The sequence below is a fragment of the Canis lupus genome, chromosome 28 (assembly GCF_011100685.1).
Source record: "Canis lupus familiaris isolate Mischka breed German Shepherd chromosome 28, alternate assembly UU_Cfam_GSD_1.0, whole genome shotgun sequence".
Lineage (NCBI taxonomy): Eukaryota > Metazoa > Chordata > Mammalia > Carnivora > Canidae > Canis > Canis lupus.
In genome coordinates this window covers 4,022,939-4,165,555 of record NC_049249.1, presented here as the reverse complement: position 1 = coordinate 4,165,555, position 142,617 = coordinate 4,022,939, and the positions used below count along the sequence as shown (strand labels likewise).

The 142,617-nt window shown below is 45.6% G+C and overlaps 2 protein-coding genes and 4 long non-coding RNA genes across 38 annotated transcripts; 2 read left to right on the top strand and 4 right to left on the bottom strand.

The window, feature by feature from the left end:
• The first annotated feature begins 34,155 nt into the window (after window positions 1-34,155).
• Window positions 34,156-65,268, top strand: RET (ret proto-oncogene). Its single transcript, NM_001197099.1, is given in 20 exon segments — window positions 34,156-34,204; window positions 38,123-38,389; window positions 39,187-39,474; window positions 41,631-41,875; window positions 43,059-43,254; window positions 44,549-44,748; window positions 46,807-47,065; window positions 47,793-47,918; window positions 48,461-48,571; window positions 49,113-49,232; window positions 50,155-50,411; window positions 53,481-53,628; window positions 55,113-55,220; window positions 56,213-56,427; window positions 56,513-56,635; window positions 58,615-58,685; window positions 59,961-60,098; window positions 61,207-61,306; window positions 62,816-62,963; window positions 64,303-65,268. Coding segments are annotated over 20 exon segments (3,327 nt in total). The 3' UTR covers window positions 64,461-65,268.
• Window positions 40,486-43,653, bottom strand: LOC102156875. Its single transcript, XR_005380400.1, has 5 exons — window positions 42,968-43,653; window positions 42,438-42,478; window positions 41,821-42,059; window positions 41,578-41,701; window positions 40,486-41,063 (listed from the first exon to the last, which is right to left on the bottom strand). It is a non-coding gene; the product is annotated as an uncharacterized LOC102156875 (long non-coding RNA).
• Window positions 53,253-67,771, bottom strand: LOC102156973. 8 transcript variants are annotated; one of them, XR_005380392.1, is made up of 6 exons: window positions 67,636-67,771; window positions 66,996-67,089; window positions 56,883-57,474; window positions 56,413-56,616; window positions 55,625-55,812; window positions 53,253-54,702 (listed from the first exon to the last, which is right to left on the bottom strand). It is a non-coding gene; the product is annotated as an uncharacterized LOC102156973 (long non-coding RNA). The 8 variants fall into 8 exon arrangements; XR_005380390.1 differs by lacking the exon at window positions 53,253-54,702 and adding an exon at window positions 54,709-55,513; XR_005380393.1 differs by lacking the exon at window positions 53,253-54,702 and adding an exon at window positions 54,709-55,346.
• A 58-nt stretch (window positions 67,772-67,829) lies between these two features.
• On the top strand, window positions 67,830-134,464 carry CSGALNACT2 (chondroitin sulfate N-acetylgalactosaminyltransferase 2). 24 transcript variants are annotated; one of them, XM_038578127.1, is made up of 9 exons: window positions 67,830-67,909; window positions 68,000-68,287; window positions 105,269-106,208; window positions 108,423-108,639; window positions 110,170-110,271; window positions 113,500-113,678; window positions 115,503-115,597; window positions 126,901-126,982; window positions 132,403-134,464. In XM_038578127.1, exons 3-9 carry the CDS (start codon window positions 105,548-105,550, stop codon window positions 132,693-132,695), a joined length of 1,629 nt encoding a protein of 542 aa, XP_038434055.1. In that variant the 5' UTR covers window positions 67,830-67,909; window positions 68,000-68,287; window positions 105,269-105,547; the 3' UTR covers window positions 132,696-134,464. The 24 variants fall into 24 exon arrangements, 20 of the variants coding, with proteins under 20 accessions (XP_038434055.1, XP_038434054.1, XP_038434058.1 ...); XR_005380386.1 differs by lacking the exons at window positions 67,830-67,909; window positions 68,000-68,287 and adding exons at window positions 77,666-77,807; window positions 130,981-131,101 and having other exon boundaries at window positions 132,403-132,536; XM_038578130.1 differs by lacking the exons at window positions 67,830-67,909; window positions 68,000-68,287 and adding exons at window positions 77,666-77,807; window positions 119,220-119,307 and having other exon boundaries at window positions 132,403-132,546.
• LOC102156473 lies at window positions 69,444-77,514 on the bottom strand. Of its 2 annotated transcripts, none has more exons than XR_005380401.1 (3): window positions 77,017-77,514; window positions 70,331-70,527; window positions 69,444-70,112 (listed from the first exon to the last, which is right to left on the bottom strand). It is a non-coding gene; the product is annotated as an uncharacterized LOC102156473 (long non-coding RNA). The 2 variants fall into 2 exon arrangements; XR_005380402.1 differs by having other exon boundaries at window positions 77,040-77,514.
• LOC111093051 lies at window positions 105,825-112,070 on the bottom strand. Of its 2 annotated transcripts, none has more exons than XR_005380399.1 (4): window positions 111,837-112,070; window positions 111,133-111,268; window positions 107,051-107,294; window positions 105,825-106,165 (listed from the first exon to the last, which is right to left on the bottom strand). It is a non-coding gene; the product is annotated as an uncharacterized LOC111093051 (long non-coding RNA). The 2 variants fall into 2 exon arrangements; XR_005380398.1 differs by having other exon boundaries at window positions 105,833-106,165; window positions 111,145-111,268; window positions 111,837-112,057.
• Window positions 134,465-142,617: the final 8,153 nt, after the last annotated feature.

The following is a 142,617-nucleotide window of genomic DNA, read 5'->3' as shown; positions in this document are numbered from 1 at the left end:
CCTGGTGATTGCTGATGTCCCTTCCAAGTCTCAAAACCAATGGTGCCAAATCCAGAATGTGGACATTCGGAGAGAACTCTAATCAGATGCAGGAAAACAGCAGCCCTGCCCACTTCACCCCATCTCAGACACGCTGAGGTGCCAAGTCCTCCTCAAGTCTTGGCCAGCCTCAAGTCATGGCCACAAGTCAGTCCTTGGTCTGAGAATGATCAGGAGCCCAGAAAGCCCAGAGGTTGCTGACCTGGGACCCCACGTGTGCCCAGCACTGTACTAGGCCTCAGGAGAAATGTGAGAGAGGAAGAGAAGGTTCTCCCTTTGCCCCAGCACTCCTGGGCCTGAGTCCTTTGACACATTGTTCCAAGGTGGTTGTCACCCATGTGACAAGTAAGGAAGGAGGCCTCAGGTGGGCCTGTAAATACTGTCCCCCAACAGGCAGCAGAGGAGCAGGATGTGGGCCTGGGTCCTCAGGTGCAAGCTGCTGTCCTCGCACCTCCAACAGTTCCTCCCTCATGGTGGGTCCCAGGGGAGCCCGGCTCAGGGCACAAGTCACTTGTATTGTCCCTTGCAAGAGTGTCACAGGTAGAGAAGCACAAGCTTGATGAGTGTGCAGACCCCATCCCAATCAAATATCCTGGATGGGAGGAGCCAATCACCCAGGGTCTCCTGCCCCTACCCCCCAGGGCAGGTGGGCTCCAGTGGCCCCTGCTGGAAAGGAGGCAGCCCCAGCAGAGGTCACACATCCTACTTCGCTTGCCCTTGATCTGGTGTCTGCACTGGCAACATCACCTCATGCTGGTTGTGTTGTTACTAATGGAATCACAGTTTGTCAGGCAGAGCAACAAGATTTATAAAATGCTCCAGGCATAACAAATCCTCCTTTTGAGTGGTTCATTTGCTGAAGGAGATTCCACTGATGACTCATTTCAGACTGGAGAGTCCTGGCATCACAGACAGTTGGAGCTGAGGAGCCTTGAGAGAGGCTCAAGGCTGGTCTCTGTGCTGATGGATCCATGGGGCCAGAGGGAAACACAGACATGCCCCCAAGGAGTATTGGCTCAGCCTCACTTTGGTGGCAGTGGGGAGATATTTTCAGACTGTGTCTCCAATTCCTGGTGGTGAATCATATTTGAGACCTCCCCCGCCCCTCCACCCAGAGTCCCTGGTATGACCTCTGGCCCATGGGGTGGCAGGCTGCCTTTTCCAAAAATAATCACAGCACTATCTCTGCCCTCCATGCTCTTCCAGAATCTTGCCACTCCCATTAAGAGGATTATTCTCCTTGAAACTGGCAGGCCTTTGTGACCTTTGTGATGAAAAGAACATGGCAGACAGATGCAGAGCAACTCCTGAGGCTAGGTCACCCTATGCGTTTGACTGCCATGTTGTAAGGAAGCCCAGATCCTACAGAGCCAAATGCCTGTGTCCTGGCCAACAGCTCCAGCAGATGTTGAAGTTCTTGGCTGACAACCAGCACCAGCCACAGTTCTATGAGGGAGCCCTCAGATGATTCCAGCTCTCCCTGCAAGCCACCCCAAACTAGGGACAAACTATCCTGGCTGAATGGTGCCCAAATTGCAGACTCATGAGCAAAAGAAATGATGGTGTTGTTTTAAGGCAGTCAGTTTGGGTACGTCTTGTTGTTCAGAAATAGATAATGAGCACAGTGCCCTAAGTGATCCCTTAGACTTCCAGGAATTTCTGTCCCGGGGATGTAGCACTGGCTCTGCAGATGGCTGTTGGAAGACTCTGGGTGTGTGCAGGGCTCCTCGTCCTGGAGAAACTCCAACCAGTCCAGGTCTGTGGGAAGGGTTGAGAGCTATATTCAACTGGATCCACTGTGCATAGGGAGCGGGGTGGGGTGGGGGGCATGGTGCTTCATGCCTGGAAACTCTGACTGGGGTTGTCTATTCAATGGGAAATGTTTTCATGGTAGCAAAATTTTAGGGGTTAGCCTTCTGAATTAGATATTTGGTCATTTTCCCAAAGTTTGTGAGGCCTCTGAATCCCTTCTGTGAACCCACAGCAAGCTGAGTTCTGGCCTGAAGAAAAACTGCTTATTTTAAGCCTCCACTGAAAGCAGCAGTCATGGGGCTGCATAGGAACAAAAAGTGTCACTAAACTGAGTGGGTCAGTGGGGCTTTAAACAACACACTGATACTCTCTGGAATAAGCTTTGCCAAGTTAAGGTCTGTGATTTTATTTAAAATACATGTTGTACAATGACGCCTACACCTGTAACGCCCGGGAAGTTCTTTTTGTTAAAATAACACTGACCTGCTATTATGTGAAAGGACAAGCATGCACTGGGTAACCCATTCCTTCCATCTCTTTGGCTGGATGGTGGTGCCCTAGTTGGGCCGACATGGGGTTCCTGACCAAGTCACCACCATCAGGGACACTGGGGAACAGGAAATGTCACCAAGACAGCGGGAGATGTGGGCTGTGGGCTGTGGTTCCTCATCTGCTCTGTGCCTCAGCAGCCAACACATCCAGCAATTCTCTGATACCCCTTCCCAGCAACCATGGAACCATCCTCCTGTAAGGGCCACTGCCCCTAGAATGTACCAGGCTGCCTTCCCCATCAGCATCTCCTTCTAAACTGCTGAGCATTACTAAATACATTCTGATTTGTGAATCCATCCAAACAAAACAAACTAAAAAAATTAAAAGGGCAAAAAATATCTGAAACACCAAACTCCCTACCAAAATATAAAACAAATAAAAATAATAATGCTCTAAGTTCATGATCATGAACTTCTTTATCATCTGTAGCAGTTTCCTGAAGCTGCCACAACAAAGTGCCCCAGACTGGGTGGCTGGACCAACGTAAATGTGCTCCCTCACAGCTCCGGAGGCTGGAAGTCTGAAATCAGAGCTGACTCCTTCTGAGGGCCAAAAGGGAAGAATCCATTTGAGACCTCTCTCCTCAGCTATGTCTCCTCACCTCAACCATCTTGGAGTGTCTTGGGTGTCCAAATTTCCCTCCTTTTATAAGGACACCAGTTGTATTTGTTTAGGGCCTACCCCCAACGACCTTATTTTAATTTTATTACCTCTTTCCCGGGTTGTTCAGTGTGGTGCACACAAAGGAGGCACTGATTGGCATTGAAGGGCCAGGTTATCATGTCATCAAGAACAGGAAACCAGGGGCTCTTGGGTGGCTCAGTTGATTAAGTGTCTGACTCTGGGTTTTGGCTCAGGTCATGATCTCATGGGTCATGAGGTTGAATCTCAAGTCAGGATCTGTATTTGGTGGGGAGTCTGCTTGAAGAATCTCTCCCTCTGCCCCTCTCCCCACTTGCTTGCTCGCTCTCTCTCTCAAATACATAAATTAATCTTAAAAAAAAAAACAAAAAACAGGAAACCAGGCTTTACCCCATGAGATTCCCTACTACTAGCCCTGCAGGAATTTCCCCTGGGGAATGTATGGGCAGAGCCCAGCAAACACAGAGGACATACCTGAAGGACAAGGACTATGGTTCAGTGAAAGAGCAGAGCAGAGGGCTGGACAGGACATGGTGAGAGGCTGGCACAGGGCAGGGAGCTGCTATCCCTGACCCCTGGCACCTGGTGGAAGTCCAGACCTGATAGAGTATAGAGGGGAATAGGGGCCTGGCAGGGAGGGGCTAGGGGATAAACCCTCTGTCCTCCTTGAATTGGGCCTTGGTATCAAGAGACAGATGGCAATGTGTTCCTTGCCCCTCAGGAGTAGGTCTGAGAAGGGAGGAGAACAGGGAGCCAGCTGGAGGGCAGACATCTTCATGGGAGGCTGGAACTTGGCTGGCCCTGACACACAGCTTGCCCACCTGACTACCCAGGTGTAGCATGTGCACAGGGGGGTAGAAGTGAGCAAGTGTGGCCCTCACCACAAAAGAGCAAGGGTACCTCACCTCTCACCTGGCACGGCAGGCAGCCAGACTTGCAGCCGCAGTGAGCCCCAGCTTCCCCGCAGAGAAGTACTCTGGGCACTGCCAGAAGGACTTGGACTTACATCTCCTGGAAGGAAAGAGTGCATCCCAGATTAAGAATAGTGGAAATGAATGGTTGCTTACACAAGTGTCGCCTAAACCAAGAGTTTGGAGCAGTAATTCTCACAGAACAAAGATGGGTGTGTGGATTACCATCAGGAGGTTCACCAAAGCCCAGGTCCCAAGGGCAGGGGTGGGAGGTCCCACCGCTCTGGTCTCAGGTCTCAATACCTGGCCCAGCCTGCCCTGCCCTCTCCTCCCCTGGGGACCTCCTGTAGTTGGGGGAGGAGGGGGCGTGAGGCCTACGAGACAGTGTCATAACCCAGGCCTCCGGAAGTCTGTCAGCCACTGGCCTGGAGCTCACCAGAGAGGTAGAAGTAGGGGAAAACAGGAGAGTGGGTGGGCCTAGATGGGCCCCCTGCTCCCAGCAGCCTCCAGGCCAGTCATGTGCTCCCCTGGGCTCCCTTCCCCGGCCCCAAGGCAGGCACAGCTGAGTGGCCCCATTTCTCATCCCTATCGATTATGCCACAGAACCCTACAGCACAGAACGTAAATCATCATCCCCAGGGTATTTAACCCAGGGAGGGTTAGTTGGAGGTGGCATCCCTTATAAGTCCTGCATCTGATGTTTTTATATTAATTCCTATAGTGGCCAGATTAATTTTTATTCCACTGACTGTTATCTTTTCTTCATTGACTAGCAGACATTTCTGAGCAGTGCATATCTTGTTGAGTATCAGTCATTCAGTGGGGTGCTTCCTCTGGCTGCAAGGTTTTCATTAAAGAATGAAAATTCCTTTGCTCCAAAGCCTTAGTCTTTGGAAATAACAATGCACAGGCCAGCCAGAGTCACTGCTGCTGTCGCCCCTATGTATGCTGTGCTGGAGGGGCCTAGGTGCCCCCAACTAAGAGCATAGCATCACCTGTCCTCCTCTCAGCCCTCATCTTCCCTGGGCCCCACTGGCCATACAGAGGCCCTGAGTTAGCCTGTATCAAGTGATCACGGCTTGGCAAAGACCAGTTCTCCTAGAGCTGAGCACAAGGTCATCAGGATGAGGGCAATAGCCATCTCACTCTACAGATGAGAAAAATGCAGTTACCATAGATTCCCTAATACTGTAGAGTCAGGTCACAGATCATGCACTGAATCTGATCCAGTCATGGAAATGACCACCCTGTTTGCCTGCACAGTGAAGGTTCTAGACACTGCCCCTCCCAAGTAGACTCCATGGAATCTGAACCTAACATAAGGGGTCCTAGTTGAAGAAATGGGTGTTAAGAGGAGTCAGAGCTGGCTGCAGATGCAGGTGGGTCCCCACAGAAGAGCACAGCATGCATGTTCTTGGTGGGCTCCCAGCAAAGCCAGGACCATGGGCATAAGTCAGGGGTAGACAGAGGCTGGAAATGGGGAGGTGATGCAGGGGAGGTGGAGAGCCCCATCAAGGACATAGATTGCACTGGCCAAAGGATGATATGGGTGAGTGCCTTCCACCCCGCGACTCTCATCAACCCCTCTGCCATCCCACTTGCTCTGCAGCAGTGGATCCACATCATGGGCCTGGAACCAGCAGCACTGGCAGCCCCTGGGAACTGGCCCTGAGTACAGTCTCTTGCCCTGGCCCAGATCCAGACTCAAAACCCAGGGGATAGGCTGTGTTTTGTTTGACTAGTCCTCCACTAGAGTTTGGGATCCAGGAGCAATGTGGACTGAGGGCTCCAGAGAAAGAATACCTGGGCTTGCCCGTCAGTCACCTCACCTATAGAGTTGAATGCTGCTAAGTCCTGGGCAGGTGCTGTGACCCTGAGGGAGTTAGAAGCTCCAGGTCAGGATTGCCTACAGGTAGGTTCTCAATAACTGTGAGCCATTCTTACTCAGGACCCTCCAGGGCTTGCTTCTTTCTCTAGAAGAGATGATTCAAGTCCCCAAAGATTTGCCAACCAGAGCATCTCACTGGACCTTTCCTCCAGAGGTCAGACAGGCATAATCAAACTCTCAACCTTTAGGATTCAGAGAATGCTGATAAGTTACAGATGTATATAGGTAACGAGTTGACACCCCTGATCTCAGCCTGGGTGTCAGCCTGGGAGATAAAACAGAGGTCACTGCCTTCTACCCCACACAGGCAAGGTCGCAAGAGCCCTCAAAGATTATATGTAGTTTATGGGCTGCTTTCAGCTTGTGGGCAGCCGCTTCTAAGACATAACTGTGGAAAAACAAAAAAGGTTGTAAATGGTGCTAAGACATCAGCTTCATCCAAGTGCCTGGATCCTGCAAGGAAATAAATTATGAGGCAGGAGTAAAGCTTTAGAAGACTGTGGGTACTTTGTCCAAACTGTTTCATCTCCCTATAAGATGGACTCCTGATGGGAGTCTTGGCAAGTCCCAGGCACTGAGGAGGTGAGTTCAGGGTCCTGATGGTGGTAGCAGGGGGTGACTCTGGGGGGTGTGGAGGCACGCAGGTCTCAGCTTCTCAACATCCATCTCCCTGGCCATTCACTGCCCAAGTCAGCCAGGATAAAACAACAGGGACTGCGGACCACACATGATCCTGTTCATACCTAAACTACCCTCCAGGAAGATGGCGAGATTCTCACAAGTAAGGTCAGAGGCAGGGCAAGGATCTAAGACTGGCCCCTGAGGGCCAGAGCTGGGAAGTATAAGATGGAGGGGCAGGGTGGGAGGGCAGAAAATGGAAAAACTGAGGCCAGATTTCTCCATTACAGCAGCTGAAACAGTTGAGGATGCGGCTCCACGTGTCCACAAGTCACCTGGAGTGACAATCAACATGGAGTCTTGGTGTATTGACTGATTAGAACATTTCTGCTGCCCCCAGGACAGCACGGACATGACTGTCCCTTCTCCCTCATTCCCCACCATCCCTAGAGCTCATCACACAGCTATACTAGGATGCAGCCTGCCTGTGCCCTGAGAGTCCACACTGCCATGAGCCTATGTGGGCTTCTTCTCAATTCCTACATTTTTATGGCCAGCCAGGTCCTAGAAAACAATGGGGCCCTCCTGCTCCTGCCTAGACTCTGTGTGCCCCAGACCACCCACTATGATGGAAGATAAGCCTGAGATGAGGCCAGCTTGGCCAGGGACACCCCCTTCCCCCTGCCATAGCCTGAAGCATAGCACAGGTGATCTGGGGTGTAGTTCTTTGGTGCTGGTCTCATTCAAGGATGGGTGGCAACTCCAAAAGGGCATCCACCCCCCTCACAATGCAGCTTCTGTCCTGGGGGGCAGGGCCGGGGCTGAGAGCAGGGCAGCACACACATGGGTAATGGAACCAGCCCCGCAGGTGGCCACTCGGTGTCCAGGCCAGAGCTGGGCTGAGGGCAGCTGCAAGACCCAGGGGTCCTGGAGGTTCTGGGGCAGAGCCTGGGATGGGCAGGTGGGGGCCAGTCTCTGAGCCAGAAAGGAGAAGCTTCCAGACATGACTGCATCTGACCTTCTTCTCATGTCTCCTCTCTGGCGTGGGGCCCAAGGTGAGCTCAGCCTTCGTACTCCTGGACTTCAGCGTGGGGAACTTCGCAAGGTTTCCAATCCACAGAAAACTGCCAGCCTCTGGAGGCCTCAGGGGGACCCACATCCTTCACATGGAGCCCTTCTTCCTGAGGACCAATCATTCAGGCTCCTCCAGGGTAGGGTGCGGGGGCTGGGGAGGGGAAGGGGTGCTGCTCTGAATGATGAGGACACTTCTAAGCTTCTAAATCCGTTTCCCAAGAGACCCCTCCCATCCACCACTCCCACTGGCCTGGAGTACTGAGGTCTTCAGAACATTCCTCAGTTGAGCAATCCCAGCAAATCCCCTGGGAACCTGGAAAAAGAGAATGCTCCTTTGGCTGAGGATCCTTGCATCCTTATGTTTAAAGGGCTAGAGGTTAAATGAAGGTTTCTGAGCTTTTTAAGAGAAAGTCTCTCAACAAAACACTTCCTGATGCTTGTCTAACACTAAAAACCTATTAAAGTCATAAACTTCTCCCACTGAACACTACTCAAAAATGTATTTATCTAAAGGGCATCTGTGTTTGGTCTCAAACTCAAATGCTTCAAATGTCAGGCCCCAAATGATTTATTTGGGGCGACTTGTTCTCTCCCTGCAAGTTGTTTTGCAGCTCAAGCCCATGGTCATGTAGCTCCTTCGGCTGATTTTTACAGATGCTTCTATTCACACCAAGGAAGGAAGTCTGGAGTCTCCTTTGTGCCAAGAAGGGGCACAAAAGGCAGGGGGTTGCCCATGAAGGGGCAGCAGGACTGATCCTGTCTCAGCCCATGGCCTCGCAGTCCCCCACCAGCCTTCCTAAGCAAACATCCTTGCCTTTGCCCAGGCTGTCCCCACCACCTGGAGGACTATTTCTCACAGCAGGACATTTGACCAGCACTCTGAATCCTCACTGGATCCCCCGCCAAGGATTCAGGGAGAAGACTAGCACAGTTAGACCAGGAGGCACACTAGGTCCCCTTCAGAGTGTCTACATGGGCTGGAAGAATAGTGCCTTGGAGCCGAGGCTTCTGAATGATGAATAGGAGTTGAACAACAGAAGGGGCCAGGAGGAGGCCAGAAGAGTATTCCAGGCAGAAGGAACAGCCAGTGGAGGCCAGTGGCCAGGGAACACGCAGGGAGTCTGAGACCGTGGTGGGGTAGGGGGAGCTTGCTAGCAGAGGGATGAGGGCCAGGGAGAGGGGCCAGGTGCTGAGCTCCCAGCAGGGGCAAGCAGGCCCTCAGGTCTCAGACTGCTGAACAGAGTCCCCTGACAGCCCTTCATCACTGCATCTTAATATGCACGAACTCATCAGCACCTCTCGGAAGAGGCCCCTGAGAGCTGGGCATTGTGGCAATGGAGCTGTGCTCACTCTGCCTGCAGAAGCCCAAGGTTTCAGGAGGCATGGTCAGGCCTGGGGCTGGGCCTGGAGGCAAACAGAAGTTCCCCAGGGCGAGGGGTGCCCAGGGTGTGCCCCAGCAATGCTGCCCTTCTTCTTGGGCCTGTGGCCTTTTCAAACCACTAGGCAGTCAAAAACAGAGAGAAAGCTGCTGGATCAGAGAACCCACTGGGACCATACTGGGCACCCACATGGCCTTGGGCTGAGCAATTCAGCTGGCTCTGGTTTCTCTGCCCTCAAGCCAGGAGGGGTGGTTTGTGCCAGGAGGCCCAGGTGGGGCTAGGGAGCTGTTTCTTAAAGCTTCATTGCCTAGTAAGTATACTAGTCATGTGCGACTATTTAATTTCACATTATTATAAGTTTAGTAAAATTACAAATTCAGTTCCTCGGTCCCACTAGTCAAATTTCAAGTGCCCAATAGCCACACTTGGACAGCACAGAGTAGAATGTTTCTACCACCACAGAACATTCCACTGGACAGCGCTTTTCTAGGGGACGAAGGCCAGGCTGGCCAACTTCTCAGCAAGCAGAGAGGGTACCCCATCTGGCCTGTGTGAGGAACAACAAGGGAGGGAGCTCTGGACAGGCCTAGGCTCAGGGAGCAACCTCAGGAGGTGTTGGGGTGGAAGGAAGCAGTGATCTACCTGAGACAAGCTTGGGGCTTCTGAAAGAGCTGGGCAAGTTCTGCAGTAGTGATTCAGCCTGGGGGGCGAGTAGGTGCCGTGCTCCTGAACCTGTCTGCAAACCAGGGGCTGGGAGAACCACCTGGGCTATACCCCTCAACCTCTGCACCCATCACAGGAAGGTTGCCAGCCGCTCCCACCCCCCCCATCCCCGCCCTGCAGCCCATCCAGCTCACAGCACACTGCCTCAGCACCCACACCCAGGCCTGAGATGACCTAGAAGCTGCACACTATGCCTGGAGTGGCAACCCACGCCATCCTGGGCAAGGATGCCTGTAATGCCCTGTAATGGTAGAAGCCATTACAGGGCATTAAGTCAATGGACTTCCTATTTGTCAGCATTCCAACAGCACATCAGGTTTTTTCGGCTCCAAAGGACTGTCCAGGCCAGAGTGTGTGCTTTGCGGATTCTGTAGGCTGTAACCCTCTCAGGGCCAAGAGCTGCAGCTTCCAGAAGGCATGGGTGAGGCTGCTGGGAGGCGCTCTCCTAAGAAGACCAACTACGAAGTCTCATGTCTGCAGGGACAGCACTCCAAGGCCCCCTCCCACCTGCAGCGCCATCTCCAAGGAGAGCAGTGCTGTCTCTCACAGCTTGCCCCAAGACAGATGCCTGGAGCAGCCAGCCCTGACCGACGTCCTGTCCCCCGTCCTTCGGTGCCTGGGGTCACTTTAAGATGTACTGCCTCTGTCCCTACTGTGTTGGTGATTGTGGGCAAGAAGTATCAGGAAGAGAGGGTCTTTGTCTTGTTCACTGTAGGGTCTGGCACTGGAGTGCCTAGAATAGAGTAAGTGCCCAGTAAATGTTTGTTAAATAAATTAACTCTCCCAGAAGGAGGGTAAGAGGGAAATGTGCCCATTGGGTATAGATTCACATATGTGTTTTTGAGCAAAACCAAATCTTAACTTTATACTCAGTCCATCATTTTAGGTTCCATGACAGGGAGGGAAAATAATAAGACTAGAGACGTTAGGGGCTCGGGCAGCCCTCTCCCTGTGGACCCTCGGCTGGCTCGCTGGGTGGCTTCTCTCCCTCTGCTTCTGTATCCTTCCCGCAGAGCAGGATTCCCTGCCGGGTCCTCCAGCTCAGACTTCCCGTAGCACACTGCTATCTTGTCACTAGTTTGGTTTGGTTTGGTTTTCCATTTTTTCCCCCCTTTCTGTTTGCATCTGGATCATAGAAGCATCATCCATCTTACCTGAAGGTTTTGCCATTTCAGTCTTGAAGCCAAAGGAGAAGTCATAAATAAGTTTTGCTGCGGTAAAGATAACCTTAATTTTTCATTCGCCTCCAGCTAATAACTAACTGATGGGGAGGTCCTCCTTCACTTTCAGAAGCAAAAGGGAAAAGAAAAGGCTTCCTAGTGACAGGATAATTTGTCAGAAAGTTATGAGTGAGTACAAGCAGGCCTGTATAGGAAGTGTGTATTGAATAATATGACACACTGGCTTCTAATTGCTGCTGCCTTTCTGATCAATAATACATGTTTTCAAAAAGCCTTCTGTTTGCGTTTACACAATGGACTGTAACTACTGCAAAGGATCCATTAAGACCTATTTTAAAAAGTGCATTCGTAAAAACTTGTCTAAATCTGCATTACAAGGCAGATTATGAAACTGCCTTGGGAGATGTTTTTTCTAAAAAGCATTCAGGCCACATTTGCTGGACTTGCCAATTCGAGCCCCGTAGCATCTCTGGCTTGCTTGTGAGCCAGGATGGCCCTTCTCCTTGGCGTCCACGTGATGCAAGAGGCAGGCATTGTCAGGCCTGAGGCCCCATCAGTCTCCAGCCGCCTCTAGCCAGCAGTGCCCTGGAGCTGGGGACTCGGGTGAGGTAGGGTGCAGGCATTAATCAACTCGGCACTCCCCAATGTATAACTGCATGGCCAGATAAGTGCGCCTGCGGCAAGAGGACTCTGGGTTCTAGGGCTCTCTCCTTTCACTGAGAAGGCGGCATGTCCTGTGGGGCGGTCAAGTGACAGGGGCCAGGCTTGTGTTTGGCTGCCATCCCCATGTGGGTGTGAATTGTTCCTAATACAAGTGGGGAGCCAGAGCACAGAGAAGCAGATAGCTCAGGTTTAGGGACTGCCTGCTTTTGGTGCTACCTTAGCAATGTCCATTGACCTCTTTGGCCTCTTAGTCTCAGGTTCTATAGCTGGTAGGGACCGATGGGAACAATGACAGCTCCTCCTGACTGTGTGGGGACTCAGTTGTCCTCAGACACCTGGAGGAAAAGAACTCTGCTCCCCCACCTAGGTCCAGAGACATAAGCAACATGCTGCTGGGAACATGCCTCGGTCATACAGACAAGGACACAACACAGAGCTCACCTGCAATCTTCACACCATGCCAGCACCCCCAGGCTACCACCGAGATGGCCCCCTGGACTTCAGAGGAGCCCTGGAAGAACAGAAAGGAAGATGTCCATTCCCTGCTGGGCAGGAACTGGGCTGATCCTGTCATGCTTCATTTGGGTTTAGCTTCACAACCTGCAAGGCAGGTACCATATTATTATTTTCATGTAACAAGTGAAGAAACTGAGGCTCTGCTCCTAACCGCAGCGAACCCAGTTCTTGTGCCGGTTGAAAGGAATGGAGAAAAGAGATTCCTTTGAGAGAATGGGGTGGGAGAGGGCGGAGAAGGAAAAGAGGAAAACCAAGAAAGGAAGTCAGGGGAGGAAATTCAGAGAAGAAAAACAAATCTGTTGAGGCGGCCCATGGAAGGGTAAGTTGGGGCACAGAGTTGAGGTCAGGCCCTCGGGGTAGGAGGTGAGCTCCACACGGGGCTCTGTATCTGTTATCTGCATACAGATATGTGGGACCCAGTTGCTCCTGCCTTGGAGCTCTGGGCTCAGCCCTCAGGCACCTGCAACTTGTCAGGCCCCAGGGAGGCTCCTCTCGCCAGCCAGGTTGAGGCCCTGGCTGCAAATGCCAGCTATGGGTGGCAAGGCAGGCGGATGGTCTGCCCAGAGTAAGGCGAAGAGGGTCTCGGTGCCATATCCTGCGAGCCCGATCCTGGTGTGTTGTGAGAGTGTGGTGGAGATAGCATGTTTGACATTAGGGTGGCTGAGTGGAGAGCCCTATTGTGGGGCCCCTCAGTGACAGCTGGTGGGCATTGGCTCTTTTTGTAGCTGTGCCTAGAGAAGGGCAAACCATGGAATGACAGACCTGCCTCCATCTGGACATCTCACTGGTGTTGCAAAGTGTAGTGGTAGGTACTATTATTACCCTCACTTACAAAGGGAAACTGAGGCATTGAGTAGTTAACTAACAACAAGCACAGTCAGTCTGGGTCTATGCCTCCAGCCACTGCAATGTGCACCTGCAGGAGGGACTGAGACCCCCTCCCACACTAACTCTGACCACACCTGGCCCCCAGGCAGGACCTGAGAGGCCTCTGTCAGTAGTTCCAGGAACCGCTTCCTAGTCTTCCAGTGCCCTCAGGACTGGGCTATGCTCCTGTCTTTGTTTCCCCTTCCCCACAAGGGCCTCCCCTGGACCAGGGTTTCTTCTCCCTTCACTCAGCCTCCACTCCTAACAGCTGGCCTTCTCAGCTCCCTTGAACCTCACTGAGTCCCCATAGCCACCTGGGTCATGGTCACAGAGCACCCTGTCCTGCCTTCCAGCTCCAGCAGCAGCTCCTCCCCACTTGGGCAAGCGCAGCATGCTGGCTGGGATCTGTCACTATGCTGGGCTTGACCTCCACCCTCCCTTCCCTGTGTTGTGTTTTGGGGCCAGACTCAAGGGGCTCCAAGTAGGTCTCACCAGCTCAGAAGCAAAGACTGCTGCTGGGATAACATTGGAGCTGTCTGCCCACTGAGTGCCTGATTCTGCACTAGGGGCAGGGCCTTGCAAACACTATTCACTCCTCACAGCTGCAGGGTTGGGGGGGGACACTATTTCAGCCCCCATTTTACACATGACAAAACTGTGGCTCAGAGAGGTAAAGTGATTTGTGCAATGTCACACGACTATAAGTGGCAAAACAGAAACTCAGGTCTGACTCACTTCAAAGCAAAATCTCATATCTGAATCTCTTGGGGAACTTTTTTTAATGGGGATTTTTTTTTTTTTTTTTTTTTTTGTGGAGGTGGGGCCCAGGGATCTATGTATTGATAAAAGTTGCCCTGGTGATACTCCAAGGAGATCTGTGGGCATCGGTGGAGAGCACCAACAACACTGTAATGCACTCCTCCCCAGATCCCAGACAGCCTCTCAGTGCCCATGGGAGCCCACCCCACCCCCCAACACTGTGGTCTGTCGGAGCAAAGATGCCAAGAGCCAACTCCTAAACCTGGGCAAGATGATGGCTACGATTTATTGAGCACTTACTGGGTGCTTGGCACTGAGCTTCACTCTCACATGTACTCCCTCTTTTTATCCTCACTCTTCCTTCTGAGAGAGAGAGATGCTTAGAGCTGGGGAAACTGAAGCTGAAAGAGAGATGACTAGGAGAAGCCAAGACATGGACTATGAACCTCCTACAGACTCTCCCAGGCAAATGTCCCAGGGCCCCCTGGGACAGAGAAGTGAGGAGGAGAACTCCCTCGGGATCACAGTCTGGCACCTTTGGATTCTCTACCCCAGCTTGTCCTCTGACCTCCCCTTCTGGGACCTCAGGGAGGCCACATCTATTTCCTCTCTGCTGAGTGATGAAGCTCCTTCCTGCTGCTCTGATGTTAGGGATCCTGAGCCAATGCCCAGGCCCCAAAAGGACTGAGTCACCCCCCTCCTTGTAGTTCTCAGGCCAGCAAGGCTAAGTCTTCACCTCTGCCCTCTACTGGATGCCACTCCGGTTAGGTCCCCGGGCATGTAGTGGGAGAGGGTAGGAATGTCCATGTATGTGAATACAGGCATATATACATATGTATACATGTATGCCCATGCACATGTATACAGGGAAATACATGTGAAGCCTCCCAGACCTTTTTCTAAGAAGAGGGCAATGCCCCCACCATAGTGTCAGGTTTCCCCTCAAAACCCTCAAAGGTGGTGGTGGAGAGAGTGTGGAAAGGCCTGAGGAGGTCGAGCAGGACCACGGCCTCAGCTTTTACGTGGTCACATAGGGCATAACCAGACATCTAGCCTGTCCAGTGTCAGCCACTGCCTGGCCACAGTGGTCCCTGAGAGGTGTGGGGATGAGGCTGGTTGGAAGAATGGGCCAGGCCACCCCTATTCTTCTGCATTCTCTTGCCATGAGAGATTTGTAATGAAGTCCCCTCAGCCCCTTCCTTCCTACTCAAGTCCCTTCCCTGGGCAGGCCTGAGTAACACAGCCTTGGTAGTCCTTATTAGCACCAGGAGTAAGGCTTGCCTGCACCCAAGAGCCCTCCCATGGCAAACTCCAGACCCAAAAATCCAAGGCCCTGGGGCTCTGGTGGTATCTGGCAAGCAACCCAAGGTCTGGTGGCCGCAGGGTGGCTCTCCTGAGCTGGCAGCACAGCGCCCTGGCCTCCAGCCAGCAGGCCTGCTCTGGACATCTCTGCTGGCAGAAGCCTCGGGCAGCTCCTCCTGCCTGCCAGGGTGACTTCACTTTGACTTCATATCTGCAGAGTGATGCGCTCATCTCTTGCTCAGCCCTGAAGAGGGCGGGGCTCTCTGCACAGCAGGACGAAGAGACGAAGAGACGCTGAAGAAGGGGCACTCCAGGCCTCCCACCTTCGCCCCTCCCACCCCAAGGCCCCATGGGCTTCTATTCCTCTTCACCTAGGTGGAGGCCAGACCTCAGAAGACAGGTAGGAGTGGGAGAACGATGGACTTTTCTAGAAACTTAGACTCCAACTCCAACCTTACCCCAGGACCCCGCATGTTAGGGACCCAGAGTCTCAGTCTCCCCCTTTATATAGGACTGGGTGCGTTTATGGGCATCATTTACTTGGGCAAAAACGAAGTTATTTTGGGTTCCAGCTAGTTGCTCTCCTACCCAGTCTAGTCCACACCCTAAGAGTTCTTCTGTTTGCGAAAGGAGGACTGTCACCCTCCAGGCACCCCAATAGGCGGCCAGTGCCAGGCCTCTCTGAAGGCCTGAGCCAGTTTGCGGCTCCCATTGGTCTGAGCAGTCCTACAGAGAGGCGGATCCCAAAGCAGCCCCGGGCCAAGGGGACCCCGTCAGCCACGCGCCCGGCTCGCTCCAGGCGCGCGCAGAAAGCGCTCAGGCTCCCCTTCCCCGGCCCGGGCTCTCCCCCTCCTCCCACCGCGGCCCGTCCCCCTCCGAGAAATGGCGGAGGATGCGCTCCGCGGGGCCTGAGGGCGGGGTGGCGGCCGGCCCCGACCGACCCGCCGCCGCGCGCCGTCCCCTGCCCTCACCCGGCGGCCGGCGAGCACCGCGCGCAGCAACCGCGAGCCCGCGCGCACGCTGAGGACGCGGCCGGGGAAGGGGCGGGAGGCCGGCTCCCCGCACGTCGCCCCGCGCCCCGCGCCCCGCGCCCCGCGCCCCGCGCCCCGCGCCGCGCCCCGCGCCCCGCGCCCCGCGCCCCGCGCCCGCCTTCTCTCCGCGCCGCGCGGGACCCGCACCGGCCGCCCCCTCCCCCACCACCCGCACCCCGGCCCCGCCCGGCCCGCACCCCGCCCGCACCCCGCCCGCACCCCGCACCCGGCCCCGCCCCCAGGCCCCCCCCGCCCCGCCCCGCCCCGCCCCGCCCCTGCCCGCCGCTCCGGCGCAGCCCGCGCCCTCCGCGCCTCAGTCCCGCGCCCCGACCCCGAGGCAGGCGCTCAGCGGCGGCGAGCAGCGGGGTCCGCGCCCCGACGCTCCGCGCCCCGGTGTCCGCCGCGCCCCGGGCAGGCATGGGGCGGCCAGGCTGAGCGCCCGCCCGCCGCCGAGACCCGGCCCCAGCACCGAGCCCTCCCGCCGCGGCCCCGGCGCGCACGGGCCATGGCGACGGCGACGGCGACGGCGACCGCCCGCGCCGCGGGGCTGCGGCTGCTGCTGCTGCTGCCGCTGCTCGGCCAAGGTGAGTCCTGCGGGCGGCCGGGGGCGAACTTGGCGGCGGCGGCGGGCGGCGGCGGGCGCGCTGGGAGACGCTTCCTCCGGGCGGCGGGCACCGGCCGGGGCTGAGCGCGGGGCGACGGGGGGCGGTCCCGGCGCCCGAGGCCCCGCCGCAACGGGCCGGGCTCCGTGCCCAGGGCGTGAGCCGCAGCCGCAGCCGCAGCCGCAGCCGCAGCCGCGCCGGGGAGCCCAGCGGACGGACGCCGGGGCCGCCCCCAGGTGCGGAGCCGCGTAGGAGCCGCGAAAGCCCGCGACTCGGCGCGGCCAGCTCGGTCCCTGCACGTCGTTCCGTCCTGGCGTCGACCCCGCCGCACCTCGGCGCCTGCTCCTGCGGCTCGGCCGCGCTGCCTCCGCGGGGTGCGGGGGGACCCGCTCTTGTAGAGGAGGTCGCTCTGCCCCGGGTGCGTCTTTGCCGCCCTGGTCTTCAAAAACCCAAGAGCCCGAGGCTGCTGGGAGGCTGCCCTCGAGGGCCCGCTCCGAGCGGCCCAGCGCAGCCCGCGTGGCCCGAGGCCAACAGGCAGCTCTACAGTCGCGCGCCAGGGCCACGGAGGGCGGCCGTCGGGGCCGGGAGTCGGCTCTGGGCCGACCTGTGCCGAGCGCTTTGGGCCACCCTGGAGCGGGGCGGGACCCTGCGCTGCCAGCGGCCGGCTCGGCGCCGGAGGCTGGGATGTGGCCTGGCGAAGGCTGCTCCCCGCGCCAGCCCGCGCTCGGGCGGCATGAAGCTTGCGGCAGTAGAGTCTCTAAGCCCCTTAAGCCCCTTGGCCATGCATTTAGGTTCCCTCGAGCCAGCCTTGACTGGATCTCCTCCTTCGGGGCTGATGTACGAACAGGGAAGGCCGCCCTCCCCCGCTGCTTACAAAGGCCTTTCTCTCCCTGTGGCCCTCAGGGACAGGGGAAGTGGTGGTCCCCTGCCTCTTGCCCCTGCTCTGGCAGACTCTGGGTTCACAGACCTGCCTCAAGGCTTCGTTTGTGTAACTGGATCCTGAGATTCCCTGGCAGATCCTGAAGCCGGAATCTGTGTTCCCAGCCCATCGTGGGGAGGACAGGGGAGAAGCCGTTCCCTTGCCTTGAGAAGGAAAGAGGGGGAGAGGGTCTGTTTCCTGTGTTAAAAGTCTGGGGTCACTGGGCTGCTGGGGGAAGACCCCTAGGAGGCTGCAGTCAGAGCAGAAGTAAACACAAATAGAATGTTCTAAAGGTCTCTTGTAACTCTCAGTTGTAACTTTGTAGTTGTAGGTGTGTGGTCAGGTGTGAGCCGGAAGCCAGAGCTGGCTAGGCGACCTGTGCCAGCTTCTGCACCCTGCAGAGGATTTCCCTGTGCTCTTCCACAGCCATGAGCTGAGCTGGGGTGCCGGGAGGCTTTAAGGGCTAGACTGTGGGGCCCAGGCTGCCAGGGTCTGCCTGTGGCACTTGGCAGGAACACAGGTGGCTTTCTCACACCCCTGGCCCACAGAATTTGGTGGCCAAAGTCAGGCTCTCTGATCCAGGGAACAGAAGCGTCCCACCCTGCCCACCCTTCCCTTGGAATCACCAAGAAACCCCCGTTGGCCGATGCTGAGAGTGGAGAAGTGGCCCTGCAGCACCCAGGAGGAGACAGCTGGGGCCCTTGGAGAGGAATATGGGCACCCTTCCCCTGAAGCCACCGTGGAGCTGATGAGGCTGGCTCTCACTGAGCTGAACCAGACCGTCCCCCCGCGGCCCTGCTGCTGCTCCAGGACCCACCCAGGCTGAGAGCCGCGTGGCCTCGGGCGCCCTCTTGTGGACACAGCATCCCAGTGGCCCCGCCTTTCAGCCAAGAGATGCTCTGAGTCTCTAGGGGAGACCTTCCCCTTTGGCTGACAATTCCCCGAGGCGGGAAGCTCTCTTCTCTTCACTGACAGGAGGGGTGTAGGGAGGCAACCCAGATGAAGAGGCAGGGGCCTAGAAGAAGGGGCCCCGCTGCTTCAGAGCCAGCCAGAAAGGTGGGAACAGGAGAACTCACGGCAAGGCCACGGGACGTGAACAGATACCCGCAGCTTGTTCCCTCTGTGTGTGCACGCTGGCATAGTGCGTGAGCACATGTGCCTTTAGGAAGAGGTACCGACACAGACTCCTCTCCTACATCATGCTGTCCACATGTGGGTGGGTTTGTGTGCACATGTGCATACACATGTACACACAGGGTTTCTCTCTCTCTCAGGGTCTCTCTCGTACACACACAGGGTCTCTCTCTTTCACACACACACACACACACACAAGGTTTCTCTCTCACATACACACACAGGGTCTCTGTATCTCTCCCTGTCTCTGTCTCTCTCTGTCTCTGTCTCTCTCACACACACAAGACACACTCCTGCTCTTGCTCAAGGATCTGTGATCGTGCTGCCTGTAGACACACACACACTCCCACAGTGAGTGAGGCCTGATCACCCTCATACTCCACCTTCACCCAGGGAACCCAGCCCCTTTTCCTGCCATGTACACATATTGGGTTCCCACATATATACATAGGGACCCCTGCCCTTCACCCCCTCATACACTCAAGGACAGAGCCCATCAGCCCCAGCAATCCTAGAACCAGAGCTGGGGAACCTCCATCTAAGACCTGTTCCTAGAAGAGTTTCTGGCATTTTGCTGCTGACACAGAAACAGCCGCCCTTGGGATGTGGATGAGCAGTTTGAGTCCGAGCTCTGGGGCTCTCCCAGGCTGACACCTCACCCAGCACCATTTCCCTGACTCCTGCATTTTCCCAGCAGGCTTCACATCTCTCATCTTCCTGGCCTGGCTTCTTGGGTTCCCTTTTGCTCAGCACCTATGGTTTCAAGGAAGGACCTGCTCTCTCTCCCTACAGGCCTCTAGGACTTTCACTCCCTGGCAGCAAAGAAGGGAAGACTTGCCATGGCTTGGCACGCTCCCTCTCCAGGATGCCAGGCCCAGCCCTCTGCAGTGTGGCCTGGGTGGGCCACTCATGCCTGAACCAGCAGATGTCAGAGCAGCCCCTGCTGGGAAGGCTGCCACCTACTTCTCACTTTCTTTTGGCCCCTCTCTCTCCTTGGCCAGGGACCAGTAGAAGACAAGTCCCGCTTTACCAGCTCACCTGGGCTCTTCCCTCTTTCTCCTCCATCCTAGCCTGTGTCCCTACGAAGCCACTCTGACTTCTGGGGGCTGCTGGCATCCCATGCTGCTGCCCTGGGCCCCCAACATCTCCTAGCCTAACCAGGGACACGGTGGGCTCCTAAGTAAGGGCAGGGCCTGCAAATGGAGAACAAATGGGGAAGTTTATTGAGCCCATTGCTAAATTGCCTTTATTCTGCAGAATTGCTTTAGGGATGGCTAAGTAAATCACTGTTTCCTTGGTGGTGTGAAGAAAATGGGATGCATTCACCTAATGGGGAGCTAATGGCCTTTTAGCCAGGGGAAGAGAAAACTAATTAAAAATGATGGTAACTGTTAAAATGGAGCCTGAGGGTGCCAAGGTGACCGGAGGGCCCGGAAGCTGCCACAGCCCCCTGAGGCCTTACCCCTCTCTGTGACCTGAGAGAGGACTCCTCTGTCCTCTGGTCTTAACAGGATAAGGCTGATGTCAGCAGCAGCCACCCCAAGGGAGCTCACAGCCTGCTGGTGCTCAGCTGAGCACTGCATGTCTGCTAGCTCCCTGTAACCTCCCGGAACCCTGAGGGACATGGCCTTGGTTTCCCATTTCACAGGTGAGGAAACTGTGCCCTACATACAGCTGGTGGAGAAGACTTAGTGATTCCCCACCCCAGGCCTCTGGCTTTCAGCAGTGCCTTCTCTCTGGGCCAGTGGTGGTGGGGCCCAGGGATGGGGCTGAGAGGGATCCTGGGAAGGGAAGGTAGCCCTGAGCCGGCTCACCCACCTGCTCAGGGCTCCACCAGTCTGGCACAGCGATGGGAATGAAGTGTGGCGCTGTGCTTGAAACAGGAGCTCTTCAGGGTCATGGCTGATTTCTTAGGTCAGACCACTGCTTTAGCTGATGTTTGGGAGTCTTACGGGTTTAGAGACAGCCCCCAGGCATGGCCCTGGCATAGCCAGCCCCAGGAGAGGGACATGTGTACTCTTGTGTGGCAGGAGGAGATCTCTGTGAGGGTGTACCCTTTGCCTGGGGACCCAGCACGTGACAGAAGCTACTATGCAGTGGGGTGCTGAGCTTCACGGGGCATGGGTGCAGCTGTGTCTCCTTATCCAGGACACAGACCTCCTCCCCAGGGCTCCGGGACAGACTGGGAGAAGAAAGCGCCCAATCAGGCACCCCGGAAAGAAAGCAGAGTTAGAGAGGCACCCCCGGCCCCCTAGTACTGCTTCCTTCCATCCTGTGGAAGTGGCTGCATTTCTACTGTGGAATCCCCTCCCTCTTCCTGCGGGCGTAGGGGAGGACACCTCCTGATGTGAGGGTAATGCAGGGGCGCCTAACCTTGGCAGCACTCAGCTCAGGTCCCCATGTCCTCTTCCTTCTCCCCATGTCCTCCCCTTCCTATGTCTGCCTCCTCCTCATGTCTTTCTCCTCCTCCCATGTCCTCTTCTTCCTCCCCACGTCCTCCTCTCCGTGTTCTCCTCCTCCTGCCTGTGTTTTCCTGTTCCCCATGCCCTCTTCTTCCCAGTGTCCTCCTCCTCATACCCTCCTCTCCATGCCCTCCTCTCTATGTCCTCCTCCTCCCTGTGTCCTCTTCCTCCTCCTGCCTGTGCTTTCCTATTCCCCATGTCCTTCTCCCCCTCCCCGTGTCCTCCTTCTCCTCATTTCTGCAATTGTTTCTCTGAATGAGTGATTTAATAATAACAATAACAGTAATAGTGATCCACAAACACTCCCAGAGGGACCATCTGCTGCCTAGAGAGCTTCTCCAGGGCAGGGGATGCCTTCGGGGAGACAACATAAGGGCCTTTGACCTCAGAGCTGTCACTGTTGGCAGGGGGAGGGGGGGTAGGCAGTAAAGGAAGCACTAAGCCATCACTTCTCTCGAATACATGTGTGTGATTTCAGAGGAGGTGCTCAGCAGGAAGCAGGCTAAGGGGCAGGGTAGGAAAGGGCCGTGGGCATCCAGGCAGGCAGGTGACTATCCTGATTGTGGACTGCAATGTGGTAATGACAGCAGGGGTCATCCAGTCCCCCTGCCCATCTCCCTTCCATGCAGGGGGACTGGATGACCGCCTGAGGAGGTGCAGAAAGTGGCCCTCTGCTGGCCTGGGGAGGGTGATCCTGGGAGGCTTGAAGAGGTGGGAATGCCCAGGAGGCCTCCTAGAGCCCACCTGGCTTTCCCTTCACCACCCCAGAGTGGCAGTTCAGGCCTGGTGTTGGGGGTTTAAGGGAGGCTGTGACTTTGGAGGCAGGGCTCTCTACCTCACCTCGGAAGACCTTAGCAGGTTTTTTCTTTGAGCCGAAGGTCCAAGACACTTGGGAGCCCATGTAGACTGGGCCTTCTTGTCCTCCCTCCCCATCCGTCTTTCTATTGTCCACCTTTCCTAAACTCTGGGAGCAAACCTGGGCTTCCGTCCATCTCAGGCTTCAAAGCTGTGTGGTTGTAGGAGCCTTTGGGACCTCCCTTTGTCCCAGAGGCTGGAGCTGTGAAGCCAGTGGGCTCCTGCACCATCTTCTCCGAGACTCTGGGCAAGGATCAGGTGGGAAAAGAGGAGGCAGCAATGTAGTGTTGTTCCCTCAGCCCCCTGCCCCGGGAGCTGATCCGCCTAGAAAACACAGTCATGGGGTAGATGACGCCAACAGGACCTTGAGATTGGCAGTTCAGGTACCACCTGGGCCCCCAAGGAGAGCAGGTGGCCAGTCCTGAGCAAACACCTCTGTTTGCTTTTGCCTTGTGAGTGGCTCCACAGAGTACAGCAGCCTGGGTACCACCACAGAAAAGTCACCTGTGCACCTGTGGGCTGGCTGGTTCTGGTTGTCCATAACAATATCGAAGCCCAGAGTGGCCAAGGCTGGGGTTCTGTGACAGGCAGGGCCCAGTTCCAGGCCTAGCTCAGGGAAGATGCCTGTGCCCCTGGAGGTGCAGGTCCTGGGACCCCAGTCCCCCTCCCAGGTTCAGGCACTGGCAGTTGTACCTCATTGCCATCTTGGACCTTTGCTCCTCTGTGACAGGGATGCTGATGGGTTCCTCAGGGTCCAGGGCTCTAAGCAGTGCTAAGAAGGCAGGATGGCGCAGCGGGAGGATGCAGGGAGTTGAAGTTCTGAGCCCTGCTCCAAGCAACCGGCCAGACCTGATCACTGATTGGAGAAAGGGCTCTGCTGCTAAAATAAATCAGAAGGCCCCCAGCAAGATACTGCCCATCAAAGCTGGTTTGGTGCCACCCCCACCCCCTATAGATGTCTATTTACCAGCAAATCCCAGTGATTCTCACTCTTCTAGAAAGGGGAAAAGAAAAAAAAATGCAACTTCCTAAAATTTAATTAACGGCCTTGACAATGCTGGGGAAAATGTGCATTCTATGTGCCGGGACCCAAAGGTGGGGTGTGTGGGGGGAGTTAAATTGGAGGTGTACAGAGTGATGGCAGGCATCTAGAGAGTCTAGTGAGTTTTTTCTTTAAATTTCTCTTGCCAGTGAAACAAGCAAAGACAGAAGCAGTGAAATGCTGAAAGGCAGGCCTGGGGCTTGTCCTGGGTGTGTGCAGGTGGTTTTCTCCTTGCCTGCTCCCCATGCTGCCCCTCCGATACTGGCTGTGGGGCATCTACTGCTCTCTGTCCTTTCTGGGGAGGAGAGAGGGTGGAGGCAGGGGGCAGGGCTCTGTTCCAGCAGCCACTTAGCCCTAGAGTAGCTGGCAGCAGGGTTAATGTGCACTTAGCACGGGGGGGCGGGGGTGCTTTGCCACTGGAGGGTTTGAGCTTTGTCATGTCGGCAATCCGCAGGGTGGTCTTCACAGGACATTCATCCAGCAGGACCACAGACATGACTCCACAGAACCTTGAAGGGTCTTGAGTGAGAAGCCATTGAAATATTCTTTGCTTCTCAGCTTCCCACCCACCCGAATCTTTGAGGGCAGGTGAGATTGTACTTTGTAACAGAGACCCCCCCCGCCCCCCGTCTTAGTGACTCTCCTGCTTGCGGTGCGGTGCCCCTCTAGCTGCTCCAGGCCAGCCATGTGCTCAGGGAGGGGCACTCTGCCCATGTTCTGTGGCTTGGAGTCCCATCACATGGCCCTTCTCTCCTCAAGAGAGGCCCAGGGTACAAAGGAGAGCCTGGGGAGTGGGAATGCACACCCTGGGGCTCCTGCATGCACTCTTGGGGGCCCCCTTCTCTAGACTCGCACCCCTGAGCCCCACCACCTCCATGTCAGCTCCACTGGTCAGCACAGCCAGCGCCTGTGTTGGGCCCGGGGACTAGGATGGGATGGGAGGCAGATGATTGCAGTTTGCTTTTTTTGGTGAGGTAAGATTCACATAACATGAAATCAACCATTGTAAGTGAACAATTCAGTGGCATTTATTAGTATATTCACAGTGTTGTCTAGATGTCACTTCTATGTAGTTCCACCACATTTTCATCACCACAAAGGAAACTCCGAAGCCACTAGGCATTGCCCCCTAGGCCCCCGCCCCCTGCCAGCCCATGGTAACCACTGCTCCGTGTCCTGTCTCTATGGGCTTCTCTGCTTTGGATATTTCATGTAAATGGACCTTTGTGTCTCTGGCATCTTTCTCTTAGCATCATATTTTCAAAGTACTTATACACTGTGGCATGTATCAGTATTTTATTTCCTTGTAAGGGTAACATTCCCTTGGATGTAAATACCACATTTATTTATCCATTCACCTACTGTTGGATATTTGGGTTGTTTCCACCTTTTAGCATGGTGAATAATGCTGCTGTGAACATTCGTGTACAGATATCTGTTTGCGTCCTGGTTTCAGTTCTCTTAGGTATGTACTTAAGAGTGAAACTGCTGGGCCATATGGTGATTCTGTTTTATTTTTTGAGGAATTGCCAAATTGTTTTCCACAGCAGCTGCACCATCTTACATTCTCACCAGCAGTGTGTCAGAGTTCTGATTTTTGTCACATCCTCAACAACACTTGCTATTTTCTGGATTTTTGTTTTGTTTTGTTTTAATTATAGCCAGCATACTGGGTGCAGTGTATCTCATTGTACTTTTGATTTCCATTTTTCTAATGATTAGTGATGTTGAACATCTTTCACATGCTCATTGGCCATTTGCATCTTCTTTGAAGAAATACTATTCAGGCCATTTGCCCGTGTTTTAATTGGGTGAGGGTTCTTTAGGTTATTGGGTTTACCTTGCTTTATCAAACCTCCACCGGGTATTCCTGAGAAGCCCTTTTGTGTCATTAGCATTTCACTGTGTCAGTAGCATTTCTGTCACTGAGAGCCCTAGATCCCTTTTGAGGACCTGGGTTCACCTGATGTTTGGGGCAGGGGAGGGAGGTTGCTGCTGAGTCACCATAACCCCACTGGGACCCTGAGGACATTCTCAGAAGACCTGGACCCTGAGACACATTAAGCTCGAATGCCCCAGAAACAATGGCATCACAATTTGTGTGTAAGATGCCCCAGCCCAGGGATCACCCTGTGAAAGACCAGGGAAAGGAGGGGTGCCGGGAATCAGCAACCCACCCAGCCCACCTGACAAGGCAGGACTCAGCAGGGGAACTCAGGGCTGCCCTGTCTTGCTACACCTCAATCTTGACTCTAAAAATAACCAGACAGATCCGGTGTAAGTTGATTATCATAATTGTAGCTGTGTGATATCATGCTGCTGGTCTCTAGAAGCCATTTTCCTGGGACAGCAGTGTGTTCTGGGACATTTGCTCCCCCTTGCACCCACAAGCTACAGGAGTGTTTGGCAGTGGCACAGAGGTAGGCCTTGGCTGAGGAGTAACTGGAAGGCTTAGTGGGCTCCAGGCAGATGCACCTTCAGAGTGGGAGAGGAAGAATGGAGGAGGGAGAACAGAGAACTGCTTCTGTCTGCAGGTGCTCTGTACCTGGCCTGTCCCAACCACGCTTCCAAGGAGAGGTTCCTGTCCTGGTTCACAGCTGGGAATGGACCTGGAAAGGTTGCATGCCAAGCTGGACACACAGAGAGGCCTAGTGAAGGGGTATGGGCTTGGGCCCAGCTCTGCCCTTGTCTTTCTGCTTCCATGTGTTGCACTAAAATCTCTCTCTTGGATCTAGGCTCATGTCTTTTTGCCTTATCATTGGTGGTCTAGGAAGACAATTGTGATTCTAATCCTATTCTATCCCATGGCCCAGCCCCCTTCCCCTGCACAGAGACCACCTAGGTCAAAGCCCACCCCAGTTTCTATCATGCCCACCATCCTGCCACTTGTCCCTGGTCAGGAAGTTCATTCTATAAATTCTATCACATAGACTCATATGGGAATCACAATGAAAAGGAGCCTCAGCATCAGATGCAACCTTGTCCTTATATAGATAGGGAAACCATATAGATGGGGAAAGCCCTAGGTGGGCAGTGGACCCTTAGGACCTGCCGACTTCTCTGGCCCCAGGTCCATGCTATGTTGGAACCTGCCCCTCTCAGAGGCTTCCCCAGCTCTCTTCCTTATACCCTCCCAGCAGAGCAGACTCTTGGGCCTTCTTTGAGGCCTCTCACATCCCCAGAGAGAACCCAGCTTCTGCTCCAGGGATTGTGGTGGCCCTGTCGGGGCAGTGGGGGTGGGGGAGTGGGGTCTCACCTGCTATTCACTCTGACTGCACCTGTCCTGGCTTATAGTGGGGAATAGGGAGAGGAGGGAGGAGCAGGTCCAAAGCTGCAGGGAGGGAGTAAGGGGGAGCTCCCGGTGGAAGTACTGTGACATCCCAAACCTGCCTCACGTAGGAAGGAGTGTGTATTGGGGGCAAGAGGCCAGGCCTGTTCCTTGAATCCCTGAGAAAAGGGCCTTCCTTGGAGAGGGCCCTTTCTAGTTCTCTCAGACTTGACAAGGAAGCACATCCAGACCATAGGGTGGCCTTCCAGCTCCCATCGAGTTATAGCAGTCTCAGTAGGCCCTGATCTGACCAACACGCTATTGCTGGCTTGTGCAGATGCTTTGGTCCCAGTCAGCCTGTATAGGTACTACCTTCCCAAGGGCTGCCCTGACCACCCCCCAGGAGATAGGAGTCATGGGTCACCATGCATATGCAGAAACTAGACTTTGCTGATTCCACCTTTTCAAGTATTTGGTGAAAACAGTACCCAGTGGGATGGAGGGAAGGATTCCTCGAGGCTCAATTCTGTATCCAGCAGGACATGTCAGGCCCCTAGCATCGTTGGGCAGCTGCCAAGTGCCCCCTCTGAGGCCACAACCATTACTGTGTCTGTCCTTGTCAGAGAGATAATACCTGAGCAGACTCACCATCACATTTACCTGAGCTTCACCCCATTTCATTGAAATGTTAACATATTTACACCAGGTAACTTCTAGGGCACCTGCTTTTTAGAAGAGGCTAAGGGAGGTATGGATGGTTATTTATGATGGCATTTTCTAGCTGGTCTGGAAGCAGGTGGGTTGGTGTCCCAGGTCCTAGTGCCCTGGCTTCTCTGCACGTGTGTGCGCACATACAGCCGTCACTGAGCAGAAGGGCTTGGCGGCCACACATACCACCCAAGGCAGGACCCTTAGCTTAAGTCTTGGCTTACCGTCTGAATGGCCTTGGGCATGGTACTTAGTCTCTCTCTGCCTCAGTTTCCCCCTCTGCAAGACAAGCATCATAATCATCCCTACTTCTGGCAGTTGTGTTAATTAAATGGAACAATGCACGGAAAGTACTTTAGAACAGAGTCTCTCGCCAAAAGTGTACTGTAGAATTCTTGCTAGTTAATGTTGCACAAAGAGTGCTGGGGGGAAGACAAAAATGAGCAGGACCATCTCTGTTCAGGAACTCAGGGTAGGTGGGGTGACACATTTGTTTAGATCTAAGTCACTGTGCCCTTCTGGGAGCATGAGGGACAGTTCCCCAAGCAGAGGCACCAGAGTCAAAGCTGGTGATGTCCTGGCCAGTCACCCCCAGGCCAGGGCCAGCACACCCGGAGTCAGCTGGGGCCTCAGGGCAGGAGAGTCCAGGAGCCAAGCGGGCCTGGTGACCCACACACAGTCATCAGCAGGCCACTTGGGTGGCCAGTCTTTTTCCATCCAGGCCTTGCCCCGGGTAAGAAATTAATTGCAACCTAATTGGCAGTTTCCTTTGCATAGAAGCCGGAAGGAACTGCCAGTGAGGCTGGTGATTAACTCAGCAGCAGCTGGAAAATCACATTTGGGCAGGAGCGTCCATCATCTCAGTGAGGCTACTGCAGCTGGCCTGGACTGGTGTGGAAGTGTGGGCAGTGGTTGCGGGTGCATGCGGAATACAGCCTGGGGCCCAGGCCCCTCAGAGCAGAAAGCAGGGGCCTGTGTGCAAAGAGTGCATCTGGACTACTGGCTCCCATGCTACCCAGGCTGTAGACCTCAGTCATTGGCCTCATTCCCCCAAACTTCAACCATGCCCAGACCCCTTCCCCACTTTTGGCAGAGGTCTACGTAGGCGATACAAGCAGTGTCAGGAGACCTGGGCCCTGACTGCACTTCCACCCGAGTGTGAGAGATGAACCTCAGCTTCTCTTTCCCGTCGTTGAATGGGGGGAGTGACGTTCCTGGCCAAGGACAAGAGCTCTGGCGAGGTGTGCAAGGAAGAGCTTTTCACAAAGGTAGTGGGGTGTGCCTGTGTGTGCAGAGTGGCATCTCTGAGGCAAGGGCTGGCTTCCAGGTCTCTCTTCCTCCATCCAGCTGCTCACCCAGGCTACCAGCCACCTTTTACAGTCAGGGCCCAACAGGACAAGTGTCCGGGGAGATAGTTCACCCCACATTGGGCTCCCTGCCCTTCCCTGCCATGAACCACACAGTGAGGACTGAGGCAGGAGGGAGGGATGTGGTGGGCCTTGAGAGCTGTGTGTGCCCCTGGCCAGGCAGGCAGGAGCCCTGGGGTCTGTGCCAGAGAGAACCTTTGGGAACAGAGCCCCAGAGCTCATCATGGGAAACTCAGGCACCCAGTATGTGCCGGGATGCCCACCTGCTCCTCCTTGTGTGATGGCCTATCCAGTTTGCCCTTGCTGTGTGCCCAGCCCACACCAGGATGGCCACCCAACCTTGTGGCCATGGTGGCACAGGCTTCCCACTGCATGCTGCTGGCAGCATTTTGGGAATGAGTGGAAGACTGGAACTGAAGCTGCACTGCTGTAATGGTGACTGATGTCCTTGTTGGGACATTAAAATAATTAAGTAATTAAGATGATTAATTTTATGTGTATTTTACCACAATTAATTGTAAAAACTGGGATTCCCTTGTATGCTTCCCAAACCTGTTATTTATAAATTTGATTTGCAAATTTGATCTGTACATTATAATCCTTTGTAAAAGCAGAACCTCCTACTGAGACAAAGCATAGAGATTGCAGAGTGAGCCCACATGCGTGTGTGTGTGTAAGTGAGCACACACATTCTGTCCACCATCTCCAGTTGGCAGTGTTCCTCAGTCACCAGTAAGTCATTTCCTGAGCAGGCATCAGAGGTTTTGTTGTCAGCCTGGTGGCTGTTTGCTCAGCACCCACCACTGGCCCCACCAAGATGGCTAGTGCACTAGAGGGCACCACATGCCCCTTATGAGTCTTATGAGCATAGGAGGAGCATCCAGGTGGCTCTTCCAGCTCATCCTGCTGCTGACTCTGCACCTGTGGCTCCCAGTGCCCATCAGACCCAGCCAGGGTATCTTAGCTACACCCTCTCCGTCTTCCCAAATTTGTACCATTTCCCAAAAGTCCCCAGATTCCTCTCCCTTTGTGAAACCATGTATTTATTGGTTTGCTCCTTCATTATTGCCTTCACTGGTTCACTCATTTGTCTGTTCTTTCAGCTCATATATAGTGAATTGGCTGATATACCTAGAAGGCGGGTGCTCGAGAGAGTGGGGAGGAGGTGAGTTGGGGGGAGGACAGTTGGGGCCTCATCCCTGGTAAGAAACTCTGTTTTATTCTACAAGCTATGGGCAGTTAATACAGGGCTTCAAGCAGAGAGTAACATGATCCGACTGACCCTGGTTACTCTGTACAGGTGGCCTTGGGTTAAGAGTGGGCTCAGGAAGGCCCCTTGAGCAGTGTGGCATCATCCACTTGAGGGAGGTGTGGGAGCATGGCAGCTTGCACTGGGGATGGCAGAGGGCAGTCTGTGGGCTGGTGGGAGGGGTGGGAGATGGGAGAGCTCCAGGTGAGAGTTAGGTGGGTAGTGTCCTGACTGGGGTGGGAAGATGGGAGGAGCAGGTGGGGATGGGTGGGAGGGGGAATCTGGGTCCTCCTCTAAGTGGACTAAGACAGGAGAGGCTGCAGAAAGCCATGGAGATTTACACCTAGCACTGGGAAAGCAGTCAGGGCTGGAGAACGGGGCAGTCATCAGCACAGAGGCTCATGAACACGGACCATGAATGCTCTGGGACAGGCTGCCGTTTACCAGGAGAGAACAGGAGAAAGAACAAGGAGCTTCCGACATCCAGAGGGTTGACAAGGGGGAGGAAACAAGCACAGGAGGCTGGCAGGCTGGCTTATTGTAGTACCACTGGAGAGAACACCAAAGGCAGCAGGTCCTAGAAGCAGCCAGAGAGAAGAGAGAATACCAAGTAGAACATGCAAGTAGAACGAGCACAGAGTTCTCAGAAGCAGCAACAAAAGCCAAAAAAAAAAAAAAAAAAAAAAAAGTCCTTTGAAGGAATGAGAGATAATAACTTTCCTACAGAATTCTCTACACAGCTAAAGTACCTTCCATGAATGAGGTAGATTTAAAAAAAATTTTTTTTTTAAGAAAAGGCAAGAGAAACCCAAGCCCCAAGTTCATGTTCAAAATGAGTAGGGTGAGGTGGAAGGTGGGGACCCAGGAGAGGCAGCAGTGTTGCTAAGTGTCCGGTAAAGTTGGCTGTGGGTTCATGGATGTTTGCTGTGGGATTTGCTTTCACTGTAAATGTTCTGCATGATGCATTTATGTGTATCAAACGTTCCACTAGAATAAAGAGGAAACATGGGGCACCTGGGTGGCTTAGCTTAAGTGGTTGAGCTCAGCCACAGCCACGGAAGGTTGACCTTCCGCTCAGGTCACAATCCCAAAGCCCAGGGATCATGCCCCGTATCGAGCTTCCTGCTCAGCAAGGAGCCTGCTTCTTCCTCTGCCCTTCACCTTGCTCTTGTGCTCTCTTACACTCTCTCAAATAAATAAATAAAATCTTTAAAAAAAAAAAAGACAGAAAATGTGAATGTGATTGAAGGGGCCGTGGTGTGGACAGGCCACATCCTGAGAGGGTACTAGTGCTCAGCACTGGGGCTGGGTCTGAAGGGACTCGCACAGGGACAGCTGGCCTGTAAAGGGAGGGGCTGCCCCTGGGGAGAACCTGGAGGGGTCTGTTTCCCATTCCTAGCGAAGATGATGGCATTAGGAAATCGTCTGTTAAGGAGATTCTGCTGGGTTATAATAAAACTGTCATCTACACGATCTGGTGCTCATCAAAGGCAGGAGCCAGGGCTGTCCAGCCAGTGGATTCTGCAGGAGAGGCCTGCCCTGCACACAGATGTAGGCACTGCCACTAACCCCACCCAGTTCTAAGAGCACACCATTACTGTACTTTTCTTTCTTAGGAGTCCTGAATTCCAGTTTCCATACTACCATCCTGGATCATTTTTAGTTGTTGGGGGCTCTCTGCCTTTCCCTGGCAGGGTGACTGCGTGCCCCAGTGAGTGATCACCAGTGCTCATAGCAGCTGGGAAGACAGGCCTGAGCTGGGGTGAGAGACCAGGAGCACCTGTCCAGGAAGCACATGCCCGGATCTGGACTGTCGTGGTCAGAGGGCAGCGCATGTACCACGGAAGGTGGCAGCAAAAGCAGAGGCTCCTCAGGCGAGCTGTGTGTGGCCCCAATAGCTGGCCAGGACCATGGAGAGCTGGCAAAGATGAGCCCACAGTCAGGATTAGGCTTTGCTATACTACTCTACACTAAGTGAGCCAAAGGATGTGTGTGTTGAGTTTGTAACCATGTGTGTGTGAGAATGAGTGTGTGTATGAGAGATGTGTGTATCAGTGTCAGCTCACCAAGGTTGCAGCATTCACTCAGCAAGTGAAACAGGAGAGGTTAACATAACTTTCTAAGCTGTGTTGAGAGAATAAGAGTAGGTGTAGGAGAGCTCTGTGGGCCACCTCAGGCTGAGGGCACCCAGGGAAGGTGGGTGATCCCACCCCGGCTGGGATCAGAGCCTGCTGGCAGAGCTGGGTAGCCACTTACTGCTCATGGAGAAGTTAGCTGGGTTGCTTGGGCCAGAGGCTGGCCTGCAGCCTCAGGGCGGGCTGGAGACAACCCTCCAGGGCACAGGGGAGCCAAGGCTGTGGATGGGTACTCAGGAGTGTTTGTGGGAAGATGATCACCAGACTCAGGTGTGGGCTGTGCAGGCACCAAGGGACCGTGTGCTTTGGGCAGGTGAACGGGGTGGAGCACACGGAATGTCCCTACACCTCTCTGATGCTGGCTCTCCCTAGGCAGCAGGAGCCAGAAAAAGCAAGGTAAAACAGCCAGAAGCAGGAGCACAGCCCTTGACCATCTGCAGTGTCCTCAGCATCCTGCTCACTGCAAAGGGAGGTGCTCAGAGTCTAGCGTGGGCATGAGGATGTGTGTGCAAGCGCATGTGCCCTTGTGAAGTGTTGAATGAAAGAGAGGGAGGGAAGGGGGTGTGGGCCTGCTTCCATTTGTACCCAAATACAAATAATTTAAATCTGCAAACCAAATGGGGAGCATTGCAAACTACCTTTCCAGGCTACAAAATGGTACAAGGTAAAGGCACACCATGGCTGGGGCTGTACTAAATGTAGCCATCGGAACCCACCTGGCAGACACTGTGGTGGGTTTGCTTGTGAAGGAGATGTCGGGGGAGGGGGGAGAAGAGGGCCTGGTCAGAGAAGGATAGCACTTGGTCCCTGCTGAATGTGATTTCCACACCTTTTCCCTGTCAGGGTCGGGCAGAGTGGGAGCCGATGGGGTCTCTCTGAACGTGAGCAGTGATGTGAGCCTTGGGCAGGTGTGCCATGAGCGGCATGGGACCCATCATCCTGTGTGAGGAAGGGCCAGCTCCTCACCCCTCAGCATAGTGCTGTGCAGCAGGGGCCACCTGAGCAGCCAGAACCATGGGCTGCAGTATTCAGGCAGAAACGTTAGATGAGGTATGAGGGAGGATCCTGGCACCACGTGGCATTCAGGGATGAAAGGTATGGGTAGGGAAGGCCTTGCAAATCTTGCTGTGTTGACCTACCCAAAGGGCCAGAGAGGCAGTTCTCAGCAGAGGCAGGTCTGAGCCCACAGGCCAGGCAGCCCTTCCTGGCAGAAAGGGCCAGCAGCAAGCCTCCTGGTGGGCTGACTGACTCCAGTGTCTGATGCCCACTGCCACTTTGTTAGCCATTGTACCAAACCCCGAGATTCTTACCTCCCAGCCACAGTGTTCCAAACTGTGAAATGGGGTAGTAAAGGGATCTACACACAGCAGCTGTGAATCTGAAGTATGAGTTCTGTGGAGTACATACCTATGCAAAGGTGAGGCCTGCTTGTACCTGCCCTGTCTGCTCCTCTCCCAGCATGCCCTTCTCTGATTTGCAGCTGGAGAAACTGAGACACAGTGGAGGCTGGCACACTGTGAAAATGAACACCAGTGGCCCATCCCAGGCTCTCCTCATCCACTTGCCAGGAGTGGCTGCATCATTCATGGGGCCCAGTGTAGAATGAAGATCCAGACCCTTTGTTCTAGAATTGTGACGAATTTCAAAACAGTGACATCAGGGCATTAATCCCTTTGGGCCTGCCCAGGCTGTGCCCACCTGAAGCCGGCCCTGCACCCTCCTCCTCAGTTTCCTGCCTTGGACCATGTGTTTTTCCATCTAGAAGTGTCTGTGACATACCGGAGCATTAAGGGAGCTATACCCAGCTACAGGGACCACCTGGGAGGTATTTTAAGTGCATGTAAGTCTGTTTCTGCTCACAATCATTGCCCGACCCACAAACCCCTTTTGGCAGCAATCGCCTGGGCCCCACATGGATCCTGTAGGGCTGGGCTCTGTGAGAGAGAGCAAGCAGGGCCCATTCTCTCCTGGACATGTGGTCTGCATGGGTGGAACTGTACCAGCTCGGGGGTGGGGAGCTCTGGGAGCTGGGATCTCCTGCCTCCTAGCCCCTGTACCACTGTACAGTCAAAGAGGCTCCCCCAGAAGGGAGCCCTGTTCTGGGGCTGCTCCTATCTACCCAGCAGGGTAGGACACTCTGGGTAGAGTATCCCCCTGACCAGACCTGACTGCTGTCCTCCAGCCCCCAGGTGTCACCAGAGCCACCTGAGAAACCCTCCCCACAGTGGCTCCAAGAACAGCCAAGTTTTACTCAGTTCTATTCTGCTGACCAGGGCCAGGAATGTGTGTCCTGAGAGAAGGTGCTGGCAGAGACTGTGTTGCCTCCTCAAGATGTAAGCTCTGTGGATATGCAGAGTCCCCTCGCTGGTCCTCTGGGGGCAAGAGCACAGACCTCACCTCTCTCCCTGGACCAGTCAGGCACACTAAGACACAGGCTCTGGAAGACACAGGCTGCCTGGTCTATGTCCAGTCTTATGGACTGGTAGCACTCCTTGCAGCGCTGAGAATTGAGGCACAATGGCAGCATCTCGGATCATTAAGGGTTGGTTCGTGCCCTTCTGCCAGGGTAGGGGCAGCATTTGTCTGGGCTGACCTCCCTCCTTACCTGGTATTGACCTAGTATTGGTGTCACAAGTCCAGGCTGCCCCTGGCCACCACCCCGTAAGACCACTGGGAGTCAGTCTTTCCTCCTTTTTGTGCCCAGAAATGCCAAGCTGCCCAGAGAGTTGGTGGGTCATTAGGACTGTCTTCCCCTCGAGTTGATATTCTTGACTTGCAGTAAGGCTTAATCACCGCTCAAGGCTTTATAGGGGAGTAAAGCCTGTCCCAGCAGGCAGGGCTACCTCAGTGGGGGCCCAGGCATGGTCAGCTGGGGATCAAGAGCATGGCCGCTGTGGGGGCCCAGGGAGCTGAGTGCGCTGGTGAAGGATGTGCCTCTTTGAAAAGACTGCATTACAAATTCCAGTTCTCTTGCTGTCTTATGTGCATACCCTTGAGCAAATAAACTTTCTTTCTGCCTCATTGTCTGTGTTTGCGAAGCAGTGGTCCTGACACTGTCTGTCTGGAGCTGTGGAGAGATGGAAGGTCAACATGTATGCATGGAGGATTAGCCTTGTCCTGTGTTGCCTCCCAGAGCCATCCAACCAGGTTGTGCTCAGCCTACACTCCACCTTTGAGAGGCAGCAGCAGCCTGCAGGGGGCCAGCATCTTCAGAAGGTTGTGGGGGGAAGAGAGTCATTCTTTCTGTCCGTGGGGCAGTGAATATCACCTTCCCTAACACCCCCTGCCCCAGCCCTCACTTTGAGCTCCTGCTGGATGCTCTGACTTGTGGAACCTTCATGGAATGTTGGATGGCAAGGAAGCCTAGCTGGCTGCTGCTCATGATCCAGTCCCCTGTTGTGGAGCAGCAGTGCTGTGCGTGGCTCTGATTCCCCTTCTGAACCTGCCTTCCAGGACTTGGCCATGCTGGAATGCTGCCATGGGTTGGGAGCCCCTATAATATCAGAGAGACTGGATGGCCCCGCTGAGGAGCACAAGCCAGGAGTCACCCTGCTAGGCAGCACAGAGCAGGCTCTGGCACACTCCTGGTGGGAAGTGGCTGCCAAGCCCCATCTGGGACTCCTCTACCACTGTCCCCTCCCTGTGGGTGGCTCCTCACACACAGGGAGCATTTCTGTCTTTGTCTGAGCCATGACTTGATGAGTCAGTAGGGTCCCCTTTAGGGCTCCACTCTGTGAGGTGTGTGAATGCCTCTCATGGGACATGCAAGCCTCTGGGAAGGATCCTACCTGTGCAGGGACCCTCCAAGGACCTATCAGCCATGGCCCATCACTCAGCTCAGCCTTGTGCTCGTGTCTTCAGCTGCCCTTCAGCAGGAGCAGCAAGAAGCCAGCAGCCATTACAGCTCTCTGAGCTGCCCTCCTGTCCCTGTTATCTGTCAGCCACTGAATCCCAAGGAGGTCAGCCCTGAGTGCATCTGAGAACCTGTGTCCTCTTGGCCAGTGGGGAGGATGTGGGGAGATTCAGGTGGCATTCAAGCTAGCTCCTGCCCATAGTGTCTGCTGGTGAGACCCCAGGGTGGGGGAAGCATGGTCTCAGCACTCCCTCCCCAGTGTGACTTCATGGCGCTCCATAAGTTGCCTCCCCCTTGAATGGCAGCCAATGTGACACTTTGGAGTAGATCCTCCCCCCAAGAAACCTTAGCTCAGAGCACAGGGCAGGCTCCTTGGAGGGCCTCTCTGAACTGCACCCACAGGGACCAAGTAATTCTAGGTCCCACTCCAAGAAGACCTCTCCTAGAGAAGGGCTTTCCAAAGGTCTGAAAGGCCACTCTATGAATGTTGTCGTGCCTCCACCCCACTTCTCTCCATCTCTGTGGTTAGTGTGGGGTTAGTGCCTTTGGCTCTGGCCAGAGCATCTATCTCCCTTCTCTCCCTTTCTCCCTCTCTTCTCTCTCTCCTTCTTTTCCTCGCTTCCTTCTCCCTCTCTCCCTCTCCCTCTTGCTCCTTCCCAGTCCAGGCCTGTCTGGCAGGGAGCAGGTGGGGCCAAATGCACGCTTCCCCCCAAGTTGGTACTCGCAGCCTTGGCTGCCTTTTGAAGTCATCCTGGAAAACATTCCACAGTGCAGGCAGCCTTCCTGTTTGCTTATTGTTTTATCATGTCTGGGGACCTGGAAAGGGCTTACCTGGTGTCTTCACCTGATTCCACTTGGCACTTGATTCCCCATACCCAAATGTGTCCTTGGGGACCCAAGCGGTGCTGGGAGTGTCCTCTGTTGGTGCAAACTGGCCTGGCTGCTAACCCCAACAGCTATGAGAAGAGTGGGGTCTAGGTAGAAACAAGTTTATTGAAAAGATAAATTGGCTACACGAGAGCAAATCCACAAGTAGTTCTAATGTTTGCATTGTGTATTGGGTACTTTCTATGCATTATAGAGTATTTGCAGGGTTTTAGTGGTTTTCAAGCATTGTTCGTCTATTTATCCTAATTGGAAATTCTATTTTTAAAAACCTTTTAATATGAGAAATGTTGAACTTACACAAAGTCAGCAGAGTAGTGAGGTCCTACATGAGCTAACCCAGCAAGGCCATGGTCAACATCCTCTCCCTTGAGGCAACCATGGCTCTCTCTACCCACAGTCCCTTGGTGATCGGGTTTTTAGGGAAAATGTACCTGAGTTGAAATGCACAACTCTTAGCTGTACATTGTCAGCTAAGACCCACACTGCTATCAGGACGTGGGACCTACATTCCCCAGAATGTTCCTTCCTGCCCTTTCCAGCCCTTTGCCTCCTCCCACCCCTAAAAGGTAGACAGTCTACTTTCTGTTACCTAAAATTAGTTAGAATCATGCCATGTGTATTCTTTTGTGCCTGGCTTCTTCTCTTTGGCATGATGTCTTACAGATCTTTCCAGGTTGTTGTGTGTATCAGTAGTTCACCTTTTTTTATTGCTGCATAGGATTCCGTGGTGTGAAAACTACACTTTGCATATCCACTGACCTGCTGAAGGGCATCTGGGCTGTTGCCAGTTCTTGACTGTGTGAATAACCCTGCCATTTGTGAATAGGTCATTTAATGGACATATGTTTTCATTTCTCTTGGATAAATTCAGTGGGATTTCTGGGTCAAACGGTAGGAGTGTTTAACTTTAGATAAAGATTTGTTTCTCTTATAAAGCGCCCGGGTCCAGGGACACCTAGGTGGCCCAGTTGATCAAGTGTCTGGCTCTTGGTTTTGGCTCAGGTTATGATCTCATAGGTGATGAGATCAAGCCCGACTACAGGCTCCAAGCACAGTGGGGAAAACTGCTTGAAGATTCTCTCTCTGCCCCTCCCCCAATATGCATACACTTGCATGTGCACGCTATCTCTCTAAAATAAATAAACCTTATAAATGAATGAATGAATAAGGTGTCCTGGTTCATTTTAGGTGACTGTTGCCTGCCCTGCTTGTCTGGCATCCTCGTGTACACTTGAAAACCTTGGGTTCAGGTGATTTGGTGAGAAACCAGGGTAAACTCCCAGCTTTTATCAAACTTGGGTAATTGAGAATGATTTTATAGTGGTTTTATACTGCCTCCTCCTCTCTTTATCTATTTTACAGCAATCCACTTGCAGCTTGTGTTTAGCTACACAGATAGTTGTGTGTTGATGTTAGGATTATAGGTAAGAAAGTCCTATGAAGATCAGAATTTTATTTATTTCTGTATTTATGTATGAAAGTCTTTAATTCTATAAATTCTGGAGGCTGAGATCTCTTTCTTATAATTTCAGAATGAGGAGACTCCTAACTTACACACAGTTTTGCTTATAAACTATTACTTATGCTAGATTGGAATTTTAGTTAGTAAAACTTTTGGTCCATAGAGAACCTTTTATCAAAGTGTGAACTAAAGCTGCTAGAGAGTGCTGGTCTGCCTGGGAGGTCTGCTCTGGATATTGTCATCACCACTCCCTCCCTCACATGCTTCCCTGCTTTCTGCAGCTCCACTGGGACTCTACTTCTCCAGGGATGCTTATTGGGAGAAGCTGTATGTGGACCAGCCATCTGGCATGCCCCTGCTCTATGTCCATGCCCTGCGGGACATCCCCGAGGAGGTGCCTAGCTTCCGCCTAGGCCAGCACCTTTACGGCATCGCCTACCGTGCAAGGCTGCATGAGAACGACTGGATCCGCATCGAGGAGGACACAGGCCTTCTCTACCTTAACCGGAGCCTGGATCACAGCACCTGGGAGAAGCTCAGCATCCGCAGTAAGGGAGCTGCCTGACCCCACCCTGTCTTCTTCTCTCACAGCCCACATCACACCCACACTGAGGCTCGGGAAGGTGGCTCCTGTGTGATCCCTGCTGTGTAAGAGTGAAGGGTGAGGTGCAAACATAGGGGAGTGGCCGCTACCCTGGGGCTGAGAGAGAGGACCCAGGAAGAGTCCTTATCACTCTAGCAGAGATCCAGACCTTGTTGGAGAAAGAGCCTCCATGATGGAGTTTGCTGGAAATTCCCCCCTCCAGGTGCTGGGAAAGTCTGTCCTCTGTCTATGGGTGTGTCTCTGCAGTGGCGCCGATGAGGAAAGCCCTTGGGGAGGGTTGGGGAGGGTGAAGACCCCCCCACCCATGCAGTACATGTGCACCATGCAAAGTAGAAACCAGCCTGGCAAAGCTCTCCACCTGCTATTAGACCCAGGACTCAGGGCACCCCTCTGAGGGGGCAATGATGCAGTAGAGGCTGGTGGGGAGAAATAGGAGGAATAGTAGACCCCAGTGCTCAGAGCACCTGAGGGAGTGGTATTTGAGCTGAACCTGAATGACAAGAGAGGCAGGCCTGTGAGGCACCCTAGGCAGAGGGAGCAGAACCATGGGACCATGAGCAGAGACAGGCATCCTGGTCTAGGGCAGCTCAGGGCAGGCAGGAGGTGGCCAGGCAGCGTAGAGAGCCCAGTGGAGCCCTGTGGACAAGGGTGAGGACTGGACTTTCCACCAGCCCTGGAGCTCCTGCCCCCTCCCCTGCTGGTATGGTGATGCCCCACCAGGCCTGACTTCTCTGTCTACAGATGGCGGCTTCCCTGTGCTCACCATCTACGTCCAGGTCTTCCTGTCATCTGCATCCCTGCGTGAGGGCGAGTGCCAGTGGCCAGGCTGTGCCCGTGTGTACTTCTCCTTCATTAACACCTCCTTCCCAGCTTGTGGTTCCCTCAAACCCCGGGAGCTCTGCTTCCCTGAGACTGGTGTCTCCTTCCGCATTCGAGAGAACAGGCCTCCCGGCACCTTCCACCAATTCCGTCTGCTGCCCATGCAGTTCCTCTGCCCCAACATCAGCGTGTCCTACAAGCTCCTAGAAGGTGAGTGCTGACCTCGCAGAGTGACCCTTGGTGCTGCTGTATGCCAGGTATGGCACCACCAGCTCTTGACAGCCATCTGGTGTACTCTGCACCACCACACCACCCTTTCATTTAATATCCCAGAAATATTTCTTGTGTGCCTGTCATGAACCAAGTACCGTTCTAAGGGCTAAAGATGTGACCGTGAACAAAATAAGTCACAATCTTGCCTCCCTAGAGCCTCCATTACCCCTGGGAAGTGGAGGCCATGCTCATGCCAAGGCAATGGAGGTGATCTCTGGAACATGCTAGTTGGGAAGTAAACTTCCAGGAATGTGGAGTGGTGGAGACTGTGGTCCTCTGTGCCCTGGCTGGGAAAGGGAGCACTGGAGCCAAGGTGGGAGGGTACCAGGGAAGCTGTGCTAGCCCCTTTGATCGCTGTGGTGGGGCCACTGTGTGGCTGGACTGGGGAGAGTAGAGGCACATGAAGATACAGAAGTTCCTGAGGATTTCCCCTTGAGGGACTGGGGAGTCATGGAAGGCTTATAGGGGGTGGCACTGACAAGACCTGACTTACCCCTAAAGGATTATTCCAGCTGCTATGCTAGGAATGATTCGATATGGGCAGGGGAGGGTGGAAGCAGGGTTACTACCTGAGAAATCCCTAAGCAACAGAATGAAGACTGGAAGAAGGGTGGAAGCCACAGAGCAGCGAGAAGCAGGTGGCTTCTGGGCATGTTTTGAAGGAAGATCCAGCATGATTCCTTGATGAGTTGGATGTGGGTGTTAAGGGAAAGAGGGGAGTCAGTGTGGTTCCAGGATTCCACCTGAGCAGCTGCAAGGGTAGCCAACTTGGCCACAAGATGGCCCTGGGGAGGCTGGCCAAGGTGAGAGCAGGCGGTAGATCCCCAGGGAGTTGAGAGAAGCCACCTGAACAGATCCATGACAGGAGGCACCATCGAAATATCCAAAGCAAGAAGGTGGGACACAGAAGGCACACTGCTAGTTAGGGGGACGTGGATTCACACCAGGTTTAATTGCATACACACGGCAATGATGTTAAAGCAGATCTCAGTAAGGTAAGGAAAGGAGCCAGCCACTCCCCCAGCCTCCTTCCATTTGCCCTGCAGCTGGGCTAAATGTCTTTGTGCAAGGTTGTCAGCCACACATCAGGTTTAGCAGGCTGCCCTTCCTCATGAAGATTACATAATTAAATTTTGTTGAGCATGTGTTTTGTAACCATAAACAACAGAGAGAAACATATGATAAGCATTTCCCAGGTGTAATTCATATATAATATGTGGCTCTGACGTGAGGGACCGAGGGATGCTTGTTCTCCCATGCAGTGGAGCTGACGTAACCCTCCATGCTTGGCTGTGAGGGTGGTCAGTGTGGACCTTCAAGCCCTCAGCATTTCCCCCTTTTTCCTGAAGGATGAGTTATTCCTGAAGGATGAATTTCAGGACAGGCTTGGGTTGAAGAGTGTGCTATCATGACTGGTCCTCCCCTCACCAGGTTGTGGGAAGATACACGAATCACTGACCATATGGCAATGCCTAGTGAGAGGAGCAGGCATGCTCCTTCATCTATCCTGTCTTCTGGTGAGGAAACTGAGGCACAGAGAGGCGGAACAACCAGTCGGGGATCACACAGCCAGGAGGTGTAAAGTGGGGGTACAAAGAAGGCAATTGGAAGTATTTGTGTGTTAACTTCCAGTCACACACTAAAAGTCCACCATGTTTGTTTTCAGATGGTGGAATAGTGGCTTTATTTCTCTTGTTCTCTAAAATGAGCACATACTAGTTCCGTAATTTAAAAATCTCCTGTTTTTTTTTTCAAAAGCCAGCCAGTGCTAGGAGCTGTATGTCTGGGCCCACAGCCTGGTTGAGCTAGTGTTCCCCCTCCCCCATCAGTATGGAGGTGGGGAAACTGGCAGGCACAGGAAAGCTCATTAGTGCACAGCATCACTGCATACAGGTGCTTGGAGCTCTGTGCCCCTCCCCTAATCTGGAGCCCCGGAGGAGGAGCTCAGGGCAGGGCTGGCATGGTCCCCAACCTGGACCCGCAGAGCCCCCCTCCCCTGCGGCCACTCCTGGCGGGCCCAGAAAAAGACAGCTAGCTCACCCTGATTCCTGGAGGGAAGTCATGTTGGGGTTCCTGGTCTGCTTGGTGTGTAGGTGAGAATCTGCCCTTCCGTTGCGCCCCGGACAGCCTGGAGGTGAGCACACGCTGGGCCCTGGACCGTGAGCTGCGGGAGAAGTATGAGCTGGTGGCCGCGTGCACCGTGCGCGTCGGTGCGCGTAAAGAGGAGGTGGTGATGGTGCCCTTCCCCGTGACCGTGTATGACGAGGACGACTCGGCGCCCACCTTCCTCGGGGGCTTCGACACTGCCAGCGCCGTGGTGGAGTTCAAGAGGAAGGAGGTGCCTGTCTGCCACGCCTGTGCTTGTGTCTTGTCTGTCGTCCATCTGTGGGGTATCTGCCACTCCGTCCACCATTTATTCTTGATCCGTTCAGGTGTCCGTCTCGCCATCGCCACGTGGCTGACCATCCTTCCAGATATGTGTCTTTCATTTGTCGGCCCAGGGCTTTCTTGGGGCTTTCTGCCTGTCTCGAGGGTAGCAGAGGAGAGGGGAGGTCAGCCCAGCTGCCTATGACGAGTGTCCGGGGACCCTGGATGCCTAGCATGTGCCTGACCAGGCTGTCAAGGCCAAGCGCTTGCGTCAGGTACCGGGGCGCACCTGTGCCGCTGCCGGTAGGCACAGCGGTGCTACCCGCGGCGGGGAGAGGACAGTTGCCCAGGAGGGCACTCCCTTCCACGGCTGTCAGCCCTCACTGGAGGTCTGAGATCTCCCAGCACGGCTCCGCCCACCTCGGCCTGCCCGGGCGCTGGTCCTCACTGGTGGAGCGTGACTGCCACCTGCTGGGCCTTGGGCGTCCTGCAGCCGGCCGGCGAGGGGCACAATGGGAGATGGGTGTTCTTACCTGCCTCTCCACGCACCCCGGGTGCTGGTTTGGTGGATGGGCTGGCGGGAGGAAAGCACAGCTCATTGGTAAAGACCCCATAAGCTTGAAAGGGCTTGCCTTGGGGTGACAACAGAGTCTAGTTAGCAGTGAAAGCAAATATGCCCTGTGACTGCTCTGAACTTTTCTTGTGATCCCCTCCAGCCTGGTATATGGAAGGTATTTGGAAGAGAACATTCTGGTGTACACCGGGGCTTGACTCTGGTTCTGCCAACTATCTCAATGTGACAGAGAGCTAACCCCACCCTGGGTGGCCTGGCTTACTGTTCTCCTAAGGGACCTGGTAAAGCCTGTCAGCAGAGCACCTGGACATCTGCTTTAAAAGTCTCTTCCTACCGGAAGTCTGTAGATGCCTATCACACCTGTTGCACAGGTGAGGCACAGTGGCCTAGGGATGGTGACTGGGCCAGACTTGCAAGGGACCCCACGGGAACTCTAACACAGGTCAGTCTGTTGTTAGAGTTGGCTCTGATTACATACGCTTGGCCCACCTGTGGGGCATGTGCCCTTCTGAAGTCTCAGGCTCCAGGGTCTCTGAGGGGTCCCTCTCACCAGCTCTGACTGGCATCCTGTTGTCTGCAGGGCACTGTGGTGGCCACAATACATGTCTTTGACGCGGACGTGGTACCAGCATCTGGGGAGCTCCTGAGGCGATACACAAGTACACTACTCCCTGGGGATGCCTGGGCCCTCCAGACATTTCGTGTGGAACACTCACCCAACGAGACCTTGGTCCAGGCCAACGGCAGCTTTGTGCGGGCAACTGTGCATGACTACAGTAAGAGGGGCCAGGCATGGCCTGGCTGGGCCCCCTAGGGAACTGGCAGTCCACTCTTCCAACAGCACCCTACACACACAGACACTTGTCCTGGCCCTCTGAGCCCCAGGCTACAGATCCTTCCACCCTACCCAGCCCTTCATTGTCTCTACTGGGCTCATCTTGGCCACATTGGTGGGTTTTTACAGGCTTTCTTCTCTCCTTGAGCTGCCTCCTGGCAGATGGACTTCCCCATGCTGACTGTGCCAGGGCTCACTGCCCACTACAAACATATACATCATTGCCTGAGGCCTTCCTCTGGCCTCTGCTTTGTGGGCCCCCAAGGTGCCTAAGTGCTTGGGGATTATTTCTCCCTTGTCCCCATAGCTCTCTACTAGTAGGTTAGTATATAATGGCAGCTCTGTGTGCTTGAGTCAGAGGATTCCACAAAGATTGTCCTATCTGGTTTCTGGAATGTACCACAGAACTAAGCTCCAGGGGTGCATGGTGCTCACCTGCAGGTTGGGGCACCTTCATCAGCTGCCTTGCCTCCTCCACCCTGCTGCCCATATTTTTCTAGAATCACCTTCCAAATACCCAACTTGCACTTGAATCCTTGTTTTGAGATCTGCTTCTGAGGGATCCCAGAATCGCTGGTACCATTACCCCTTTGTGCCTGGACCTATCCTGTTTGTTTCTCATCCTCTCCACCCCCATTGAGCCTTTGAAAGTCTCCTGCCCTGTACAAGGGAAGATGTTATCCCTGCCCAGGCTCACTCATTGTATACAGCATGTGTACGAAAACCTCCCCGCCCCTATCCTTCTGTCTCTGCAAAACTAGGACCATAGCCATGGCATATAGCAGGTGCAGAAACGTGCAGGCTCCAGGCTCTGGAGGAATGGAGGCCAGTATAGTCTTCCCGGGGCCTCAGTGGTGGTAGATCTTTATCTTGTGTATGCCTATACCCCACACATACATACTCCATGTATACATGCACACATGTAGACCCTATACACAACACACACAGACACCCCACCACACATGTACCTACATACCATACTTATGTACAGGTTACCTCCCAGCTATGAAGGGTTCTCTTGGCTTCCAGCTCAGCACAGGGCCAACATTTAAACAGTGGTTCTAACTTAACACCACCTGCCAAGTCTGTTATCCACACAGCATAAGTGTGAAAGTCTGTTTGCACACATGGGTGTGCATGCCAGGCATGTGGCTGGGAGGAGGCCCGCAGTGGCATGGAGCAGTGGTCCTAGGCCTGCAGCAATTAGGGAGTCATCAGTGTGCTCCCACCCACAGGGCTGGTTCTCAACCGGAGCCTCCCCATCTCGGAGAGCCGCTCCCTGCAGCTGGCCGTTCTGGTCAATGACTCGGACTTCCAGGGTCCCGGGGAGGGCATCCTCTTGCTCCACTTCAACGTGACGGTGCTGCCTGTCAGCCTGCACTTACCCAGCGCCTACACCTTCACTGTGAGCAGACGGGCCCGCCGCTTTGCCCAGGTGAGCCTGCAGCCCGATGCCTGGCCTGGGAAGAGGCCTGCAGGGGCAGAGGACCCCCAATGGGAGGGCACTCTGTTTAACAGATTGCAAGCAGGGCTGGGGTTGAGAGATCCTCCTTCCCTGGAGTGAGTACACAGAGTGGCCCAGGGGGAGCCATGGGCACAGGTCTGGGGAAGCTGGACCATGGCGGAGTTGGTAGAGTCCTGGGCAGGGGTGGTGGTCACCAGGGGTCTCCTTTTTGCCCTCTTCCATTCTTATCTTTAAAACGTGTTTTGTCCTAACATAAGAGCAATGCCAGCTAGATCTACATATGGTAGACTTAAATCTTCCTGGTAAATTATTAACCAGAAAGTGGTTTGTAAAAATACGGGCCTCATGTGGCTCCTTATGTTCAAAACCAAATTTTCATTAATGGAATTTGCACATCTGTAAATGCAGGCAGTAAGCAGTGGCGCCCTCTGCGGGGAAAGGCTGGGAACACTTCCACTTTACCTGCTGCAAGTGCGTTTACTAGAGTCTATCTTGTGTTTGTCGTTGGAAAACAATTAGAAGTGGAAAAAACATAAAGTAATAAGTATCCATTAAAGAAGACAAGGGACGGAGAGGACTGATCCCTTCTCACCATGTCAGCTAGTGCTTATCATTTTGGTACAGTTCTTTCTAGAATATTTCTCTTAAGGACTTTTGTAATTTTACTTGGAATTGCAGCATGCATATGACTTTCTGCTCCTTCCTGATGGAGTGGCTTCAGACACATCCCCTTCAGAAGGTCCTGCTTAGGGCTATTTCCAGTTGTTCCTGTCTCTGTGGTTGGTTCCCGTGCCCCCTCCAGCCCTGACAGCTACCCAGGTCCAAAACACAAAGGACCCCACCCTTGGACATGTCCCAGCTCCCTGACCTGCCATCCAAGGTCTTTTATGGAGGCAGAGGTCAAGAATGGTGAGAGGTGGCAAGGCAGAGGGGCCCGAAGGGTCTCCAAGGAGCTACGGAATGGGAACAAGCACTGCAGAAGACGTGTACTCCAACACACTCAAAAGATCATAGGGACCTGAGTCCCAATGTAGCCTCACCCTCACTGTGATCTTTCACCCCCTCTCCAGGCTTTATGATTGTAAATTGAGGATAGTGGCCTGGGCAATTTGGAGGACCACATGGGGGAGTGGAAGCCAGCACATTTTATATGGGGATGTGCTGGGACAGCCACCATCCAAGAGGTGGTTTTGCTGTGGAGTCAGGCTTGGGTATAGAGGAGCATGGCTCTGCCCTGGGCCTGAGCAAGGCTGAGCAGGGACCTGCTAAGTGGCTGCAAGCAGAGCCTCCCCCTGCCCCACCCCTGCCCTCTGCCCCCCAGCCTTAACTAGTCAGAGTCTGGGTTTAAGCCTCTGAAACTCTCATTCTAACTCAAGTGGCCAAAGGATAGAAAGGAGAGTTTCAGCTGCCCAGCTCCAGGACCCAGCAATGGTACTACCAGCCTAGCATCCCCAGGAGAAGCATTTTGTCTTTCCCAGGGCTTCCAGCCACAGTCCCAGGAAGGCCCCCTGGAGCTGTAGGACAGGCAACTATGGTACATGAATCATGTGGCCCCCAGTGCAGTGCTCTCACTGCCCCGGCAGGTAGCCTGGGTAGGGGGTGGAGCACCCCAGCCACTTGGAGTAAGGATGGCAGTTGGTGGTCTCCAGAACAAATGTGGCCTGGCCAGGAGAGGGGAGGGGAGGGGAGGAAGAGGGACCCACTCGGCCTCCATGTCAAAACAAGTGAGTGAATAAAGAATGAGCTGGAGAAGGGGCATCGTTGAGGCAGTCTCTAAACCAAACCTCAGTGCCTGTGTCCTTTCACCTCTGGCTCCCAGGAGCAGGGGTGGGTGGTGGTGTGATGGACGGAACCAGGGCCAGGCAAGTGGATGGGTCTGCCAGTTCCAGGGGCATGGAATACAGGGACTTGTCATTCCTGGACCTGGTAGGGGACTGTTCAGGTTTCAGGCTGCCCAGAAACCCCTCCGGCCACCATCACAGGCCAGTGCACCACCCAACTGAGGCATTCCCTGTGCCCCATGCCTAGATTGGGAAAGTCTGTGTGGAAAACTGCCAGGAGTTCAGTGGCATCCACGTGCAGTACAAGCTGCAGCTCTCCAGCACCAACTGTAGCGTCCTGGGGGTGGTCACGTCAGCCGAGGACACCACAGGGACCCTGTACGTGAATGACACGGAAGCCCTGCAGCGGCTCGATTGTTCTCAACTCCAGTACACAGTGGTGGCTGCCGACCGGCCAACCCGCAGGCAGACCCAGGCCCCGCTGGTCGTCACCGTGGAGGGGACATGTGAGTGCCAGGGCCCATGGAGGGTCGGGACAGGCAGGGTGTGGTAAAACTACGGGCTTTTCACACACAGAAGGGGCCAGGCCTGTCCCCCTTCGCCTATTGGTAACGTCCCTGAGACTGCCTGAGTATCCTTCCCTATAAAGTGAGAATAACAGTGCACCCTGCATAGCCAGGCTGGGAGGATAAAACAGTGTAGCCCAGAGTGACCGCATAGTAGATGGTCACTACTCCCCATCACCACCGCCCATGCATTCTGTACATGCACTTGCTTTAGGGCTGCCTTATAAAATACAAGACCCTGGTTAAATTTAACCTTCAGGTAAGGAACAAGCAATTTTTTGTTGTATGTCCTATGTAACCTTTGCAGAGTCTCTTAGAAGGCAGACTTCTAAGTATGTCCATGCGGTATTAGAGACACAGTTACACAAAGTGAGTATTCAGTGTTTATCTGAAATTCAGGTTTAACTGGCGTGTGTGTTTTTGGCTGAGTCTAGCCACTAGCTACCGCACATCCTCCCTCCATACTTACCCCACCTTGCCATGACTGCGGTCCCAGCCCTCTTCTTCAAGGGGCCCCATCACTGACCTGTGTCCTAGTGCTAAGGCACTCCTGCCCTTCTGGGCTCACCCATGAGAAAGGCTCTACCGAGGCTTCTCTCTGCCCCTGGATGCTGGCTGGACACTGGGTCCAGGCCAGCCCCCTCTGACCAGTTTCTGCCACCTGCAGATGTGGCTGAGGAGCCAGGCTGCCCCCTGTCCTGTGCAGTCAGCAAGAGACGGCCTGAGTGTGAAGAGTGCGGCGGCCTGGGCTCTCTGACGGGCAAGTGCGAGTGGAGACAGGGAGATGGCAAAGGTAGGCCCCACACAGAGCCAGGCCTATGGCCAGGCATTCGAGAGGGGTAATGGTGGCTGAGTGGAAATGGGGTCCTTGTGGGCCTGCTGGCTGCTGTGATGGCCCTCCCTTCTGCACCTCTGTTGTCCAGAGCCCTGTCCCCACTTGTAGTTCCTGATGCAAGGAGAGGGTGGGCGTGAGTGCAGAGTATGAGCAGCACAAGGACATTCAGGCTCTTCATCATTGTGGGACCACAGGGCCCTTTGGGTTTGGGAATGTCTGAGCCAAAGTTGGGATGTGCAGAAGACAGGCTCTAGCTGGAAGGCCCCAGGCCAGGCCATGTGGCCCCAGGCAGTAAGACTGGTACATAGACAGCAGCCAGGTCCACACTGTGCCCTCCACAAGGATCCCACTTATGGAATCTCTGCTCCAGCCTCAGTTTGCTCCTCTGGAGGGGTCAGGGTTGGCCAGGGAGGCCCTGGGATGCCGCCTTCTGGCTCTGGCAGTCTGACCAAGGCGGGTACTCCCAGATGGTAGTGACTGGCCTGCCGTGTGTATTATAGGGATCACCAGAAACTTCTCCACCTGCTCCCCCAATGTCAAGACCTGCCCTGATGGCCACTGTGATGCTGTAGAGAGCAGGAATGTCAACATCTGCCCCCAGGACTGCCTCCGTAAGCAACCACTGGGCCCACCAAGTTCAAGGGCCTGGCATGGGTAGGGGTAGCCAGCCAATGGGAGAGGCTTGGACTCCCACCCCTACTTCAGCCAGACCAGCCTCATTCCTGAGTCTCATATACCAAGACTTTCTGACATTTCCTTGGAATAAAGGGCTCTGCTCCATCAAAACTCTGGAGACTGGTGCCCTGACCCACACTCTCCAGTGTCTCTCTGGCCAGCTGACTTGGGTACAGCTCCTAATCCCTGATTCTCCTGTATCCCTGCTGCCCCTTCTGTGCTTTTGTAAAGTAACCTCAGCAAGGACCCTGGGCAGCCTGTGGGTTCCTGATCCCATCTGCTGGTGCCAGGGACCTGGACTGGGGGCAGACTGTGCTGATTCCTGCCCAGGTTTCCCAGATTTCAGAGTTCACTGCCCTCCCCAAGTCTGAGCATGCTGACATCATGTGGGGAGGGACCTCTCATGCTTCCGCCTGGGTGGTCCTGGTTTGTCCAGTCACACCAGGAGGCTTAGTGGGCTGCATCTGTCACCAGGAGGTGGCAGCATCATCGGTGGGCATGAGCCAGGGGACCGCTGGGGGATAAAAGCTGGCTTCGGAATCTGCAACTGTTTTCCTGAAGAGAAGAAGTGCTTCTGCGAGCCTGAAGACAGCCAGGGTGAGTGGGTAGTGGGGGCACTGCTGCCGGGCAGGGCTCCCCACACCTCCCTGAGCCCCAGTGAGCCAGGGAGGAAATTGCAGGAAAGCAGGTGAAACCCAAAAGACCCTCTTCCTTTCCTCTGGGCCTTGATTCCCCAATCTGTGTAGACAGGTCTAGGTCAGGGCCTCTACAGAGTGACTTCTGGCCCAAAGTTCTGTGACTAAGGTTGGGCTGGAAAGTTCTTCCACCAAAAAAAAAAAAAAAAGAAAGAAAGAAAGAAAGAAAGAAAGAAAGTTCTTCCACCAAATAATTCGGCATCTACTCAGATTGTCCTTGACCAGGGCCTTGTCTGGGCCCCCAGCACCATAGATCAGAACCCCCGCCCCTGCCAGCCCAAGCCTGCAGATGTTCCTTCCACGCTAGCAGGTACAGTGGGCAGCATGGGCCTGGGCACCCTGGGAGCTTTCATGACTGAGCCCAAGGATTTTTTCTCCTAGTTGAGTTGTTGCTGCATGGTGCTAGGTCCAGAGCCACTTTCCTTCCCTCTCCCAGTTTCATAAAGAAAATACAAAAGACATCAGGAACACAGAGGAGGGAGTCTGCCTCCCACCAGTGCTCCAGGGCCAGCTGGCTTTGGTGCAGTGTTCCACGGCCGGTGCAGTCGTTGCATATGCTGCCTCTGCTGTGTGACCTCAGGCAGGCTGCTTAAACTCCCTGGACCTCTTGGCCCTTCTGTAGGAGGGTGACAGCAGTCTCTGTAGGGCAAACATAACGCACAGTCCCCGCCAAATAATCAGTGCCGTGTGAGTGTCTGCATTTCTCTCACATCCTGACGCCAGCAGCACTTGCCAGCTGCTCAGTTTGCCACAGCAGCCTTCCAGCTGTGGATCCTGGGGCACCCTTCCGGAGCGCTGCCCCTCACAGCCACCCCTGCCCACAGACCCACTGTGTGATGAGCTCTGCCGCACGGTGATTGCAGCGGCTGTGCTCTTCTCCTTCATCGTCTCCATGCTGCTCTCCACCTTCTGCATACACCGCTACCACAAGAATGCCCACAAGCCGCCCATCGCCTCTGCCGAAATGACCTTCCGCCGGCCCGCCCAGGCCTTCCCAGTCAGCTACTCCTCATCAGGCGCCCGCCGGCCCTCACTGGACTCCATGGAGAACCAGGTCTCTGTGGATGCCTTCAAAATCCCGGTGAGGCTCTGAGCAGGGCCTCGCGCTTAGAGTGCACCCTCCTGGAGGCCCTGCAGGGGGCTGCCCTCTGGCCTGGGGAAGCTGGGAGGTGTGGGGAGGGGTGCACAGGGCACCCTGATGCTGAATGTCCTGTAGCCCACAAGCAGCTAATGCATCCTCACCCACCAGGAGGATGCTGTGAGCAACCCCCCCAGTCTTCGCGGAGCTGCCTTCCAGGGAGGGCAGCAGGCGGAGGGCTGCAAAGGCACAGGGGCAGTTTAGCAGAGTGGAGAAGAAGTGCTAATTTAGTTGGACTGAGATTTGGGATGGTGGGCCTGCCATACCTGATAGGGCATGGTCCTGCGGATGCCCCAAGAACTGGGCGGAGACCCTGAGGAAGCCTGTGGGTTTTATTCTCAGAGGATAGGACCCTGGGGCTTAGGGGTTCAGCAGAGGAAGCCTATATTCTGCCTTCATTTCTGCAGGCTGCTCTGTGGGGACATCTATGGGGTGGGTGCAAAAGTGGGAGCCCTATGATGAGGCGCTCTCCTCATCCAGGCAAAAGATGGTGGCAGGCAGGGGCTGGACCAGGGTGGCAGCAGTGGGGAGGGGAGTTCATCTGTGGAGTGAAAAAAGAGGTGCTGTGGGGCCTCTGGTCCAGCTGTGGAGGAGGCAGGCCCCAGGATTCTGTAACCAGCTGCCTGATAGAGAGTGCCAGCCAGAGCCAGTAGGCTCCCCTTCCCCCTTCTCCATGGGAGGGCCTGGGCCCATAGTTACTGGGTACTCCATAGAACCTCCTCCTTGCTAGGCCTGCCATCAACCTGCCCTGCTTCTTCTGTATCCCTGCTGGCAACTGCTGAGGAGCTGGAAGCCAGGTTCTTTTTTAAAATCTTTAAAGATTTTATTTTTTCATGAGAGATACAGAGAGAGGCAGAGACCTAGGCAGAGGGAGAAGCAGGTTCCCTGCAGGGAGCCTGATGCAGGACTCGATCCCAGGACCCCGGGATCACACCCTGAGCCAAAGGCAGAGCTCAACCATTGAGCCACCCAAGTGCTCCAGGAAACCAGGTTCTTAAGTGGGGCTGAGAAGATGTGCATGTGAATAGAAGCTCCACCCCCAAGGCCTGGCAGGGAACATTGCATCTTGACTAGAGCCTCCAAGCAGAAAATTCAGGAACCACTGGCCTTTGGCAGTATCCAACCAGGGCTAGGAGGTGGCTAAGGTTTGTTGGAGGTGCCACCCAAGGGTGCTCACCCCTTAGTGTGGGCCTGGGCCATGGGAGCCATTCCCACTGGTGGCAGACACTGCAGCCTCTCTCCTAGCTTTCCTAGTTCCCGTCACTACACAGATGGGATGTGACCCCTGTCCTGTAAAGCATCTCTGCCACCACAGCCAGCCTCTGGGATGAGCCACTTGACTCCTTTATAAACCCAGGCAGTGTACAGTGAGGTACACAGGAAGGGCAGTGCTGGCAGGTGCTTGTACAAGTGAACATACACCACCCTCCGCCTACACCAGCTTGGGCCCTCAGCATGGAGAAGCCAGAGCCTAGTCTGCAGCCCAGGGCCTACTGACCAGCTCTAAGGACACATTACTCAACTGCTTGATCTTAGTTGTCTCAATATAAAGCAGAGAGAATTTTTAATGTCCCTAAAGAAAATCAAATCAGTGCTATCCACACATGCTTAGTGCAGTTTCCACATGCAGCGAATGCCTATCTGGTGCAATGGGGAGGAAGGACACGAGGGTAACAATGATGATGTTGTCGACTCCACCCCTGACTGTGGGTTCTTGCAGAACCCGAGACAACACCAGGATGCCCAGGAGCTGGCCAGCAGGAGCCCTAGATACGGTGCTGAAAGGAGGTCACCTCTGCCCACAGGGGCAAACACAGCTATACTTGGGTGTTGGAAAGCATGGCTCTGCTTGGCAGGGCCGGAGGACCCAATGGTGTCATCTGTGGGAGTCAGGCGAGTCTGGCAGGGTTCATCATAGCAGCACCCCCAGGCCACACCCACCTCCAGCTGCAGGGAGAGTTGGGGCAATAGATGCCCACTGCCGGCACATGAAGGGAGGTTTCAGCCTCCCTGGTCAGAGTTCAAAGATTTGGGGCCAGGCTGGGGTCTGGGAAGATGTCCCAGAGTAATCTTTCCTTTTTTTTTTTTTTTTTTTTGTAAGATTTTATTTATTTATTTGACAGATTGTGCACACACACAAACAAGTAAGCAGAGTGGCAGGGAAAGGGAGAGGCAGGGTCCCTGCTGAGCAGTCTCTGATGCAGGGCTGGATCCCAGGACCCTGGGATCATAACCTGAGCCAAAGGCTCAACTGACTGATGCCCAACTGAATGAGCCACCCAGGCACCCCCCCACAGTAGTCTTGAGTGAGATTTTAGTGGGAAGGCAAGATGGGTAGAGGGGAGCATGGTAGCAGGTGGATGCAGGTTCAAGGAAATGGCCAGTCCCATGAGAGGAATAGCCTCTTCCACATGTCAGGATGGAGGCTTCCAACCCCCCTAGTGATATCTTTTCTGGGGCACCACACAGAAAAGGACACTTCCATCCATAGTTAGGGGTCCTGTTCTGGGAGGCAGCATAGGCTGCTAATGCCAACAGGGTCCTAGGAATCTCTGGAGAGGACAGATTGGGGCCTAGTCTGTAGGACATCAGTGGCTTGTGGACAGTACCGGGAAGGTTGGGCTCATCTCCCAGGAAAGACGCCACACTCCTATGTGAACACCCTCTACATCCTTAGTAAGCCCTAAACTCCTTGTTTGAGAAACAAGGACATGAGCCCGAGATGGCCAAGGGCATGTTCGGTAGACTGGGGACAAGCAAGGATCCAGGCATCCAGAGTCCAGGCCATTCTGTGGCAACGTTTATCTTTCCATAAGGTACAGGTCCTGCCCAACTGTGGGGTCCCACTCTCAGTGCAGGTAGATAACCATTGCCCACTAGTCCAGGTGGCAGTTTGCACACCAGAGCTTGTCCATTGGAGACTCATTTATGAGCCTTGTCTTCTTCTTTTCCTCTTACCCTCACCAACTTTCTCCCTTCTCCTCTTCTTCCCTTTCCTCCAACCCCACATAGGAGGATCCTAAGTGGGAATTCCCTCGGAAGAACTTAGTTCTTGGAAAAACTCTGGGAGAAGGTGAATTTGGAAAAGTGGTTAAGGCAACAGCTTTCCGGCTAAAAGGCAAAGCAGGATACACGACCGTTGCCGTGAAGATGCTGAAAGGTACCTGTCCAGGCAGTATGTACAGGTGGCTCTGGAGCCACCCTGACAACCAGGGTGTGGCAACCAGCCTAGGGCCCTCTAAAGAGCCCACCCCCATTGCTATTCTTGAGTGGCTGCATTCTGGAGATGCCCCCATGCACCATCACAGATAACAAGGGCCAGGGTAGTCCCCTGGAGAAACAAGGCAAGAGAACTTTTCATCACTGGGAAGGTTTTAGAATGGTGCTGTTTCTGCACCAATGTTGGGTAAAGATCTGAATTTTTTAAAAATTAAAAAGCCTTTTGGTTTTGAACTGACAGCTCTTCCATCCCAATCTGCCCCATTCATCCCTTTCAACCAGGTGCCCCTGTGGTCCTGGTGAAGAAGCCACCTGTAAGGCTTGGCCCCTGTCTCTTGGGGCCCTACCTGGCCCAATCCCCAGTGGCCCCCAGTGGATGTGCCCTGCCTCTGAGACCAGGCCGTGCCACAAGTCTGGCTCTAAATGGGTACATACTCACCCATATACACACACACTCACTGGTGTTTCTGAGCAGAGACTGGGTGGACGGCCCTCTGGCATGCCAGGAGTCTGGCTCACATGGACCAAGGGCCCAGTGGCCTTGCAGCGGGTACAAGTCGGCAGGTGCACATGAGAATTCTAGTGCAGCACTCAGGGCTACACTGTGCAAGGTGCTTGAATCCTTACCTAGGCCTCAGACTGTGTCTTTCTGTGCTCCCCCCTGAAGCCCCAAACACTAAGGGGCACACTGAGACCAGCCCCAGGCCACCATGTATGGGGCCCAGCACCCTCTCTCCCAGCTGTCCTCTCACTTCCAGACAAGTGTGTGGCCAGAGGTGGCGATGTGGTATAGCTCGGCAGTGAGCTGTGAGGCAGCTGCCCCAGGAGGCCTGCTTAGCCAAGGCTTCTGACCCCACATCCCTCCCCTTAGGCTTCAGCTCCTCGTGGGAGCCCAAGCACAACTCTGCTTACCCTCAGGATGCACGTGTGCACATGGCAGAGGCCACCTCTGTGAAGTCCCATAATCTCCAACTGTATCCAAGGCCTCACCTCCTGTTGAGTGCTTGGTCAACAGCTGTTATAGGACATGAAACAGTCCTCTTACCTTCCCAGAAGGATTTATGAGGACAATGTCTGTGTACCACTGTCCTTGAAAGATGACAATTGCAAGGAAATATTACCACTTATACACACAGCCGGTCCTGGGAAGGTTTCCATAGAAAGACCTGGCTGATGTGGAAGTTTGCTCCTCAGAGTTATTATTCGCTGGAGGCATTTGAGGCTACTGTTGACCATCCTAAGGCCAAGAGCCCCAGGCAGCAGGGTCCTTGGGGGCCTGGTCTAAAACCAAGTAGGCTGTCTGGGAAGGAGATAACCAGGGTCTGTGCAGACCTATGATGTGGATCAGGTGACCCAGGGATGGTCACAAGAAGGGGCTTCCAGAAGGGATTTGTTGGCAACTCGCTGTGTTTATGTGCATTTCAGAGAATGCTTCCCCAAGCGAGCTGCGGGATCTGCTATCAGAATTCAATCTCCTGAAGCAGGTCAACCACCCGCATGTCATCAAGCTGTACGGAGCCTGCAGCCAGGATGGTAAGGCCGGCCAAGGGACAGGCAGCTGCCCAGGGGAGGCTAAGGGTTCTGGGCTGCTTCATTCTTCCTCCTTCTCCTCCCTTGTCCTCGGTTGCTCCGGCCCCCACCAAAGTTGTGTGCATCCTCCTGTATGTTGGTGAGAGGACCAGGAGGGGCTGCTGCAGGACTGCTCGCATGAGGCCTCTACTCCGAGGCCTAGGTGTTCCCTAAGCTGCTGCAGCTGCTCAGAGGTCTCTGGTGACATCCTGCTTTGTCAACACCATGTTCCAGGTGGAGCCCCAGAGCAGAGAGCTCTAGAAACAGATGGTGTATCCTGGGTACCTACTGGGGACTAGGCATACCATGACCCCCAAGTAACCCCAGCCCCAGCCCCGCATGATGGAGGCATCATCACCATTTCTCACCTAAGGACACAGGAGATTGGCCTGGTCTGTGCCACTTAAGGGCTTCTCCGTATGTGTGTGCTCCTGTGCACAGATGTGTGTGTTGCAGGTACGAGAGGGCATTGTGCACCAGGGAGAGGGCAGAAAAGATGCTGGTTGGCACCAGCAGGACTTGAGGCTGGGCCTGGGACAAGATGGCAGCCAAAGTCCTGTTGAGAACAGGGAACACGTGCCATGTGAGGCTTCAGATCCTCTGTCAGCCATCCCTAGCCTGTGCTGCAGCGAGGCAAAGGGCGTAGAAAGACATGACATCCTAGCAGCAGGAGTGTGCCTTTCAGGGGAATGCTGAGCACAGTGGCACTCCAGAAGGTTGCACTCAGCAGCCCAGGGAGCCCACTGTGGCATGGGCAGCGTGAGGAGAGCAAGCCACACAAGTGAGCAGACACTGACACATGGACTCATGCTGCATTGGCACCCAGGCCACTGGCATGGCTGTGTCCTTCTGCCCACTTATTGGTAGGATACAGAGCCTGCCTGGGGACCCTGCAGCCTCCTCCCATGCTCCTAGAGCTGGCCGGACTTCTCACAGCCCCCTTTCTCTGCCCCCAGGGCCACTCTTCCTCATTGTGGAGTATGCCAAGTATGGCTCACTGCGGGGCTTCCTCCGAGAAAGCCGCAAGGCGGGTCCAGGCTACGTGGGCAGTGGAGGCAGCCGAAGCTCCAGCTACCTGGACAACCCCGAGGAGCGGGCGCTGACCATGGGCGACCTCATCTCCTTCGCCTGGCAGATCTCTCGGGGGATGCGGTACCTGGCAGAGATGAAGGTGTGTGCCATGCCAGCCCCGGCTCCCCACTGCCAGCGATGGGGACCCGGGCCTGAGGGGTCCCTGTCTGTTGTCTTCCCTGCAGCTTGTCCATCGGGACTTGGCCGCCAGAAACGTCCTGGTGGCTGAGGGGCGGAAGATGAAGATTTCAGATTTTGGCCTCTCCCGAGATGTTTATGAGGAGGATTCCTACGTGAAGAGGAGCAAGGTACCAGGTCCTTGTGGGGGCAAGGGAGGGCCCAGGGCTCCCCTAGCAGGGTGGAGGGCAGGGGGCAGGGTTCCTGCAGTGGGTAGGGGCAGAGCCCCTAGAACACTGGGGAGGAGAGAGCAGAGTTTTAGATTATGAACTTCTATCCTCATCTTCAAACCCTTCCCTGATTCCTGGTTTCCCAGAGAGCCAGTTCAGGACCTCCCCTCTCCCCCGGGTCTGTTTCTTCTCTTCCTAAGAGCCATACCCACGCTTTCAGAGGGCCTGCTAAGGAGCTGGGCCCCCGGGCTTCTCTTGCTTTTAACCACCAACACTGGAAAGTCACTAGCGGTGACTTGTTCCTGCGGAACATTTCCTGCGGAAATGACAGTTCCTCCACAGTTGTTCCTCTCGCTTCCACAAGATGAAAGGTCCCTTGTTTCCTCTCTGTAACTTCAGCTCTTCACTCAAAGGAGACTGAAGTCAACATACCTGAGTGTGGCAGTCATTCTGGGCAGGGAGGAATGAACTGCTTTACAGGTAGTGGTTCCCCTGGGATGGGGGCCTGGGAACCTCTGGCTGGGTGAGTTTGGAAGGTTCACGGGGAGGCCCTGAGATGGAGTCCAGAGACACAGCATAGGTTCTCAGACAGCTTTTTCCGAACCTCTGAAATAGGTGGTTGGGGACTCTTCTGAGGAAGTCTGCTTCGCTGTGTTGTCCAGCTCCCTGTGGCATTCCTCCTAACGCTCGTGATTCCACTGCCCTCTCAGACCTTCCCCTGCAGCCTTCTTGTGACAGATGAGACAGGGCCACTCACAGGGCTGTTCGAGAGTCACAGCTGCCTGGCCTTCAGAACGAAACTGCACAAAAATAAAAAAAGAGAAAAAAATTAAAAAGTGGCTGCATACATTTCAGATCTGCTCTAATGGGTCAGGAGAAGCCCTGTGTTGCCACAGGCTGTGAGGATGAGGTTTCGTTTCTTCTGGGGCTTCCGTTATGACAGCATATCTCAGAACTACTAAAGGGGAAGTGGAGAAGCCTCCTTTCTGCCCCGTGCAGAGCTGTGGACAGAGGCTTTCTATTGATGCACTGGTCCTCCAAGAATGGCCTGTGTCATGGAGCAGAGAAGTACCGGCATCCAAGCACAAGGGCCCCTAGAGAGTGCAGGCAGCAGGCAGTGTTGTTATGAACACATGCTCCCAGAAAATCACCCTTCATTAAGGATGTAAATCCTAAAAAAATGCTTTAAGGAAAAAGAAATTATAGGAAAAGTTGCATTAAAATCCAACACATGCATTTTTGGCTGACTTGTGTCCTAAGACTTAACCTACTGAAAAGCTATTTGTCAAGTTGCATGGGAAGCCTTGTTAGGTCTGACCCCAGCACCTCTCCAGTGGGGACACTGTCTCAGATGATGCTCACAGGGCTTTGGGATAAAATGATGGGGAAAGAAGCAGCCCCAAAGCATGGAAACAGATTTCTTCCCTCGGGGTGTCTCAGAAAAGCCTTTAGCGTGTTGGTTTTCATCAAAAGTCCCCAAGATGGAAGTGCTGGAAGTTGGTATCCCAAACTCATTCACCCTCAGAAATCGGGAGATCTTGCTGGATGGTGTTGTTTGCCCACACATTGGGCTTCACCACCCTGGGCACCCAGAACCCTCTGGACCTGGCTGTAGGGAAGGGACCTGGCTGGTGTGAGCCAGTCATGATTCCTTGGGTTTCTTCTCAGCAGGGATGTGGTGCATGACAAGCACGCCCTGTGTACCTGTGGGCAGGCCAGCTGACTCCCTCCAGTGTCTCAGCCATGCCAGATTAGAGTTCCAGACCCTCTGGAACTTGCTGTCAATTCTGTATCTGGGAGCACTCTGCATGTCGTTACATAGCATCCTTCCAGAGCCGGGAGTGCCTGGGACATGACCTCACCCTCCTCCACACCCCTAACCCCTGGTTCCCAGGGTGTTGTCAGAGTGATGTTAATGCCTTTCCTCATTCCCTTTATAGGGTCGGATTCCAGTCAAGTGGATGGCAATTGAATCTCTTTTCGATCATATCTATACCACCCAAAGTGATGTGTAAGTGTGGGTGTTGCCTTTCTGGGGTCAAGGTTACATGTATAATATGCCACAATGCCTATCTGGGCAGCGTGGCTGGGACACCAGTGCCTGTTGGCTCATACCAACCATCTGCAATGACTGCTGCCCCTCCCTGCAAGCTGAGGGAGCTTCGTATATTCATTCAGCAAATGGCAGGGACCTGTGCAGTGGTTCTGAGAGTTGCAGTGGAGTGCATGAGAGCCATGAGCAGGTAACTGCAAGTTCCGCTCACTGCTCCCCTTTGCAGCCCCTCCCTCTCCTCTTTGGGCATCTTCATGCCACCCAGGCCCAGCCAAGCAGTTCCCCGGCTGTGGACCTGAGTGTGGGCTGGGCTCAGGCAAGTTCCCCTGGGAGCAGAATGGTCCCCACCCACAAGGAGCGTGGCCTTGAGTGAGTCCCAAACTGCTCAAAAAATGAGAACTAAAAGTTGGCCTTCCAGGTCCAATCATAAGACCAGATAACTTTCAAAAACACAACAGACTTGTTACTCAGTATGCTGCCATCAACAGATGTGCATGTCTTGAATAATGTGGGCTGAGGAAAGGCAGCTCCTGAACAGTTCAAAACAGCTATGTTGAGAGTATGTAAAATGTTGGAAAATGCAGAGAACAGGGTAATGAAGACACTGGAAGTCACTTGGATCCCACTGCCTCTAAGTAGCTCCTGTAGCTCCTGGCCTACATGGGCTTTCTAGTGTTCTCCTTATGTGCAGGTGTATGCTGTCTGTTGCTGTAAGTGGGCTCATGTGACAATGCTATTTTGTAATGTGGTTCGCACTTCACAGTTAAATATTTTTCTATGTCAGGGCCTTTTTTCTTCTAAGATTTCATGAAAATTTCCAAGCCCACAAGAAAGGTGAAAGAATTGGTACAAGCAGCCCTGGGTCTCATGGCCTAGATCCCCGTGACCTAGGTCCCCGCCTTGCACCTTGCTGCACTTGCTCAGCTGCTTTGTGCTGTCTCTGATGCTTCGGTGCATCTCCACAGGGCCAGCCAAGTACCCCTCGTGGGTGTGGGGTCTGAGCTTGGGCAGTGGCCCTCTTGGGCTGCAGCACTGCAGGGGTGAGAGCTGGGCAGGCAGATAGCTTACCCCCACCTCCATTCTACATCCATCCATGAAGTCAGGCCCCAGATGGCTCTTTGCACTGAGGGCTGGTGGGGTGAACAGCTGCTGGGAGGATGGACATATCGTCTGCTGAGGGGAGGACACCGCTGGCCCAGGACAGCCACTCACTGGTTGTCTCACTCCCCTTAGGTGGTCCTTCGGTGTCCTGCTGTGGGAGATTGTGACTCTGGGGGGCAACCCCTACCCTGGGATTCCTCCAGAGCGGCTCTTCAACCTTCTGAAGACAGGCTACCGGATGGAGAGGCCTGACAACTGCAGCGAGGAGATGTGAGCAGGCTTTGCTTTAGCCCAGCCTCCCTCAGACACAGACAATATACTCATTCCCTCCCTGCTCCTGAGCAGCCCTGGATGCAAGCCCAGGGTGAAGCAGGTGGTAGATAGTAACAGGGCAGAGCATGCCAGAAGTCAGAGAGCCACCACTAGGCACCACAACAGATGCTGGGGACTCTGATTCCATTGGGGACTGAGTGTGCTTCCTGAGGGTGTGGGGGAGACTTGGATGAGCGGCAATTGGGAAGGATGAAAGGGTGCCTCAGACCCAGGGAGCAGATGAAACCCAAGGCCTGTCCCTGCAGGATACTTGGGGAGGAGCAGGTAATTCAGAATGAGCCGACAGGTGCATGTTGGGGAGTCCCCACATGGAAGCACAGAGGTCAGGAGGTAGCAGACATAAGGACCCTGCACCACAGCCCAGGAGCCCCAGAGTCTTCACATATGGTGGTTCCAGCAGACAATTCTCAGAGGACAGGCTGAGAACACATGAGAAAGGGACCATCATAGGCAGAAACACACTGGTCCATTCATTCCACAAAATCTGTTGTGTGCTGACTACCCTGGCTCAGGGCTAAATGAGGGAGTGCAGGTGCCATCTCTCTGGGTGGCCTGGGCTGGCAGGCAGCTGGCCCAGCGCACACCCACATAGCAGCCCTGGGGCCCCTGCAGCCATGCCATAGACCCAGAGAAATGAGGAAGTGAGGCAGGTACAAGACAGGTGATTGGCAGATATTTTGCTTGTTTTTTCTACAACCACTTAATATTTCATAAGTGTTTGAAGGACTGGCATTGCTCCCTCAGCCACCATAGTAGGCTTGGCATCCTGTTAGCTGTTTTCTAATACGTCTGAAAAGGAATTGAAAACAAATCTCTCTCAAGGGAAAGGAGACTCAGAAGATGCTGGACCACAACACCAGGCACCCTGAGTGGGCCTAGTGACCCCGTAGATGCTGGCCCAACTCAGAGAAGGATGTCAGTGATGCAGAAATGGCTTTGAGTTTGAGAACAGAGCCTTCTGGGCTGAAGGCACTGTGCTGAGTGTGGTGGCTGTGATTGGGCAATCCTTGCAAGGTCATAACTGCCCATCTGTGCTTCCCGCCAGGTATGGTCTAATGCTGCAGTGTTGGAAGCAGGAACCAGACAAGAGGCCAGTGTTTGCTGACATCAGCAAAGACCTAGAGAAGATGATGGTTAAGAACAGAGTGAGTACCTGGAGCCAGTTCCTTGTGTTGGCCACCTGCACGCTGAACACAGCAGTGGGGGACTCCAGCCTCACCTCAGTTCTATGGAGGTCCCAGTGCAGGGGCAGAGCAAGGCCATGCAAAGGGAGACTGTCATGCTGCCTCCTGAGGGCAGCCTGCAACCAAACCCTTACTCCTTGAGCCAGGCCCCCTCTCAAATCATAAAGAAACCAAGGTTCTTCCCTTTATACTTAGAACTCTCTGCAGACAGATGTGGGAGGCAAATATTCCAAAGTCAAAATAATTTTTAGTAACGGAACATGAAAGAGTGGAAGTTGAAGTAGGGGTTGGAAGTGGCTAGGGAGTAGTTGGGACCATGGCAAAAACAGAGGAGCACGTCTGAAGGACCCCTCAGCATAGCCACATGTAATCTGTAGGAATATGAGAGCCAGAGTGTCAGGTCCTCTAAATTTTAAAGGATATTTGTGTTAAGATTCCCAGTCTCTAATGTTAATAACTAGTTTAAATTTCCAAAAGCTCAGTCTGCTCCAAGTAAAGCATATCTGGGAATCCAGATTTAGCCTGTGTGCTCCAGGTTACAACTCTGTAGGTAAATAAGAAAGCCAACAACTTTCAACTTATACTTATTGAGCAACTGCTATGTAACATATTCTGTCTCAGATGCTGGGAATACAAGCAAACAAGACAGGCACAAGTCTTGCTTTCAGGGTTTCATCTTTGCATTGACACATTTACTAAAAGTTGGCATTGCTTCATACACAATAACAAAGACGCATAGTGTAAGGTGCTTGTAATAAAACCTAACACCAGTGTACCACTGTTTGGGCCGAGCCTCCAAATCCTGTGAATATAGGGTTGCCTTAAATAAAAGTAATAGGTGATGCCAAGAGGAGCCAGCCTTCCTAGAACAGAGCTGAGAAAACAGCCAGGAAAATGCTAGAATCGTTCTTTACACATTTAACCAGGGCAGCAGCAGTGGCAGGCCCTGGGAAATCCTGCATTGAAGCTGAAGTGTATAGCAGTATCCTATGCAAAACCTGCATCAATGACTTCAGATTTCTGAGCCCTGATGTACTGTTCTAGAAGATAGGGGTCCTCAGAGGAAAGCTGAAAAGTGTCCAGCAAGTTGGAGACGCTTTTTGACACTCCCACATGAGTAATGCTAGAGTGAGCTGTCCCAGAGCCTTGGGTTTGGTAAACAGGCTAGGTCCCTGGTGCTGGGTGTGGTATACCACCATGCTGCAGAGACAGGACTTGAACAATGAAGGAGCACATTTCTCCCCGCAAAAAGGTGAATTTCTAGGGGAAGCGACAAGGGCTGTGGAACAGCACCAGTGAAGCAGAGGCTGGGAGAGGGGCTGTCTGGTGAAGGTTTCAAGTCTCCGGGAGAGGCCAGTAGGCCAGCATGGGGTAGGACTCAGCCAGGGCTTCTGCCTTTGGGTGGGGAGGGGCAAGGGGCGAGTCCAGTTGTGGCCTACACCAGGGTGAACAGCCATCTGTCTCTTCCAGGACTACTTGGACCTGGCGGCGTCCACCCCATCTGACTCCCTGCTTTATGACGATGGCCTCTCGGAGGAGGAGACACCTCTGGTGGACTGTAATAATGCTCCCCTCCCTCGAACCCTTCCCTCCACGTGGATTGAAAACAAACTCTATGGTAGAATTTCACATGCATTTACTAGATTCTAGCAACGTTGTGCCTCTCTGCACTATCCTTACTCTCTGTAATGCTTTTTAATAGTGTTTCTGGTCTGAATGAAACCAAAGCTCTCTCTGAACCTCTTTATTTGTAAATGTCTGACTTTCCATCCGTTTACGTTCAGGCATTTTTGAAACTGTTTTTTTAAAAGGATGTGAAAATAAGTATAATTACCACACTGCCCAGCAACTTACTATTATAGAGAAGAAAGAGAGCTGGGTGGAACTCTCAGGGGATATTGAGAAAATGATAAATCATTTCTGGGGTGGGTATGTATCAAGTCATAATACTTCTAATTTAACTACTGGATAAATTTACCCAATCTGAAGAGGCATTTAATTTAGACAGGAGGAGCCAGGACCACTCTGCCTGCACTGAAGGCACAGCCTGTGGTCACTCCCAGACCCCAGCTGGGTGGTCAGGTGGCTCCCAGAGGCCACTTGGTACTAGGGAGCGTGGGCTGGCCTGGCCTGGTCCCGCCCACATGCCCCCCATTAGGGAAGACACATACAGGCTGCTGTTTTCACATCCTTTGCATTACACACTGTCATGACAGTTGTCGTTTATGAAGTCAGTGCTAAAAGCTGGAGCAAATGCTTTTGAAAGAACATAGTCTGTGGTGCTGTGGTCTTGCAATGGACAGTAAATACGGTTCTTGCCAAAACTCCTTCTTTTGTCTTTGATTAAACACTTAAAAAATTTTCTGTTTCCTAACTTGATCATTGATTGTTTTAAAATCTTGGAGTTTCAAGCATTTTTCAGCTGAGATTGTTCCTTTTGCATGCCTCCTGAATCACTGATTTCCTTGCTGGCTTTGGGTCTAGCGCTACATGCCATTTGTCCTGTCGACGCTATGGGGCTCGCCCGCGTGTACCCTTGATTTGGAAGATTCTCTCCTCCATGGTGGGCTTGGATGGAAGACAAGTAGGCTTCTTATGTTAGAGAACTTTTTTTTAAAAGCTTCCCACTTCAGTATGCCCTTTAATTCAGCAATGCTTTATGCTATCTTAGAAAAAGACTTAAACGGGTCAACAAATACTTAGATTTGGAAGTTTGAATCTCATAAAAGTCAAAATTGGTAGTTCTTGTTAAGTTCTGGTTACCAAGAGAGCACATGATCTTTCCCCCAAAATATAACAGTGTTTTGGAAACCTGAAGCAGGAAACCATTCATGTAATTGGCACAGAAACCAGAAAGTTTGGTTTGAACCTCAAAGGGAGTTTTGCCAAGGCCTTACTGTCTGCACATGAAGTTTTGGTTCTTCAGTGCAGAACAAATTATCTGTTTTCATTTTTAGGCATGTCAGACCCGAACTGGCCTGAAGAGAGTCCTGTACCACTCACGAGAGCTGATGGCACTAACTCTGTGTGTCCAAGATATGCAAATGATAGTGTATATGCTAACTGGATGGTTTCACCCTCAGCGGCACAATTAATGGACGCATTTGATAGTTAACATTTCTTTGTGAAAGGTAATGGACTCACAAGGGGAAGAAACATGCCGAGAATGGAAAGTCTGCCGGCCCCTCCTTTGTGCACCTCACACTGGCTGGTGATTTTCCCTCCTGGCACACGTAGCCACTGGACCAGAGTTGTGAGTCCAGCCTTTAGTTATTCCTTCCTCTTCGGCCCTCAGTAGTACCCTGTGTTGGTCCGTGCTCATCGGTGACCACCACACATTCTGTCCTCACACATGTGGGTCCTTCAATCACTACCTGAGCTGTTTTATTTTTCTGGTTGCCACCAAACAAGGCAACAAGATTTAAACACGAAGCACACACACCAAAAGGCAACAGGAAAAATAAAATCTGGCCCAAACAACATGTTCTTGTTCAGAACAAGAGCCCAGCAAGGCCTTGTAGGGGTGTCAAAACCCACTACAGCCAGGGCTGGAGGGGATGAGGAGACCTCGGGATGGGCCTCAACTCAGCATTCGAGTTCTTGAGAACATTTTTGGTTTTATTTTTTTAATCATGGCGCCTTTTCTTAGGAAGACGTTTGATTTTTATCATGATTTAAATGATTTTTAAATTTAGCACAATGGAGAGATTTGATGCCATATTTACTATGTAGGTGGGTGGTGTGAGGGGAATGGGCTCACAGACGCTTCTGTCCCCATCACTGAGTGATCACTGCGCCCTGACAAGAACGGTATGAAGAAAAGGGGCATTTGAGTGGAGTGGCCTCCAGTCCAAGGATTGCTGACAGCTGAGACTTGGCTGCTGTGAATCCCACTGCTGCCAGCCTTCATGCACCACATGTCCAGCGCCAGAAAGCAGTGGCTCGTCTCATACATTAGGAGTAGTGGGTGGGGTTAGTGCTCAGCTTAAAAAGGACAGTTCAGCTAGTTATGTTAGAAGTAACATTGACAATGACCAAGGACTGCTACCCTCTGATTACAGTTCTGATGTGGAAAAGACAATGTTTTGGCTCTCATAGAGCTTGTGTGAAAAGGTACGTGTATCCACTCTTTCTGTCTTTGTAAGTTAATGCTGCTATAGTGAGACATTCCTGTTTATTAGATTCTGACCATGACTCATAAGCTTCTTGACATTCTTCACTGCTTGTTTGTGGTCACAGACACTCAGTACTCCTCCCATCTGTGGGGGTGGCTTTCGGGAAGTCCCCAGCTGCTCTTCTGACTGTAACTTCTAGGGAGAGGGTCAGTTCCCAACACGCTGCCTGGCCTTCAGACTTAAAGCACTGTAAAGGACTGACAGTGTCTCATCCAAACGCTGTATCTCATAGGCGTTTCACAAAAGCAGTAAAATTAGGGCATTTTTGTAGCTTGGATGAGTATGTAGCAGAGCCTCATAGTATGTGTGTGTATGCGTGTGCACACAAACCCGCAGAGAGCTGGAAAAACACGCTGTAACGTGGCTTTAGTTTAGGCCACTTTTCAGACACACTGTGATAAGTTCTTTTACAAATAATCTAGTTGTGGTAAACTTTTGGTTTTCAGATGTGGTTAATGACAGTCTTATTAAATGCAGAAAAAAGGATAAACTCTTCAAATTGTTAAAAGATACCTACTCAACAGGTGCGAGTTGCCACAGTGGGTTTGTTCCTGGCAGGGTGAAAGCTCCAGGTCTTAACCCTTGACCAGTTATCTAATGTCTATTCCTGAGTTTTAAAAGCACTCATACTTACTGGTCCTAGCAGACTATTTTCATATGCATATACACTGAAGTTACCAAGTATTAAGTATTACTGAGCATTAAGTAGCAATCTGTCAGTTATTAAAATTTGTAAAATCTATTTATGAAAGGTTACTAAACCATACCATTGTTAATTTGCTTTTGTAACAAGGTGACTAAGGAAATAATTTCAATTATGTGAATAAAATCATCTATCGTAAAATGTGTAAACTTCTTTTCTCTTTTTAACTTCCCAGTTGGAAACATCAGGTTTCTGATTTTGAAGTTTCAATGTGTAAGGATTGAAATACCACAAGGAGATCTGTCATGGTAACCCCTGGGGAAGTGACAGTGCTCAAAGAACTAGGAGGTGCTTGGTCATTGACTTATCTTGAACAATATGTAGGTGACTAGGCACATTATGGGAACTGTTAAAGTGCAGCTAGTTCCACCATTCTTTCCTTTGTGTTTCTTTCCCTGAAAGAGAGCAACAGCCACATCGAGTTCAGGTGTTTGCGGTTCTCTAGCAAATGGGGCTGATTTCTTAAAGCTGCCATTAGACAGATGTGCAAGAAGGGATGCAAAATGCATAGCCATAACTGAAAGTCTGGTACAGTCAGTGATAAACTTTTGCCCTGAACTACCATAAGCTTAAAAGACCAAGTCTTTCTGCTGGGTTATGCATGCATTCTCTGAACTCCTCCTCAAATGCCTGGCAGGGAGCAGATAGGTCAGTTGGCAAACACAAGTTGTTACCAATATAAATCTGATTTCTGAGTGTGTCGTGAAATGCCAAAAGCCTATGTCATTACACACGTGCACACACACACACACACACACACACACACACATACCTGGACAGACTGCCCCTGGCCCTCGGAGCTCTGGCTTCTGGCCTCAGCACCCATGTCCACTCTTGACGTCCCCCTTCAATCTGAATCACAGGGGCTGGAAGTAAACGTAATTTCTAGGGTGAGCGATATGTTACAGTCTTTTCCTCTGACCGTTTAGAAACCCATGCTGAGAAAAGCTAATACTAAAATACTAAAAGCCCCCTTTTTCAAGAGCATTGAACTTCCATTAGTAGTGTTTGTATGTTTGGTTTATTTGTCTTAAAAAGCACATTTCTCCACCAATTTCCACAAATGATGCTTTTCTACCATAAGGGCAGCTTATTTTAAGAGTGGAAATTTAGTTGAATATAATGCCTGAGAATGGGGCTTGGACAAATACTTTATATGTAATAGAAAATTCAAAGGGAAAGCATAATCTTCCCCAGTATAAATAAAGCATCATTTCCCCCAGTGAATGGTTTCCTCTCCTCCCTTGGGCATATTCATGTATAAGATATTTAGCAGGTGGCATTTAGGGTGGTTCTAGATGATGCCTGAGAAATCCCTAACTCTGTGGCTCTGGAAAGACATGGTGGTCTGAAGGGCATGCGTAGTGGTGGAGGAGCTTCCTCATCCCTTCAGCATGAAGATATTCACAGACCTTATCCTCTGCTCTTGTCCTTGTGCAGAAAACAGTCTGCCTGTTCTGTTCTCTCATCTCTTCTCCACAGGCAGCAACCTTGATGGCCTTGTTAGAACTCTAGGGATTCACAGGAACTGTTCTTAGCTGACATCACAAAAAATCAGAACCTCTATGTAGAGAATTTTTCAATTTGGAGCACCTATCCATTCTGCAGCCAAGGCTGGATGGGGCGGGGGGGGGGGGGGGCAGTGTAACAGCAGCAAGAGTGAGCATCACACCCAGAGTCAAAGAGGTATGCACTATCAATGCCCAAAAGAAATCATGGTTAATCTTTGCAACTCAGGTTTTGATGGCTATGTCAAGTAATGAGATAATTTTGCAGATGTTTTGTGGGATGTGCTAAATCACAGGACCTGGCCAACCGACATCTCTCAATGTGAGCCTGGCCCAGAGTTGTGACAGGGAAGCCATCTACAGGAACTTGGTGACTGCAGAAACATCAGTGTCACAAGGAACTGGGCCAGGCAGCATGGAAGGAGTCACAACCCAAGACCACTCCAACCCAACCACCATGACTTCAGGAGTTCTGTTCCACACCGGGAGGCACCATAACCCTGCATCCATTCAGAGGACACAGCAATTCAAGTTCAAAGTTAGCATGAGAAGCAAGGTAAGTACATTCCAAAACTAAAAAACAAAACAAAACACAAAAGTAACTTTTTGAGAAGGAAATCATTTTGATATTTCATAAACATAATATTTACCATGAAAATGATCAATTTCATGAATAAAAATGTGAAGTTCATTTTAAGTGTCCCCGTTTCTTTTAATCTTGGTCAGTTTTGTAAACAGTACCAGAATAAACCATATGTTTTTTGGCTGCTCTTGTCTCTCACCTCCATGCCAGTCCTTTTCTGCACATGTCATTTCCCCTGTGGAGTAAAGTCATTCCTATGGTTTGGGAAGGGTCTAGACTGGAAGAAGGAAGAACGCAAGGCTGCCTCTTACTCCCTGAGGCAAGGGACTTTGCCCAGAGGACTGTAGGGAGCCCACATGGTGCCTGTGTCACAGCCCCTGTCCTCAGATGCTTCTTTCACCAAGGGCCTATGACATGCTTCACATGTTGTGCCTCCTGGGAGCTTTATTTTTTATTTATTTATTTATTTATTTATTTATTTATTTATTTATTTATTTATTTATTTTAAAGATTTATTTATTTATTTTAGACACACACAGAGAGAGAGAGGCAGAGGGAGAAGCAGGCTTCATGCCAGGAGCCTGACGTGGGACTCAATCCCGGGACTCCAGGATCACGCCCTGGGCCAAAGGCAGGCGCCAAACCGCTGAGCCACCCAGGGATCCCCATCCTGGGAGCTTTAAAGAGGAAATTTCCCTGGAGGGTCTGTGGCCACAGGGCCTGGCAGGTCAGGTGCATGCCAAGGGTTTGGGGGACTTCCTAATGTGTGGAAAGAAAAGATTATCAGATTTTTAAGAAAAGGAGTGATACAGAGGATGGAAGGATTCTGGTCTTTCATGAGATAGTCATTGAAGTAAAAGAAGTATTGTGTGGGGGACTTGGGTGACTCAGTGGTTGAGCATCCACCTTTGGCTCAGGTCATGATTCCGGGGTTCTGGGATAAAGTCCCACATCAGGCTCCCCTTGGGGAGCCTGCTTCTCCCTCTGCCTCTCTCTCTCTCTGTGTCTCTCATGAATAAATAAAATATTTTTTTAAAAAAAGCATTGTGGTAGAAAATTGTATTTTTTTCAGAGGACCCCAATTATCTATAATCTTAAGTTTCATGGAAATAAGTAAAGACCATCCAAATGAGAACAAGCAGAGGTTATTTATTCTGAACTTGCTATAGTAAGAGAGTCAACCACCATCAGTTGGTTTTGACAGAAACTCGAACGCAGGCAGAGGAGGGAAAAGCTTTACAGTAAAAAAGGGGGTGAGGGAGAGAGGCTTCAGGCACGTTGTGCTTGGAAGTTGTTGGCAGGGGGAAGCGGAAGGTAGGCTACCTAGAAGTCGGGCATCTTATGAGATTTGCTTTGGGAACATATTTGGCTCTCTCTGATTGGTTCTGATTTGGAAATAGCAAAAGTGGGGAACGTGGCAGTCATAGACCAAGCCCCGACCATTCTGGGCCAGTTCCTACAGAGGTATGGGTCAGGGCTTCTCAGTTTACATGTGGTCTGGTCATTGTATGTCTGCATATTGTCTCTCAGTCTTCCTTTCTGATCATTTTCTTGCTTGTGAGAAGTTGGTGAATTTAGGGAAGTCTAGAAATCCAGATCTTAAAAAAAAAAAAAAAAAAAGAAATCCAGATCTTCACCACTTTGAGATTGATTGTTCAGTCCTCTACAAGGCCAACTGTATCATGAAGTCTTTTCAGCCTTTCTGTTGTATCACCATGAGGATCATCTGATGAGGAAAGTAGCTGTGCAGAAGCATTTCAGACCCTGGATAGAATGCAGTGGACCAGTATTACTACCCCTATGACATAAATAAGAATGAGAACAATTAATAACCCCTGTCAGATGCTTTGAACCCAGAATCCTAACCCAGGCCCAAGAATAAATTCCATACAGGTCCTGAGGGTCAGTTTTACAGAGCAAGTAGCTTTTACCCGTAAGGCACTGTAGAGCCTGCCCCACCTTCCCTGTGTCACTGATCCAAGGACAGTATTAGGATTGGCACACACCATGACTTACCCACATGAAATTTAGAACAATGCAGCTGTCCCTTTACAGCTTCTCCAGTGTCAATTTAAGGTAGTAATCAATTTGTGCTCCATGAATAGTTTCAGGGAGAAAATTTAGTTGTTTGGCATCATGATCTGCAGAGCGTTGCCTTTAGCTTCAATATTGTTGTCTCTTTTTGCATGGTTCTCGACCTTCATAGTAGTCACCTTTGTAGTAAATAGAATGCATCTAAAAGTTGCTTAACTTGTCCATTTTTGTGGGGGTTCTAGCATCCCAAAGTTGTGTGGCACCCCAAAAACATATTTCCTGTCTATATTATATGTTTACCCTCTAGTCTTTGGCTAGTTAACAAGCTGTAGTAAATGCAACACCTTCTGCCATTTTGACTGATTTTACCTCAGGAGAGGACTAAATTCTAAAGGAGACCTTCAATTAATGATAGTACATGCTGCTTGATATCTTCCAGCTTCGAGAATGATCCATCAGCAAACAGGATTAGTTCAGGGTTCTCAATATGAGACTATAATACATGTGAGTAAGGTACAGAGAGTTCCCAAATTATCTGAGGTAAAATGATCACTAGGCTCCCCTTCTTCTGCTAAGAGAAGCAGAATGTCTGGATTCAGGGTATTGTAGCAGTAAGTAGTACCTGAGAGGGAGAGAGTAATAGAATTTCATAAGATGTTAAGCAGCTGGCTGAGAAGTGCTGTTTCCAGTCAATAGTAATGTCTCTACTTCAGGAAGGATCATGAGGTCAAGCGAGGAGCCTGGAACTAGCTCGGCAGAAGCATCCACAAATTTTGCAGCAGAACACCTGCCCTAACACTAGGGGCATATAGCATGTCAAGGGAAGGCTAGGTAGTAAGTGATGGGTTTTGGATGGTTCCCGTGAAACTCCAAGGTCTTGTCCAGATTGCTCATGCACAAATAGACAGAAGGGCCTTCTGTTGTTTCAGATGTCTAGGGAAAGAGGTCACTGAGGAGCCACCTTCAGGTTCCAGAAAGCCTGTTCATTTTGGGGCTCCCAGAGGAGAGAATCTCTTACTAAGAACTTAGTTCATAAAGAGGTATAAAAATCACAGAAAAATTTAGCAACAATGGGGCTGAAAAATCTAGTGGAACCTTTAAATCCTGGGATCCCTGGATACCTCAGCAGTTGAGCATCTGCCTTTGGCTCAGGGCATGATCCCAGGGTCCAGAATTGAGTCCCACATTGGGTTCCCTGCGAGGAGCCTGCTTCATCTTCTGCCTATGTTTCTGCTTCTCTCTCTCTCTCTCTCTCTTTCTCTCTCTCTCTCTCTCCCTCTGTGTGTCTTTCATGAATAAATAAAATCCTTAAAAATAAATAAATAAACCTTTAAATCCTCTCAGATGTGATTTTGTGAAGGAGCTACCATAGATTTGAGTAGGTTTTAGTCTATCAGAAGAGAATGTTTTCTGCTTCTAGTTGAACCACATCCTAAATAATAGACTGTATTTTGGCAAAATGGCAATTTGTCTTTTGAAATATTATGACCTTCTTCTAAGGCTGAGAATAAGTAAATGGAATCCTTTTTTCTCTGAGTAGAGTAGGAGATCATCTACATATGGTGTCCTAACAATCACAAGGGAAATTTAGATAACTTAAATTAGATAATTTAATTTTTTTTCATTTTTCCTTTTCATTTAATTAAAATTAGATCATTTAGATCTTGATTAACAACTTGAGAAAAATAGTAGGATACTTCGGTGAACCCTTGGGGCATGACCATCCTGAAGGACAGTTATCTTCCCCAGGTGAAGGTAAGAAAGGTACTGTCGTCATTCAAACACATATTCAAAAGACAAATAGTATGTGAGTCCATTCATATGAGTTACATAGAGCAGTCAAATTCATAGAGGCAGAAAGTAGAATGTTGGTTGCCAGGGGCCAGGAGAAGGTAAAGTGGGGAGTTAGTATTTATGGGGGAAGAGTTTCAATGTGGGATGAGGAAAAAGTTCTGGAGCTGGATAGTGGCGATGGCTATGTAGAACAATGTAAATGTACTTCATACCACTGAACTGTATACTTAATGGTTAAAATTGTAGGGTTTATGTTGTGGAAATTTGCTATTAATATGTACAAAAAGTTATTGACTGTCCTGTTCTAGAAGCACATTGAAAAAAGCGAGCAAAGATTCACTACAGCCAGTGTCTTCAGCAAGTGGCTCACAGGATGGTATATGGGCCAGAGAATGGGGAATAACAATTTTGTGAATGGCCCTGAGGCCATTCTTTACTGCCAGGATGGGCATATTACAAGGGTAGGGTACAAGAAGATCTTTGGATATAAGACTTCAACTATAGATTTAATCCCTTCCTTTGCTTTTGGTTTCAAGGGATATTGGAGAAGTTTGGGTAATGGTTTGGTAGGTTCTCTCTAAACTTTAATAGATTCTACTCCAATTATTCTTATTCCATTACAGTAGAATTTTTAGCCCAGAAAGTGTCAGGTATATTTGATACACACCCCCAGGTAAGAAAATTATCTGGGGGTGTGTATCAAATATAATGGAGAATCCAGAGCAGAATCAGCTTGCTTCTGAGTAAAGGGATCCTATGGAATCTCACAAATAGTCCCAAGTACTCTGGCGTGCATTTAGTATTGCAAAGTAAGTTTCTCCCTGTTACCTTTGAAGAGACAATGTCACAGAGCAGGAAGGAATGTTTTGCAATCAACGGCTCAAGGCTCATAGTTATGGTCTGGGAAATAGAGAAAATTGTGGGTTATTTAAAATGCTCACCATCTGCCATATGTTTACTCCTAGGAAAAGACTGAGCAAAAGTGGCAGGGTTTAATGCAGAAAGAGTAGCACCTGAATCTATCAGAAATTGGTGAGGTTGCCATCTACAGTGGGTAGAATTGGCCCCCAAAAGATAAGTTCAAGTCCGTACTTCCAGAGCCTGTGAAATTGACCTTATCCGAAAATAGGGTCTTTATGGATGCAATCATGTTAAGATGAGGTCATGCTGCATTAAGGTGGCCCCTAATCTGATGATTCGTACCCTTACAAGAAGAGGGAAATTTGGACACAAGGAAGACATGGGGGGAAATACCATGTATAGATGGACACTGGTGTGGAGAGAAGACCAAACTCAGGTCTGTGAACCAGCTTGAGCAACAGGGTTCTAGGGCTGTGCCAATGTTCTATCCTATGATTCTCCATATGATAAACAACACGTAGAAAGTACACAAAACATAAAAGACAGCAAAAGGGGATGAAAGGAATGAACTGATTCCATCAAAGATGCCTAACAAATGGAAATCGATAACAAAACCAGATTCCCAAACTAAGAAATAGCCAAGGAACTCCATACAAAGCGAGCAGTGGTCTGACCCAATGCCAATTTACCATATCCTTACAGACTTGATAAACCAAGAACAGCAATTCATAGGGGGCCTCTGTGAATACCATGCCTGATTGAAGCCTCTGGTCTGAGGCAATAAGCAGGGAAGAGCATATCTTGGTGGCGCCACTGGGAAAACGGTGGAAACAAAGATGGTTGGAATGAGAATAGGCAAAGCCTATTCAGAGCTTGCTATAGCAAGGAAGTCAGCCCCTATCACTTTCATTTGGCAGGAGCTCAAAAGCAGGCTTAGGGAGTGGGAAAGTTTTACAGACAAAGTAAAGAAGCGTCAGAGATTGTTGGGGGAAAAAAACTACATTCTTCTGGTATTAATATACCACAACAGTACGTTAGTATTTTTCTCAATGGAACTATTTATTTTATGTATATCACCATTACTTGCCACAGAACTTGAATTACTCATTATCTCTCAAAATATAAATTATATACAGTTAGTATTTGATTTAGCAATTCAAAAAATAATAAAAAGCTAACAATTTAAATCCATTGATGGCAGAATCTCAATTTATTTTAAAAACAACAATTCTAATGGGGGATTCAAATAACAGTTTACAAGAAGTGACAGCTGACCCTAACCCTGCTACTTTGATTTCATGTCAGGTTCTGTCCTGGGAGAGCCTCTGCAGTTTCTTCTCTGAGTTTCTGTTTCTTTCACTGTAAACTGAGGACCATAACCTACTCCACAGGGATGTCAAGAGGATTAGAGGGGTTAAAACAGAGGGAGCACTGAGAGAAGCACTTGCTGCTGAGTGCACACTCTGCTTGTGCCAGATGTGGCTACATGGCATGATCAGTAAGGAAAGTGTAGGACAAAGGAAGAAAAACAAATGATATAAATAAAGAAGAAAACCCAGCACTTATAAGGCTAGTGGAGGTAGACAAAGGATAGAATGTTTAACATGGATGGGAGTGGTTCTACTGTGTATTGCAGCACAACAGGAAGTGAGGCTGTTTTGCATCTGGTTAGTGGAAGTAGAGGCTTATCTTGCTATTACTTTGGCCCCCACTAGGGGAAAGTTAGAGCTGTAGAATGAATACTAGTATTTATTCATTCACGCATCTGTGAGTATGCAGAGAACACCTATAATGGGTCAGGTCCTGGGCCTGGTTTAGGGGTGCCTGAGAGAAAAAGGAGAGGCCATGTTCCTGCCCTGGGGGAGTAGATAGTCTCATCCAATTTAAAGTGTCTAAGGACAGCAGAAAGAGAGGACAGCCTGAGCATTTGCCATGATTGGATATGAGAGTAGAGGACAGGTCCAGATACTCCTTTTTCTGTAGACTTCCTAAGGTCCATCATCAGGAATGTCAAATACAGGCTGATTACAACATCTTAACTGAGGATATGTAGTGGACTTAGACTTGGATTGAGAGCTTCAAAGCTGCCAGCCTGGGAATGTAATCCTCTGACAGTTCAGTGGCCTGCCATTTATATTTACTTGCAGTAACACTTTAAGTATTTAAAGAACTTCTGTCTTAACCTCTTTTTTAAAAAAAAAAAGATTTATTTATTTATTTATTTATTTATTTATTTATTTATTTATTCAGAGAGAGCAAAAGAGAGGCAGAGACACAGGCAGAGAGAGAAGCAGGCTCCATGCAGGGAGCCCAATGTGGGACTGGATCCCAGGTCTCCAGGATCACACCCCAGGCTGCAGGCAGCGCTAAACCGCTGCGCCACCAGCGCTGCCCAAAGAACTTGTCTTAACCTCTTAAATCCACCAATGTTGTGCTCTATACCCACTCTCTAATTCTCCCAAGAGTGAATACTTCACCTTTCCATTCACACTCCCAAGTTGGATCCTCAGACTTACAGGACAAACAACCATGGCAGGCTTAAACACTAGATAACTTGGGACGTGCAGGTGGCTCAGCGGTTTAGTGCCACCTTCAGCCCAGGGCGTGATCCTGGGGTCCTGGGATTGAGTGGATCTTGCTTCTCCCTCTGCCTGTGTTTCTGCCTCTCTCTCTGTGTGTGTGTGTGTGTGTGTGTGTGTGTGTCTTTCATGAACAAATAAATATCTTTTAAAGAAACACTAGATAACTAATTTATACTACATAGACTCACACAAGACTGATTGCCATACTAGAGCATAATAACTAGGCATCCAGACAGAAAGCTTAATTATGTCAGACAGTAAACTTAATCATTCCTGCCATCTGCTCAAGGGGCTAGTCAAGTGGCAGAGATTCTGGGTAAGGGAGAGATCCTTGTGTGTTCTTATTTTAATCAATTCAATTCACATTTATTGAACACTTCCTATGTGTAAAGTACTGGTAGAGGAAAAAGACATGGTCCTTATCCTCAGAAGGTCACAGACCCATGGAATCTATGACTAGATGAATTATTCAGTCTTGGGCCAGATTTGGGGAAGGAGTGTTAACACTATAAATGTTTATTTACATTTGCACAGAAATGACATGAAAGAGGAATGACAACTTGAAATTAGGAAGAGGCTGGAGGGCAGCCCCGGTGGCTCAGCGGTTTAGCGCTGCCTTCCGCCTGGGGCATGATCCTGGAGACTGGGGATCGAGTCCCACGTCAGGCTCCCTGCATGGAGCCTGCTTCTCCCTCTGCCCGTGTCTCTGCGTCTCTCAAGAAATAATAAATAAATCTTAAAAAAAAAAAAAAAAAGGAAGAGGCTGGACATTCAGCAAGCCTATCTTAGAAGAAGGCTATCCAGACTCTCTTACCTGTGGGATTTCCCACAAGACACATCTGAGAAGACTATCTGTATTAAAGACATCCCAGTAACCATCATCCAGTGAAGACAGCTTTGATTAGGAGCAAATCCTCCTTTCTAGGAATGCTACTTCTACAGGATGCATCCCATAGTCACCTCCATTTTCTGCTCTAAGTAATGTACTCAATGGTGACAGTAACCTTCAATTGCCTGCCACCTGCCAGGTAGAGTGCCAAACCCTTCAGACACAGAATTGCTTTTAACCTTCACAACAACCTTAGGGAAGCGTCTGCTATTGTTATTGTCCCTACAACACAGCTTGAGGAAAAAGGCTAAGAGAGGCTGTGTGGTAACCTGCGCTAAGGAAAGCAGAGCCTGATGGGAGGCCAGACCCCAGAGCTGCTCTTAGAACCTTCGTGTCCTGCCCAGACACAGGCAGGGGCTGGTGCTGCCTGACATCCCCTCCCCTGCTCAGACCATCACTCCCTAGGGCAGGACAAAGTGCCTTGGGGATGCCCTGAAATGAGCAGTTGAGTAGAGGGGATGCTAGGGAGGGCTTTCTCCCCCCCACCCCCCCCACTAAAATCAGACAATATCAGATCTCAAGCCATCTTCCACAATGTCTACCTCAAATCCCTCGGTTCACATACAAGGAAATCCTGGTCCAAAGAAACGGAATGGCTAAAGGTCCAGCGGCAGCTCAGGACTTCCTTGCTGCGGTCTCACGCGCGGCCCAGCGCCCTCGAGGATGCCCGGACACCTCTGGCGACCTATCAGTCCTTAGCTCAGTGTCCACCAAGGCATTCATCGACCCTTCAAGCTCCCAGGACAGGGGTCCGGGGCAGGACACAGCTGCCACCCTCAGCCGAGTCCCTCCCACTCTGAGGGTCAGCCGTCCGCCGCGGGCTGGTCCTCGGGTCTCCGCGGACTCTTGCTCCCGCGGAAACGGTTTTCTGCCTGGGGCAATCTCCCGGTCTGCACAGATCATCCTTCGAGCTGCGCGCGCGCGCACACACACACACACACACACACACACACACACACACTTTAAATAGACAATTGATTAATCAGAACCATATGCCGGTTTGTAGGCTTCCTAAGCCCGACGCTGGGCGCGGGCGGGAAAGCGGGCGGGGCCGTCGGGGTCGGCTGTGGGCGGGGCCCGGGCGTGGGCGGGGCCGTCGGGGTCGGCTGTGGGCGGGGCCCGGGCGGGGGCGGGGGCGGGGCTGAGCGGGCGCGCGCCGCGGCGGCAGCCTCATTTCCTCACGCGCGCCGGAAGTGGCGGTTGTCGGCGCGGCGGAGCGCGGAGGGCTGGGAGGCGGCGGTGTCCCCTGCGCGCCGGGCGCCGCGGGTGTCTGCCTGGAGCCGGGGAGGAGGCGTAGCCGGGCGGTGGTGGCCTTGCATCCACGGTGAGCGCGGTGAGTACGCGGCCCCACCCAGCGTCGCCTGTCCGCGGCTCTCGCGGCTCGGGCCCGGGCAGTGCGAGCGCCCGGGCGCGGGCGGAGGGCTGCGGGTCCCGGTCCGGGTCGGGTCGCGTCGCGTCACGGCCGAGCCCCGGGGTTGGGACGGGGGCGGGAGGCCCCTATCGGATGGGGTCCCCTCCTGGACAAGCCCTCGGAGGACCGCTGCGGTGTCAGGAAGAGTCACAGCTTTTCGGAGCAGTTTGAGTTCTCTTTGGAGGACGATGCTGTCAGAGGACCGTTGCTGTGGGTGTGTTTTATTTTTACCACTTTCTTTTTCCATCTAACTCCCATCCTCTCCGCTTCTCTCCGTGCACAACCTCTCTAGTCAGCTGTTGCCTCCTTCTGGCGTTAACGGAGTATTCTCTTGACAGCAGCCCCTCGCCGTATCTGTCTGTATCTGCCCGACCGCAGGCGCCTTTCAGAGATGCACATTTGTGTAGGAATCAGTGCGGCCGAGGAGGCTACAGGACAGGGAGCCTCTTGCGTTTTCAGTCTTCATCTGGAAAATTGCGCTATTCCTGAACAACTTCCGGAGGAATCATTTCTAAACGCGATGGTGATGCTTTAAGTGTGTGCGTGTGTGAGGACATTATTGGCAGGATGAAAATTCAATTATAAATCTTAAGCTTTTATCTTCCAGCCTGTCCTTGAGATTTATATGCAGTGTCTGGACATTTAATCTCATTGAAGATTCTCAGGAGCTGAGTCTTCATTTCTGGTGGAATCAATGTTGTCTTTCAATGTTGTATTAAGGGACACCTTAGTGGCCCAGTGTTTGAGCATCTGCCTTAGGCCCAGGAGTCATCCGGAGCCCTGGGATTGAGTCCCGTGTCAGGCTCCCCGCAGGGAGCCTGCTTCTCCCTCTGCTTGTGTCTCTGCCTCTCTCTGTGTGTCTCTCATGAGTAAGTAAGTAAATCTAAAAAATAAACAAATAAAAATGTTGTATTAAAACAGTACGTCCATACTTGGAGGTGGGAAACCAAGTGTTTTATGACTAACAATGTTAATCTTCATTTTGTATTATTATCCTGATGTGTCTAAAGCTGTCTTATGACTAAATGTAAAAAGGGTGTTGGGTTTCCAGTATCTATGGCTAAATATGGTTAACTGATCCAATATTTATTGAATATCGACATAAATATGCATAGTTTTCATTCCAGACAGTTTGGAAATTACATTTTTTTTCTTAACTTTTTTATTTAAGTATGAAATACAGATGAAGTCATCAGGTACATAAATCTTAATTGCACAACTGAGTGGGTTTTTATATATTTAATAACTTGTGTAACCATAAGCTACACCAAATTACACTTATAGAACATTTCCCAGGAGTTTCCCTCTGCTTCTTCCGAGTTTTACTCTTGCCCACCCCCATCAGTGTTCTGATTTCTGTCATTATCTGTTAGTTTTCTTTATGCTCAGCACATTGCTTGTGAGATTCACCCATGATGTTTCAAGTTCATTTTTAAAGTTGCTGTTCAATATTCCATTGATATGACTATATGACTATTCTTTTGTTGATGGATATTTGTGTTTTCAATTTCTATTTTTACATATTTTGAAGAATGCTAGGAACATTCTTATAAATGTTATTGGTGAACACCTATGTGCATTTCTTCAGCTGTGGAATAACTCTCATAAGGTAGGCAGAAAATTGTTTGAGCCAAGATAGAGTCTTTCTTTTTCAGTATAATTTCTTTTAACTTCTGTAAAAAGGATAACTATTTTGAGTTCAAGACTTAAGTGATTCATTACTATATTATTATTTATTTATTTGGTTGCACACCTGTAACAATCTTCTGCCAGACTGTCATTATTTGTTTAACTCTTAGATAAGTCTGTTAGACAGAGTTGGTGACGATCTATCCCTGAAGCTTATTGCATAACACTTAGGTAAGAACTGTGTTACTCAAGTTGGTGGTTGTTAGGGGAAACGAAACACCACAAGGATAGGACTAAAAATGGATTGAAGAATCATGGGACTGCAAGTCAAAGAACTTACCTTGTTGCTAAAGTACTATATAAGTACTGTGTGTAAATATAAAATTGTTACAAATGTGAATTTACGCAGGAGTACAGCGATTTCCAACAGATGCTGAGTTGCTGATACATTTATAATGGGGACAAACAACAGAAATCAGTAGCATATGAGAGATGCCCCAGGCTGAACAAATGCATAGAAATAGACCTGAATCAATAGAGTTGATGTAAGAAACAGAGGAAAACTTTAAAATTACTATTAGTATGTTCAGATTTGGGAGGGCATCATGCCTATTGAACATATTCAGGCTGCCCTGAAAACAAACAGTTCTTGAATATTAAAACATAGAAAGTAGGGGAAAAAATAGCTATGACATGAAAAATAGATCCAGAAGAGTCAGTGAAAATCTCATAGCAGTTCTATGGAATAGAAATTAGAAATAGAAATTAGGAATAGAAATTAGGAATAGAAATTAGAAAAGGAGAAATAACCACAAAAATCATGAGGGTAGGCGTATCCAGGCAGAATCTTGGGCCTCTAGAAAGATGTATCAGAAGATAAAGTACTGGAAAATCTAATAAATCAGCCCTTCCCTCTTTGGTCTCCATTTCATCTGTGTAGTGGGAATGATCAGTAAGTATACATTTTCAGCAGGCTTGTAGAAAGATGTGGCATAGGTTAAGGGTTTCTGGTTGTGCTAACAGCCCCTGTTTCCCATTCTCCTCCCTTCTTCTCCCCTCTCACAAATCAAAAGAGATAACAGATTTTCCATTCTTACCTTATGGTAGAATGGAAACAAAATACTATGTCAAAAGAAGAAAGGAAGGAAAGGAGGAAATTTCTGAGTCAAAGTATCTGAGTTTATGAATGGACTAGACAGTAGACTAGACTGAGAGTCTTAAGAGTATCGATAGACACACAAAGATACATTCCAATGAAAGTTATGAACTTCATGGACAAATTAATATACAGTCTCATAAGCTTCCAAAGAGAAACATGGTTACCTATAAGTGCAAACAAGATTTGCACTTAGACTTCTAATCTGGAGCATGGAATGTTAGATAACAGTGGAGCAGTGTTTAAAAAGTACTTATGAGACATATTTTGAACTAAGAAATTATACCTATCATTCAAAGTGGGGGCAAAATAGGGGCCTCTGGGCAGCACAGTCAACTAAGCTTCTGACTCTTAGTTTTAGTTCAGGTCATGATCTTGGGGTTCTGAGATCACGCCCCATGTCGGGCTCCGAGCTCAGCGAGGAATCTGCTAGAGTTTCTCTCTCCCTCTGCCTCAACCCATGCTCACTCACTCTCTTATTCTTAACAAAAAAAAAAAAAATCTTAAAAAAAAAAAGTAGGGACAAAACAAAGTTATTTTCACCCACACCCACTAGGAATACCCTAGGATGTATTGTATCAAGTGAAAAAAAAATTTTTTTTCAAAGATTTTACTTATTCATGAGAGACACAGAGGGAGAAGCAGGCTCCCTGCTGGAGCCGAATGTGGGACTTGATCCCAGGACCCTAGGATCATGCCCTGAGCCAAAGGCAGACACTCAATCGCTGAGACACCCAGGTGTCCCTCAAGTAAAAAATTAATCCAAGAAAAATAGATGTGGAAATCAAGAAATAGTGACCAAAGAAAATAGTATAATTTATTTCTTGGCTACAAGGCATTAATAATGATAACTAAGACATGCTCAGGAAGGATTCATAGAACTTAGTAGTTAAAGTCTATAATCTGGAACAAATACTTAACATGATTTTAAAAGTTGTTTGGGAAGGTGGGAAATAGGTAAAGCCATCTTGGAAGGCTTAACCTGAGCAAGGGAAAAGCTATAGATTAGATACTGACCAATTTACATGCTGGAATAAAAACTTTAAGGAACTTTGACTTAGCAGTTCCATTTTAAGAAATTTATTCTATAGGTGAAATAACATGGTTCCACATGTTATGCTGGGATGTTTAATATAGTGGCAGTAGATTTGGAAGGATACACGAAAACTGGTGAAGAGACCTGGGCCTCTGGGCTAGAAGGAAGAAGTTTCCCTTTATACCCTTATATTTAACTTTTTCCCCATGTGTATTTATTTTGTGGAATTTTAGAAATGTAAAAAAATTTAAGTATACAAAAATGTAAAGATTCAGACCATGAATTGCCAAATATGACTGGCCACCTATATTTAGTATGACCTGTGACCTAAGAGTGGAGTGGCTTTTATATTTTTAAGTGCTTGAAAACAAACAAAAAATGAAAACAAAACAAAAGAAGAATAATACTTTGTGAGATTAATTATAGGTAGTTCAACTTTCAGTATCCATTGGAATACAACTATGCTCACTCATTTACACATTTCCTTTTTTTTTTTTTTCATTTATTTATTCATGAGAGACAGAGAAGCAGAGACGTAGGCAGAGGGAGAAGCAGGCTCCACGCAGGGAGCCTGATGTGGTACTCGATCCAGACCCGGGATCATGCCCTGAACCAAAGGCAGAAGCTCAACTGCTGAGCCACCCAGATGACACCCTATTTACACATTTTCTGTGGCTGCTTTTGTGCTCCAGGGCAGAGTTGAATGGTTGTGATAATTCACTACATGGCCCTTTACCTGAAATGTTTGTTAATCCCTGGTTTAGAGCCAGAAATAGACCTCCATATGCATAGAAATTTTGCTTATGACAAAAACGGTATTTCAAATTAGTGACAAGAGAATGGTAAGAATTGGCTATTTAATACATGGTAAGAATTGGCTATTTAGGATTATTTCTAGTAGGAAAGCTAAAATGGAGAAGTCCTGCAGGAAGAGACCATTTGACTCCGTTAACAACAAAACAAAACTTTGCATAAGGGGAATAACACCTAACACTGAGCACTTAATGATTGTCATGTTTTAATTGACTAATTGTTAAAATAATACTGCAATACTGTAGTTATTCCTACTTAACAGATGAGAAAAGCTTACAGAGATTAAAGAATAATGAAGAATTAGAAAGTTGTAGAGCAGATGTATGAATTTAGCCCATCTGTCTCCCAAGCCTATTATATGGACAAGATAAACTAAGAGAAAAGTTTATAATCTGTTAATACCATTTTATAGGTATTATCTGTGTAAAACATCTGAGTCAAACTCATTCCTTTTGAATACCCTATTGTGTAAATATCTACAGTTTACTTAATCTTTCTCCTTTTGATAGACTTTAAGTTGCTTTTATTTTGCTGTTACATATAGCAGTAGTAAACATAGATGTGATTACACACTAGTATGAGTATTTATGTAGTATGGAGTCCTTTTTTTTTTTTTTTTTAAAGATTTTTTATTTATTCATGAGAGACCCAGAGAGAGAGAGAGAGAGAGAGAGAGAGAGAGGCAGAGACACAGGCAGAGAGAGCAGCAGGCTCCATGCAGGGAGCCTGACATGGGACTCGACCCTGGGTTCCCAGGATCACACCCTGGGCTGAAGGCAGCGCTAAACCGCTGAGCCACTCGGGCTGCCCCAGTATGTAGTCTTAAAAATCTTAAAAGTGGAATTGTGAATTGCTGGATTAAAAAGCATGTACATTAAATCAAATTTGCCCTCCAAAAAATAAGGGGTGTGTGTGTGTGTGCGTGTCTGTTTATAGTTTATCTTTAATGAAAGGAATTGAAACATCTTGGAAGGTTGGACCTTGGTCATTTTAGACAAATACTTCATTTTATAGATGAAAGCCAGATAGGTAAGTATTATGCCCAAGATTATACAATTATTAAGTAGCTGTTATATCTACTTGATTTTTGTAGTTGTTTTTCCTGTGCCACAGGCTACTTTTGACACATATTTCTGTTTTACCTATAGCGTTAGCATGAATATTACTATTACTTGTTTTGCTGAAATCTGGGTACCTTGAATATAATTTTCCCCAGAAACACTTCTCAAAATGATCTGGTATTACTTGTTCTTAGCTCCCAACACAGTGTGACTGTCTTAATCAATTAAGACAGCTATAACAAAGTACTGTAGGGATCCCTGGGTGGCGCAGCGGTTTGGCGCCTGCCTTTGGCCCAGGGCGCGATCCTGGAGACCCGGGATCGAATCCCACATCGGGCTCCCGGTGCATGGAGCCTGCTTCTCCCTCTGCCTGTGTCTCTGCCTCTCTCTCTCTCTCTGTGTGTGTGACTATCGTAAATTAAAAAAAATAAAATAAAATAAAAAAAAAACAAAAAAAAAACAAAGTACCGTAGACTGGCTTATGAATAATAGAAACTTATTTCTCTTAGTCTGAAATCAGAGTGCCAGCATAGTCGAGCTCTGGTGAAGGCCCTTTTCTGGGTTATTACAGACTGCCAACCTGTATCTTCACATGGCTGAGAGAGGGCTATGATGCTCTCTGGGATCTCTTTCATAAAAGCACTAATCCCATTAAGGAGGGGTGCACCCTCATGACCTACTTAACCTCCCAAAAGCCTTATCCCTAATATTATCCCATTGGAGGTTAGGACTTCAACATATGAATGGGGGCTGGGGAGAGAAGCATTCAGTCCATAGCAGTGCGTAACGCATAGTAGGTACTTAAACATTTGTTATGAATGAGTACTACTTTCTGGTGATCAGTACTTTTATTTCTAAAGACTTACAAACCATTTATTCAATAACATGTTAAAAAAAAATCCATGTATCATTGTAACTCATCAATTGATGAAGAAATAAAAGGTTCTAATTCCTTCCCTTATAAATATTTGTTTATACTTCGTAATGTCTTAATTTGTTTTTCTAACAGTGCTTATGTTTTCCAAATAATTTTGTAACTTTGTTTTTGTTATGTAAAAAATGAGCTAAAAATTATATAAATTTATATAATTTATATAAATTATATAAATTTATAATTTTTTGAAAACTTTAGTAAGAAATTGTACAAAAATTTAGGAAGACTATATAGAATAGAACTTTTAAAATAAATAGATTCAAATGGATTGTATTTTGCAAAACGTAGTAGGTTACTCTTACTGCAGAAGTTATTTTGACACACTGCAGTGTATCATGGAAATGATGTATGAAATATGTGTAATTAGTACTATAAAATTATAGAATCAAAAGATTGAGTAGAAACTGCTTAAAAGTCATATTATTATGTGTAGGATCAGTGTCATAGAATGAACTGTGCTTAGCGCTTTTCTGTTGTCTCAAAATCGCAATGCAAATAGAACAGATGTAATGAGACCTTCAGAGTAATATAAGTTCTACTTTTTTTAGAGAGCAGTTGTTTAATTTTGTTTTTGTTGTTTTAAAGATTTTTTATTTTTTATTTTATTTTATTTATTTATTTATAAGATTTTATTTATTCATAGAGACGCAGGCAGAGACACAGGCAGAGGGAGAAGCAGGCAGAGAGAGAAGCAGGCTCCATGCAGGAGCCCGACGTGGGACTCGATCCCGGGTCTCCAGGATCACACCCCGGGCTGCAGGCAGCGCTAAACCGCTGCGCCACCGGGGCTGCCCAAGATTTTTTATTTTTAAGTAATCTCTACACCCAATGTAGGACTCAAACTCACGACCCCAAAACCAAGAGTTCTATGCTCTACTCACTTAGCCAGCTAGGTACCCCTCTTATTTTTGTGTTTTTAAATTCAAACTTGGAGTCAACAAATCTTCATGCTTGTCTTAATGAACACAATGGAGTTTTCCTAAAATGTTTCTTTGGTGCTACTACTAAAACTAAATCTGATTTTGTTTTATTTTTTAAATAGCTTCATTGAAGTATCATTGACATACAGTAAACTATATATATTTAAAGTATATAATTTGATAATTTGAACATATGTATACACCTTTGAAATCATCACCACAGTCAAAATGATAGATCATATCTATCATTCCTAAAAGTTTCCTGTGCTCTTTTATAATTGCTTCCTGTTACCACTTCCCTGACCCACTATTCCACCACCACCTCCCCCCCCCTCCCGGGCAGGCAACCACTGACTCATAGTGTTTTCTATCGCTACAAATTGCTTACATTTTCTGGAATTTTATATAAATGGAATCATACAGTATATAATCTGTTGTTGAGCGTTTGTCAATAAGAATAATTACTGAGATTCACCCATTATGATGCATGTATCAGAATGGCTATACCAGTTTATTTATCCATTCACTTGTAAACACTTGAGTTGTTTCTAGTTTTTGGCTATTACCTATAAAACTATGAGTATTTGTTTACAAATCTTTGTACAGACATATGCTTTCATTTCTCTCAGACCAATATCTAGGAATGAAATGACTGAATCAAGATAGGCTTACGTTTAACTTGTTAGGAAACTGTAAAGTCATTTTACATTCCCACCAGCAGGATATGAAAGTTGTAGTTCTTCCACATTGTCACCAACACATCACTTTTTAATTTTAACTTTTCTAAAATTAGCCAATCTATGTAATGGTATCTCCTTGTGGTTTGACAGTGTTGAACATTTTTTTCATGGGCTTATTTGAAGTGTTTGTGCTTTTTGCCAAGTTTTAACTGAGTTGTGTTTTTTTCTGTTATCACAATTTGATAGTTTTTAAGCATACATGCTGAATATAAGTCCTTTATCAGATATATGCTTTGCACCTATTTTCTCCAGGTCTGTAATTTGTCTATTCATTCTCTTAACAATGTATTTCAAAGAGCACAAGTTAATAAATTTTGATGAAGTCCAGTTTATCAGTTATGCTGTTACTGTTGGATCAAAGAAGCCTTTGCCTAACTTAAGGTCACAAAGATTTTCTTCTGTGCTTGCTTCTAATTGTATAGTTTTAGGTTTTTCATTTAGATTTGTGAATTCATTCCTAGTGGATAGAATTTTGAATTCTATCCTAGTGGATATGAAGTAGTATCTTGGTATAATTTTGATTTTCATTTCCATACTGGCTAATGATGTTGAGCCATCTTCACGTGCTTATAGGCCATTCTTTTTTTATAAATTTATTTTTATTGGTTTTCAGTTTGCCAACATATAGAATAACACCCAGTGCTCATCCCATCAAGTGCCCCCCTCAGTGCCCGTATCCCAGTCACCCCCGCCCCTGCCCCTTCCACCACCCCTAGTTCGTTTCCCGGAGTTAGGAGTCTCCCATGTTCTGTCTCCCTTTCTGGTATTTCCCACTCATTTTTTCTCCTTTCCCCTTTATTCCCTTTCACTATTTTTTATATTCCCCAAATGAATGAGACCATATAATGTCTGTCCTTCTCCGATCGACTTATTTCACTCAGCATAATACCCTCCAGGTCCATCCACGTCGAAGCAAATGGTGGGTATTTGTCATTTCTAATGGCTGAGTAATATTCCATTGTATACATAGAACACATCTTCTTTATCCATTCATCTTTCAGTGGACACCAGGGCTCCTTCCACAGTTTGACTATTGCGGACATTGCTGCCATAAACATCCGGGTGCAAGTGTCCCGGTGTTTCATTGTATCTGTATCTTTGGGGTAAATCCCCAGCAGTGCAATTGCTGGGTCGTAGGGCAGATCTTTTTTTAACTCTTTGAGGACCCTCCACACAGTTTTCCAGAGTGGCTGCACCAGTTCACATTCCCACCAACAGTGCAGGAGGGTTCCCCTTACTCCACATCCTCTCCAACATTTGTTGTTTCCTACTTTGTTAATTTTCCCCATTCTCACTGGTGTGAGGTGGTATCTCATTGTGGTTTTGATTTGTATTTCCCTGATGGCAAGTGATGCAGAGCATTTTCTCATGTGCTTGTTGGCCATGTCCATGTCTTCCTCTGTGAGATTTCTGTTCATGTCTTTTGCCCATTTCATGATTGGATTGTTTGTTTCTTTGCTGTTGAGTTTAATAAGTTCTTTATAGATCTTGGAAACTAGCCCTTTATCGGATACATCATTTGCAAATATCTTCTCCCATTCTGTAGGTTGTCTTTGAGTTTTGTTGACTGTATCTTTTGCTGTGCAAAAGCTTCTTATCTTGATGAAGTCCCAATAGTTCATTTTTGCTTTCGTTTCTCTTGCCTTCATGGATGTATCTTGCAAGAAGTTGCTGTAGCCAAGTTCAAAAAGGGTGTTGCCTGTGTTCTCCTCTAGGATTTTTTTTTTTAATTTTTATTTATTTATGATAGTCACACAGGGAGAGAGAGAGAGAGAGAGGCAGAGACACAGGCAGAGGGAGAAGCAGGCTCCATGCAGGGAGCCCGATGTGGGATTCGATCCCGGGTCTCCAGGATCGCGCCCTGGGCCAAAGGCAGGTGCCAAACTGCTGCGCCACCCAGGGATCCCTCCTCTAGGATTTTGATGGATTCTTGTCTCACATTAAGATCTTTCATTCATTTTGAGTTTATCTTTGTGTATGGTGAAAGAGAGTGGTCTAGTTTCATTCTTCTGCATGTGGATGTCCCATTTTCCCAGCACCATTTATTGAAGAGACTGTCTTTTTTCCAGTGGATAGTCTTTCCTGCTTTGTCGAATATTAGTTGACCATAAAGTTGAGGGTCCACTTCTGGATTCTCTATTCTGTTCCATTGATCTATGTGTCTGTTTTTGTGCCAGTACCACACTGTCTTGATGACCACAGACAGCTTTGTAGTACAACCTGAAATCTGGCATTGTGATGCCCCCGGCTCTGGTTTTCTTTTTTAATATTCCCCTGGCTATTTGGGATCTTTTCTGATTCCACACAAATCTTAAAGTAATTTGTTCCAACTCTCTGAAGAAAGTCCATGGTATTTTGATAGGGATTGCATTAAACGTGTAAATTGCCCTGGGTAACATTGACATTTTCACAATATTAATTCTTCCAATCCATGAGCATGGAATATTTTTCCATCTCTTTGTGTCTTCCTTAATTTCTTTCAGAAGTGTTCTGTAGTTTTTAGGGTATAGATCCTTTACCTCTTTGGTTAGGTTGATTCCTAGGTATCTTATGCTTTTGGGTGCAATCGTAAATGGGATTGACTCCTTAATTTCTCTTTCTTCAGTCTCATTGTTAGTGTATAGAAATGCCACTGACTTCTGAGCATTGATTTTGTATCCTGCCACACTGCCAAATTGCTGTATGAGTTCTAGCAATCTTGGGGTGGAGGCTTTTGGGTTTTCTATGTACAGTATCATGTCATCTGCGAAGAAGGAGAGTTTGACTTCTTTGCCAATTTGAATGCCTTTTATTTCTTTTTGTTGTCTGATTGCTGAGGCTAAGACTTCTAGTACTATGTTGAATAGCAGTGGTGAGAGTGGACATCCCTGTCTTGTTCCTGAGGGGAAAGGCTCCCAGTGTTTCCCCATTGAGAATGATATTTGCTGTGGGCTTTTTGTAGATGGCTTTTAAGATGTTGAGGAATGTTCCCTTTATCCCTACACTCTGAAGAGTTTTGATCAGAAATGGATGCTGTATTTTGTCAAATGCTTTCTCTGCATCTAATGAGAGGATCATATGGTTCTTGTTTTTTCTTTTGTTGATATGATGAATCACATTGATTGTTTTACGAGTGTTGAACCAGCCTTGCATCCCGGGGATAAATCCTACTTGGTCATGGTGAATAATCTTCTTAATGTATTGTTGTATCCTATTGGCTAGTATCTTGTTGAGAATTTTTGCATCCATGTTCATCAGGGATATTGGTCTATAATTCTCCTTTTTGGTGGGGTCTTTGGTTTTGGAATTAAAGTGATGCTGGCCTCATAGAATGAGTTTGGAAGTATTCCATCTCTTTCTATCTTTCCAAACAGCTTTAGTAGAATAGGTATGGTTTCTTCTTTAAACATTTGATAGAATTCCCCAGGGAAGCCATCTGGCCCTGGACTTTTGTGTCTTGGGAGGTTATTGATGACTGCTTCAATTTCCTCCCTGGTTATCGGCCTGTTCAGGTTTTCTATTTCTTCCAGTTCCAGATTTGGGAGTTTGTGGCTTTCCAGAAATGTGTCCATTTCTTCTAGATTGCCTAATTTATTGGTGTATAGCTGCTCATAATATGTTTTTAAAATCGTTTGTATTTCCTTGGTGTTGGTCATGATCTCTCCTTTCTCTTATAGGCCGTTTTTAAGAGAAATGACTAATCAGATCTTTTGCCCATTGGGTTATTTATACTTTCAATGTAAGTTGTTAAGAGTTCTTTATGTATTTTTGATACAGATCCCTATCAATAGATACATGATTTACAAATATTTCCCCCATACCCTAGTTGTCTTTTACTTTATTGAGGATATCCTTTGCAGGACAAAAGTTTTTAATTTTAATGAAGTTCAATTTATTTATTTTGTCTTTGGTCTTTTTGTGTCATATCTAACCAATCACTGCCTAATTGAAAAGCACAGATATTTATACTTATGTTTCCTAAGAGCTTTATATTTTTAACTCTTACATTTAGATCTTTGAACCACTTGGAGTTAAATTTTTATTATAGGGTGAGGTGGGAGTCCAGTTTCATTCTTTTGCATGTGAATATCTGGTTGTCCTAGCACCATTTATTGAAAAGACTATTTGTTCTCCATTGAATTATCTTTCCACCTTGTGGAAATCAGTTGACTTAATGTGAAGGCTTATTTCTGGACCCTAAATTCTATTGATCTATATGTCTATTCCTATGCTAGTACCACACTATCTTTTAAAAAAAAATTATTTGAGGCAGAGCACAAGTGGGGGAAGGAGCAGAGGAAGAGGGACAGGGACAAGCAGACTCCCCACTGAGTGGGGAGCCCAACACAGAGCTCGATCCAGGGCCCTTAGATTTCAATCTGAGCCAAAATCAGATGCTTAATCAACTGGGCCATCCAGGTCCCCTCCACACCATCTTGATTACTGTAGCTTTGAAGTAAGTTTTGAAATGGGAAAGAGTGAGTCCTTCAATTTTGTTCTCCATTCTCTGGACTATGTTGACTATACTGGGTTCCATGAATTTTAGGATTGTCAATTTCCAAAAAGAAGTCATCTGGGATTCTGTAGAGAATTGTGTTGAATCTGTAAATCAATTTGGAGAATATCAGTGTTTTAATAACATTAAGTCTTCCAATCCATGAGCATAGGTGTCTTTCCATTTATTTAAATCTTCTTTAATTTCTTTCAGTAATATTTTATAATTTTCAGAGTATGAATCTCACACTTCTTTTGTTAAAATTATTTCTAAGCATTTTATTCTTTTTGGTGTATATCAAATTGTTTTCTTAATTTCATTTTTAGATTTTCATTGCTGGCATGTAGAAATACACTTGATTTTTATATTCAATATATAAACAACCTGACCAAACTCATTTATTAGCTATAATAGATTTTTAGTGAATTCCTTAGGATTTTCTATATACAAGATCACATTATCTGCAAACATTTGACTTCTTCCTTTCCAACCTAGGTTTCATTCTAGTTCATTTTCTCGCCTAATTGCCCTGACTAGAACCTCCTTCAGTACAGTGTTAATAAGAAGTGATGAGAACAGACATCTTTGTCTTATTCCTGATCTTAAGAGAAAGGCATGCAGTCTGTCACCATTAAATGTGAAGTTAGCTATGGGTTTTTTTTAGTATATGCTCTTTATAAGGTTGAGGTAGCGTCCTTATATTATTAGTTTGTTTTGTGGTTTTATTAAGAAAAGGTGCCAAATTTTGTCAAATGCTTTGTCGATTGATATGATCATATGAGTTTTGTCCTTTATTGATATGGCATAATAAATTAATTGATTTTAATTTTTTAAAAGATTTTATTTATTTACCTGAGAGAGAGAGAAACAGCACATGCACACATGAGCAGGGCAGGGTTGAGAGTGGGTGGAGGGACAGGGAGAAGCTGACTCCCAATGGAGCAGGAACCTTAGAACATGACCTGACCCAAAGGCAGATGCTTAACCAACTGAACCACTCAGACACCCCAAATTCATTGATTTTTAGATGATAAACCAACCTTGCATTTCTGGGATAAATCTCACTTGGTTGTGTTATATAATACTTTTTATGTGTTGATGGATTCAGTGTACTAATTTTTTAAATTTTTATTTAAATTCAGTTAATTAACATAATGTTGTACTGGTTTCAGAGGTAGAGGTTAGTGATTTGTCAGTCTTATATAATACCCAGTGCTCATTATATCACATGCCCTTCTTAATGTCCATCACGCAGTTACCCCATCCCCTTGCCCCCCTCCCCTCCAGCAACCCTCAGTTTATTTCCTATGATTAAGAGTCTCTTACGGTTTACCTTTCTGATTTCATATTGTTTTATTTTTTTCCTCTCTTCCCCTATGATCTCCTGTTTTGTTTCTTAAATTCCACATGTGAGTGAGATCATATGATAAATATCTCTGATTGAGTTATTTCATTTAGCAATGATATCCTATGGTTCTATACACATCATTGCAAATGGCAAGATTTCAATTTTTTTCATGGCTGAGTAGTATTCTGTTGTGTGTGTGTGTGTATATATATACACACACACACACATACACACACACACATCACATCTTTATCCATTTATCTGCTAATGGACATCTGGGGTCTTGCCATAGTTTGGCTATTTTGAACATTGCTGCTATTTGAACAATGGGGTGCAGGTGCCCCTTCGGATCACTACAATTGTGTCTTTGAGGTAAATAACCAGTAGTGCAATTGCTGGGTCATAGGGTAGGGTAGCTCTATTTTCATCTTTCTGAGAAACCTCCATACTGTTTTCCAGAGTTGCTGTACCAGCTTGCATTCCCATCAACAATGTACAGGGTTCCCCTTTCTCCCATCCTCACCAACCTCTGTCATTTCCTGACTTGTTAATTTTAGCCATTCTGACTGGTGTGAAGTGGTATCTCATTGTAGTTTTGATTTGTATTTCCCTGATGCCAAGTGAGAGCATTTTTTCATGTGTTTCTTGACCATTTATATGTCTTTGGAGAAATGTCTGTTCATGTCTTCTGCCCATTTCTTAATTGGATTATTTGTTCTTTGGGTGTTGAGTTTGGTAAGTTCTTTATAGATTTTGGATACTAGCTCTTTATCTGATATGTCATTTGTAAATATCTTTTCTCATTCTTTTGGTTTCTTTTGGTTTTGTTGACTGTTTACTTTGCTGTGCAAAAGCTTTTTTTCTTGATGTCAAGTCCCAATAGTCCATTTTTGCCTTTGTTTCCCTTGCCTGTGGAGACATGTATAGGAAGAAGTTGCTGCAGCCAAGGTCACAAAGGTTGCTGCCTATATTCTCCTGTAGGATTTTGATGGATTCCGGTCTCACGTTCAGGTCTTTCATCCATTTTAAGTCTGTTTTTGTGTATGGTGTGAGGAAATGGCCCGGTTTCATTCTTCCTCAAGTGGCTGTCCAATTTTCCCAACACCATTTGTTGAAGAGACCGTCTTTTTTTCCATTGGATATTCTTTGCTTCTTTGTTGAAGATTAGTTGACCGTAGAGTTGAGGGTACATTTCTAGATTCTCTCTTCTGTCCTGTTGATCTAAGGGTCTGTTTTTGTGCCAGTACCATACTGTCTTGATGATTACAGTTTTGTAATAGAACTTAAAGTCTGAAATTGTGATGCCACCAGTTTCGGTTTTCTTTTTCAACATTCCTTTGATTATTCAGGGTCTTTTCTGATTCCATACAAATTTTAGGATTATTTTTTCCAGTTGTGTGAAATAAGTTGATGGTATTTTGATTACATTGAATGTATAGATCCCTCTACATAGCATAGACATTTTACCAATATTTGTTCTTCCAATCCATGTGCATGCAGTGTTTCTCCATTTCTTTGTGTCTTCCTCAATTTCTTTCATAAATGTTCTATAGTTTTCTGAGTACAGGTCCTCTGCCTCTTTGGATAGGTTTATTCCTAGGTATCTTGTGGTTTTGGGTGCAATTGTAAATGGGATCGACTCCTTAATTTCTCTTTATTCTGTCTCATTGTTAGTGTATAGAAATGCAGCTGATTTCTGTGCATTGATCTTATATCCTGCCACTTTGCTGAATTCCTCTATGAGTTCTGGCAATTTTGGAGTGGAGTCTTTTGAGTTTTCCATATAGAATGTCATGTCATCTGCAAAGAGTGAGAGTTTGACTACTTCCTTGCTGATTTGGATGCCTTTCATTTTGTTGTCTGATTGCTGAGGCTAGGACTTCTAGTCCTATGTTGAATAGCAGTGGTGATAGTGGACATCCCAACCATGTTCCTGACCTTAGGGGAAAGCTTTCAATTTTTCCCCACTGAGAATGATATTCACTGTGGGCTTTTCATATGCAACTTTTATGATATTGAGGTATGTTCTCTTTATCCCTACACTGTGAAGAGTTTAAATCAAGAAAAGGGGCTGTACTTTGTCAAATGCTTTTTCTGCATCTATTGAGAGGATCGTATGGTTTTTGTCTTTTTATTAATATAGTGTATCACACTGATTCATTTGTGGATGTTGAACCACCCTTACAGCCTAGGAATAAATCCCACTTGGTTGTGGTGAATAATCCTTTTAGTGTACTATTGGATCCTATTGGTTAGTATTTTGGTGAGAATTTTTGCATCCATGTTCATCAAGGAAATTGGTCTGTAATTCTTTTTGGTGGGGTCTTTGGTTTTGAGATCAAGATAATGCTGGCCTCATAGAACGAGTTTGGAAGTTCCCTTCCATTTCTATTTTTTCGAACAGCTTCAGAAGAATAAGTATTAATTCTTCCTGAAATGTTTGGTAGAATTCACCTGGGAAGCCATCCAGCCCTGGACTCTTGTTTGTTGGGAGATTTCTGATTACTGCTTCAATTTCTTTGTTGGTTATGGGCCTGTTCAGGTTTTCTGTTAATTCCTGTTTCAGTTTTGGTAGTTTATATGTCCCTAGAATGCATCCATTTCTTCCAAATTGCCTAATTTGTTGGCATATGGTTGCTCATAATATGTTCTTAATAACTGGTTTGTATTTCTTTGGTGTTGGTTGTGATCTCTTTCATTCATGATTTTATTTATCTGGGTCCTTTCTCTAAAGAGAAAAGTCTTGCCAGGAGTTTAATCAATCTTATTAATTCTTTCAAAGAACCAGCTCTTAGTTTCATTGATCTGTTCTACTGTTCTTTTGGTTTCTATTTCATTGATTTCTGCTCTAATCTTTATTATGTCTCTTCTCCTGCTAGGTTTAGGCTTTATTTGCTGTTCTTTCTCTAACTGCTTTAGGTATAAGGTTTGGTTGTGTACTTGAGACCTTTCTTGTTTCTTGAGAAAGACTTATATTGCTATATACTTCCCTCTTAGGACTGGCTTTGCTGCATCCCAAAGGTTTTGAACAGTTGTGGTTTTATTTTGTTTCCATGAATTTTTAAAAATTCTTCTTAATTTCCTGGTTAACCCACTCATTCTTTAGTAGGATGCTCTTTAGCCTCCATGTATTTGAGCTCTTTCCAAATTTCCTCTGTGATTGAGTTTCAGTTTCTAAGCATTGTGGTCCAAAAATAGGCAGGGAATGATCTCAGTCTTTTGGTACCAATTGATACCTGATTTGATCCAGTATGTGATCTGTCCTGGAGAATGTTCCATGTGGACTCGAGAAGGATGTGTATTCTGTTACTTTAGGATGGAATGTTGTAAATATATCTGTGAAGTCCATCTTTCTTTCTTTGTTGGTCTTCTGCTTAGATGATCTGTTCATTGTAGTGAGTGGAGTGTTAAAGTCCCTTACTATTATTATATTATTATTATTATTTTTATTATTAATTATCATTGTGTTTCTTTATTTTTGTTATTAACTGGCTTATATAATTGGCTACTTCCATGTTTGGGGCATAAATATTTGCAATTGTTAGATCTTATTGTTGGATAGACCCTTTAATTATGATATAGTGTCTTTCTTCATCTCTTATTACAGTCTGGTTTAAAATCTAATTTGGGGATCCCCGGGTGGTTCAGTGGTTTAGCATCTGCCTTTGGCCCAGGGCATGATTCTGGAGACCCAGGATCCAGTCCCACGTCAGGCTCCCTGCATGGAGCCTGCTTCTCCCTCTGCCTGTGTCTTTGCCTCTTTCTCTGTGTCTCTCATGAATAAATAAAATCTTAAAAAATAAAATAAAATCTGATTTGTCTGATAAAAAAGATTGCCTTATCAGCTTTCTTTTGATGTCCATTAGCATGATAAATGGTTTTCCACCTCCTCACTTTAAATCTGGAGGTGGGGGATCCCTGGGTGGCGCAGCGGTTTAGCGCCTGCCTTTGGCCCAGGGCGTGATCCTGGAGACCTGGGATCGAATCCCACGTCGGGCTCCTGGTGCATGGAGCCTGCTTCTCCCTCTGCCTGTGTCTCTGCCTCTCTCTCTCTCTCTGTGACTATCATAAATGAATAAAAATTTTAAAAAAAATTTAAAAAAATAAAAAATAAAAATAAATAAATCTGGAGGTGTCTTTGGGTCTAAATGAGTGTTTTGCAGACAGCATATTGATTGGTCTTGCTTTTTATCCAATCTGATACACTGTGTCTTTTGATTGAGGCATTTAGCCCATTTGCATTCAGAGTAATTATTGAAAGATATGAATTTAGTGCCATTGTATTACTTGCCATTAAAGTCACTGTTTCTGTATTCTGTGACTTTCTGTGTTCCTTTCTGTTCTATGTTTCTTTTGGGCTCTCTCTTTGCTTAAAGGATCCCTTTGATATTTCTTGTGGGATAGTTTGGTGATCACAGAATCTCTTAGTTTCTGTTTGTCCTGGAAGCTTTTTCTCTCTCCTTTTGTTTTTTTGTTTTGTTTTGTTTTTAAATTTTATATATTTATTCATGACAGACACAGAGGGAGAGGCAGAGAGAGAGAGGCTCCCTGCGGGAAGCCTGACAGGACTCTGAACCAGGAATCCAGATCATGACCAGAGCCAAAGGCAGAGACTCAACCACTGAGCCACCCAAGTGTCCCTCTCTCCCTCTATTCTGAATGATATCTTAGCTGGATAAAGTATTCTTGACTGCATGTTTTTCTCATGTAGCCCCCTGAATATATCATTCCAGTCCTTTCTGGCCTGCCAGGTCTCTGTTGGTAGGTCGGCTGCCAGTCTAATGTTTCTACCCTTGTAGGTTATGGACCTCTTGTCCTGAGCTGCTTTCGGGATTTTCTCTTTGTCTCTGAAATTTGCAAGTTTCACCATTATATGTCAGGTTGTTGACCTATTTTTATTAATTTTGAGGAGAGTTCTCTGTGCCTCCTAGACTTGGATGCCTGTTTCCTTCCCCAGATTAAGGAAGTTCTCCCCCTATAATTTTCTCCAATATATCTTCTGTCCCTCTCTCTCTTTCCTTTTCTAGGATCCCAATTATTCTAATATTGTTTCACTTTATGGTAGCAGTTATCTCTCGAATTCTCCCCTTGTGATCCAATAGTTTTTTACTTCTCTTTTTCTCAGCTTCTTTGTCCTCCATCATTCTGTCTTTTATATCACTAATTTTTTCTTCTTTCTCATTTATCCTAGCAGTTAGAGCCTCCATTTTTTATTGCATCTCATTAATAGCCTTTTTATTTCAACTTGATTAGATTTTAGTTCTTTTATTTCTCTAGAAAGGGATTCTCTAGTGTCTTCTTTGCTTTTTTTCAAGCCCAGCTAGTATCTTTATAATTCTTACTCTGAACTCTAGTTCCAACATCTTATTTATATCCATACCGATTAGGCCTCTAGCAGTCAGTACTGCCTCTTGTTCTCTTTTTTGAGGTTTTTCTGTCTTGTCATTCTTTCCAGAGACTAGATGAACAAAAGATAAAAATACAAAAATGGCAACAACCCCAGAGAAATATACACTAAACAAATCAGAAAAGACTCAAAACCAAAAAAAAAAAAAAAAAAGAATATAATCAGACAAGTGAACAAAATAGAGTAATACACTGGATCCTGTGTATATTTTGGTCTGTTAAAAAACTAGGTCCCAAAATTGTAACGAATGAAAAACTTATATATGTACCCAGAAAAACTAAACACAATGAAAGGATAGAATGTAACTGTAAAAATGAAAATTAAAAAAAATGTTTTAAAGAGTTGCTAAAATAAGAAATTGGTTGAAAAAGGAAAGAAAAAAATTAAAATTGAAAGACTAAAGAATTATGCTATTTTCCCCTAGTGCTGGAGTTTTGCAGTTCTCAAAGATCGATAAACTTGGTCTTGGCTGGATGTTCTTGCTGATCTTCTGGGCGTTGATTCTCAGGTGTTTTTGCCCCAGGCGGAATTGCACCGCCCTTGCCAGGGGGCCAGGCTAAGTAAGAGGCTCCAGATTGCTCCATGTGGCTTTTGTTTCCTGAAGGCTTTAGAGGATGAGTGAAAATGGCCACCATGGCGGTAAGCTGAAAGCTCTGGGCCCCACTCCTCAGTGCACCCTCAGCGAAAAGCAATTAATCACTCCCGTCTCCTTGGTTGAAGGCCACACTCCTGTGCTCATCCGGGCTGTGTCTCAGGCACGTGGCCCCTGTTTTGAGTCTCAAACCCTGCAGAATCCTGCAGCTCGCAACTGCAGCTAGTTCAGCGGGAGGGGGAAGGGGTCTTGCTGGTTCTGCCGTTTGTTGGGCCCCTGCTGGGAAAGCAGTCCTGATCTGAGAGCCCACTTCTGGGCCAGCTCATTGCAGCCATTCCCCTGCTCCAATGCTCGGGAAGTCTGCTGCACTCAGGCACCCTCGTTCTTTCTGTGATCTTGGGGATCTTGAAACCACACTGTCCCACCTAGGATTCTGCCGCCACTTCACCATCTAAACACTTTTCAGTCAGGGACGTTCCTCACCAGAGCAGAGTTATAAAAGTTCTGATTTAGTGCTCCGCAGCTATACCACTTTCTAGTACCTGACTGACAGAGGCTCCCCCCGACACACACGTCTGTCTACCCATATATCGCATCAGTTTCACTTATACGTACCTTCTACCTTGTAGAAAGTGGTCGCTTTTCTGTTTGTAGAGTTGCAGCTATTCTTTTCTTAGATCTCCAGTTGAGTTCACAAGTGTTCAGAATGATTTAATATCTATCTAACTGAATTCCTGGGAGCAGACAAAAACTAAGGTCTCCTGCTCCTCTGCCATCTTGGATTCTCTCCAGTGCACTAATATTTTGTTGAGGACTTTTGTGTCTGTATCATAAAGGAATATTGGTCTATAGTTTTCTTTTGATGTCTTTATCTGGTTTTGATATCAAAGTAATATTGACATCATAGAATGAGTTGGGAAGTATATTCTATTTTTTGAAAGAGTTTGTGAAGAATTGGTATTAATTCTTACAAATGATTGATGAAGTCTACTAGTGAAGACATCTGGGCCTGGATTTTTCTTTGAGTAGTTTTTGATTTTTTAGTCTCAACATAGGTCTGTTCATATTTACTGTTTCTTCTTGAATCAGTTTCAGTGGTTTGTGTCTGTATTTTAAAGGGATTTAAATAATTGGAGAACTTAGAATTATCCATATTGTTAACATTTTTGGTTTCTTCATTGTTTTGTATACATTCCTATTTCTATCTGGTATCATTTTCTGCCTAAAGAATTTGTAGTGCAGGTCTGATGGCGATGAATTCTTCTTTTAGCTTTTTAACATCTGAAGAATTTTTTTAAGGATTTATTTATTTATATGCGAGAGAGAGAGAGTGTGTGTGTGCAGGGGTGGGGGGTGGTCAGAGGGATAGGGAGAGAAATCTCAAGCAGACTCCCCACCAAGCTAAGAACCCACATGCGGCTCCATCCTATGACCCCAAGATCATGAACTGAGCCAAAATCAAGAGTCCGACACTTTACTGACTGAAGCACCCAGCACCCTGAGAATTATTTTGCCTTTGTTCTTAACAGATACTTTTTCTGCATATGGAATTCTAGGTTAACATATTTTTCCTTTCAGTTCTTCAAAGATGTTGCTCCACTCTCTTTGGTTCTTATATCTAATGTGTTCTTTTCTTCTGGCCACTTTCAAGATTGTATTTATCATAGGATTTGAGCAATTTGATTATCATGTGCCTGGCTTTAGTTTTCTTTTTTTAAAAAAAAGATTTTATTTATTTATTTGAGAGAGCGCGAGCAGGAGCAGGGGGAGCGCAGGCAGAGGGAGAGGGAGAAGCAGGCTCCCCACTGAGCAGGGGGCCTGACGTAGGACTCAATCCCAGGACCCCGCGAACATGACCCAAGCTAAAGATAGACGCCTAACCGACTGAACCACCTAAGCACGCTGGCTTTAGTTTTCTTTATGACATTTATATCTGGTATTCATTGAGCTTCTTATATTCTAGTATTTATCAAATTTGGAAAGTTTTCAGACTTATTTCTTTAAATATTTCTCCTTGCCCGCTCTCCTTTCTTTAGAGACTCTAATTACATACGTACTAGACTGCTTGAAGCCATCAGACAGCTTTCTACGTGCTCTATTCATGTTTTTCACTCTTTTTTCCTTCTGTATTTTGCATAATTTCTATTGTAATGTTTCCAATTCATTAATATTTTATTCTGAAATATCTTATCTACTGTTAATCCCATACAATGTATCTTTCATCTCATGAAGTTCAGTTTTTATGTTGTCTGTGTTTCTGCTTAGTTTTTTGAACATGAATATCTTTTTCAATATAGTTATAACTATTTTAATGTCCTTGTTTATGAATTCTAGCATCTCTGTCAGTTCCAGATCAGTTTCAGTCATTGATTATTCTTATTATGAGTTGTATTTTTATTTTTCTTTGTATGCTTGATCATTTTTGTTTTGATGTCAGACATTGTGAATTTTATTTTGCTGGGTATTAGATATTTTTTATATTTCTATAAATATTTTGAGGGTTGTGCAGTTACTTGAAAACAATTTGATCTTTTCAAGTCTTGCTTTTAGTTAGGCAAGACCAGAGCCATGTTTAGTCTAGAGTTAATTTTTTTCCATTACTGGGGCAAGACCTTTTTGAGTACTCTACCCAATGCTCCATGAATTTTGAGGTTTTCCAGTCTGTCTGGTGGGAACATGCAATTATTCCTGGCCCTGTATGAATGCTGAGTTCTGTGTCTTCTTCTTCTTCTTCTTCTTTTTTTTTTTTTTTTTTTTTTTTAGCTTCAGTTAGGTTTTGTTGTTTTTTGTTTTTTTTTGTTTTTTTTTTATGTGTACATTGGTCAGTGGTCTGCTCAATACCTAAAATGTGCTCTTCAGATCTCTTGAGTTCTCTGTCCAGCTCTCTCCTCTGGTACTATATCCTTTCAACCTAGCTGCCTTGGTCTCCTCAAACTGTCAGCTCCATTTCAGCAAGTCAGCCTGGCTCAGCTTAGGAGGAGATTCCCAGTGTTATGGCCTGGAAACTTAGGCTGTAAGCTGGGCAATTGTTTGTTTTTTTGTTTCTCCTAGGGATCACTGACTTTTATTACTTAATATTTAGTATCTTGAAAACCTTTGTTTTATACTGGGAGGGGTGGGTTCTGGATTTTATTGTTTGATTTTTGATTGTTTCAAGTGGAGGAGTAAATCTGGTCCCTGTTCTACCTAGGCTATAGAAGGAAGTCTCTTTAGTCTGTTTTAAAGAGTAAGAAAATAGGTGGCTCCTAAGGTTTCCTTTAACTCTGAAATCTTTGATTTTGTATTATGTATCATAACAGCATCATTTTCTCATCTCCGCAGTTATCTCATTCTCTCCTTACAACACTTAACTATTTGCTGTTTGTGCATAGAAAGTTGCTTGGGATTAACTCTGGGTTATGAATGAACCTTGTCTATCATATAAACACATCACGTGAATGATGGCAATCAGGGTGTAACAACTGAAAAATGGATGTTTTCTCCAACATACTTAATGTATTTAGAGCTGTTATAATCTAGTCTTTTAGGATTTGGCTAAAGAGTTCCCCTTCAGGAACTAGGCAAGTAAGACTTTAATTGATATCTTTTATTTTTAACAATCACAGAACCATGCAAATAACATTTATATTCTAAAGTAATTACAGCAATTTTTGCTTTCAGCAACTTTTATTTCAGTGAGTAAAATACTCAGTTGTAAGAGATTTAACTGAAAGATAAGCATGTAAGGTGTTAAAAAACCCATATTTTGCTTAAGGGAGGGAAAATACAGAACTTGGCTTTAATAATGATGCGGGAACTGGGCTAGCTGCACAAGGCATAGTTGACAATCCCGCAAAAAATCCCCCACCCAGGGTGGTATATGTGTGATATCCTTCAGGAAGTTTCCAATTGTCTTCATGTTAATGCCTTGCTAGAGGGAAAAAGCAATCTGTAACTTAACAATGGCAAGACCTCCAGTATCTTGTAGGTCCTCCTTAGCCTATGAAAATCCTTCTGAAATCTCCATATTTGCTTAACCTCCCCCAATTCTTCAAGTATATAATCAGCCACCCCTCACAGGCTCTGGGCAGCCTCTCTTCCTGTCCACAGCTCCTGTCCCGTGCTTTAATAAAACCACCATTTTGCACCAAAGACATCCCAAGAATTCTTTCTTGGTCACCGGCTCTGGACCTCACCTATATTCCAAAACTTCATCAATAATACCACTTAATTGTTATAGAACCTTAATTAGACCTTTCATTTTTGAGCTTATTTGTCCTATCCAAAATGAAGATAGTATCAATACTCTTTTAAAAGGATGACATAGGAAATATATACAAATACTTTATAAACCAGTATTTTTCAGGATTTTGGGGCTGCAGCCCCCTTATAAATAAATATTATGTGGAGATCTGATACATATACATACATATAATTGCAATACAAAACTTACTATATGTGGTGTAGACTGGTATTTCCTGTTCTATTTCAATGAAAAGTAAACCTTTATTTAGTAATGACCCACTAAATGAGTCATATTGCACAGTTTAAAAATATATTGTCTATATAAAGAAAAAACTATGAGGTACCATATTAACAAAAGGTAGAGGTATAGAATAAATACTGTTATCAAATTTCATTTCAAAATAGTTTGAGTATAGTATAGTTAAATCGTGTCCCGTGTTTTTTCCATTAGCATCTTTACCATAAGCATTTTTTTATTTTATTATTTTTTTTTTAAGATTTTATTTATTCATGAGAGACACAGAGAGAGAGAGGCAGAGACACAGGCAGAGGGAGAAGCAGGCTCCATGTAGGGAGCCTAACATGGGACTAGATTCTGGGTCTCCAGGATCAGGCCCTGGGCTGAAGGTGGTGCTAAACTGCTGAGCCGCCCAGCATTTTTACTGCATAGCTAATTGGTTGTAAAGCAACTTAACATTAAAGATAAAATCATGAAAACGAAAAAAGATGGACATTTATTAAAAAGGACATAATGAATAACAAAATTTAAAAGACTATTGTATAATACAGAATATTTATGTTTAAAATGTGTGTAGATTCATGGCAATATTACAGAAATAACTGATTTTATTTTGTGGATTGTACCTAAGCAATTGTCCTCTAAGTCTTCTGTTCATAGTGTTACACTTTTCTTTTCTTTTTTTTTTTTTGGCTTGTTCATTCATGTCCTTGTTCAGCATTGCGTTTTGTTTTTCCTGAAAATTTTTTCCTTCATTAAAAAGAGACATCAGTTTCCCAATACTAGGATACATATTGTAACTGAGCTATCTATTGTATTGTGAAAGTCTTCTACACTGTTGTTTGTTCTTGGCATATTGTTAGGCGTCCATTGATAGACATTCCAAAGTTCTGTGGGAAATGTAGGTACAAAACTCTACCACTGTATAGACCATTATAAAGGCTAAGATTTATATAATATAAAAACAGGAGTACTCCATCAATGGAGAAGTGAAACCAAACTGTCAACCAGTTATTTTTTAATCTTTTAGAGCAGAATTGCCTTATGGCCTATTAGTTATGCAGCAAAAATGCTTTTGGCAAAGATGCTTATGCAAAACTACCTAGAACCTAGTTAAGTATGTATAGCTTTATTAACTAATACAATATTATGGCTCTACATTTTCAGTTTTAGTCTTTCTTTTCCCTAATAAGGCTAGTAATAACTTATAGATAGTTAAAAGAAATACTTCTGAGTTTTATCTTTCAAATAATGACATTCAAGTCATTTCTTATACTAAGAATTATGGTTTTGAGACATGGTAGAATCCTAGGGCTGATATTAACTTTGCATCTTTTTTAAATGTGATACTTCTCTTTATATTGGAATTTTTTCCCTTTTTTTCCTACATCACTTAAAACAAGATTTACAATCAGTAAAACAGATGTCATCCTATTAAAGCTTTCTTGTAGTGAGTTAAAATTTTCATGATACTTATCATTTGGTTAAAGAAAGCAATAAATGGCTAAGGGTAGTTAAGTCCATTATTTGTGGTCTACTAGCCATAAGAAGTTTGAATCTGTCTTACATTTTTATACAGATATGTGCCACAAGGAAAGAGAAAAGGAAGGAAGGAAGGAAGGAAGGAAGGAAGGAAGGAAGGAAGGAAGGAAGGAAGGAAGGAAGGAAGGGGAAAGAGAAAGAAAAGGAAGGAAGGAAGGAAAGGAAAGGGAAAGGGAAAGGAAGGAAGAAAGGAAAAGGCATTCAGGCTTTCTTGATCACTAAGAAAGTGATAGGACTAATGTTCCCCAGTGATCCTCCATAGGTTCTGCTGCACTGGTAGAAACCATCTCTATTAAAAACCTGCTGGAGTATCACATATCCTTCCTGACAAATTCTTTGTTAGAACAAAAGTTCACTCTGCAGCAGAGGCCTCCTTTTCCCCTGTCTCCTAAATTTTAACATTCTCTATTTATTGAATTAAAGATCTTTAGTTTAAAAAGAAATAACGAAAGAGCTCACACCATACCATAACCAGTAGTGTGTGATTTTGTAAATTTATAAGTGATTTTTGCATTTTTTCCCAGTAGATAAACATTAAAATGGTCTTGTTTTTTCTTTAAATAGACTCTAAGCCTTTCTAGACTTGTAGGAAATCTGTTGCTGTGTAATACAGTGGAAAGAATTATGTGATCTAATGTTCAAATAATCTGTGGGAGGACTTTCGATGTTAAGTGCTTCTTAATATGTTTTCCAGATGTTTGTGACCTTTTGGAATTGGCCCTCCCCTCACACACACACTTAATTTTAAGGCTCTTATATTGGTTGAGTTTAACCTAGAAATTAATGAAGTAGAATGCTTGAATTAAATGAACTGGAAGAAAATATCTCTCTCTAGTAAGCCATTATCAATATAACAAAAACAATTTATGGAAACTCAGTTCCCAAATGGTGATATGCTCTAGGTTGGAAATGGCATATTAATCTGAATACTATATTAAAGAGTTATAAGTGATACAGTTTTCAAGTAATTAGAAATAGTAGTATCTGTGTAACACAAAGCATGCTAAACATAATTTTAGTGTTTCTTTGATTCATTCAGGAGGTTATGGATGTGTAGACATTCTGGTTACAAGTATTACACGTGGCATTTTAGTTTTCTGTGAGGTATTTCTCTTAATACTTTCTCGGCATTTACTGAATATTCTACATTGTATTAGCTCTTCTCGTGTTCTACGTATAGTAGTCACATTGCTAAGTTTACTCAAACTATCAACAAATTGCTATGCTTAAGGAAATAAGATTCTGATTGATTCTCTCTGTTTCTTTCAGAAAAATCATCACCCAAATAATGGAATTTTATCTGATTCTGTAGGGATCAGATTTCTTTATTCTGGATATCATGGTAACAATACAGGAAGTATGCACTCTTTTTCTCATTTCTGCAAGTAGTCATCACTGCTGAAGGAAGAAATTTTTTAAGCTGTAGCAGAGTTCGTTTTGGTACCTTTAGTGGAAATTCTGATTTTGCTTTTAATTTTTGATAACCTTTTGCTAAAGGTATGAACAACCAAAGAACTTATCTCATCAGGCAAGTCCACATTAATAAGAATGCCTAGAAGAGGACTGATTCTTCAGACCCGGACCCACTGGCTGCTGTTGGGTCTTGCTTTACTCTGCAGTTTGGTATTATTTTTGTACCTTCTGGAATGTGCCCCCCAGACAGATGGAAATGCACCTCTTCCTGGTATTATTGGGGAAAATTATGGTAAAGAGTATTATCAAGCCCTCCTACAGGAGCAAGAAGAACATTATCAAACCAGGGCTACCAGTCTAAAACGTCAAATTGCCCAACTAAAACAAGAATTACAAGAAATGAGTGAGAAGATGAGATCATTACAAGAGAGAAAGAATGTAGGGCCTAATGGCATAGGCTATCAAGGCAACAAAGAACAAACACCTAGTGATCTTTTAGAGTTTCTTCATTCCCAAATTGACAAAGCTGAAGTTAGCATAGGAGCCAAATTACCTAGTGAGTATGGAGTCATTCCCTTTGAAAGTTTTACTTTAATGAAAGTATTCCAGTTGGAAATGGGTCTCACTCGCCATCCTGAGGAAAAGCCAGTTAGAAAAGACAAGCGAGATGAATTGGTAGAAGTTATTGAAGCTGGCTTGGAGGTCATTAATAATCCTGATGAAGATGAGGAACAGGAAGATGAAGACGGTCCCCTTGGAGAGAAAATGATATTTAATGAAAATGACTTTGTAGAAGGTAATGTGAAAAATATAATTCATAATAATATAATTATATAATTATAATAATACAATTCATAATTACATTAGTATGACAATGCTGGTGATATAAGTCGGTCATTATAGTATTGAAATATTTAAGTTATTACCCACTTCATTCTACCAAGAGTTTGAAGTGGCTTTAAAAAAAAATGTTATAATGTGACCATAATAAAATAGAGGAGCAGGGAAACAGAATAAATCTAGGTTTATATAGAAAAATACTATATAGGGCTCAAGTTAAAGGATTCTTAGGGGTATGTATGTATTTGTACATATATGTATTTACATTCCTCTCTTATCTAGTCTTGCTGTTACTTTTTTGTATTTTTCAAAATGTGTAAACTAAGGTTCATGATTTGAAAACCATTCGATAAAGGAAAGAAAAAACCCTAATTTAGTAGATTGATGGATATTCTGTATTTTAGAGGGAGGCAAAGCACATGTCAGAACATCATGAGGGCACACATAGTTTTGAAAAGCTTATTTGGCATTTGGAAAAGTAAAGAAATAACCTGTTTTCCTAATAGAGACTGCAAAAAGGGCATAAGATTTATACATATCAAGATGGGGAATGACTCAAAAGTTGAGGAACACTTCTGTAAACTTAAGATATTTGCTGATTGATATAAACAGAAATACAGATCCCCACCCCTCGCCATCTTAATACCTCCTGCTAGATACTTAATTACAAACTTAAAACCATTTTGGATACAAATCTCTCCTAAAAGTTCTCTTTGCTTGATTTTTAAACAGTATACCACATGTAGTTTCTTTGGCCTGGAATCATCCTGGATAGCACTTGCTATAATATAGTAGTACCTTAAGACCTTTGGAGGCCATCAGGAAGGGCATTGTGCTTTTCCATGGTACTTCAGCTGTCTTTTCATTGTAGCCACTTCTGTTTTCTGTTGTCACTTTTACTACAATTTTGGATGGGTTGTTTCTCTCAAAACTCTTCTAATTTTTTTCCAAGCTCAGCTTTTTATCTTTTCACCATATTTGTAGCTTATGGTAGAATTGGAAGCTGCTGAGGAAATAAAGTATAAAATGTCTTCACATCTGCCTAAAAAAGAAAGGAAGCCACATCAGTTTTATATTCTACAACTTCAGCTTATCTCATAACTCTCTTTAGATTCTTTCACTGACAGGATTTTTCTCTGTATGGGACGGGACATATTTTGTCCCCCACTTTTCTTTCACTCTGCTACTCCCTGACAAAAAGAAAAAAAAATACTATTATTCAGTAACTCCTAGGCCTCTTGCAGACTTTAGCTTAGATGTCACTTCACTTAGAAGTCTCTCCAACCTACAGGTCTTAAGATAACAGTGCTTCCTTTGTGTTCTTATAACCTCTATCTTGTGTCCCCTCTCATAGCACTTGTCATAGTATATGGTGTTGCCCATTTCCTGATTTGTAGTTCTCTTAAACTGTACGCCTCAGGAGAGAGTGGGATTGGTCTGTCTTGTTCATTGTTTTATTCCCAGGCATTGACTGACTCACACATTTACTTCTCTCTCTCCTGAATGTCACACTTAAAAGTCATTTTGCCCAGTTGACTTACAGACTTTTCTCTGTGAAATATCTCAGATCACCAAGTTTAAATCGGAACTAATTTTTCTTTGTCTGACTTCACTCTCTTCAGAAAGAGAGAGAAAGAGAGAGAGAGAGAGAATAGAGTGAGATATATATCACTGTATTGTTTTTATTTCCTTATTTTTCTGTTTCCTTCACCAGACTGACTTCCTCAAAACCAGGACTGTATCACCCTCTTTATACCACCAGTGAGTGACACAAAGGCACTCCATTCATTTTAATTGAACCAAACCGAGCAATAGAAGTTTTGACTCTCAGGTCTAGAATTGAATTTTGGTAGAAGTAATTTATTTTCATTATATAATTACTGTGTTGATAGGCTCTACTACTAAAAAAAAAAAAAATGTGAAAAGGAATAATTGTGATTTGGAGCATATTTATAGATTGAATAATAGAGCAGTTTGAACATTTTCTAAATCTCTCCTTTTAAGAAATAATTGTTTTTACAGATGTACAGTGGGATAAATATTTTCACAAAATGATTGAAAACATTACATGTCTGTTTTTGTACTCTTAATCTTTGAGTAAAATCAGTATTCACATCGAATTTATAAACTTTGACATAGAGACGTCTTTGTCCCTAACTCTTTCCTTTAGGTTATTATCGCACCGAGAGAGATAAGGGCACACAATATGAACTTTTTTTTAAGAAGGCAGACCTTATGGAATATAGACATGTGACCCTCTTCCGCCCTTTTGGACCTCTCATGAAAGTGAAGAGCGAGATGATTGACATTACTAGATCAATTATTAATATCATTGTGCCACTTGCTGAAAGAACTGAAGCATTTGCACAGTTTATGCAGAACTTCAGGTAATTCTCAGGGCTTAATGATTTGGCTAAGCACTCCTAAAAAATCAGATTTCATGCAGATTTACTTAATTTATCTTCACTGAGTGTGATTACTTAGAATTACAAAGTAATTTTATAGGCTTTGGGGAATTTTAATTTTTGATATTTTCTTTTTTATAAAGCAAGTATTAAATATTGTGTTATTGACAGTTTGAACTTTGAAATAGAGAGTGACAACTATTAGAAACTACATTTGATGACCTTTATAATTGTGTGTGAATTCATTTTAGTGCAAATTGAATTTTTAAAAATAACTTTATTGAGGCATAATTTACATACAGTAAAACCCACATATTTTAAGAATATAGGTTTCATGACTTTTAACAAATCTCTACACTCATAATTGCTAATTAACATGCAAGACATTGTTATTTGCCAGAAAATTCCCTTGAGAAGGATTGGAATTTTAAAATTGAAATAAATTTTAGAAATACAAACATTCAACTAAAAATGGGAGAGTTGGGACACCTGGAGTGGCTCGGCGTTTGAGCGTCTGCCTTTGGCTCGGGGCATGGTCCTAGGGACCCGGGATTGAGTCCCACATTGGGCTCCCTGCAGGGAGCCTGCTTCTCCCTCTGCCTGTGTCTCTGCCTTTCTCTCTCTGTCTCTCATGAATAAATAAATTTAAAAAAAAATGGGAGAGTTATTCCATCTTGAGAAGCAGAGACTTTAACGATTTTTAAAAGAAGTTTTTCCTTTTTTTGTCCGTAAATTTGGATATTTTTAAATGCTGAAACATTAAAAAAAATGAACAAGTATACATTAGGGTAGCTATTTGAGGAAAATTTTGCCTTTTTGTTTTAATTTAACAATTGCCATGTTTTTAATATTTTAATATGCTAGTTTTAATGCTTTATAATCCCAGTCTTCATTCTCATATTAAAATTATTGGATTTAAAAGTTAATGCTGTTCTGTAGCAGAATATCTAGAAATTATGCTTCCAAATGAGTTTTCCCTATTTGAAATAGCTCACTTGAGATCTGATTTCCTAAAGCATTTTTTTACTGCCTTTCTTGGAATTGCTTTCAGATGCTACATTATTCTTTACAGTAAGTAATCTCAGCCATGGCAAATATTTATTCCTTGATAATAGGTATAATGTGGAATTGCCAGCCTAAGGACAAAATAACTCTTGACCAACAACTTGAATATTTATTTGTTTGGTTTTGAACTGATTAGACTTCTTTCCTTAAGTAGCTTGTAATTTGTTTCTGAAGGCAATACCAAAGCAAAAGTTCAAAAAATATTTTGAAATATGGCAACTTCCGTGGACCTCCAAGGGCTATATTCATTTGCTTATGTTGTTATACATTTGCTCTCACGCCTTTAATAATTCAGCAATATTGCCATTTTTATATTAAGGCTTCATGCAGTGTCATTCTAAATGAATAATGCCTCATTTGTTTTATTAAAGCTTCATGTGATTGCTTTCTGAATGAGTTATGCCTTATGTATTTTCTTGAGTGAACTTTATTTTTTAATTCTGTTAGGGATGTGTGTATTCATCAGGACAAGAGAATTCATCTCACAGTGGTGTATTTTGGTAAAGAAGGACTATCTAAAGTCAAGTCTATCCTAGAATCTGTCACAAGGTTGGTGAGCCATGTCCAAATTGGAAGTCCTTGATATATAACATTAAAAGAATGAAAATTTTAGATATTTAATGAGTTAATTTTGAATAGCTGATATTTAAAAGTTGGCTGAGCACATGAGTGGTGGTGCTAATAAGTTCCTCATTTCAATCCCTCAGTTTACTCATGCAACTCTAAATGATTCATCTTCCCTGTCCCTTTTAGCAGACAGCCTCGCATGATCTGGGCCCTCTCACTCTGTGGCCCACCCAACTTCTGTTTCTTTGCCTCCATTTATTACTTCTTCATTCCCTTCTGTTAGACTCTTCTCTTTTTTCTAAATCTAATCCCTTAACTTTGATATCATCTCCTGAGCTTTTCTCTCACTTGTCACTTTTCTTTCCTTCCATTTTCCCAAGTTCCTTCTTCTTGCCCTGCAAATGATGCTTAGGTCTCTCCTGTCCTCAAGCCACCACCACCTGACTCTGTAGTACCAGTAGCTACTGGTAGGTTTCTGTCCTTTCATAGCTAAGTCTCACAGAACAGTAGTTATCTAATCAGACAACTCATACAGTACCTGGCACATAGTAGGTACTCAGAGATTTGAATGACTTAATTAATAATTCATTAATACTCCAGTATTAATTCTATAGCTTTCCAGCCTTTTCATCTCTAAGTTATGGGCCCAAAGTTATGACCTAATTGCCAAACTCAACCTTTCTCTGTCATCCTCTTTGATCCACTTTTTTACATTTGATACCTAACCAATACTTCCTTCTTGACATGTTTGTAAAATGTATATAATTTGTAAATATAAATATGTTACAATGTGAGATATTAGTTGATTGTCTTTTTGGACCAAGCCAACTCTGTATCCTTTACCTGCTTCTTTACCTTTCTGCTAGTTGTGGCCATTCCCTAAGAGTCCAGATTTGGCCGGCCATTCTTCTCGAATCGTTCAACTAACATTCATTGAGTCCCACCGACTATGTTCCAGGTACACTGCTCGGGAGTCTGACTAGGGTGGTTGGAATAGAAGGGCACAGAAGAGGGTGTTACAAGCCCCTACTCAGAAGGGACTCTTACAGCACATGTATAAAAAACAAATACTGTCTTTTCTCCCCCTACACATTAGCTGCTTCTCCTGGTGGCCCTCTTTCAGTTCAGACTGACCATTCTCATGATCCCCTGAGCTTAATGCCTGAGAGCTAGCATCTTTCATTCTTTACTTCTAGTCAGTTCTTGCTAACTACACAGGACCTCTTCCCTGTCCTTTCCTTGCTGTTGCCACCACCCTAACCCAAATTCCCCTCCCTTCTTTTCTTCCCTTCTCATCCCTTTTTATCATTTTCAGGTCGCCTACTAAGTGCCAGCACTTACATCGGCATTACTGAAGTGGTCCCTGCATTAAAGACTCCTCTGTGGCACATGATGGAAACCTATCTTGAACTGGCTTAAGGAAACTAGGAGTGTTATAGAAGAATCTTGGATAGCTCCCAAACTAAAGGGATTATTATAGCCAAATTTGGATAAGAAAACCAAAACAGCTTTGATATCTTAGGGACTGGAATCAGAGACTTGAATACCATGAAAATTCTCTTGTTGTCTTCTTGTCTGTTTTTCTCTGCATGTTGACTTCATTCTCCTATTGCAGATTGGCTTCTTCCACATGTGAGGTATATGGCTGTTGGCGGCTTTGGGCTCACATCTTCTCAGCTTTGCCATCAGAGAGGAAAGAGCTTTCTCCCAGATCCAGTTGAGAAAAGCCCAGGGAAGGAGTTTTGCCCACTCTTGAGCGGGTCACTATGGCCAGGTGGGGTGGGGGTATTGTGATTGTCCCAGCCTGAGTCTGGTCTCCACCCTTAGGAAATTACTGTGGTTGGGAGTGTTCTACGATTAGTTCCTCTACCGGGTGCTGGGAGTGTGAGGTAATAATCAGTTTTCCCGAAGGAAGGAAGAGATTTACATCCCATGAGAAGATCATTGTGGCCATTCAGAGCATGTGGAGTCCACTGTATACACTATTTAAGCATTTGCTTCCATCTCTCCATTCCCCATCCTATACTGTTTTAAAGAGTAATCTTCCTTAAATGTGCCTTTTTGACCTGGCCATATCCTAGCACAGCAGTTCTCCAACTTTAACATCAGAGTCACCTGGAGTAACTTGTCCCAAGAAAGACACAGATGCTCAGAATTACCCCTAATATCTGATTCAGGGGTTTAGGTTGGGGCCCAAGAATTTGCATTTCTAATGGTTTCCCAGGGAAGGCTGATGCTATGGGTGAGGGGACTTTACTGTGAGAACCACTGCCCTGGCAGAAAAACTCCTCCTTGCCTTGAGGACACTGACCAACTTCTTTTACTTCTCACAGAAGGCACTCCTCAGTCTGACCCTTTTCTGGTCTTCTCTCTCATTGTTTCCATTTTAGGATCCCTTTGTTCTAATCTGATTTGTCTGATACCTGTTCTCTAAAATGCTACTTTCTTACCTCTGTGCTTTTGAGAATAATTAATTGGCATAACCTTTAAACTCACTACTGAATTCAGGATTTTAATCAAGGCATAACTTAAATTCTGCTTCTAACATCTTCTCTAACTACTCTCAGACAAAAGCAATCTTTTTTCTCAGATCTGCTATTCATTCGTTCATTCAGCAAATATTTATGGAGGCACACTGTATCCACAGTAATGAACAAAACAAAATCCCTGCTTTCATGGTGTTTACATTCCAATGGGGGAGACACTCAAAGAAACATGTCTGGTGGTGCTGAGGAAAACAAAGCTGGGCGGGGATAGAATAGATTAAAGAGAGAGGTTGGAGCAACTTCACAAGTGGTACGAAGGGTATCCCTTTGATGTGTGAGCAAAGATCGGAAAAACACAGGAGCGTTCTTTGTGTGTACCATTCATATGCAATGCATTGTTTATTACCAAACATTATAGCCATTTTTCCATGTATAATTTCTTATCTGCCCAATAAGTTCTCAAGATCCCAAAGGGCAGTGACCCCTCAACACTTTTTAAGCTGATACCACCAGCATGCTGCCTCAAATATGGACAATTATTGAATATCTGTTCCTGATGATGATCATACATGTGAAGCTGATGATTTCCTTTCCCTGTATGACTGTAGAACCAAAATTTTAAAATACTTGAAGTATAAAACACATTTTGTAAGTTTTGTTGAAAGAACAGAGTTGTTAAACTTTAAGTGGAATTTATCCTTTGTTGTATATGCTTTTCTCCTAGTGAGTCTAATTTTCATAATTACACTTTGGTCTCATTGAATGAAGAATTTAATCGTGGACGAGGACTAAATGTGGGTGCCCGAGCTTGGGACAAAGGAGAGGTCTTGATGTTTTTCTGTGATGTTGATATATATTTCTCAGCCGAATTCCTTAACAGCTGCCGGTTAAATGCTGAGCCAGGTGCGTAGAATGTTGGTAGATGAGCTGAGTGTAGAAATTTAGAACAGTGTCCCATATTTTGAATCAAGTTAATTATGTTTTCTTGGGATGCCTGAGTGGCTCAGTGGTTGAACATCTGCCTTGGGCTCAGGGGGTGATCCTGGGGTCCTGCAACCAAGTCCCATATCGGGCTCCCTGCAGGGAGCCTTCTTCTCCCTCTGCCTGTGTCTCTGCCTCTCTCTCTCTCTCTCTCTCTCTCTCTCTCTCTCTGTGTCTCTCATGAATAAATACATGAAATCTTTTTTAAAAAATTAATTATGTTTTCTTAAAGTCATATTTGGCATACTTTAACTGAAGTATTAAGTAGAAAAGTGAAAATTTGCCTCTCTGAAGTTCATACCCTTGTTCTCTTGTGGCCCGGTTCCATTGCCAACATTTGAATCCAAATAAACAAAAGCAAAGAAAATCTTAAGATTGACAAGGAGGAAGGAGCATTTAATCAAAAAAAAAAAAAAAAAAAAAAAAAAAAAAGAACCAAGCAGACAATGTGGAGATGTGTGAGAGTCAGAAACACTCTACCTCAGACAGGTGGTGCCAAGACAGAGGCACACACACATGAAGAAGCCTAGATATAGATGGTGCTTTTAGTGTCCATACTATGTATGTGGGGATGATTTATTAACTTGGCTTTATGTTATAGGGATTTTTTTGAAAATGTATGAGCAGATGACATTTTTATAAATCAAACCTTACTTTAAATGTGAAAAGGAAGTTTTCACATGTACCCCCCCAAAAAGAAAATCCTCTACTAAATGTTTTTTTGTGTAGAACTATTCATATCATGCAATTATTACCCTGTTAATTATTTTTATTAGGGATAATTGTCAGGAACTCTTTGAGAGCCTAGTGAATAAATGAGAATTAGGTTTACTTTTGTTACACCGGACAGCATGAAGTTCACAATGTGGAATTTGAAGGAAACATATTTGCTCAATGTAAAAGAAATATTTTAATGTCTTAAAAATAGATTTGCCTGTGAGAATTGAGCTCCCCATCCCTCAGTGAGTTTTAACAAAAGTGAGATGAGCGTCTAGTAGGGATCTTGTAGTGGGAAGGATGCCACATTGCCACAGGTACTTGACAGTTCCTGAGCACCTCCTATTATCACATCTGATTGAGGCCAGGTTTAGCAAGGGGTTCTCTATAGAGGAGAGATGGGCTCCTGAGTCGTTATAGTCCCCTCAGTGCTGTCAATTTGAATGCTAATGACAAGGCCTTCTACAGAGGCTGTTAGATCAGGTATTTTTAACTCTTCCCAACTTTCCCAAATCTATCTGCACTTCCATATTTTATTTATTCTGTACAAATCTGTTCATAGTATAGTATCCTTTGGATTTACTGTTTCTATGACTTGTTTTGAAGGGTGGATTTAACAGACATTCCTAAGTTCTTGGTGATTGTCAGAGGTTAACCTATGTCTATCACTGCTACTAGATGAAATGATGAGTAATAAATAGCTCACCTATTGAATAACTGAGAGAGCACGTTTGTGTATCTCTCCAAAGTCAAAGGGAGTAAATGTGTGTAACACCCTTTAGTCTGTTTTTTAGTCTATTTTAGGTTATAATTTCGTAGCTTGTCCTACTGATACGTTGTAAAATCATCATTATGTTCATCAAATCAGCATGATGTTTAGTAGCCTGAAAATTGACAAAACAGAATATTGATAAAGTCATATTTATGTGACCAAAGAAAGACTTTAATTAGATAATGATAACACAATACTAATCAGTCTTTTGTTTTATGACTTTGTTGTGTGATGTAACCATATATTTTAATTTATAGGTAAGAAGGTGTTTTACCCTGTGGTGTTCAGTCTTTATAACCCTGCCATTGTTTATGCCAGTCAGGACATACCACCACCTGTGGAGCAGCAGCTGGTAAGACTCATTGTCAGTTGTGAAAGGCCACTAAGATCCTTGCTAGGTTCCATTATGTTTGTTTCACAAGTAGAAAAGAAAGTTTCAACAGAAAACTGTAGTTAGCTTTTTTTTTTTTTTTTTTTTTTCAGATTTTATTTATCTGACAGAATACAAGCAGGGGGAGCAGCAGAGAGAAAGGGAGAAGCAGGCTCCCCACTGAGCAAGGAGCCCAATGTGGGGCTCACTCAGCACCCCCAGATCATGACCTGAGCCAAAGGCAGGTATTTAACTGACTAAGCCACCCAGGTGCCCCCAAAAACTGTAATCATTATAAATACATTTCATAGTCTCTTTTACCACCTGATAAGATGCTTTCCCATTTATTGTTTTAGAATTAAATATCATTCTAGAAGGGAAAAGAAGTTGAGGGCACAGAGAAAACTTAATGTTATAGAATATGAAAATTTTAGTCACTTTTGCCAATCTATTTTCAGTAATACTAAAAATAAATTTTACTTTTAAAATATTAACTAGAAATTAAACTACTAAATAAACTAAGAACAATATTCTGTGGGAAATTGCTTAAAAAGTCATGGCGTGGGAATGCCATAGAACAGAACTTATTAATAGAGTTATATAAGCTTTGGGGATGCCTGGATGGCTCAGCGGTTGAGCCCTGCTTTCCTCTCAGGGTGCGATCCTGGAGTTGGGGGATCAAGTCCCACATCAGGCTCCCAAAGAGGAGCCTGCTTCTCCCTCTGCCTATGTCTCTGCCTCTGTGTGTGTGTGTCTCTCATGAATGAATAAATAAAATTTTTAAAAAAAGAATTATATAATTTTTTAAAATTTTAAATAAACATTATGTTAGAATAATTCAGATTTACAGAAAAGTTGGAAAGATAGTATAGAGCGTTCCTGTAGTTCACCCAGTTTTCCCTAAGATTAATATCTTATGTTACAATTTGTCAAAATTAGAAATTAACATTAGGTTATTGTAGATTTAGGATTTCACCAATTTTTCTACTAATGTCTTTTTCCTGTTCAGGTTCCAGTCCAGAATACTATATTGCACTTAGTCTAATCTTTTATTGTTAACATTATATAAAAATGGAAACAAATGAACTAAGTCAATTTAAGATGTTAAAAAAATAACTCTGAGGAAAGAAATACAGATAAGGCAGAAATTAAGGAACCAAAAATAATAGTTTAACTAATATATAGGAGCTTATTCTTTGTGTGCAAAAAATTTTTTTTGATCAAAGTAGGCAGGTTTGGGGTAAAAGGAAAATACAACAACTGAGAGAAATCAATTTTATATGGTAAATTTTAAAAATTCTAAAAAGATTTGAGAATTTATAAACTATTAATATGAGCAGAGTTTGTTAGCATTTTATAAATTGTGTATCTTTCCAAAGTCTTATAAATAAGAGATGGAAGCTCTGAAAAGACTAAGAAACACTTAAAAAATTAGAACAGTTATCAAAAAAATTACCCTCGGGTGCATAGGTATAATGTTTTGCTGGTGATTTTTTTCCAAACTTTTGAAGAACAGGTTAAATTAGTTCCATATGATCTACTTAATAAATTATATGAAGCCAACATTATCCTCAGACCAACACTCTAAAAAGAAGAAAGCGTATTAGCATTGCGGAATGAGAAAAGTGCCTTGGCAGAAGATTTTGAGAAATTCATATAAGATGACAGTAGTTGGCATAGGATTGACAGAGGAGAGAAGAATCTGGAACATGTTCAAGAGAACCCACAATGTGACTTCTCTGTATCCTCTGAGCTCATAGAAGACAGAAAATGATGAGTGCGTATTCTTCTCTAGGCATGTGCTGAACAACAGGCATCACAGAGATTGGACTACAGGCTGTAGCACTGTATATGGTCCCTAGAACAAGAGAGGCAGTGGAGGGTTTTGGGAATATTGAGTTGTAGGATGGATAAGGAGGCCTAGGCTCTGAAAAGGAGCTGTTGTTGGCACATTGTGCCCGAGTCCACATTTGGCCCCTCTTCCACTATTACTGGAGATAGGCCCTTGTAATCCTGGCTAATAGCCGAGGATTATTGAACAATGATTTTTTTCTTTTTAAAGTATGCTCCACACCCCATATGGAGCCCAGCGTGGCACTTAAACTCAAGACCCTGAGATCAAGACCTGAGCTGAGATCAAGAGTTAGACACTTAACCGAGCCACCCGGCACCCCTGAACAATAATTTTTGAAACAAAGATCAGTAGCAGTTAACCTAGAGTAGCCAAACCAACACTATGAAAGAGAAGCACCAAATTTTAATAAACAGAAAAGATAACACATGAGGATATGAATACAGTATGAAAACACTTTTAAGATAAATATGCCTTTAGGGAAAGAAAACATTAAATTCGTAAGACCAGATTTGTTGCTGAAAAAGGTCAGAACTTGGAAATTCTAAAAATCTAAAATTCACTAAATGAGCTGAATAGTGGAATGGTCACAGTTGAAACAAACTTGTAAACTAGAAAACAAGCCACCTGTGCACACGATGACCAAGAGATAATGTGAGAGAAAAAAAGAGAAATGAGAAATTACTCAGTAAGCTCCTATTTAAACTCCTACTAAATAGGAATTCCAGAGGGAGAGAAAAGAGAGAATAGACAATGGAGGAAATAGAAGAAAACTTCAAAAAGCTGAGGAAAGACAAGTCTTCTGGCATTTGAGGACTTGTCTACAAAGGAATAAGAATCGTCATTTGCCTTCTTTTTGGTAATATTGGTGCCAGAAGACAATAAAACAATACCTTGAACATTGTGAGAAAAATAACTTTAATTCTGTAATATCTGACCTGTTTGAGGGCAAAATAGATATTGTTGCATATTCAAGGATTCAAAGTTTACTTCTAACAGACCTCTTCAGCAGATTGAGAAATGGACCTATTTGAAAGAAGACCTGAGAATAAAACAGTAGTCCCCAAAAATAAAACCCCTGTTTTGTTTAACAGTTGTTGATGAAACACGTTAAAAAAAAAAAAAAAAGAATAGCAATTGGAGATTTAAAATTCAAAGGGTATACACATGTGTATTACCTCACACTTTCCTCTGAGAGGACCTAGAAGCAGTGATACCCCAAGAGTAAGAAGCATGCCCAGGGCAGCCCTGGTGGTACAGCGGTTTGGCACAGCTTGCAGCCTGGGGTGTGATCTTGGAGACCCGGGATCGAGTCCCACATCGGGCTCCATGCATGGAGCCTGCTTCTGCCTCTGTGTCTCTGCCTCTCTCTCTGTGTCTATGAATAAATAAATACAATTTAAAGAAAAAAGAAAGAGGCGTGCCCAGCTCCCAAATCTTAGTGCAGGGACAGGACATCAAGGAGCCTAAAGCTCCAGAAAGTAAAGTTGAAGATATGTCAAAGGGTCACGAGCTTGAAAGAACTCCCAATGGCAAAGCAGGAACAATTTGAGCAACAAAATAAATAACATAGTATTGGATTGTAACCCCAAGCATAAAATAAATATCCATGAGTCCATACTGATATGATTAGAGAGTGAATAAATAATAAATCAATGGATAGACTGATTAGATAAGATAGATAAGGAAGAAGAGCTCAATTTTCGCTACAGAATTCCAAATAACTTATGTAGATACTTTCTTTTCCATTAGGTGGAGCTAGGTGACTCATGTGAAGAATTGAGTATGGAAAGAACTAACTTTTCAGTGGAGAAACCTGGTAGACACCACCTTAAACCAAGTAATGAAGTTAATATTACCAGTGTTATTTATGCACTCCTGATTTGATGTAGCAAGAAGGGCATTTCACTTCTGTGGCCAAAAAACCTAATCATTAGAAACACTTCAAACCCCACCAGTACTCCTTAAAAGTGTCAACATCAGGGATGCCTAGCTGGCTCAGTTGGAAGAGCATGCAACTCTTAATCTCAGGGTCATGAGTTTGAGCTTCACATCGGTTATAGGGATTACTAAAAATAATAATAATAATAATCGATTTTTTTAAAGTGTCACGATCATCAAAAACAAGGAACACTGAGAAACTGTCACAGTTTCTCAAGGAGACATAACAAATAAATGCAGTATGGTCCCTTGGACTGGATCCTGGAATAGAAAAAGAACATTAAAGGAAAAACTGGTGGAATCCAGTTTAGATCTAAGTCTAAAATTTGGATAATAGTAATGTACCAGTGTTGGATACTTAGTTTTTATAGATATTCCACAACAATGTAAAATAATAACATTTAGAGGAAGTTAAAACTAGGTGAGAAGTATACGAGAACTCTCTTTACTACTTTGCAACTTCTCTGTAACTCTAAAATTACTCCAGAATAAGAAGTTTATTTTAAAAAAAATACTTGATAAACAAAGTGCTAAATGGAGTCAACATGTGAGGGTGAAGAGGAATGTAAAAGCATGCTAATATTCTTGTCCAGTTTGGGAGGATGTGGGAAAAGAATGATTTGAATGTGGGTTAATTCTAGATATTATGCAAAAAAAATAAGTGGTTTTTTTAAAGATTTTATTTATTTATTCATGAGAGACACAGAGAGAGAGAGAGAGAGAGAGGCAGAGACACAGGCAGAGGGAGAAGCAGCCTCCATGCAGGGAGCCCAGTGTGGGGACTCGATCCCAGGACTCCAGGATCATGCCCTGGGCTGAAGACGGCGCTAAACCGCTGAGCCACCCAAGGATTCCAAAAAAAAAAAAAAGTTTAAATACTTCACTTCAAGTTGTAGTTTTACTACTTTGTGACCTTTGCAAGTTACTGTTTCTAAACTTCAGTCTCCCCACTTAAGACAAAAGCTTGTTCTCCTTAATGGTGTAATATTATCTCCTTGATATTAAAAGTAAACCAGAAATACACCAGTAGGAAAAAATGGCTAAAAGACAGTTGGTAATAATTCACAATAAACATTTTTTTAAAGATTTTATTTATTTATTCATGAGAGATACAGAGAGAGAGAGTGAGAGGCAGAGACACAGGCAGAGGGAGAAGCAGGCTCCACGCAGGGAGCCCAACGTGGGACTCGACCCCGGAACTCCAGGATCATGCCCTGGGCTGAAGGCAGGCGCTAAACCGCTGAGCCACCCAGGCTTCCCCACAGTAAACATTTTTAAATAACCAACCTTACTAAGAATAAATAAAAACAGCAGTTCAGGGATGCCTGGGTGGCTCAGCAGTTGAGCGCTGCCTTTGGCTCAGGGTGTGATCCCGCAGTCCCAGCATCAGGTCCACCTCGGGCTCCCCACTGTGAGCCTGCTTCTCCCTCTGCCTCTGTCTCTGCCTCTCTCTCTGTGTCTCTCATGAATAAATAAAATCTTAAAAAAAAAAAAAAAAAACAGCAGTGCAATACTTTTTTGCTGCTGTAAAATGACTGTTTTTAAAACAGCCATGCAGGTGAGGTTGATGGGGTAGGAGTTCTTCCATTCCTGCTGGTGGTGTAGGAATACAGGCAAGCTTTCTGGGTCAGGAGTTTTCAAACAGTTCCATCCCTCTGATCCAGTAATCTCCACTCCCAGGAGTCTCTCCTGAGGAAACAGAACTGTAGAATAGCAATACATATTGGAAGCAAGCAAAACTCTACTAATAATAAAATAATAAATAAATTAAATAATAAAATAATAAATTGAATTATAATAGTACATAGGGTTGTGCATATGTAGCAAGAGGAAAATCTTCATGAAATATAGAGGAAAATATAAAGTTTAAAAAATGGGAAATTATATATGTGTATTTTAGATGATATTTTCATGCTAATAATAGCTGATTTTTTATGTACCCTTTCCTGTGTGTATAGTACTGTTCTGTTTTTCATGCATGTTAACTCATTTAATCCTCCTTACACCTCTGAGATAGATGCTATTATTACCCCTATTTTACAGATGAGGACACAGCTATATGATGGTTGAGTGCCTGCCCAAATATACAGCTGGCAGGAGTAGGACCAGGAGCCAGGGTAGTGTGTCTCCACTCTTATCAACTGCAAAAACTGCTTCTCATATTAATTCATCCAATAGAATTCAATCTATGCCAGCCACTATTCACTTCTGGAACCCCTAGCACCTAGAACTACACAGACATGGTTATTATTCACAAGAATCTTTATTCTGGTAGGAAGAGACAGAAGATAAAGGCAATTAATAAATACCATGCAGATCATTAAAACAGGCTGAGTTGTGAAAAGTGATTAGGTGTTTCTGTGGTATGTTTAGTCAGAAAGGCCTTTCTGAGATGAGACTGTTGGAGAGGCCATCCAAATAACAGGAAAGAACCTGCTACTTAGTGATGGGAAAGGGAGTTCCAGGCAGAAGGAACAGCTAATGGGTTTCCTAAGGTGGCTAGAGCATAGTAGGCAACAGGACACAAAGCTGGGCCAGTCATGTAGAGCTATAAGGAGTTTAAGTTTAGGCTAAGTGTGATAGAAAGCCTAAGGGTTTTGATTCTGTGGGGAATGTATGGTGTATGGCTCCAGTTGCAAATAGCCAGTTAGGCTTTTGCAGTGCACCAGGGAGGTGACAGTGGCTTGGTAAGGATGGTAATTGTGGAGAAAGGTTTGGGTATGATTTGGCTGACAGAACTTGCTGGTGGATTAGATGTAAGGAGTGAGAAAAAGACAATAGCAGAAGGAGAGATCAGGGATTTAACCTGAGTATGGTAGGTGTATATTTTGTTTATTAGACCTCAAGGGAAAGTGTCAAGTTGCCACATGGACTTGTGAACCTGGCAGCCTGTGAGGGGCTGGAAGCTGGAGATGTATGTTATGTGTGGATAGCTGCATCCTCCATGTGCCCAGTAGAGGGACAGATAAAAATGCAATAAAATATTAACAGTTGGGGATTACAGACAGTGGAAATATGTTGGTTCAAAAACTAAAACCAGTGACTCCTTTCCCCAAGTATGATAATATTTGGGGATTTTTTTTTTTTAAAGAAACTAAGTTATAAAGGAAGCCATAGTATCTGTAAAATGAGAATTGTTATGGGGTAGAAGTGTCAAAGTGGATATTTTGTTTTATTTGTGGGGCTAGGGGCTGGGGGGTGTTAATATTTGTGTCAGGATTATGTTTTGACTAAGGAAATAAGAATATTGGAACCTGGTTTTGCCACAGAAATTATGCCTCTATAAATTAATTTTTTCATTTGAGAAATGTTTATTAAAAGCCTGCCATGTGCGTTGCACTGTTCTAGGTGCTGTGGATATAGCAGTGATCAAAATCAACAAAAAGTCCCAGCCATCCAGGAACTTTACATTCTAGAAGAGGCAGAAGCCCTCCCTCTGCAAAAAAAAAAAAAAAAAAAAAAAGGAAAGAAAATACATACCTCACTTATTAGCTCCAACTTAAGCTGAGTCCTCAGTGCTGCCTTGTTCTGTTTCCAGCCAACTCCTTTACATATAGCAGCTTTTTCAGACTCTCCCCCACTCCCCTCAAGATTTGCCTCCTCTGCAGTCCTGTATATTCCCTTCATTCCTGCTATCTGCACTAATTTCCATGTGTCTATCTTACAGATCACTCACATTCATTATGTCCAGAACCCAGCTCTACATCTTTTAGCTCTGGGCTGGCCCTTTCCCCAGTATCCCCACTCTTGGGAAATGGCACTACCACACACCCATTATTCAGGACAGCAGCCTGCTGTCACCTTTAGTTGATTGTTCACTTTCACCCCAACTTCTGCCCATTCAGTCACTGATAACTTGTTCTCAATCTTTTTTTTACCTCCATGCAATTTTTCCTTTCTGAACATATCATGATAGTCTAAACCATTAGGTTTCCATTCCCAGATTATAACTGTTACCTCCTTTTTTTTTTAAAGATTTATGTATTCATTCATGAAAGACACAGAGAGAGGCAGAGACGTAGGCAGAGGGAGAAGCAGGCTCCCTGAAGGGAGCCCAGTACGGGACTCAATCCCAGATCTCGGGATCACACCCTGAGCCGAAGACAGACGCTCAACTACTGAGCCACCCAGGCATCCCTATAACTCAGCATCCCTTCTTGTCCCCTCTTATATCTCTTCTCTGTACTCTAGCCAGAGTGATCTTTCAAAAATGTCATCTGATGACATGACTTCTTCTGCTCTGACTCTTCAGAGAATTCCCGTTGTTAATGGGATAAAGCCAAAATATGTGACCAGGTATCACATTCTCTCTGTTATGGCCCAATGGGTCCCTTAAAGCAGGGGTTAGGAGTCTACAACCTGCTGGCCAAAACAGCTTACTGCCTAGTTTTCTATGGCCCATGAATGAAGAATGGTTAAAAAATATTTTCAAAATAATATTTCATGGCACATTAAAATGATATGAAATAAAAATTTCAGTGGCCATAAATATAATTTATTGGATCACAGCATGCTCATTTGATTACTTATTGTCAGCTTTCACACTGTAGTGGCTAAGTTGAATAGTTATGACGGACATTATGTTCTTCAGAGCCTAAGATATTTACTGCCTATTTTACAGAAGTTTGCTGAGCTCTGGTCTACATTTGTGCACACCTATACTTCTGTCTCTAACGTGGTCCCTTCATTCACGGCGCTCTCTCCAATCTCCAGCTCTTTGCACAACCTGTTCTTTTGTCTAGAGCTTTCCCCCAGCACATCTTTCACTTGACTTACTCCTCTCTATCTCAGACCCTAGGTTCAACTTCATTTTTTTTGAGGAAGCTGTCTCAGGACCTTGCACTTGGATGAGTTGCCTCTCTCCTTTCTGTCATCCTCATGTCCACATCCTCACATCCCTCCTTATCCAACCCCCAACTCCATAGTCATTATCCACAGCTTCCTTGCTATACTCACCTTCATCCCTCACCCTGCCCAGTGTTTTCTCTTACAACCCCACAACCCCAGCCTGGTTAAGGGCAACTCTTACCCAGGCCCCTAGCAGTGGAATGGGGAAGGTAAGAAACACACCGCATCACTATAGGACCACTGCTTTTAAATACATGACCACAGGCCTCAGGGTTCTGCAGCTGCCCTGACGTCCTGAGCCTGACCATAGTCTACCCACTGTCCATCCCTGCAAGCCAGCCATGATGTCCTCCTTTTTTAAAAAAAAAAAAAAAAGATTTTATTTATTTATTCATGAGAGACACACACAGAGAGAGAGAGAGGCACAGAGACACAGGCAGAGGGAGAAACAGGCTCCATGCAGAGAGTCTAACGTGGGACTCAATCCCGACTCTCCAGGATCACGCCCTGGGCTGAAGGCGGCACTAAACTGCTGAGCCACCCAGGCTGCCCGATGTTCTCCTTCTCATGTCTCCCAGCACCCCTCACCACTCCTCGCTCTCTGCACACCTTGCTTCATCTTTCATCAGCCTCTCTCCATTCACAGTGGAGGAATTGTACATGTAAGGCCACCCTGTCCTATTCTCTTGAACTAGAGCTCATCTCGTGCCTGAACAAGGACTCACCTCCAGCCATTCTTCACACTCTCCTATCCTAATGTTATGCTTCTTCTAGATTATTACCATATGCATACAAAAATACTGTAATCCCAGTTATCTTTTAAAAATGCTAATAGCCCTTTCTTGTCCACAGGACTTCATTCCTCTGCCTTTGCCCTACTCATTCCCTTCATAGCCATCATACATGTTACCCTCTTTGTCTGGAATGATCTCCTTTAGATATTTCACAGCTCACTTCAGTATTTCATTAGGGTCCCTACTCAAATATTATCTTCTCAGAGAGGCCCCTATGGCCATTATATCTAAACTAGGCTTTCTCTTTCTCATGCTCTCCCCTTGTCCTGCTACATTTTTTCTTCCTAGCATGTATTACCACCTAAGATATATATTTTTTTTATTTCCTATTTTTCCAACAAAACAGAGACTCTGATGGCAGAGACTTTGTCATCTCTATTCATTGCTGTGTCCACCTCCCAGTACTATGTCTGATAGATTAAAATACTTGCTGAATGCATGAATAAATAAAGAATATTTATCAGGCTTCAGCTTTTCTTCCTTGATTCTGGGGTTGCATATCATCAAAGCCCTGATTTTCTTTCTCTGCTTGTACTTCGATGGTGACAGCTTCATTTTAAAGCTGGTTTCCCTTGTAGTGGAAAACTACAAGGAACTGTAGCAGTTCCAAACTTCACATCTACGCCCTACACCAAGAGTTGGCAAACTTACTCTGTACAAAGCCACATAGAAAATATTTTGGCTTTGTGGGCCATATAGCTAAATCCCTGTTGCAACTACTCAACTGTGCTACTGTGCCATGAAAATACACCTAGACAGTTTGTAAACAGATGACTGTAGCTGTATTCCAAAAAAATTATTTTCAAAAACAGGCGGCAGGCCAGATTTACCCTGGAGGGTGTAGTTTACTGACTCCTTCTCTACACCATCCAAAAAAAGCAAATGTCTTTTCTAGTAGCTCTCTCAGAGGAATGAAGGGACTTTGTTTTCCAGAGTTCCCAATTCCCAAACAGCACTCCCCTTTTACCATGTTGTCCTGAATTTTGTCTAACTCCTGTTAGTGAATCAATTCCTATAATAAATGGGTTGACACTGTGCCACTGATATAGAGTCATCATGGCCCAATCTAAAGCTACAGGTGGAAGGAACAAAGCTCATGGGTTACATGGGACCAGGTAATTAGCAGAGCAAAACTGTACATAGTCAGAAAGGGGCAAAAGAATGAAGAAAAACACTAAATAAGGTCTACTATTTAGAAAAAATTAGTGGGGGATCCCTGGGTGGCGCAGTGGTTTGGCGCCTGCCTTTGGCCCAGGGCGCGATCCTGGAGACCCGGGATCGAATCCCACGTCGGGCTCCCGGTGCGTGGAGCCTGCTTCTCCCTCTGCCTGTGTCTCTGACTCTCTCTCTCTCTCTCTGTGACTATCATAAATAAATAAAGAAAAAAAATATTAAAAAAAAGAAAAAATTAGTGTATTACAGTATGTATTTGTGCAACTTCTATTCCCAGAATGGAATGTAAGCTCCTTGAGTTCAGGCACCATACTGTTTATTAGTAACCTTAGCTGGCACCTTGTACAGGGCTTAAATTCAGTTAAATTGAATGTGGCAAGAACCCTTTGCTGATGGAGAATACTGTATTTTTGTTGGTTTTGTAAGGATTTAATCATGTGAATGACTAATGGATCATTTGATCCATTATCAGTCACATAAATGACATGTGAATCATGTGAATTCTAATTTAATCATGTGAATGACTAATGGATCATGTGATCCATTATCAGTCACATAAATGACAGTCACATAAATTCTTTCCAAATTATTTGGAAAGAATTTTAATTTCTTTCATTGTTGATTGAAACTTCTGATTCTTGAGGGATTAAATTGAATTTCTTTTTTTTTTAATGAAGGTTCACAAAAAGGATTCTGGCTTTTGGCGAGATTTTGGCTTTGGAATGACTTGTCAGTATCGATCAGATTTCCTGACCATAGGTAAGTATACCTTACATTTAAGGATAGGGCTGTATATATTTACTGTAGTACCTTATGGCATTTTTCTAAAAGGTCTCAGAATCGAGTGTTTTCCTATTAAATTATGAATGAGATTAGCTAAAAGAGGCATCTGGAGATGTGAAAAGCAAAAGTAAGTTTATAATTAATGTCTCTAAGTAGCAAAAATGAGATCATAAAATAAAAATGAAATAGAATATTTACTTGTTTCTTTAAATCAAAACACTAGTTTTTAAAAACATCTGTTTGGCTTATTACCAATATTTGCAATTGTTTTGAATATCCTTATGAAAGCTCTCTACCTAACTTTGGTGTTGTGCTCCTGGATTGTTGCATCTGGAAGTAATGTTAGATTATCTAGTCCAAGGGCTTTTGTATTTTTTTATTTAGAGATGAAACCACTTTAATTGTCTATTGATCTATTATGAAAATCCTAGTATTTAAGACAGCCAATCTTTAGCTCTGGTTGAAGTTGGAGTGCGGAACTTGGAGTCAATTGGCTTAGTCATCCACTCCTTGAAGCCAAAGATGACCCTGAAGAATCTGGTCTAAGCCTCCTGCCCTACTTTAGCTTCAGCAAAAAAAAAATACATTGTCAGAGGACAGTATAAGAAAGCAGGCTGAAACTTGGTTCCACATCTCCTGATCAGTCAGTGGCTGCATTTCCACAGCATATAAGAATATATTTTATATATTTATGCATGAATGTATATGTACATATATAAATACATATATATGTATATATATATACACACAGACACACCTATATAATATACACATGTATATATTTATATATATATATTTATATATTATAATAGAATATATTTTGTGTACTTTTTAGGCCCATCTTACATTCATTTTTATAATCAGCCATTTGTCTTAGAAATTCCTCCACCTGTTATCTCTTTATCATTTTAACATCTGAATCCTAGAAAAATCAGCAAGTAGCAATAAAATGACTATTAAATGAAACTAATGCCCTTTCCCCGGATTCTGGCTCAATAAAACAGCAAGAAAACATCATTGCTTTCTAACCTATGTTATTTCTCACTGCTCCTTATTCATTATTTTCTCCTTATATTCCTATTTGGTATGTACTGGGTATAGCTAATGGTGTCCCACATTTCTCTGAGACTCTCTTCATTTTTCATTTTTTTTCTCTCTTTTTTTCTTTTTCTCTCTCTTTTCTTTGGAATGCATAATCTCAATTGATCTATCTTCAAGTTTACTGATTCTTTGTTCAGATCTATACTGAGCTGCTCTAATGAATTTTTCATTTGTGTCGTCCTTTTTTTTTGTTTTTTTTTTTTTTAAAGATTTTATTTATTCATGACAGACACAGAGAGAGATGCAGAGACACAGGCAGAGGGAGAAGCAGGCTTCATGCAGGGAGCCTGACGTGGGACTCGATCTTGGGTCTCCAGGATCAGACCTTGGGCTGAAGGCGGCACTAAACCGCTGAGCCACCCAGGCTGCCCACGTTGTCCTTTTTTAGCTCCAGAATTTCCATTTGGTTCTTTTTAAATGTATAATTTCTGTCTCTTCATTGATTATCTCTATTTGATAAAACATTGTCATCTTTCCTTCTCTAAGCATGATTTCTTTTAATTCTTTGAACATATTTATAATGGTTTTGAAATTTTGTAAAAACTGACATCTGGGCCCTCTCACAGTTTCTATTGCCTACTTTTTTTCTGGTATATGGGTATATATATTTTTCTGTTTCTTTATGTGCCTCGTAATTTCTTTCTTGAAAACTGGACATTTTAGGTAATATATTATGGCAAGCCTGAATATTGATTCCTCTTGATTCCAGGGCTTGTTTTTTGTTGTTTTTTGCTTGTTTATTGACTTGGCTTTACTATTTCAATGAATTTTATCTCCCCATTCCCCAGCAATATGAAGCCTCTCCTGACACTCTTTAGGGCATGTGCACAGTCACCCTGGGATGACATGGATTTAGTAGGGTTCTCTCTCTCTCTCTCTCTCTCTTTCTAAGATTTTATTTACTTATTTGAGAGAAAGAGAGTGAGCAGGAGCAGGGGGAGAGGTACAGGGAGAGGGAGAAGCAGACTCCAACTGAGTGTGAAGCCCAATGCAGAGCTCAATCCCAGGACCCCAAGATCACGACCTGAGCCAAAGTTAGGCACTCAACTGACTGAGCCACCCAGGTGCCCCTAGTAAGGCTGTCTTTTACTGTCTCTGCAGTAACACTCCCACCTGTTAGGCTCCACTCATTGCTCACTGATTGCTCTCTTGTTTTTGACAATGCTCTGGGACATAAATTTTTCCACAGTCTGACCCAATTAAATTGAACCCCTTTTGCAAGATAGTTTTTGAAGCATGTCTTTGAGTTTTGTTCAGACCTCACAAGGGTTCTTCTATTTGTCTCTTTCCCTGTCTCTCTCCAGTAAACTAGCCGGCCTACATTTTTAGTTTATTGCTCTAATGGACCCATCAACCTTCTCTTAATTGCTTACCACCAAATTCTCCATTATTTTCAAGAGCCCCCTTAGGCTTGAACTTCTGCACACTGAAATAAAGTTAGTTCCTTTGGGAAGAGCTTTGAGGCAGTTTGTTCTTATGCAGTGCTTTCTCCCCTGGGAAAAATTGCTGAGCCCTCCTCTGGAGGTGGCGGTGGAGACAATGGCACACTTCTCTCAGAGTGCCACCCCTGTGTTATAAGTAGGACATGGGGTTGGGGGATCAGGAGTCCCACTCCTTCCTTGAAGTGGAGCCTCTACCTTTTGACTCTAGGCTGTATGAGAAAGGGAGCCCCTGGCCTCTCAGCAGCACTTGTTTGGAATTTGGCGTGTCTTTGATTTTAGAGCTTCTGTTCCTTTCTTTCCTCTCCTTCTGGTATTTCCATTACACGTTTGTTATACCTTTTGTATACAATTCTTATAAACTATTCTGATCTGTCCCTCCCCCCCCCCCCCCCCCCGCCCCCAGTCCTCTTCGTTTTTGCCTTTTCAATTTTGGAAGTTTCTATTGACATATCCTCAAGCTTAGAGACTTTCCTCAGCCAATACAAAGGCATTCTTCCTTTGTTACATTGTTTATCTTTAGCATTTCTTTTTTATTCTTTCATAGAATCTCTCACTCTCTGCTTACATTACCATCTGTTCTTGATTGTTGCCTACTTTTTCTATTAGAGCCCTTAGCATATCAGTTATAGTTGTTTTAAATTCCCAGGCTGACAATTTCAGTACTCCTGGCTGAATCTGGTTCTGATGCTTGCTCTGTGTCTTCAATCTGTTTTTTGTCTTTTAGTATGCCTCATTTTTCCTTCATTACTGAACATGATGTATTGGGCAAAGGAAACTGCAGTAAACTAGTAATAGGTGGTGAGGTGTGGGGAAAGAGGAAGTATTCTGTAGTCCTGTGATTAGGTCTCAGTTCCTTAGTGAGATTATGTATCTGGACCATTAACTTCATAAGTGTTTCTCAGATACCATCCCCAACCTTAAGTGAGACAGGATGGCTAGAGTGGGCTGCAGTTGGTTATGTCCTTTCCCCAGGTAGGTTTGACTCTAGTAAAATAGTTTCTCCTGAGGCAGGCCTTATTAAGAATAAAGTGCTCTGGCATGTTTCAGAATGATTATGTTCCCACTGCCCCTGCTGAAAGCACTAGGGTATTTTGCTCTAATATTCACAGTGAAAACCTACTAGAGCTCCTGAAGGTAAAACACAACTGTAGGGACCATTCTATGCCCGCCAATCTGGAGTTTTCAACTTTTATACTTGTCCACTGAGCCTCTAGCCATTCGTCAATTACAGTTCCAATTTTTTTTTCCCCTACCTCAGACTGGTTCCCCTGGAGATTTCTACTGGTGACTTTCTGCTCTAATAGTTGTGATTCCGTTTTACCTGCCTGATTCTCCAATTTGGTGGTGGCAATTTGATCTGTGACCTTATTTCTCTGAGGGATCTGAGAGGAGTTGTTTATTTTTCAGTTTGTTTCACTTTTCACTTGTTAGGATGGTATGACTTCTAAGCGATGTATATGCTGGACCAGAAACTGGAAGTCCCTCATTTGTTTTAAGTATCTATACCATCTCTAATATTTGAAGAACTTTTATCTGCAAAGAAGAAAAACCAGTATGTATTAGACATAGTGTTTTATAAAAGCTAAGACTATTTAAAGCAATACTTTTCAGAGATCTCAGGATTATTGTCATCCTGTGAGTGTAAAATTAAGTGGTATATAATTATTTGACAGAAGACATAATTTGGAAACCTTGCTCTTAATTAAAGAATTAATTTGTTTTCAGTTTTTAAGAATGTTTGCCTGTTCTTCAAAAAATTCCGAATGGTCAAAAAAAAAAAAAATTCCAAATGGCTTATGTTCTCTATGATTCTTTAAGAAAGTTTATCTTAAACCAATGTGAAAATAGTCTCAACTTTATCTCCCATTTCATGTGTTCACCTGGTCAAGTTAGCCATTTGCTCCATCGCTCCATTAGAATTATTGTAGTAGGGAAGGTTATAAGTGACATTTATGTTGCCAGGTCTATTTGTTTTTTTTTTTTTTTTTTTTATTTTTTTTTTTTTTTTTAGGATTTTATTTATTCATGAGAGACACACAGAGAGAGGCAGAGACATAGGGAGACGGAGAGGCAAGCTCCTCGCAGGGAGCCCAATGCGGGACTCGATCCCTGACTCTGGGATCATGCCCTGAGTCAAAGGCAGATGCTCAACTGCTGAGCCACTTAGGTGTCCTTTTTTTTTAATTCTTAACTGAGCAGCACACGCTTGACCCTTTCTTCCTGAAGATACTTTTTTCATTTGACTACTGATAGCTCATTCTCCAGAATTTTCTTCATCTTCTGGGGCCATTTGTCAGTCTCTTTTGCTGATTTCTTTTTCTCTGCATGTTTAACCTATAGGTATTGGCATTACTTAGCATTTAGATCTGGGCCTATTTTCTTTCTAAACTCCTTTAGTAATTTCATCCATTCCTGTGGCTTTAAATCATCCATGTTCCCCTTCTCAAATGTATATGTTCAACCTAGCCATTTCTTCTGTTTTCTCCACTGGAAGTTGTCTGTGGCCCAGAAAAACTTGTATCTCGGTGGATAAATATGTTAATCATAATATTAGTAGTGGTGAAATTATGGGTGATTTATATTTCCTTCTCCTTTGACTTTCTCTAGATTTACTATATAACTTAGACATTTACAAAGCATTCTCAAATATTTAATCTCATTTTGATACTCCCAACGACAGGCCTTTGCTGCTAGAAGTCAGCTCCTAACTGGACTTCCAAACCAGATGTCAGTCCTCTATCGGGTATCTTTAGGCTGTGCTGTGCCATCTCATTTGAAGTAGAACATCTTAATTCTTATCAGTTGTGCTTTGGTTGACAGGCAGTTACCGATATGTCAATTTTCATCCTGCAGGTGGATTTGACATGGAAGTAAAAGGTTGGGGTGGAGAAGATGTTCATCTTTATCGAAAATACTTACATGGTGACCTGATTGTGATTCGGACTCCAGTTCCTGGTCTTTTCCACCTCTGGCATGAGAAACGCTGTGCTGATGAGTTGACTCCTGAACAGTACCGTATGTGCATCCAGTCCAAAGCCATGAATGAGGCCTCTCACTCGCACCTAGGAATGCTGGTCTTCAGGGAGGAGATAGAGACGCATCTTCACAAACAGGCATACAGGACAAAGAGCGAAGCTGTTGGTTAACGTAACCATTGGTACATTTGTCTAAACCACAAACCAGCATTATTTATTTAGCCTTAATTCCAATTCCAGATGCAGTGCCTCTTTCAGAGAAGACATGCTTATCTTTTGTGCTCTTTCTGATATTACTTTAGCAGTTTTAACTTGATATGAGAAGAGAAAGCAAGTGTTTCAATGCAAAGCCTGTTTCTTGAGAAAACCACACTATGGAATTGCTGACAAATCGAAATCTGGTGTTTGCCCCAAAAGTAGTTTTGAGTTAGTTTCTATCCATGTTCTAATGTACCCTGGCTGCCTCTGGGTTGAGAGATGGAATGTGTTATGCTCATGGTAGGTCAGGGGCATCCAGTTCCTCCAGAGAGGACAGAGTATTATGGATGCAGTATGTAGACAAGAGTTCTTCAGCTGCTGACCACTTAGTCAACCTGCTTTTAAATTAAGATCTTTAATCAGTTGCTTGAAGAATCCTCTTTCACTGAAGCAGAGAATGACTGAAGGACACATCTGAAATTCACAATCAAAAGAGAGCGAAGTAAAAACCCCTTAAACTGAATGTTGCTTAGCTCCCTGAATGTGTTATTAAATAAATGGATGATAATAGAAAATACTTAGCTTAGAATCTATGACTTGATTGAAACTATAATGTGTTATCATCATTTTCAAGATTAGTAGTCAAAGTTGCTGTAGATTGTTTTAAGCAAACAAATGTGGAAATGTCTTTAATAGAACATTTAATTATGTTGGAGTACAGGGCACTAGTGATATCTGGGAACATCAGTTTACATGAGCCAGGGTGCTATCAGGGCCTTCTTGTAGTGCTTCAGAATAGATGAACATAGCATGGTGTTGTGTATTTTTTGGTTTGCATTGTCTCATTTAGCATAGATCCATATGTATTATCTTTTTTTCTAGTATGTTAATATATGCTATATCTGTGTTTGTAATAATGTGGTGCTTTGAGTTGACAGTTTCACTGAAGGGAGGAAAAAAAAAACAATTTAATGAGGTATACCATAAAATTACAATGATTTGAGAAAAGAGGCAGAGGAGAAGGTGGTCTGAATGGCAATCTGAATTACAAAATATTTTAGAGAAATATATTGTTTGCAGATAGAATATTTTAATTGTATAAATTATATTAATGAGGCAAGATGAATAAGAAGTTATATTCAGATAGGACTGTACTATGTTATTTATCACACATGGATCTTTTACCATAGGGTCCATTGCTAGATCCAGAAATTGGAAATATGGTAAAAGTCATTCACAGATTTTGAATCTTTGGCTTTTAAAAGGAACCTATCTTGTATCCTATTTGTATATAAACACAAATTCACGAAGAAAAATCATACTCTTTGTACTCAGTAAATCATATCATCTGAAATATTATAAATCCCAAATTTCTTGGTGCTTACATGAATTCATTTTACAGTAACTCTTACAAATTATTCTTACAAGTTTTAAGTTGGGTAGCATTTAGGCTTTTTTAAAGATGTGTCAAATGTTTTCTGCAGAATTATTCAGGCCAATGTCTCCTCTTATATACCATTATTTATTATGAAGACCAGTGAATTTAGGTACTTAAAGTGGAAGAACCTAATTATTTGCACAGGTAAGTTTGCAGCTTGTTTTTTGATAGAATCAAATGATTTTACCTTTTCTCTTCCTTTTTTAAAATGAGCTTTAATTTAAAAATAGAAGCTAAGCAATGGAAACAGTATTACTGTGTTTTTGACATTAAACGGTACCAATAAAGTATTTTATTACCAAAAGTTAAATGAAAATGTGCCAAATTAATTTCTGTTGCAAAATACCATAAATACTAAAAGTATATAACATGTAATTGTGTAATTTAATGAATTATAAAGCAAACAGCTACCTAGATTAAGTGTACCAGCTACCCAGATTAAGATAACATTATCAGTGAAAGGCCTCTATATGTATGCCACTTCTTGATCACACACCCTCACTCCCCATAATAGTAACCATTCTGATTTCTATGATGATTTTTCACTTGTTATTCTTCATTTTCCCTACTGTATATGTATCTCTATCCAAAAGACTTTAGTTTTGCCTGTTTCTGAATTTATATGCATATTATATATTCTCTTTCATTATTATATTTTTGAGATTCATTCATGTTAGTCTCAAAACTCATTTTTATTACTAACTAGTATTCCACTCTGAATATACTAAATATTCGGTAGTTCTATTGTTTATAGATGCTTGGGTTGTTAATAATTTTTTGTTATTTGCTTTTGCTATCAGAAGCAATCTTGTCATGAATACTGCTTTACACATCTAAGCGTGCAAGAATTTCTTTAGGAGTAATAATACTGGGCCATCAGTTGTATATATGTTCAGTTTCCTTTCAAAAGTGGACCATCTCCAGTACTGTGAAAGAGATCATTTTGCATCTTTGGCAATACTTAATTTTGTCAGGCTTCTTGCTAATTTTTTTAAATTTTATTTATTCATGAGAGACACACAGAGAGAGGTAGAAACACTGGCAGAGGGAGAAGCAGGCTCCTTGCAGGGAGCCTGATGCAGCACTCAATCCTGGGACCCTGGGATCACGCCCTGAGCCAAAGTGCCCCAATTCTTGCTAATTTAATAGACCTTAAGCATGAATTGTAGTTACTGTTTGCATTTCAGTCTTCTTGCCCATTATTATCAGTTCATAGGAATTCTTCACATATTCTGGATACCAATTCCTGTTGGTTAAATATCTTTTCCAAGGGATGTGGCTTAGCTTTTCCCATTCTTGATGGTACTTTTTCATTAATAAAAATTAACTCTAATGTGACTAATTTTTTTCCGTTATGTATTCTACTTTTTATTACTGATTTATGACCTCATATTAAGGAAAGATAGCTTAAAGCTATTGTTCTATATTGTCTTCTAAATACCTCATATATAGCTTTGCTTTTCCTAGTTAGGTCTTTAACCTAATTAGAAGAGCTTTTTGTGTATGACATGAGGTAAGGATTACATTATATTTTTTTCCAGCATCACCTTACAATATAGTCTGTATTTTACCTACAGAACCACTCTCATCCATCAGATGTCCAAATGCACAGGTCTAGTTCTGGGCACTCATCTGCTCAGTTAGGCTTTCCATCACCATACCATTACATTACAGTCTAAATTACTATAAAGTTTATAGTAGTTTATACTATAAATTTCTACTTCTTAGCTTTGTATCTCTGAGAGCTAGTCCCACTTGCTTTATTCTTAAAGATTGCCATGGCTCTTTATAGCCCTGGTACTTCCCCATGAATTTTATTTTATTTTATTTTATAAAGATTTTATTTATTTATTCATGAGAGACACACAGAGAGAAAGAAAAAGAGAGGCAGAGACACAGGCAGAGGGAGAAGCAGGCTCCCCACAGGGAGCCTGACATGGGACTCAATCCTGGGTCTCTAGGATCACGCCCTGGGCTGAAGGCGGCACTAAACCGCTGAGCCACCTGGGTTGCCCCTCCCATAAATTTTAGAATAAGCTAGTTAAGTTTCACAAAACCTTCATGAATTTTTTTTAAAGATTTTATTTATTAGAGGGATCCCTGGGTGGCGCAGCGGTTTGGCACCTGCCTTTGGCCCAGGGCACGATCCTGGAGACCCGGGATCGAATCCCACATTGGGCTCCCGGTGCATGGAGCCTGCTTCTCCCTCTGCCTATGTCTCTGCCTCTCTCTCTCTCTGTGTGACTATCATAAATAAATTAAAAAATATATATATTTTATTTATTTGAGAGAAAGACACAGAAGATAGCAAGAGCATGCATGAGCAGGGAGCAGAGGGAGACACAGGGCTCAATTCCTAAGAATGATTCCTATGACCTAAGCCGAAGGTGGATGCTTAACTGACTGAGCCACCCAGGTGCCTCAGAATTTTCATGAATTTGACTGGACTCATGGAATCTATAAGATCACTTTGGGGAAAATTTACATCTTTATGATATGGAGTTTTCCAGTCCTTAATATAACATATTTCTTTAGGTCTTTATTGTCTTTCAATTAAATTTTGCACTTTTCACACAGTGGTTTTACATGTATTACTTTATAGATTTTTCCCTTGCATTTTATATAACATTGTAACTATCTTTTATTTTTTGTATTACCTATTGCTGGTATTTGGAAGTCCTGTTGCTTTTGTGTTCAGCACTTAATTCTAGTACTGTATTTCTAATTCCTTTTGTATTTTTTCTGTTATGGAATCATAAATCTATGAGTAGTGAAAATTTTCAATTTTTATATCCTTATTTTTCTCGTCTTCTTGTGCTTATTGGAATTTATTGTGCAGCTTTCACTGGAGGTGACAATAGTGGACTTCCTGCCCGTGTTTCTAATTTCAAGAGGAACACTCTTAGTTTCATCAGTAAATTATGGTATTCACTGGAGGTGTTTTTGTAACTATTCTTAATCAAGTTAACAGAGTCACTTTATATTACTACTTGGTGAGTTTTCATCATGCTTGAGAGCATTTATCAAATACTTTTACTATATCTGTTGAGATGATCATATGATTTTTTTCCATCTTTGATATGTAAAATTGAGTTAATCAGTTTCCTGAAGTACCTTTGCATTCCTAGAGTAAACTCCAGTCTTTCATGATGTATTATCCTTATACATTGCTGGATTCAGTTTGTGTGGTGTGTGTGTGTGTGTGTGAGAGAGAGAGAGAGAGAGAGAGAGAGAGAGAGAAAGTGTGTATGCATATATATATTTCCTGTGTTTTTCATCTGTGTTCATGAGTAAGAATGCCCCCTGTCATTCTTGGTGGGCTTTTTTATTAAGGTTATGCTAACCTGTAAAGCAAATTATAGGTGTTCTTTCTAATTCTGTTTTTAAAGAAGTTTTGTAAGACTGAAATTACTTCTTCCTTGAATATTTGGCAGAACTGCCTGAAAGCCACCTGACTGTGAAGTTTTCTATATGGGAAGATTTCTGATCACTGGTTCAATTTATTTAGTGATTGGAGAACTATTCGGGTTTTCTATTTCTTTTAAAGTCAGTTTTTGGGGCGCTTGGGTGACACAGTTGGTAAGCGTCTAACCCTTGGTTTTGTCTCAGGTCGTGATCTCAGGGTCATAAGATTGAGCCCAGCATCAGGCTCTGCACTCAGCACACTTGAGATTCTCCATTCCTGTCCCTCTGCCCCTCCTGCTTATGCTTTCTCGCACTCTCAAAAAGTAAATAAATAAATCTTTTTTAAAATTCAGTTTTGATTATTTTAGATAAAGTGCAATCTTCTAAGAATTTATAGTGATAAATTTGAAAATTTAGGTGAAATATGCAAAGTTGTTTACAATATCCTCTTATTTCTGTAATATGTACAGAATCTATAGTGATAACGTTTCTTTCATTCCTGGTGTTATTTGTGCCTTTTGTTTTTCCTTGATTAACCTTGTCAGGGGCTGGCCAATTTTTTCAGTCCTTTCAAATAACTGATTCCTGTCAGCCACATTGAGGGATCCAGTTGTGTCACATTGTCCCAACACAGTGTTTTCAATTTAGACTCTTTAATCTCTGTTGAGTGTATACAATTATCTCATTTTGGTTTTAGTAGTTTAGTTTATCACTAGGGAAATGATATTAATTATCTTTTCATATGCTTATTGGCTATTTGAATATCTTTTGTGAAATGCCTAGTAAAATTTTCTACCTTTTTAATTGCCTTTTTAAAAATTGATTGTTAGGAAAAAATAAAATAAATAAAATAAAATAAAATTGATTATTAGGAGTTAGTTACTTCAGTATTCTGGATGTGAGTCTTTTGCCAGACCTATGTATTGCAAATCTTCTCATAGGCAGGGGACTATTATTCATTCTCTTAATGTTATGTGTTAATAAAAGCTCTTAATTTTAATAATGTCCATTTTATCATTTTTCTTTTATGCCTAGTGATTTTGGTTATCCCAATTTAAGAAACCTTTGTCTACTCCAAAGTAAAGAAGAAATTTTCATATTTTCTTTTAGAGGCTTTATTAAGGTTGCCTATAACTTCCTTTCTCATCTTTGTTGAGCCTTCTGTTCTTAGATCTATGATGCATCTGGAAATAATTTTGAATATAGTGTATGATTCAACCTTTAGAATTTCTTTTAGTGAAGGTCTGCTGATAGCAAACTCCACTTTGGTTTGTAAGTATCTTTATCTCATTTAAAAACTATTTTTTGAAAAAAAAAAAAAAACAAACAAACAAAAAAAAAAAAAACTATTTTTTGAAGGGTATAGAATTCTAGGTTGGGAATTTTTTTTAGCACTGAGGTTATTCTACTGTCTTCTGGCTTCAGTTACTTCCCTGGTGAAGTTATAAGCTATCAGCTTAACAGTTGATACTCCTTTTAAGTAATCAACCTTTTCCCTGGTTGACTTCAAGATCTCCTCTATTTCTGTTTTGTATCACTATGATATGGCTGTGTGCTGGGTGTTTTAGGGTTTTTTGGTTTTTGCTGATCTTGCTTGAGATTCTGGTTCCTTGGGTTATTCTTATCTTTTATCAGTTCTGAAAGATTTTCAGCTATTGTACTTTGATTGTCTCTGTCATTCTCTCTCTCTCTTTCAAAAGCTCTGATAACGTGTTAGACTTATTGTTGTGTCCACCATGCTCTTTCTGTTTTTTAACCCATTTCATATTTTCCAGTCTTTATCTCTCTGTATTACATTCTGATAATTTCTTCAGAATTATGACCAAATGAATTCAGGGAAGAACATCCATTTGGTTCTTCAAGAAATGCAAATGAATTTTAAAAGTCCATCAGGTGGATTAAACAGATTACACAGCTAAGGAGAAACTTTTAAAACTAAAATCTCAATGTTTGCTTCTACTGGCTAACTTAAGAATAGTACCCATTCAGAGCCATGTTACTCTAGATTCTCAGCTTAACTTTTTTTTTAGACAAGCGTGATGTGTGCTGCAAAACTTAATGAAATTCACTGACTTATGGTTACAAATTAGCAGTGTAAGTCTTTCTGGCCTCCATTCAGTGCCAAGGTTCAAAACAGGCAGTTTTCTTTAACCTCTTTGGTGGGAGCATTTTATTTCAAGTTCAATGTTACATGAAGAGTGGTTCTTTGGGATGTCAGCATTATGGGCTGGGGTCTCCTATTTGGCCTCTCTTCTTGAACAGGCCCTGCACTTTCTTCTCTATCCCTAGGTGGACTTGAAAATGGAAGCTCATAATCCTTACCCTCAGAGCAAAAGCTGGCTTCAGTTTCCTTGACCTCTCTGAGTTTTTCCTTGGATATTTTAATTTTGTATGACTTTAGCAGTTGACTTCAGCAGGCAAGCACTTAATCTAATACTGCCAGAAATAGGTGCATAACTTTCTTATATTTTTTTAATATAATCTCTGCACTCACTGTGGAGCTCAAATTTACAGTCCCAAAACCAAGAGTAACATGCTCCACCAACTGAGCCAGCCAGGTGTCCCATTTTCATTTATTCTTGACAACACTATTTCCTCAATATTGTTGCTGAAGATCCATACCTAAGAGCTTAGGGTATGTTGGGATAGATACTTGGGGGAGCGGGGAATGGCAGTCCTTCACCTTCCTCACAGTATCATGACTTCTGGGAATAAAAATAGAAACTGTGTTGGTATGATCTAAGATTACTAGCCTGTGTGTGGGTAGTAGGCTTTTCATTTAGAAAGTAGTTTTGAATCCCAAATTTGTGGGAATTTTTCCCATATATGTTTGCTGGTTACATTTAACATTTTTTAAAAGGTATTATTAATTTATTCATGAGAGACACAGAGAGAGGCAGAGACATAGGCAGAGGGAGAAACAGGCTCCCCACAGGGAGCCCAATGTGGGACTTGATCCCAGGACCTGGGATCACAACCTGAGCCAAAGGCAGACACCCAACCACTGAGCCACCCAGGCACCCCTATTTTAACACTTAAATGACTCTGTAGTAATGTCAGAATATATTTGTATTGACCAGGCCTTCAGTTGTTCCTTTGAGAAGGTCAATTATAATTCTTTGTTTCACTTTTCCCAGGAGATTGTGCTTTCTTTTTTTTTTTTAATCTTTTTTTTAAATTTTTATTTATTTATGATAGTCACAGAGAGAGAGAGAGGCAGAGACACAGGCAGAAGGAGCAGCAGGCTCTATGCACCGGGAGCCCGACGTGGGATTCGATCCTGGGTCTCCAGAATCACGCCCTGGGCCAAAGGCAGGCGCTAAACCGCTGCGCCACCCAGGGATCCCAGATTGTGCTTTCTGCTGGAGAAGTGGGGGTTCAATTTCATCAGGGGTGCCACTGCTGGTACCCAGCTGACCCTGACTGCTTCTAATGAATCAAGTACTGCACTTTTTGCCATGTATCATTACAACAACCCTATGAGACAATATTGTAATTCCATTTAATCATGAGAAAATGGAGGCTTTAAGGGTAAACAACTTTTCCAAGGATACCCAGCTGAGAACAGGAAACAAGGACTTGAATCCAAATAGTATAATTTTTTATTCCTTGCTCTTATCCTGTCTTGCCTCCCCTGGGGAACATGACATGTTTTATGTACAGGTTGTAGTGGGTGGGTACTAATCTTAGTTTTGTCAAAGAAGTCTCCATAGCCTTAGGAGAGATCCTTAGCTTATTTCCTGTCACAGCTGATATTGTCACAAAGATTTTTGTTCCTGAAATGTTTGTGTGAAGTGAAAGGTAGCATCCAGTCATCATATGGTGTTGTTAGGAGCTGCACACCATGCTAGTTGCTGGCCATACAGCTACACAAGTGGCTCCTACACAGAGGCCAAGAGTGATGGGTGAGACAGGTGCCAATGGTTTGATGTGAGAGAACAGGTGGAGCCCAGAGGAGCACAGCGCACTACTCACCAGGGAAGCTGTAAAGAGACTCTGGAAGAATGTGTAAAGACAAGAGCACAGTGTATTACAGGAGGTGCACTCTGGCATGGAGGTTCAGTGTGCCTGTGAAGCAGAGTGCACCTGGGGGAAGTGGGATGGACCTGGCTGTGAGGTCAGCAGGAGAGCTTCCCAAATGTTCTATGTTCCCCACCCTCCTTTAGCAAGCCTGCAGTGGGGCCCTGAGAACAGTCTGAGCAAATTTCCAGCACTGCTGGCACTGCAGCCAAAGAGCCACAACTTGAGAAGCACTGCCCTGGAGGGACTACCCTACCCCGTGGGTGAAGGAGAGCACTATGGCTAGCCAGGTGAGCTCACCACCCACTCCCAGGCCTAAGCCCCGTGGCCAAACACACGCCAAATGATGTGCTGCCCCTTCTTCAGTGGAGATAGGTAGAAACTTTCAAAAATAACTACCAGGAGATTAAGAATTCCATTGGATTATAAAGACCTAAAAAATGTCATTTACCCAAAACTCACTTAGGCATCCTCATAGGTGTCTCATTTGCTAAGCACCTATTGTGTGCCATCCACTCCACAAGCCACTGGAAGGGCATCAGGTGCCAAACTCCACAGGCCTAACCTTCCACCCAATACAGTGGCCACTAGCTATTTAAACCTAAAATTAGAAATTCCATTCCTCAGTTGCATGGGCCACATTTCAGTGCTCAGTACCTATATGTCACTAGCAGCAGTGCAGATACAGAGCACGCCATCACAGAAAGTTTTCTGCATTGCTGGTCCAAAGGGCATAACAAACACTGAATACATTTGAAAATGCACTTGAGTTAGTTCTAAGGGAGCAGAATAAGGTTCATTGAGCTGGAGAGTAGATCTCATCCAGCCTGGGCGTTAATGAGCGTGGCAATAGGACAGGCTGGAGACGAAAACAGGTAGCAGTTTGGAATGGAAGCCAAGTGTCTCATTTCTTTTCCTTCCAATTTCACAAACTCACATGCCTTTCAACAAATCTTTTTCTTTAGTGCTCTTAAATGTGACTCTTCACAACACAAAGAGCCCCATCTAGAACTGCATTCTGCAGACTTTTGC

Coding starts and splice junctions, on each gene's coding strand:
- CSGALNACT2 (XM_038578127.1), top strand. CDS start 105,548: ATGCCTAGAAGAGGACTGATTCTTCAGACCCGGACCCACTGGCTGCTG. Junction 113,679..115,502: donor CCGGTTAAATGCTGAGCCAG/GTGCGTAGAATG, acceptor TTTAATTTATAG/GTAAGAAGGTGTTTTACCCT. Junction 115,598..126,900: donor CACCTGTGGAGCAGCAGCTG/GTAAGACTCATT, acceptor TTTTTAATGAAG/GTTCACAAAAAGGATTCTGG.